A 144179-nucleotide genomic window follows, 5' to 3' on the forward strand; every position below is an offset into this window, starting at 1 on the left:
GTTTTATTAAATCAAATTGTTCAACTGGTCAAAAATTTGAACAAACTGTTCAGCCAAAATGTGAAAGTGCAAAGTGATAAAAATCATACTTACAATCCTATAAGTCTGTAACTCCACTGTATTGATGTAATTCCTAAATCAGTCTATCAATCTGTATAGTTATATTACAGCCATTACCATACTAAAGGTGAACTGTTTTATTTTGAATTGCTATAAAAATGTCAAAACTAAGCTTTTATAGAGTTTTTCTTTCGAAAAGTATTCTATATTTATAAGTATCACACATTATGTGAATAAAAACATTTCATATTCAGTAAAATATGTATGAAATAACAATATGCTTCCTTGGGGAGATAACCTAAAATACTATTCTTTTGAATAAAGACTTTTTGAAACCAAAAAGCAATTATCCCCCTTCCTACAAACATATTGCAATTTCAAATATTTTATAAATTGAATTATTTTGACATTGAGGGTTCTCATTTTATTTTTCCTGTTGAAAGCAAAGGAGCTGTGATTTTAAATTGTTTCTTCTATCATAGCTAAGCTATATATGTTTTAGTGAGATTATTTTCGGTTAAAAATATAGATTTATGGATTAAATCGAAAATTATATATTTGCTTTTTGAAATGTTTTTCCTGTTTTTTTTGTATTATTCTTGATAAAAAAATCAGGGTATGTGTCGGATAGAATTTATTTAGTTTTATTTTATGTTTTGCTCTTTGTCTCACCTGTAACGAAAAATCATGAAGGCGACATAACGACGATAGATTATCAAAAGATCTACTGTGATGTTAAAGTTTTATACTTTCAAAAAGTGTTTTCGTTAAACATTGTTGGATATTCACAAAACTTTTCCTATATTAAGAATGGTGTCCAAATTCAAATTTAAAAAAAATAAAATCACAATTTTCTGAAATTTAGCAGATAACTGGACAAAGTGCTTTTTTGCTACAAAATTCTTTGTTAACCCTTAAATTAAAGTTTTATAAACTGCCATAAAATTGTCAAAGTAATGCTGGCATCTTTTTAAAATTGGCACACAATATTATTACCAGAAAGATTATCTCTGGATATTTCTTTTAATATGTTTATTTGGTACTTTTCAGATATCTGGACTTTTTTTTTTGCGATTATTTTAATGTTAACTATGCTTAAGTTTTGTAAACTTTGATAAATTTGTTTAACCAAATTCAGATCCTCACAGATATATATGGGCTGGGTTAATTTTTGATTTGCAGGTGAGATGAGGTTGTGCAGAAATTGTTGATAAAATCAGGATATTTAAGTTTTGTTATAATTTTTACTTTTGTTTTAGATATGTTTATGTACTGTTAAAATGTGTTTTTTTCCATTTTGTTGATTAAACATTTCCATGATTACTGTGTTATTCTTGAAAATTATAAGATATATATATATATAAATATATAATCCATGTAAGTTGCATAAATGATCAGTATGAAATGTCTAAGAGACAAGAACACAGAAATGTATTGACTTGTAGGTCAGAGGTCATTTGGTTTATTAAAAAGAAGATATGGTGGTAATACAGGTACTACAAATACCCTCTCCAAATTTCTATCCACAGAGGTCACCATTTCCAAAATGAGATAAAAATTGAAGATGTTTTTACAGAATAAACTTTTAAAAAAAAAGAAGTTTGCCTGGATGGATTTTCATTATAAATGCACAGAAAAAAGCTTCAGTCACAAAAGGGATATCTACTATAATTATTATGTTTGTCAAACATCAAGGTCACATTTTATAGAGACAGTTCTTGAGCGCTTGTCTTCTTTTTGAAAATTAATTTTCAAAAATGATCGTACAGAATCAAAAACACTTTCTAATGCCATTCTGAATGAACTCTACATTTTAACCCATATTGTCTCACAGAAAACTTATGCTAGTGTTCTCATAAGATTTTCCCTTACTCTAACTCCAGCATTATCATTTCTGAAAATATTTTGAAATCCATTGGGGTGACCATCTTGATTGTCATCAATAAATTGTCCTCGTGGTTAATTATTGTCAAATTATGAAGTATACATCCACATACAATAATACCAACAATTGCTGAAGGTTCATGTGACGTAACTTCTCGGAGACGCCTGAAGCGACCCTTTAAAAGGCCAAATGCCCTTTCAACTACTTGTCTTGCAGATGAAATAACCTTGTTGAACTTCTTTTGCAAGTTTGAAAGGTGTCCATTATCTTTAAATGGAGGTATTAAATAGGGTTTAACTGGATATGCACTGTCAGCAATCAGGAATTTGTTGCAACCAAATATTCTCCCATTTTCTGCCCTGTCTGATAATGAGGAGTTTCTAAAAACTCGGGCATCATGTGTACAGCCTGGCCATCCTGCGTATACATCACGGAACATAAGATTATGATCCACAACAGCCTGAAAATAGGAATGAGAATTGAATAAGACTAGGTAATACGTTCAGTTGATGTGTGCCACATTCGTTTATCACAATACATTAAAACCTAAAAACGCCGTGTGAATTGCAAATTGTTATACTAGAAAAAATACTTTTCTCCAAACAAAGTTGAGTCCCAGTTCGGACAAATTCATGACAGCTTCTGAATTTTTCATCACATTGTAAACACTAATACATGCAGTAAGATTTGAAAAAAATATGGGGTTAAGTTAAATTATGTTTCAGTCACCTTAAATAATTTTCATTGGTATTCAAATTGCACATCACCTAATCGAAATTCTAGGTAAATGGTAAAATCTAACATGATGCACATATATGATATTACCTGCAACTGCATGGACGGAAAGCCTTTTCGATTGTAGTCTGAATCCCCCTTTGGACATGATGCTAGGCGAATATGACTGCAGTCCATTGCACCAATGATTCCCACCATTCCACTTTTCAGCTGAAATTCTCTACTTATGCTATCCTGTTCTTGGAGATTTGGCCACTTGATCAACTGAAGAGAGAGATAAATAGAATTTTATTTTATAATACATATGTAATACTAGTAGCATACATAACTATTTAATTTTTGAACTTATACAATTTTTAACCCTAATACCACATTTATCTGTTTGTGAAAGGGAGTGGTATGTTGCCACCGGTCCCAGAAAAGTCATTGATTGTAAACGGTAGATGTCCTAAGTGCTTGGAATTGGCTTCCTATTTCGATATATTTGGTTATGAGTCCTTCTTTTATAAAAGCTTTTTTTTTGGTTCTCTATTTTCCTAACTATTTGGTCCAGATGCTTCCGATTGATAGGTAACTCCTTGAAATACGTATGTGGTATTTTATATTTTCAAAAAAAAAAATATCCCTTTTAATCTATAGTCTGTTTTCGGATGGCGGGGATTAGCAGCTGAACAACCGTGTGTTGCATCCTCTAAAACTCGGGGAGATAGAATAGAATAAGCAAATGATAATGCTCAAAGTAAAATGGTGTTTTTTTAACATTTTTCTTGAAGTTTGAAGCTTTCTACTGAGCCATCGATATAAATTGTATTTTTGATAAAGAAATTTATATAAGCACTGTACATTTAATTTGGTTAGACAATAATATAGATCTACTTATTATGACTAGCTATACTTAGTCTGTAGTTAGACTGATAACTTACGTAACAGAGATTATTTAATTTATCGCTATTTTTTGCATTTTTCTTTTGAACTTTTTTTGTGATAATTTTCATATCATGCTTCTCGCTGGAGATGGAAAAATTATCGCTAGAAACTAAGGAGGCCACGTGGCGTTGCTAACGAAATTGACATGAAATTGACAACGTCGTCATAGTTAAAATAGCGATAAACAGATTATCATTGGTCATCTCAACTCGATTGCTTTTCTCACTTTCGCTGTACCAGCTCAAGCGAGAAAATCAATCTCGTTGAGATGATCAACGATAATCTATAAATAGCATTTACAACTGTCTTGATTACGTTAAAAACTGAAGCCTTGCATACACCAAAATAGTGTCCAATTTCACGATGTGACTCCATATTTGCCATATAACATAAAAATATAAGAAGTTTTTTGTCTGGTGCAATGGGCTCCTTCCCTCTCTCAATATCTGGTACGAGATCGTTTTTTAAAACATCTAATATTTGTTCGAATGTTTCTGCGCTGATCCTAAAATGAGATTGAAAATCAACAGGAGCAAATGTTGGAATAACTGTTTCTGCGTAGCATGTAATCCGTGGAACATGGGGTCTACGGAGCAATGCTGCTATTGTTATAGCTAAATTATTCAGTTGCGTGTGTCTAGCCATTGCTAGATTTTCTAGGCCCGTCATATTCTGTATGAACATGAAACATTGCATGTTGTTGTCAACTTCGTCCTCCATGTTGAGAGTTACTCTAGTATCGAGTTTTCCGTTCACGTAAAAGACTGCGCGCGCACAGGGATTAACATAACCAGAGTAAGTATAGAGTAGATAAATAAACTCGCCCCTACATATTAACAGAGACATATGTATAATTGTCTACAGTGGCGGATCCAGGGGGGGGTTCCGGGGGTTGGAACCCCCCTTTTTTTTTGGCCGATCAATGCATTTGAATGGGAGCATATAGTTGGAACCCCCCCCCCCCCCCCCCCCTTTACTCTGGGTTGGGACCCCCCCCCCTTTTTTTAAATGGCTGGATCCGCCACTGGTCTAAGTCAGACAAGCTTTTTGAAAAATAGTACTTGTTTATCCCTGACCAATCAAATTATTTGTTATTTAATCAATATGTTAGGAAATAGGACGAGGGACATGAAACACGCGGGTATTTTTAAAATAGGTATTTTTAAACACAGTCAAATTCTTTTAAACAAATACAACAAAATGATATTAATTTGGATGTTAAGACAAAATTGTGCATACCTTACAAATCATGAAACTGTAAACGAAATGGTGACCTTATAGAATTGTAATTTCTGTGTCATTTGATTTGGTCTCTTGTGGAGAGTTGTCTCATAGTCATAGGCAATCATACCACATATTCTTTTTTATATAATCAAACACCCTTTTTATCAGTCTGTCATGCAATGATACATTAAATTATATTTTTAGTGGATGCTTCATGTCTTGGTTTTGCCAAAGTCTATAGACTATACACACATGTGCGGAAAAGAGAGTGGTAAAGGGGGGTGCATGCACGGGAAAAAACAGGAAATAAACATCATTTCATGTTCAACGTGAAATAGTTTCTGTCATGAATGTTGCACGAAAAATAAAGATTTGATGTGAACCTTTTGTGACTGATTCACTGTCCTCTTGTATATATAAACTTTCTGTTTTACTTAATAATCCCTATTTCTGAACTTTTAAAATGCAAATAAAGGAACAAAATCATAGGCCTTTCTGTCTTATCAAAAAACAAAATTCAATCATTTTTTTCTTGATAATCCCTGCTTTATGTCTGAAATTTATTTGAAAAATACTGACATTACTGGAAAAAAAAAAGCATTTGAAATCACGATGATCGTAAAATTAAATAAACAGAACATGTTGAACGAGGCACATGTCTTGCACGACCGAACGTCAAATAAAAAAAAGTAAAAACATGTTGAACGTGAAATAAAAACTGCGATCACATTGCACGGAAATAACCCTTTACCACCCTTGGAAAAAATCAGTAATTTTTTCGGGGTTTGTATGGTTAGTAAACCCGGGAAATTGTAACAAACCCCTGTGGTCTATATACCAGTAGATGGCCATGCTACATACAAATAAATAAGCTACTGAACCGTAGCTCTTATGCTATTTTCGGAAAGATTATAACTTGTTCTAAATCTTTACTAAGGCGCTGGCCTCCCTAACAACACGACATGTTAGCTACTGTTACTAAATGTATTCACACTGAAATATAATTCCCTATCATGGTTCTCATGTATGTGCACATAATACACATATAAACTGAAAAAAATAGTATATTATTGGAGCAGTTCATTCAAGAATGTATGTCATTAAGGTGTGTTGATGTGCAGGTTTTTTTTAAAAACATTTTGATTAGGTAATTTGGTATTGATACAATACTAGTTTGATTGACAACTGTCATTATCACTAAACAACCAGAGACAAGGTATACCTTTAATTACAATGTCCCACCTCCTAACTGTCAATCAAATTGACCACATTATTTATCAATCTCAGACTTACATGTACATAATTATACAGACCCAGCAATATACATTACATCTTAATATACAAATATTTGACCTCATAATTGAATACACAAATGTATATATTAGATGTTTGATAAGATATATTAGATGTTTAGATGTTTGATATATAGAAGGATGATAGATTTATTCATTGCCTATAAGTTTTGATCTACATTACATAAAGTGATTCTGTAAATTATATCTGAAAGATAAAAGATTAATGGATTAACAAGATATTTAAAAAAAAAAGTGAAATATGAATATATAAAAGGTATTCAAGTAAGGCCTATAGTTTACTTGATAAATTTCCAATAATCATCTGTAATTAATCAACAATTTAGATTAGTTCACTTTTTTATGCCCCACCTACGATAGTAGAGGGGCATTATGTTTTCTGGTCTGTGCGTCCGTTCGTCCGTCCTTCTGTACGGCTGTCCCGCTTCAGGTTACAGTTTTTGGTCATGGTAATTTTTGATGAATTAAAGTCCAATCAACTTGAAACTTAGTACACATGTTCCCTATGATATGATCTTTCTTATTTTAATACCAAACTAGAGTTTTTACCACAATTTCAAGGTCCATTAAAAGTGTGAGTGGGGCATCCGTGTACTGGGCCACATTTAAAAGAATGTCTGATTCCCCTCCCCCGGGTCTACCCTTTGTAAACAGACCAGGAAGGCAGGTTCTTTTTTTTTTTTTTTTTTTAACTGGATGTGATTGTCATAGCATGGTCACATGAATGGTTTGACTTGTCCAGTCCAGGCTACTTATCAGTTGTTTGTGCTCAATTTGAGTGTATTTATTTAGATTATCAATCCTTCTGCTTTCAAGCACTTTCCATAAATGGAAACAAATTATTTTCAGGAAAAAAATAATTACAATTTTTTTGTGGAAAATAATTTTTTGACCCAGGGGCTTATTTTTGACCCGGGTGAGGAGAGGGGAAACAAACATATTTTTAATTTTGGCCCTGGGGACACATTCTTGTTTTTATCAGAAATTGGCTTGAAACAGTTTTAAAATTTTAAAACTTTTAATTATAACAATTAATTATTTTTAATTATTAGTTTAATCATTATGTCTATTTTAGTCATTTGAATTTTTATTAGAAGTGAATTTATATTTTTGCAATCAAGAAAGAATCCACATTTCAATAAAATAAGTTTTTTAATTTTTTTACGTTGAAAAAGTACATATTCAATGCCCTGTGTTGAAAAATGCTTTAAAAATTGATCAAAAGGCACTCTACAAATTTTAATCTTCAATGTCATATAACCTCTGTTCCAACTTACAAAATGCCCTTTGTTTTAGCTGTTGGTCAAGATTTTATGTCTCACAAGGATAGCTGGTAACATTTATTAGAAGAATTTTTGATTTGTAGTTTTTTTTTGTTTTTTTTTTAAACATGTTCAGAACAGGCAACATTATTTGGATAAGATATAAACTGCAGTTTAAATAAAATTGTGCAAATTAAGAGACCTATATTATTTAATTTGAGCTCATTTTATCCTAATACTGGAAAAGCAATTTTCAGCATAGTGCTTTATTAATGTTCATTTTTCCCGACTTTGTTCAAACTACTCTTCTAATCTTTCCATGAGTGATTTCCATCACTTTGGTTTTACTATTCGGGGACGGTCTGCAAATAGTGAAAAAAAAAGCATTAGAAACTTATAGCTGCGGTTCCGCAGCTACATGATAATTGTAATAGAAAATGTGTACTATTTTGACCATTGAAATTTGTGGTCCATCTTTACCAACAATCACTTCTGTTTTTGTTTTTTGTATTGTACATGTATTAGTCCAAATAATTAGGACGTCTTGAAAGGATATTATATTTTTTTGCTTTGACGCCTTTAATACAGCTGTGAGGTGCCGGGTCAAAGCAAAAAAATATAATAGCCTTTCAGACGTTATAATTATTTGAACTTGTTTATATATGCACACAAATTGCCAAATATATTTTATACAAGCATGACAAGATAAATTTACATGGGCAACGACAAATAATTTTCAGTATCTAGTAGTGTTGTACATGTACATGTTGTACAACTGAAGAAGAAAGAACAAATCCATGTACATTGGTACACAAGCTAAGATTTATATGAACACTCGGTATAGTAAATTGAGACACAAGAAAAAATAAAGATTCCTCTGAATGCAGGCCAGAGTGAGACATACCTTGGTGTTAAAGGTTATATATACAGATTATTAAATTAAAAAGTTTTGTTTAATTTTATTTTTAAGATATAGCAACAACCAAACCAAAACAGACAGGCATTGGGTTAATACGTAAGATGTCAAGAAGGAAAAGCTCCAGTGCTTGTAAACCTGTTACCAACTTTCAGTCTGATGCACAAGAAATGTTGTTGGATAATGATGAAAAAAGAACAACAGCCGCCAGGAGACTTTCAAAAAAGAACAATACAAAGGAAGGTAACTTAGTGATACATACATGTTGATTATACATGTTATAAAACAGTGCAATTTTATACCACAAAAACTCATTATGCTAAAAATAGTGATCATAGGCAGATGTGGCCCTGCTTTTCTCTTTTCCTGAACAAAAAAATTGGAAAGAGGGAAGGTCAAAACACTTACATTTTTGTATTTTCTTCTAGTTTTGATGTACATGTACAAATTGTACAATACATTTTGTATTGAGTCAATTATATATTTGCTATCAGACTTTGTTGCAGTCTATATACCTACAGACAAATTGGAGGTTAAATTTACCTTTCTCATTAGAAATTTTTTGGATTTAGTTTGTGAAAAATAGTTGTTTTTAAGATCTTCAAATGCAGATATACAGTAACCCTTTTCTCCATAATGAGATTAATGACACATTTTTATGGCTTCCCTTTTCTGCCATAATCATGTTAATTCAGTCTTGATTAATGAACATAATAGACATATCATGAACTTTGTCTAATCTTCATGGAATATTACAAATCTTTAATAGAAGCCTCTTCGTGACCAAAAAGACATCATCCAAAGCAAAATTAAAAATCTGTTTTTTTCATTTTTCAACATTGTTCTGATCAATAAATTTATGATACTACAATTTCAAAGACACAAAATCCTGGTTACCCAATACATTAATTTTTACCATCAAGACAGAGTAATAACTATTAAACTTGACAACCCCTTTTATGTATTTCTTGTTGCATTGTGTATTTTTTTAGAAATATTCTGTAATAATTTCTATCTGTCATCTACCAATATATCAGGTTCCAATGAAAATGCCATTCCTGCTGTAAATGGTGCACCTTATAATCCCTACATTGAGCAGGAGGAAGCCTCAGATTACAGTAGACGGGTAATTGTAAGTACAACATGTATTATGTCAAGAAAAGAATAAACAGTCTGTTACCAAAGATTTATCTATCCTGTGGTAAGGTATAATGTATTACAGCAAAAATTATACCTGCTTTCTATTAAGAAAGGGCTTTCAATTCTAACCTTTCATACCTATGTTTCAATGATAAAAAAATAATGTCAATTGTCTAGTTTGGAGATCAGTTGAATAACTGCACATGTGTGAAGAAAAAAAAGAAAAGCAAAAAGTATCATTTATTTTACCAGTTAAATATATATTTAATGAACAAATGCTCATTGAAATTGAAATGTTTTCATGAGAACACCTTTAAGTTTTCCATTGATCTTAGTCGTTATATGTGCTTTAAGCAAAAATAAAAGGGTATCCAGTATCATAATGACGAGGACTGAACAACATATTTGTCACCATAATCATTAGCTGATTAACAAACAAAATCTCTCAAAAAAATCTGAAATTATGCGTACCAAAATGTGGTAGTTGGTTATAGAGAAATAATAATAATAAAAATAATCCTTCTTTTACATGTGTAAAGGTATAAAACCACTAATACATAGCCCCTATGGTTTCTATGTTAAATTTTTCAATTTCAAGCATTAATGGCTACTTTGTCTTATTAAAAGTTCAAATAAAGTGGCAGTTATTTCATATCAAAACTGTACCTTACCTTGACTTGTGCTGAAAGAATCAACATACCTTTAATTGCATATTAGAGCTAACTGGTTCCCCGAAGTTTGATAGTACAAAAACAGGAACTTCTGATCTGAACAACAGGCCAAATGTGCCCTCCTATTAAAATTTCATATACTTCTTTATTATTCAAGTAAAACTTTCAACAAGGGTTCTACAGTGATCCCAATTCACCAAGCTTTCATTTGATACAAAAGCTACCTAAATATTCCCACTATTGACAAAGATATAGCTATGCGTAGGAACTATTTTGTTTAAAATATGTACTACTTTCTTGTATGTTCTTTCCAATCGGTCCCGAATTAGTGGTTCTATATACCTAAAGACATATCCTGATTAAACTTTGGTGATTAATTTTAATTACTAGTAATACAATTTTTTGGATAAAGTTTATTTTTTTATTTTTTAATTGTTTTGGTTAAAAGTGTGAATATTTATAACTTTTGGAACTGAATTATTTATAATGATTAAAATCAGACAAAAACCTTATCTTCATTGTATATCCCTATAGCTAGATAGGTTTATATGCTTTTATGTATCTGGTTTGGTACCTTTAAAACTGACTGACCTCTATTACTAGATTTTCTAGGAGATGCTTTATATCAGACATATGGGAAATATATTTAAGTTATATAGACTATATTGCTATAACCTTACCCTTCTGTTCCTTGGTACTTAGTTGATGGTTGGGACTTGCCTTGTGGCTGACAAATCCTAAATTGACTGTTGCAAATTTTCAAATACAGTAAATGTACTGCTAATCCTTAAATACTAATTTCAACATCTATCTGAAAGTTGTAAACATTGTTAATCTGAATTATGTCATCTGAAGAAAACGTATAAGAAATGATAAGTAAATAAATAGTTTATCAGTAGTTTAGATACAAATTTAAGTAAAAAACCTTTTTATTAACAACCATGTTTTTTCCAGATGTGTCCATTTAACTGTGTATGCTGTATTAATTATCAGTTGGGAAAATCGTGTGCCTGCTATGCCCAACGTGAATCAGTGGCCGTACAGACTAGTGAACTAGATTTTATTAGACTGAAGTCAGAAACCAGTGAATATTTCACCAGGGGATCATTAGCCCATTCGGTGATGCAGGTATGAACATAGTTTAGTTTAAACATATTTTATTGTTCAAAAAGGACAATTTGATCAGCCACAAGTTTTTATACGCCTGTCATGTCGCGCTGTATCTCAAAAACTATTTCTGATTATTGCTTTAAACTTCACACACTTCTTATTTATATTAATTCAAAGATCTATATTTTTTGGTGATGATTCAAAATTTTATTTTAGAGTAATTGAGTTTTTTGTAAAAAAGGGGGGTGGTTTTTCACATGTCGTGCCATATCTCATAAACGATTTAAGATAATTGTTTAAAACTTTACACACTTCTTAGTTATATTAATCTTAAGATCTGTATACTTTTTGGTGATGATTCAAAATTTTATCTTGGAGCTATTGAGTTTTTGTTAAAAAGAGGGGGGTTTCACATGTTGCATCATATCTTAAAAACCATTAATGACTATTGCTTAAAACTTTACACACTTCTTAGTTATATTAATCTAAAGATCTGTATATCTTTTGGTGATGATTTGAAATTTTGTTTTTGAGAAATTGAATTTTTGTAAAAAAGTTGTTTTTTTCACATGTCTTGCCGTTTCTCAGAAACTATGTAAGATTATTGCATAAAACTTCTCACACAAGACGAAGGTTGTTTCTTGGGCTCATGGCACAGCTGGTTATTCAACTTAGTAAAGTCTTTTCCAAGACATACATAAATATAAATATGAATGAACATCACATATATCTAACTTTAAACAATTACTATTTTAACATGAAGATATAAAAATAAATTACACACAAACGAGTAGGTCCGGTAGGATCCCTTTTTGGCCCCATAATATTGCAGTTTTACAAAATTGTTAAAATGTGAACTTTTAGTTATTTATTGGAGAATGGAATGCTTCTGCTACATAAATATGGGCTGTTTTTGACAATACAATGCACATATGTCGGGTACTAGCACCATTAAGTCATGCTAAATTACTGAAATCTTCACAATTCTAGCATTTTAGTCAAATTTTAGACAGTTTTCGTGTAAAACGAAAGTAGCCCGATTCGTGTTCATCCTTAATATTAAAATGTAAGTTGTATTTGATAATAATAAATAACATATATAAAGGTTGAGGATGAACATGGATGCGGCCACTTTCAATTTTGACAAGAACCATCTGAAAAGTGACATTTTTCGGCATAAATGGTAGATTTTTCATATTTGAGCTTGAATCGGATCATTTTTAATGACTATATGAGTTAAAATCTTTCACATAAACTAATTGATTCAAATGAAATAGATACTTAAGTGTTTAAAAGTGGTCAAAATCTTTCATCAGATTAACCTGAAAGGAGTAGGTCCGGTAAGGGCCGATTTTGGCCTCAAATTTCAGGTTCATCTAATGAAAGATTTTGGACACTTTTTAAACACTTAAGTGTCTATTGTAATTGATTCAATTAGTTTATGTGAAAGATTTTAACTGATAAAGTCATTAAAAATGCTCCAATTCAAGCTTAAATATGAAAAATCTATCAAATATGCAAAAAATCGTCACTTTTTAGATTGTTTTTGTCAAAAATGAAAGTGGCCGCATCCGTGTTCATCCTCAACCTTTATATATGTTATGTATTATCATCAAATACAACTTACATTTCAATATTATGAATGAACACGAATGCGGCCACTTTCATTTGAAACAGAAACCGTCTAAAATTTAGCTAAAATGCGAAAATTGTGAAGATTTCAGTAATTTAGCATGACTTAATGATGTAAGAACTCGATATATGTGCATTGTATTGTAAAAAATAGCTAATATCTGTGTAGCAGAAGCATTCTTCTTTCCAATAAATAGATAAAAGATTACATTTTCACAATTTTGTAAAACTGCTATATTTTGGGGCCAAAAAGGGGTCTTACTGAACCTACTCCTTTGAGGCCAAAATCGGTCCTTACCGGACCTGCTCCTTTAGAGAATCGAACCAATGGATATTTTCTAGTAAATATAACGAATTGGGCGCATCTTCATTCAGAATAAATAAATACAACATATGAACATGACTGCATAGGTCAATGATAGATAGAATAACATTTGCATCGGTTTATTTTCTATGAATTTTTAACAACAGTTGCAAAATAAAGTAAATTTCAAAATAAAGATTTTCTGTAAAAGCAGAGGTTTATCAAGACTCTGCTAAAAAAATGGAGTGATTTTAATCTGGAATAATTTTGAGTTCTGGAAAAAAGAAGAAATGCGTGATTATTATTATAAACTGCTGTTATATGCTCTTTGGTTAAGTTGTTATCTTTTTGACTCATTCCCCATTTCTATTCTCAATTTTATTTCATTTTTATGATGAAAACTATAAACCAAACTAATAAATAGTTCAGGTTGATTCCTCTGTAATTTCAGTACAAATAAACTAACTTTCTTGCATGATTAACTGTCCTAAAAAGGGTTAGTTTTCATCATAAATTTCTTATTAACTAACCAGAACTAAAAAATCTATTTCCTTTCAAATTATTCCTTGTTTTATGTTAAATTTAAAGAATCTTCAAATCTGACTATAAGCACTCCTATAAGATTTTTTTTTTTAAGATATTTCAATTATTTATATTACTTACCAAAAAAAACCCAGCTTTTGTAATGACTTTTGTTTTTATTCATATTTTAAGCTTTTTTCTGAGATAAAACATTTATTCTGAATAAAACATTGTAGTAAAATTTTAATATTACCTTTTAAACCACAATTTGAACAAGCATAATAAACATATAAAAAATGTTTTTTCCAGAAATACATCCTCAATACAATTGAACAGTATGAACTGAAAAGTAAGAAAGATTTGTTATTTGGAAAAGCAGTTATTGATGTGGTAAACAGTTTCCCAGACTTAGACAGCTCAAGTGATATCAAGAATCAAGTCAGCAATCGTATGGCAAAAGCTATTCGTTGGAAAAAGTTTTCATTAAAAAGGTATTTAAAATTTTAAGCTAATTCATAATATTTTTTACCTCAGATTTGAAAACATTTCATTGTGTATGTTATGTCTCGAATTTAGAGCAAGGGTTGCAGCATGTTAAAATTGGGAGTGTTGAGACAGCAACACAACCACACAAGTTCAACAAGTATAGACCGTAAATAACATTTCATCAAATTATTGGCATTTTCAAACTTCAGCTTAGATAATAGGAATGTATTGTGTTTAGAGTGTTTGTTTTTGTACATCCATTCAATGTTTTACAGAGTTCTTTACAGAATTTTCTAAAACAAAATTCATGGTGGTACATGTACTTGAAGAAAATCTGCTGGGTCTCTATTGTTTCTATTACAAAATACCAAAATTGTGTCAGTCCTTTCTAACATTTTGGTGGTCAGACCACTTTTCAAAATTTGCAATGTTAGGTTGAACTTTTGGTTCTAATATGACGTGCTTCTTTCGCTTTGTGAACAAACCCATGCTCTAAATCCAATAAAATTTTGCGCATGCATATATTGACTTCTTCAGAATAATGAATTTTATCAAATTATCATGCACTTAATATTTTTCCTAAACTTTAAAACACTTTCAAACTCCTAAATGGTGCACATGATGTCACTTATTCATTTATTATGACTGTAATGTGTTGCATTCCGAAATTGACATATTTGACCTAGATACGACTCATGCTGGCTGTTCAAACTCCTCCCTCTGAAAAATCACAGTGCGAGCCATTTCCTTCTTTACAAACAAAAAAGGTTCATGGAAGAGCCTACACAAACGCCTTTACACTTATACTTATCGGACATAGAAATTACCTTAATTGTCCTATTCAGAATCGAAGTAATTGATGCAAGCTATACTTTATTGTAGTTTTAATATCTATCTGGTAAAAATAATCACGAATATACCTACCCATGTTAAAACTACAATAAAGTATAGCTTGCATCAATTATTTCTTAAATAAAGGTTGTTTACCATGAAGTTGTCGTCACATGAACTTGTTTTGAATTATTTTGTAACGTCCGTTTTATGATATTTCAGATTTTTTATTGTCATATTTTCAGGAAGCAAAAAACAGCAAGTGAGTCAACAATAGAAGTAGAAGAATCTGAAACTAAAAGGTAATTTTTACTCAAGGGTCACATCATGTCCCAATCACCCATAACTTGTTCAATTGGCGTCATAAATACTATAGATAGTATATATAATGTGGACCAAAGAGTATAAAATCTATATAAAGTCAATCAACCCTGAATAATGAGAAAAGTTTATCTAAAATTGTATCATTATACAACTACTTAAAATTGGCAGCCTGTGAAGTGATGAGTTTGAATGGCTTTTTGGTATCTTTCCCCTGGATAAAAACACCAGTGTTCTTCGTATAAAGACAACATACAAGGATTTTACTACAATGTAAACTTTAAATAAGTTATCTACACACATGAACCAGCACCTGCTAGGTACAGATTGGTAAAGTAATCAAAGTTTATTCAAAGGATCTAATAAGTTAACATGGATCATTTCTAAACTTATTAGCTCTATGAACACAGTAAATTCTGAAAAAGCGATGTATGTTGCCATTCATTTATTGTAGGAAACAAAGAGCTACTGACAAGACTATGATTAAGAAAGAACAAGAATCACAAGGAAAAGGGTATGTGTGGATTTAATTTAGTTTTTTTGTGTATATTTTTCATTGGTATCAACATTTCAATGTTACACCAACAAAAAATGTTTCATATTCAAATGAACCCATATTTATTACATAAACAGAGTTGACTAAGATGCATTCATACTTTCTTTACAGCCGATTCCATTGAGTGTATAGGCTAAGGTAGTATCTTTGGTAAGCTTGCTTGCTAGCTGAAAAGTGAAGTCATTATTAGATTAGGTAAACTACACTCCTTTAAGAGTAGACGGTCTGACAGATAACCAATCTATCTGTCTTTAGGACTTCGATAGGAGGGTCGTATACCTTACCGAATGATTGCTTCATGGTTCAGCTAGCAAGCAAGGTAACCAAAGATATTACATTTGCCTACACAACTTCATGGAATCATCTGTAAAGCTCTCATGACATCAGTGTCAGCTGTTACAACAAATTGTATGTGTCATTTTTCTACCATTTCAAGGAACTATTAAAAAAAAATTATGAAACTTTAGAAAGAAATTTTCCCATTTTTTCCAGGAGTATAAAGTTTATTTAAGTTAGTACAGCAATAATATATAGAGTCTACCAATGCATTGAGTGTGATATGATATTTATCTAAACTAGGCATTTAAATTTTCAAATTCAAAATGTGAGGCTATCTGAGCATTTTAAATATTTAAAAGTTAAATGTTGAGAGTGGATACATATTACACTAGATTTGGTGGTTGAAACTGTTTTTTAATGCTTTTTTATTGATATGCAGACAATCTTGAGCCTTCTTTTCAACATACAAATGTGTTATTTCTTTCTACAGGTTGTTATCAGGCTTGGTCGCCTTTTTTTCATGTCACCATAGGAATTTCAGAGGAAAGCAAGAAAGTTTGACTTCATAATCAAATTTTGACCAATAAGGAACTGAGATCAAACGAAAAACACATTGATTAAATAAAAATAATAGACAGGTTATGAAAGGGATAAATCGACTAAAATTTACAGAAGTTATCGTACACAGTTTGTTGAATAAGGATAATCAAAAATCTGGGTTGTCTGTCATTAAAATTGCTCAGTATTTGGGAGTGAGTACAAAATTTGTGTTCAAAATATCAAATCCAGTATTTTGATTGGTTGATGAATGAGTACCATAATCATACTCAAAAAAAATTTATGACTGCAAGTTATGGTCTAGTTGACATTCGGTGTTAAGGTTGAGTTGGGAGATAGTTGGTTTGTTTCCTGCAGCATATCATATCATTATGAAAGCACAGTTGTCAGCTCAGCATCAAAGTTGTGTGTTTAGGTATAGTAACATAATTTTTGGTGCGCTGTTAACAATCTGACTCAGTATGTTGGTCTAGTACAAATTCAGATAAAATTGAGAATGGAAATGGGGTATATGTCAAAGAGACAACAACCCAATCAAACAGCAGATAACAGGGGAAGGCCACCAATGGGTCTTCAACACAGTAAGGAAATCCTGTAAATTACAAGTATTCTGTAAATTCAGATATAATTGCATTCATTTATTATTAAAAATAATATAAATAGGAAAAAATTTCATAATTTATTATTGCAATTTAAGAAAAATCCTCATACAATTATATGTATTGAATTCAGAATACTAGTATTAATTATTGAAAACTCAACCACTCACATTATTTGTATGAATACATTTTATTATGCCCCACCTACGATAGTAGAGGGACATTTTGTTTTCTGGTCTGTGGCTCCTTTCGTCTGTGCGTCCGTTCATCCGTTCGTCCGTCTGTGCGTCCCTCCGTTCAGATTAAAGTTTTTGTTCAAGGTAGTTTTTGATGAAACTGAAGTCCAATCAACTTGAAACTTAGTAGACTTGTTGCTTATGATATGATCTTTCTAATTTTAAAGCCAAATTAGACTTTTGACCCCAATTTCACGGTCCACTGAACATAGAAAATGAAAGTGGGAGTTTCAGGTTAAAGTTTTTGGTCAAGGTAGTTTTTGGTGAAGCTGAAGTCCAATCATCTTGAAACTTAGTAAACTTGTTGCTTATGATATAATCTTTTTAATTTTGAAGCCAAATTAGACTTTTGACCCCAATTTCACGGTCCACTAAACATAGAAAATGAAAGTGGGAGTTTCAGGTTAAAGTTTTTGGTCAAGGTAGTTTTTGATAAAATTGAAGTCCAATCAACTTGAAACTTAGTACATATGTTCCCTATAGTATAATCTTTCTAATTTTAATACCAAATTAGATTATTACCCAATTTCACGGTCCATGGAACATGGAAAAGGATAGTGCGAGTGGGGAATCCGTGTAATTTGGACACATTCTTGTTTTTGAATATACAGTTATCATATATATCATATACATGTACCTTGAAAAGTTGTTCCTCTTGAATTTTCATGAAATACTTGCAGCATTCAACAACCTGCATTTGGTGACAATTTTGAAGAAAAACTTAGGGATCAAAGTGCTCAAGCCCCCAATTTTTTACATTTGTCATGGTTCTATCAACTTAATTAAAGCATTAAAACCCTCTGAAAAATGTGTAGCTAAATGTAGAATATCTGCAGGTATATTAGTGGTGCAAGTTCAAATATTGTGTCTTGTAATTCCTTTTTATTTCAGAACAAAGACTAAACCTGTCTCAAATGGATCCTTACCCGAAAGATGTGTTCTATCTTCATCCAATAAGAGGAAAAACACAGCAAAGCATTCTAGAGTCATAAGACAAAGAAGAGTGGTTACTAAGTGATGCCTGATTTATAAAGTCATATTTTAAAATGTGGAGAAAGAGAATGATGCACACTGGTAGTAAACTTGGTGATATATCTGATCTGCAGTCACGTTTCATAATGCATTTAAAAATTATCAATTACCTCATCTGGACTATGTTTTCAATATGTTGTCCATCATTTAAAGAGTCTTATTATCTTGTTCCTCTGTCATGGCTATTGCATAAAAATGGTTGTGGGAGACAAGGACATTTTATTTGAATTCATTTATAGTTGTATGTCCATTTGATGTATACAATTTTTTTTTTAGAATGTATGAGTAACAGAAGATGTGGGATATAGTCAATGAGACAGCAAAGCAATGGCAAAACTAACAAAAAATACAAACACTGAAAGGGCAATTCACAGTATTCAACAAAAGTAAGGTGTCTATACAATTTGTCCAAGCACTATCATAAGCCTATAAAATTTAATGATCAATATTAAAAATCTACCATCAACACCAATTTTTCCTAATAACAAAAAAAACATTAAAATATTACAAGAAATGACATGAGAAAACTGCCAATGAGGTCCTAGAATATGGACAGGGCATGTTATTTTTTAGGGGATTTGTGAAGTCTCTTCTTACCCAACCACATCAGTTTAAATTGAACAGCCCCTGGACACCTCTTTTTTACATCTGAGATTCTCTTTGCAGATTTGTAGGTGCTGTATATATTGTATAATGAATAGTTGCATATTTGAGTTTCATTATATTTGTCCTCATTCTGACTTCTGTAACAAAATTATGGTCTTTAAAACTAAGATTTTTTATGAAAACATGTTTTTAATTTTTTATTTGAGAATTTTGAATGTCATGGAGTAACAAAATTGGCAATATAACTGTCATATTATTCAGTAAGAAAGGACATAAATGTTTGGAATTATAAATATATTTTTATTAATTGAATATGAAACAGATTTGTGATTATTTTTATGTAAATTCTTTTTACAGTATATAAACTTGTGTATTGTATGATTAAGATACTCGAAATAAACAGTCTATGCTGGGTACAATTTTAATTTTTTGTTGGTTTTTTTTTATCTATTAATACAATAAAATAGGACTACTTATGGTCATATTACTGTAAATTCAGAAATTATTGCATGCAATTTTGTTATTGTGATTATGTCATTTTAGACTAAAATGCAATTTTTAATTTTGCGATATTGAGAAAAATCTGGTTTGATTGATATAAAAAATTTCAATACACGAGTTTTGATTATTGTGATGATAACCCTGTCGCATTTTTTGCAATAATAAAAACATCTCAATAATTTCTGAATTTACAGTATACATTAGAAAAGTTAAGTAACAAGGCATCCAAATGTAAAATATTGTTTAATGAATACTGCTAATGATAAGAATCCAAAATAAGCTTTCAAAACACTGATGTCATCAAATTAATTTTAAAGGATTTTGAAAGTATCGACAAGGTAAAACGCACATGCTGTATAACAAAGTAATACAAAAGAAAATGAAATTCCTAGGTAAATTCAAAAAGGGGAATGCCCTAAACAATATTTTTGATCAAAGCAATACCTGGTATATCTGACCTTTAGTTGTTAATTTCTGTATCATTTGGTCTCTTGTGGAGAATTATCTCAATGGCCATCACACTGCATCTTCTTATTTTTATATGAAATAGTCTTTGCAGAGTTTAGAACCATACCAACTAAACAAACCAAAAAGAGAACAAAGATATCACTATGAATAATGGGAAAACATCAGAGAAGATCTAAAAATCCAAATAGTTATAAGCAAAAATATGGGACTGTTTTCAGATCAAACTTGAAAAGCCATTAAATGCAAAGATACCACAGAAAACAGACAGAATAGAAGTCGGTTACTGCTTAATTACAGCAGAAAAACGAGATATATCTTACAAGGTTAAAAAAAAGAAATTGGTCGATCATAAGCTTAACCATGTTAATTGAATATATTAAAAAAAATTGTGCAGAGAGGTGTGAATACAAAATTAATCCTGGTATCTATGATGAGTTTATTTACAACCACTGTGTCTATGCCACTTCTCAAACACATAACTTGCGCCACTATTTACTAACTTATAAGAAACAGATTACTTGATGCAGTCTTAGTTTCACTTACCTGCATTTGATTCCAAATCAAGGTACACATTGTAACGGACAAGTAATTATCAATGGTGACAGACAAAACATACTCTATCCCATGCAACATGGATTCAAAAGAGGGCTATACTGCGGCGATCGACTTTATCAATCATATAGCAAAACACGGGGAAAGAAACTGATTGCCTAATTACAGACTTTTTAAATGGTTTTTGACAAAACTAGTTACAGACTACTGACCCCAAAAAAAATTGTTACAACCGTTGTAATGCTCATATAGATAAATACAAGTCAAATTCGGTATGTCACATCTGAGGACGGGATTGTTATACCAATAGTTGGAACATTTTTGTCTTCATATGTGTCAGATTTAACATGTTTCATAAATGTCAACCAAATTGTGATGGCGTCCATACAATTTTCGGAGGGATAAATTAAACGCCTGGAACTCTTGGTTTAAAAGCATAAATATAAGCAGCTATCCATTTTTAAAGGAAATCATGGTAGTAAATGCAAGCTCTGAAAAGCCGTTTCAAGTGGAATATTTGAAGTTACTCGATTTAATTTGTAGGCGCTACTGCAATTTTGATACATAGAAATCGATAGATCACAATAGAGAAGCTGATCTTCTTTATTGTCCTAATGTTTTGTTTTAAACCGACCTTTATTATGAATTTTTCGATGTTAGTCAAGATAAATGTATCTGTTGTATTCTGTATTTCAAGTTTGAAGACAGATGCGTTTATCATATCATTAAAATTTGAATTATTCAGAGAGAACATATTCATCTATGCAGCGGAACGTGAAGTTAACGATAAGGGTAGCTTCTTTTTATTCTTATAAGATGCACCTGTGTGAATTAAGTCTAGTCTGTTTGTCACCATCGGAATACCATCTTGATAATGTCATTTTTTGAGTAAAACTTTTGATTGATTCCGAATGCTTATTTTTTTTCTTCGAAAGTACGATCTTTTATTCCTCCATTAGGCAATCTACGGGAGTTCATACAATTTTCAAGCGTGTGTGTTTCTTATCATGACTTTGGTAGAAGGTTGCTGCTTACAAGAAAGTTTCGAAAAAAGAATCGTAACAAAAATACCCGAAGGAAAATACAAATGAAAAGTCTGTTATATATCAAATGGCAAAATAAAAAGTTCAAACACATAAAACGAATAGAAAAGAACTATCATACTCCTGACTTCATACAAACATTTGCATACGTGGAAAACGACTGGCCCAGAGTTCCAAAGGATCAAACCTGAGACTACTATAATAGTAGTCTCAGATCAAACTGAATCCACCCCTTCAAAAGTTTATTTGACACCATTCCGATTTCGTTGACTATTATGGAATATTTGTTAAGTTTGTTTAAGCCACAACCTCTTCCTCTTATTGTCGATTGTGACATCAATAATTGCGTCTCGCCTTATTTGAATTACAAAAGAGGGACGAATGATACCAGAGGGACAGTCAAACTCATAAATGAAAATAAACTGACAACGCCATGGCAAAACGAGACACGAGGAATATCCTTATAAACTTTTTTTCGGGACACTTAAGCTCAGCTCGGCGGATTTTAATGGGGTTCGTGTTGAAAGTTATTTTCTGTTTAGTGTTGTGTTGACGAATGTTTGTCTTTTTGTCGTTTTATTGTTTTGATCATGATGTTTTGTTAGTGCCCTTTTTGTAACTTCTTCCTCTGATATATCTAATGCATTTGGCAAAACAAAAATAAAATGTTTCTCTTAAGAAAGTAAATGTATATGAAGACAAAAATATATTGTATCTTTTTGTGTTATAATATAAAGATGATACCAATATCAAATTGAAATATTTTAACCGGCTCAGAACACACAACATAGAAAACTAAAGACTGAGTAAAACGAACCCACCAAATAACAGATGGTGATTCTGGTGCTCATGAATGGTAAGAAGATCGATCCTGCTCTACATTTGCACCCGTCGTGTTACACATGTAAGTACAAACCGTAATGTCTTATTTGGGGGAAAGGAGGCGGCATTGTAGACAATTTGTTCATATCTGTCGTCGTCTTTGAAACATGTACCATAAAGATCAACCAACTCGTGGAAGCGTTTGTTAAGATTTAAGAATGGATGATTTCAACAGCTTTAAATATCTTATTGTGAGCATCAAACGCTCTACCAAAAAGTAAACTCACTGAAATCTGTTATCAAATTGCAAAATCAAAAGCTCAAACATATCAAATGAATGGATAACAACTGTCATGTTCCTGACTTAGAACATGCATTTTCTTTTGTAGAGATGTTTTAAACCTAGTTTTATAGCTAGTCAAACCTCTCACTTGTATGACAGTCACATCAAAGTCCATTATCATGACAACGATGTGTAAAAAAAACCCAGACATAATAGGTAAAAAATGTCACGAAAAGAATACAACAATTTTCAATAGCACAATAACACAATGAAATCAAAGGAATCATGATTGGAAATACAAGCCCTGGAATATAGTATCAACTTTGAGATATATTAGGCTCCGTATGCAAGAGCTGCTTGAATGTTTTGGGTCCTCAATGCTTTTCAAATTCGTACTTGATTTAGTCTTTTTAACTTTTTTTTTATTCAATTAGTCACTGTCGTTTGTCGATGAAACGAATGTCTGGCGAACAAAATTATTAGCCTGGTATCCTTGATGAGTTTTTTTTTCTATCCCTTCAGTTATGGTAATGGGAACGAACTTGTTAAACTGTCTGATTATCTTATTTTTGATTCATTAAGAAAAGAAACATTTTGTCAATAGAATTCTGATAATGCCTATAAATATATAGTCCAACAATATTCATATGAAAGTGATTAGTTAAAAATATTTGTAAAGACCTTCATACATAGAGAAGAATGGAAGATAAAAAAAAAGCATTTAAAGAAAAACAGACAGCATTATTTCCCCAAAAAAACCCAACATTATATAGGAAAAATACCAAAAACCTAAAATGTTAGCTAAAAACACAATTAACACCAAAAACAATCTATAATAAATGTTTGATAAACGGAAATTGATATGTCTATCCTTTACTTTTGATTTACTGACTTGAGTTTTGCAGTTGTCTCTCTTTCATTGTATGCATGCATATTTTGAGAGGTTGATAAAACAAATCAGTATACACCAATATCTTTTTTTCTTTAAAGAAACTATCACGCATGCCATTCACAAACTATTTCCATAATACACAAACGTTATTGATCTGATAATTCTATTAGTTAGGGAGGGTTAAGATCTTGCAAATAAAATTGAGATTGGAAATGGGGAATGTGTCAAAGAAAACAGAAGGAAGCCACCAATGGGTTTTCAACACAGCGAGAAAATCCCGCACCCGGAGTCGGACTTCAGCTGGCCCATAAACAAAAATGTGTACTAGTTTAGTGATAATAGACGTCATAGTAAACTTCGAAATAAATAAATGAACTAAAAGGAAAATCATACAGACTATCAAAGGCCAGAGGTCCCTTACTTGGGACAGGAGCAAAAATGCAGTGGGTAAAACATGTTTTATGAGATCTCAATACTAAAGAAGTCCGAGTCCGATGTCAGAAACAAGTTTAACCCCGACACATTTTTGCGCCTGTTCCAAGTCGGGAACCTCTATCCTTTGTTCGTCGTGTGTTTTCTTTTTAATTTTTGGTTCATTTATTGTTTCGAAGCTCAGAATGGCGTCTATTTCTCTGAATACATTAATGATCAGGAGCCAGTTGGAGCCCGTCTATAGCTGCTAGACTTTTTCGCTGTGTTGAAGATCCATTGGTGGGTGTTTTCTGTTCGTTGGTCGTGTTGTTGTTTCTTTGACACATTCCTCATTACCATTCTCAATTTTATCAAATATGCTGAAAGCGAGATGAACATTTAGACTTATTCACAATGTATAGTTACATGAATGAATACATTTGAGGTATATTATAAGTCGAAATTTGGGCTAATTTTGCCATGTACCGGTAAATTTCAAGTAAAATGTCTTTATTTTGATTTTCTTATATATTGATATTTGCTATGAAATCAATGACCTTCTGCTTATAAAATGTTATTGTGTTTATACCTTTTCGGTTTGCCAGACAATGTTTTTTTCTTGCTGATCAGGGGAATAAGTCCACCAGCGCCGATACCAACCCAGTGCCTATAAATGAAAATAGCACGTTGTGGGAATTTTGTGCGTCCGATGTGCTTTTTTTCCACTTAAAATCTTTGAGTTGGGAAATGCAACCATTATTCCATACAAGTGGAAGGTTTAACTAGCTCTAAAACCAGGTTCAACAGACCATTGTCTTCTGAAAGTGTATGAAACGATATTACAGTTATTTATAACTTGTTCCGTTGATTGATAGCGTTTGATTTTGTCAGTTTTTATGACTTCCTTATTTTAAATTAGCCTTTGAAGACGGTATTTTTGTTACACTTTTATACAGTTTGACTATTCGTACTTTCAGTGACCTTCGCCTGCTTGAACAACTTTTAAACACATAGCACAAGCTTATGTTAAGAATATTTGTCATCGGTCGTGATAATTTTATACTATATTGTAAACATCTTGGTAGATACTCGGTTGTTAAAATCGGATTCGAATGTTCAAATTTCTTTAAAATTGATGATGATAGGTATTTTGTCAATAATGTTTTGATTTTTTTATCATTGTATTTTCTGTTATGTTATTTCCACTCCAATATAGAAGTAAAGGTATACCTGCTGGGATGTTGACTAGAAATAAGCATATAAACCTTTTTGGTAATATATGTCATAACGTTTCTATATGTTCATATAGTCCAAACTGTCAAATGTTTAGGATTGGACGTTGCTGATGAAACTAGATCCGGAAAAGCACTTCTAACGATTATATAGTGTTATTTTCATTTTACATCTGTATTCTCATTGAATACATTTAGTCAGATCGATTGAGTAAATCAAACATCAAGATTTAAATACCTAACGGTAATTTGCAATTGTTAAGCGACCAATAAAGTACATTAATAAAGTTATCAAAATTTCAAAATACAATTCAATTGACATTCGTTCAAGTGAAATATTTATTTTTCAATTAGAACAAACATTATCAAAAATCCAATATTGGACTAGTTAACAAAAGTTAATATGTGTATCATTTACTATCATGTACATTTAGTCATGAAAACTTACCGGCAGTTTATTTCAACCTTGAAAAAGCCGGGGCTAGACATTTCAAAAGTAAGAAATGCAATTGCTCTCAAATTTAAATTCTATTAAATCTTTAAAATAAAAGCACCATTTATGTTATAGGGTAATTGCACTGATAAAAAGAATATATTGGTCTGAAACACGAACGTTATTTGCAAATACTGTCCCGAGCAGTTCAATATGATATTTTCCCACCGAATATTAGTTTTAAAAATTGTTCATCATATAGTACCAAATATGTCTGATAATTGCTGATGCTTGAAGCAAAGACCACCAATATCCATACCCGTCATTTTACTTGTTAGCCGTAGATTTTGGCTGAGTGATAGATGTTTGCACGGACTGACGCCAACATGTTTTTTGGCCATTTTGCCATGCTACTTGCGTGGAAATACTGTTTTGTTTGGAATTTTTCTATTCCGTTCAAAACTTAAAGGAGAATTACTAAATGAAGAGGCAATAGTTTAAATCGCGAGGAAGCTCTACTTTAAGGTTTATTTATAAAGAAAGACCAGTTAAAATATCGAAATACTTGATAAATTTATATCATACAGTGTGATATGGTCCAGATGTTCAAAATTGTTTGTTGTGAGGTCGGTGTTATGACAAATGTAACTGGCAACGGACGGTTCTGTCTTTTTGAGGAGTGTTAGTCTTCAACGTGACAAAATATCAGCATGGATAAACTCTGTTTTCTAAATATCAGAGATGAACATACAGATGTTGAAAAATTGCATTTATTCAGCGACATTCCGACATCTTGAAACGACTAAAAAGCAGTAATGTATCATAGAGAAATCATGGAAGTAACAAAGAAGAAGACTACATGGGATCATGGCCAAGGCAAATTCATATCCTTTCCTCTGTAATGAAAATTGAAATAATTAGAAAATGACCAATTCGAAACTACCATTTTACATAATATTTTTTGTAAATCTATATTCTAAGAAATAACCTTATCCAAAGGGATAAAAGAGCAAAGGTTAAAGGTTCACAATTTTAATCCTAAAAAAATAAATTTATCAAAAGTAAATGGTATATAGATAATAATTATCATCTATACGTTTGGAGTTGATAATAATAAGTTTGGTGGACAGCATCCCGTATTTGCTTATTTCAAACCAAGTCTGTTTATTACAACTACAGTATTGAAATGTCACTTTACTATAAATTACTAGGTGTATTTCATAAGTTATTAAACAGGTAATACACAAAGCAACTATAAATTATATTTCTCATCAGAGACAGGTGTTAATATAACTGATTATATAAAATTAATGAGGCTTCGTGTAAATATGTTTTAGACAATAAAGAGAGAAGTAATTTGTTACTGATTTTAACGAATCCCGATTGTAAGTATTGTTCTTTAATCAAACCATCTGCTTGCTTTAAGTGATTGCTAAGCAATTAACCAGGGACGCAAACCATAAAGATAAAAACATAAACCGTTTCTAAGTATTTAAAATGTGAGACTTTTCTGATGTATGGAATAGATATATTGGGTGTTTCATAAATATGAACGGAAGAAATGGTTCAATACGAAAAATAAACGTGTAAAGAATGAATGATTTCATCATTTTTGCTCTTTTTTAAATTAAGTCGGCCTTTTATTTCTGATTTGTTTTCATATTGATTCAAACACTTTTTAAGCTTTTATACAGTTATTTCTCTTGGTTTAATATTGAAACCTCAATTTTACCCCAGCATAAACGCATTACTTTACATATATATCATTAACCATACCAGTATCGATATTGTCCAAAAACGTTCATTACAACAGATGCAGTGATATTACTACAAAAAAATAAATACAAAGAATGAATAGGTTGTAAGATGTTCATATAGCCGCGCAAACAATTTCATAGGCACATATGCGCTTCAACCGTCAGTCTGTTTGTCTGTCCGTCTATTCGCATGCTTGGGAAGCCTACCTTAAGGGCAAGACGGGTATTGACATTTTTCACAGTTGACTTACACTACATTAAGAATAAAAATCTTTGTACAAAATGTTAAGATGGAGATAATCCAAAGCATCTACTTCAAAAAGAGAGACAGAAGATACCGAAGGGTCTTTCAAATTCTTAAGTCGAAAATAAAATGAAAACGCCATGCCAAACAACGAAAGAGACAAGAGACAAACAAAAGTATATTAATACACAACTTAGAAAACTAAAGCATTAACAACAAGAACCCAAACAGAAACCGGAAGTGATCTCAATATACTTATGATAGTGTTGAGCAGGGTGAAGGTGTCTAGTGATATCTTTTTGTGAGTTCACTCACAGTTCTAGTGATTACATGTATCATTATCGATATTATCCGAATAGTCCCATATCTCACAAAGACGCCAGCCGATGATCTGATATTCCAAAAGCAAAACATGATTCAATGTGAAAGCAGTACGGATACGGATCCACGATTTGAAGTTTAGGGAGGAGGCGATCTTGTGTATTAGGAATCAGGTGACATGAATTTGACCACCTTCAGTAGTTTAAATGATGCTTATACATCAAAATGGATATGATTCATCCTCGCATCTCAGGATTAACACGGCGGATTGTACTGATAAAGCAGAAACTATTGACCCTACCAGATAACTCAGGTCTTTAGTCCCTGAATTTTGTGCGTTTCTTGTTGTCTGATCGTTAGTTTCTTGTGTTGCGTTTGTAGAAAGAGATTGGTCTATTCTTCGTTGTCTGTCTGAGTATTTCTTCGACTAATGATGTTTCTATAGTCCCCATTGGCATCTTTTCCCCGATAATAAGATGATAACGTCCATTTGAAAACGACATGACGCATTACCATATTATCATTTAAGTCGAATGTTATACTAAAATATTTCAGCAAACCTGTGTCCAGTGCAAGATGTATGTACACGATTTCAATAAATTGATTTAAATTATGATAACGATTCATTACTTCAACATGATATCGAAATTAGGTCCTATTTTGAAAGCACTGCATTTGATATATAATCGTATCTGGACGCCGAATGTCCATCCATAATACTAGTAAGTAACTGATTTTCGCCTGAATCGTCATTTAGGAAAGACTAATTGGTCCCACAAAGGGAGATATCGACAAAGTCGGTTCCAGTGATAACGACAAAGCTTGTCCCTGAGTAATGCAAACACCTCTGAAAGAGTTTTCTATTAGAAAATATAAAAGAAACCATTGGTTCCAAACGGGAGATTTGGGAAAAGATATTTTGACAGCTTTTGAAGAAATTTAAAATATCCTGGATGTAGAGATACGCAGCCACAGTGGGTGGATTTATTCAATGCAAAATCACGACCTCGGGATACCACATGCATATTACTTGTTATTTGAAATGAGAAGATGGATGCATGTGGGGGTATTGAAGGTGCTTGTTCCGAGAAAAGGCTGTGCGTGGCACTCAATCGCTTGTTGACTGCTGTACCCTTATTTTTGACATGTTTACCTATTATGTCTGTTGGATTTGTTCGCGAATCGTTGTCAATATAATGGAATTTGATGCGACTGTCATACAAGTGAGAGGTTTGGCTAGCTTTAAAACCATTTTCTACATAAAAAATACCTGTACCAAGTCTAGAAAATGGCAGTTGTTATCATTTCGTTTGATGTGAATGAGCTTTTGATTTTGATTTTGCCATTTGGAAAAGGGATTTTCCTATTTGGGTTTCTTCGGAGTTCAGTATTTTTATGATTTTACTTTTTATTTTTCCAATTGACATTTAATTTTTTTTTAACATACACTGAGCTTCGATTTTTTTTTATAGTTCTTTCTTCATGTAAATATGTGTCATTGATTGGAATGATCTGGTTTATTTACCTAAAGGCTTACATAGTCCTCTTCAATCTATTGGTTATGAACAGGGTTTCTAACAATTAGTCACAATTTCGTTACTGGATATTTATACTGTTCAAGGGTAATTGTGTGTATCCGAAAATTTAAATATGATGTTTGTTTTTTGTTTGTTTGTTTTGTTTTGTCATCTGTATTGTATTTTTTATGAATTAAAAGAAAGGCGGGAATACGCAAATCATCTATCGTTTTTGTTCTTTATCTTGTTCTAACATATTTATTTTAAAAGTAAATGATCTTTGTACAAATCTTTATTTTTTCCCTCTTTGTAGCCACCCTTTCATTGCTACTTGTCACATGTATTTACAATGTACATATTAGCCCTTAAGTTAATTAAAGATATCATAACGCATTTTTATTCATAAAAACATATAATATTTGCGTTATAAAAGTTGTAATTTTATCAATCGATTTTGACAATAAAACCTGAAATTAGGAATTACCCGGGTTGTCGATAAAGAAATGTGTAATTAGAGTATGCTAATCATTTTTCTTCATGGCCAATCTACTCATATGGATTGTAATTTCTTTCTTCAACATTAAACGTATAAGGATATTTCCAGAAAGCTGCTTCTTTTTCGCCATTTCTCAAATAAACGATATTTAAAAACAAAAATAGTATGAATAAATGTTTAATGATTTTGATCTCTAATACAAACAAAACGAAGCTAGGATTATCCGTATCATTGGACATTACTCAATAATCAGTGTGGAAAAAATAGGAAAAGCATTGTGAATGAAGCTTATTGGATAAAACGTTAAAAACCAGACAATGTGCTAACGGTTTTCCATCAACAAACTTTGAAAAATTTGTAATATATCATTATGTATATCTTGTGAAGCGAAAGCTAATTACAACAACAATTTCCGCCTATCTTAAGAAGCGATTCCGGTCTGAATGGGGAAAGTATTGTACTTTGTGTACCATTAGATTTTTAATACAGTGTAGATCTGCATATGAATTTAGGACGACCGATGAATGTTTAAATCATTTCAAAAGTTCGTTATGTTCTGAGTCTCTCGACCGTGTCCGTACAACAAATATATACTGTATGTAAACCGAGTTATCTGTAAAAGATATTAAAACCTATTAAAATTCCAGGTGTGTTACAAGGAGGCAATTTCGGACTAACATGTACTCGGACATGGTGCATTAAAAACTTCTTGCAACCAAGGGACATTTTGCTATGGGATTTAATAATTTACTTTACAACTATCATACCTTAGTCGTAATTACAGGTGAGTTGAATTTCCAATTTTAACTTTGCATCGATTTTTTATAGAGAATGTTTATTTTTTACGGTTGCATTGTATTTTCTCTATGACATGATTGAAACATAAAATATTCATGAGAAAATCACCATTAATATTTCCGTGTTTATTTAGAGAATAATTTCTGTGTTTTATCCAAAATATTGCTATATTTTCTAAAAAGAAAGGGAAAATGAAACAAGAAACGCAGGTGTATTGTTAATATCATATTTACTCAGAACATCAATCAAATATTGATTTAAATCTTGTTCTTTGGTGGGTAAATAAACGGAGTAATAGAAGAGTAAGAAATATGATATCATATCTGATGTAAAGGTTGTATAATACACTTTTTAAAGATTTCTTTCGTGCTACCTGTATTTGCATAATAACAGTAATTGAAGTGTAAATTTCTTAACAATATGATTTGAAAATCTTTTGGTTTGGAAATGGGCTTATCTCATTTATAGGTTTGTAAAACATTTTCCTAAGATGATGAAATATATAACCGTAATTTTGTTTTAAAGTCGATTATAATTCAATCATTATATACGTGAAACTAAACTATGAGGAAGAAATAAATATCTATTATAACTTGATCGTTGACAACTTTTATTGAAACACATAATACAATCGATTGATGTACATGTACACACGAATCTTTATTGCATTAAAGCATTGCTACCCCCCCCCCCCCCCCCCCCCCCCCACACACATACAAAAAAGACAAAATTGACCAAAATCACTTTACTCACACCCTGATTTTCCTATTAAGCAATTAAACTTTAATTGTTTTTAATGGATGTTCGATAACAGATTGTTCTGGGTTTTATATAACTACTGTAAAAAAAAATAGAAACCCTTTTCCTAACTTTTATATCTTCGGTCCGATAAAAACACATCACCTCCTATCGTTGGTTATGTAAAAGCACAGGCGAGTTCAAAACGCAATCTTCTCTTATACCTATATAGCTAACAGTCTAGAGTTTCCAATGTTTCCTTTTTGAAATGCAGTTATACATGATTGTAAACCAAATGGCACACGTGAAAAAACAATCTCAAAACTCGGTTTCTTATTCGTATTTCTTGAAATTCTAATCCTTAGTCCCTCTTTTTTTTCCAGTGGTAATAAATTTTATGTATATCTTGGTCAAAATCTCTTACAAAACATACAAAATGTAAATCTTGTTTTGTTATTCATATATTGATAGATTTAACCTAGAGCCATGAACTAAACTATAAATTGTATTTAATTGGATAAGAAAAGATATTTGGTGTTCCTGATACAATCTTTGGAAATATTTGGCAATTCTAAAATATCAAACCAACACTTTTATTGTAGTTGTGTTTCTTTATAATTACTGGATGCTCTTCAAGTATGCTATCCTCCTTCCAAAGACTGTACAGGGGATACAGCAGTGCATCGTCCTGTCCACTAGCATTTAACTATTTTCGTTGTATTGGGAGGAAACCCTAATCAAAGAGCAATTGGGTTCTGATATAAAGTGTATCAGCACAATAGGGAGGTTCGAAGGGGTCAGTTAAAATTATCAGGAGAAAGGAAATCAGTGCCAAATAACAATACGTAAATCAACACATTGTGAGCTAAAGACATCTTCGCAAGCCAAAGGGTACGCTCCAGTCCCTTTTTCTCCTCATAACCCTTGGCTTACGAAGATGGAGAGAAGGGGACTGGATCGTAAACTTTGGCTAGTGGAGATAAAGCTAAAGAATAAGCATCACGAAGCCTGCTTGTAACCGTTGTTTATTAGAATGCTCCGGAATTGTAGGCTGTTCCTGTTCAGTATATATTGAATACTCATCGTGTTAATCGTATTAAAATAAGTTATGTTACATGTGTTAGTGAGATGCCGTATGTGATGACTGAGGATTGATTAATGTCTCTTAATTGACTGGCCTTTATTTATCTCTTATCTGACCTTTACCAAATATATGACTTATATATATTCTTGACGAAGTTGTTGAAATTGCTTTACACAGCACAGTTGGCACATCACTAAAACAAGCACATACTCTGTTCAATCATTATAATGCAGTTGCACATGTCTTATAGTAATACAAATTGCCTCTAATATTCATTTAGATATATTTAGACGCTGTATATGTGCCTAAATTTGTAACTTCTCAAAATTTGGTATTAATACTAAAAAAAGATGATGAATTGACTTATAAATTTATAAATTTACGATAAAAGGTGCAATTTAATGTTCTTCAGAAGATCAGTCATACTTTTTGAACTGTATAAATAGCAGCATATTTAAAAACCTTTTCATACCAATTACACATATAAAACGAAACGCCTATTTGAAGTGCTTTAATTTGCCTGAAGTGACATCTGAATACATGTACATGTATACAAATGAAATATTCTAATGTAAAATATTTCGTACATGGGAAGATATAGAGATAAATGAAACTGTTCCCGTAGGTGTTTATTTATTACGTCATAGAGTTACATCAACTTTTCATAATTTTTCATACTTTTATCTTCGCGTAGTTTTTTAGTACCAAATTTGGTAGAAAAAAAATTAAGATTTGAATTAATTCTTTAAGGACATTGACTTTTGCTCTTTTAGCATCAATGTATTAATAAAACAAGTAATTGTGTATTGCGTACAGGCCCCTGAACGTTGAGGTTCAGTGATTCTGAAAAAATAACGTAATTTGTTTAAAATAAATCTATACGAAATGTGCCTTACCTAACAGTCCAATCATATAAAAGTTAAATTTTAGCATTTTTTCAAATGAAAGGAACAAAGCTGTGTGGGGTATATACTTATACTTGTACAAACACACAAGAACAGTGTACTTATACATGCACAAACATACAAGTACAAGGTGTTACAAAGACCCGTAGCTCTACGTACAAAACATATAACTTTTTAAAAAAATCACTGGGCTGATAAATAGTATTAGACTTATAGATATAATTGTTTTGATTCTGAACATGAATATTGGTTCATTTTAAATGTAGGTGAGCTAATATTCAGCTTTGCACAAACAATTACACGGATTTATATGTAACGTGTAGTCTTGTTACTAAACTTATTGACAAACAAGATTAAATTTGCATAATCGTTATTTTTAAAAGGATATAAACAACAATTATTTTATGCGGATGTAAAGTAAAGTGGGATTTGAAGCGAATTTCCCGACGGAATAATTGACGAACGGTCAAGTGGTTTAGACAATTTTTTATAATGAATTATTATTGAACATCAGTTTAATATTTTGATGTAAGACGACTTAAATATTTAAAGGAAGGTTTGCAACCGTTGCATCTGCTTTACTATCTGTGATTCACAACCGTAACCTAACGTACCCAACTGACGTGCAATACTTGTCGCTTCTTTAACAGTTATATTACGAAAACAGATATATGTAAATAGCGTATTTTTTTTTATTGCGTATTGACATTGAAATCAGGGACACATTTGCTTGCCTAAAATGGGTATTGAAAGGGTCTGTGAAACGTATTTATAAGGAGAACACAACATGTACGCTTTCCACGTGATTTTTCTATCTCAACTCGGTTAGATTTGTGACTACTATGCGAAAAGCGCAATATACAATTTATAATTTATAGTGTCATTTAAAAAAGCTTTAATGAGTTTTGCACCACATGAAAAGTAAATTTAATGAATTTTATTTTTAAGGTAAGCATCAACAAAAGACGATTCTTGCAAAGCATGTTTAATTCAATGACGCAACACAAAACACTCTTCGTTTCTGATACAATTTCCCACAGTTTCCCACGAACTATTCTCTCGCATAAAATTCAATCGACCGCCAGCGAGAAGAATTTTCATTTACAGGTGCATAGGATTTTTTCAAAAACCTATACGATTAAGCTACCTTTTCCCTATTAAATCACCGTAACTTTTTATGTTGTATTCAGGAATAACCATATTCAGAATAACGAATACAGTTGTTAATTCAGAATTAACTAATGCTTATGCGGTTTTATCACACACTCGAGTTTATTGAGAAAAAAGTAATTATGGACACAATAACGGACCAAACATGAATCTATATGAGCCTTAGTCAATTGCAATAACATAATATAAATGCAAATAAAGGGGAAATATCAAAAGTTTGTCGTAAATAAAATGAAAATGTGCGAACCTGACAACATTACGTTCGCTTACATTAAAGACTAGGCGAAACGAATTGAAAATTATTCGAGAGACGTCATATCGTTTATATTGGTGAAAAGTCACGAAATATCTGTCCGATCTCTATACAGGTGAGGTTAAATTATATACATTTATAACTGATTAAGATCTAATGAACATGGACAGTATGAAATAGACATATCTGGAGGAAATAAACATCTCTTTATCGAACTTGTCACCTTATGTTAGCAAATGGACCACATTGTTCTATTTGTTTGGCCGTCTCATTTTAGCCGTAATTGACTTCCGACTACAATGTTTTCATTTTCCACGCAACTTTAAGTGCCTGTGGTAACACCTCTACTTTGAGATTTCATAACTTTTAAAACAAGTATCAAGTATTCCAATTAAAGATTTTATCAAAGATTTCTTCCATATGGAATGCTTAATTTCAAATTTGGTTGCAACTCTAATCAAACATACAGGAAAGGGTTAATAAATCAACTTTTGTCGTGAAGCATTAAACTCGGAAAGTAGTAAAAAATCAGGTTGGAACACTCTTTGTGCAGACGCTTCTCTTTTTTCAATCTTTTTAAAAGTATTTAGAATTCTTTCGTGCATTTTTCCGTATAAGTCATAACTGAAAAAAAAATGCAAACAAAATATTATTTTTATAAGAAATGCGATGAATTCGAAACGGCTTTCTTCAACACAAAACTGAAATGAAATGAATTAGTGAAAGGAGGGTTATATTTCATTCTCGTTTATATATATTTTTAAGTGTATTTCATTATGAAATTTTCTATTATGATAATTACCGCCTTTGTACTACCTGCAAGATTTACGTTTCATCATTATATCATTTGAATATGGAAGATGAATTATTCTTACAAAATCATTAAGCGTAAAGAAATATTACCGTTCAGTATGTTAACCTTTCTAGCTGAAAGGAAAATAGAAATGGTCTTAGTACTTTCATTGCGAGATATCTTTACATCAAAAATATACAGAAAGACATGTTCTTGTCAAATGCTTCTTTATACTAATTTATCAAGTTGATGTACTATATTGTACCGGTAATACATGTATCAAATCATTTGTATGCAAATCAGAAAATTTGGAATTGTAATAAGATTAAGTTTTACACATCAGCTATAAAAGATCACCAGTGCATTATTTCATTGACCAACAGTTAAAACTTATCACACAATAAAATAAGTTCTGGAATCGGTCTTTCTGATCATCATTTTTTTTTCGTTCTTTAAGAAAAAAAAATGTTTTCGTGAATATATTTGAATTCCTTGAGTTTATCACTTATTTATAACATATCAGCGATTTTCCGTTTCTTCATAGAATAGGTTATGATGCACTGTCGTAGCAACACCATTGAATTTCAAAACTTCACAATTATACATGAAACACAATAAAAATTAAAACGTAATATGTAATTTCTTTAGGCTATACAGTCTGATCATGTTCCGCCGGTGGCAAGCGACACATTTATCGACGGTAATCTTGACAAATTCGATAATCTGTATGATAACAAGAAAAGAAATCAAATTAAACACAATACAAGTACAAACTTTACATTTGCATTATTTTAGATTTTAAAATGTATTTTGTTCTGTTTGATTGAAAAACTTTGAAACAATTGTAAGAAAAATTGTTACTTAGATCTGGGAACAGTATATCTAACATATATATATGTTCCTGCTTAGATGTGAAGCATTTGACGTATGTCGTATAAATAGTGTAAATGGAATCTTGATATATACCAAAATGGTGTAATTTTGTATTTATATAAAACAAACATTAGTTTGTCTATTTTCTTTCTGGTATATTTCAGGTCTTTTCAAGTCTTGCATGAAATCTGGAAAAAAACGATTTCTTCCTTTTAAAGAATATTACACGCTGCCAGATTCCTTATCTGTTCAACAGCAATAAAACTTGATGTAATAACATTAATTTAAGATAAAATCCAGTTACTCCATAAATTATGCATTCCAAAATCTTTCAGTAGATTCCAACAAACAAAATGTTCCTAGTAATTACGTTATAAGGAATAATCGAAGATGTTCATAACACCTTTAAGGGTTAATGTCGGACAATCGGGTCTACACGCCGCAATAGATACGAAACTAATGATACGAAGACATCGCGTTATGATTTGTCTCGGACTTCAGTAGCCCAATTTGTGAGAATTAGATAAATTAGATTAGCATCTTCAACAGATTTATTCCGACTTAAAATATTTGTTAACGTGATGGACCGTGCTTTATCGATTCTAAGTTGGAAGAAATCAGATAATTCATGGTCGGGATACCCAATCATTATTTTGTAACAAAGTTTCACTTTGGAATTTTTCATTCGGAATGAGAAGCAAAGACAATTGCCGTTTTAATAGTTTCATGTATTTTTCTGTCAATCAAAGCCTTACCATTTAACAGGAAATGCCGTTTAATTTCCTTTCGCTGTAGTTAACTCCTCAATAATACTCAAATGGGTTAAAGTGAAATCGATGGTTTAAAAACAAAGCATCATGTCGACTTAGAATCGGAAAATGAGTTTTGAGAAGTTTGCATTCAGTTTTTATTTCTTGAGATATTGGTTTTTCATGTTGGTATTTCTGTCCTTTCAAATAAAAAGTGAGACATAAAACTTCACGCAAACAACAAATTAAATAGAAATCTAAATGCAAATGATTCATTGTGTGCCTTATATATTATAGCCTTGGTAACGATTTCTTTATTTTAAAAATGACTTGTATACACGATATGAAGAAGAATTGTATGTTAAACGATTTACCAAAGGAAACCAACTTTCAATTTTAAAAACTTCCTTTTCAATATTGCAAAACGTGGTTACAACATTGCGAGACACGAAATAGGTTAATCTTTTATTACTTTGGTAATTTGAACAAATCGACGACGAAACAAGAATATGAACGATTAAACAATCCTATAGATCAATTTTCAAAGTTTTAAAAGTTCAGAATTAAACCTCATTTAAACATTTAAAATCATTTCAAAGTAGAATTATCATCACATTGGGAGATAAGTTGTAGTTTATGATTTAAACTCCTAATTATGAAGATATTAAAATCATTTGATACATCTAAATTAAATCGTCTTTAAAAATCTTCGTGTAGAAGTTAAAGATTACTAGTTTCGTATTACTCTCTACAATATATACCTATTTATATTGTGAAAGAGTTGGTATCTGATTTGATTCAATTACTTCAATTAAAAGATAAATATGAGTAACATAAATAAAATATTTGTAAGAAGACTGTATTCATACAAATATAAGCTAACCCTTCCCATTGTTTCATGCCACAACCGTTTCACGATTTTCAGTACAATTTTACCCCTATATATGGAACATTTGTTTTTAGTTGAACCCCACTGAGGTAATTGATGATACCAGGTTTACAAATATTTCAAAAAATAAACATGCAATTATCAGGACGTTGGTTTTTCCTTTTTCATTGTTTAATATTTGTCATGTCGGGACCTTTTTATACCTGACAATACCTATATTTGCTGACATCCAATCAATTGGACTTTGGCGGATAGTTGTCTCTTTTGGCAATCATAACATCTTATTATTTTAAGAATAGTATTATTAAACAGATTAAGTTCGGGAGAAGTAATTGTGAAAAATATACAGGTTGAGAGAAGTCAAAGTTTCTTATATGCAGCTAGGCGAAGGAAATTCTATCTCAAAACTGGTATTCTTTATTTGATTTAACACCATAGATGAAAATTTCATCAGTATCCTCTAAGGTACATGTATTTTTTTTAACAATTTTGGGGATTCAGTCATGCGTCGATGGTGTTGAGAGTGTTTGAATGCAGTCATCTGCGGCTTTTTGGTAGGGTTGTTGTCTTTGACACATTCCATTCTCAATGTTATAGCTATAAATCAGTTACTAATGATAGTTTGTCTATAAGTTCATAACTTTCTGTTGCCGCTAAAATTAATGTAAGTGTTGTCACTATAAAGGATTAAGATTGTCTCGATCGTTGTACATGTAGCATACTTTCCACAAAGGCTGCAGTTAAAGATTCGATTCTTGACTTGACAAAACAAAAATTTAAGATGGCATTGGTAACTTCTCTCGTTGTTTATAGCAGTTATAGTTCGACTCAAAGCCAGCATAAAATATGTTGCATATTTTGCTGCGAATTGAGCACGCACATTGATAAACGGTTTTTTTATCTTCGGTTTTTGTTCGATAGCTTTCACATAGACAATTAGAAAACATCCCTTTTTAATTAATCAAATCCTAGACTAGCGTTGGTGTTGTATACTAGTTTACAAGATTAAGAAACATTATGGCAGTGATAATGTAAATATTCAAGATGCACAAACTTAAATTGTTTAATTTGACATTTCATATTGAAATGTTCGTGCTTGCAATACAACGAAAAGAATTTTCAAGTCATCTGGTACGTGCCCTTCTCTATCTTTATGCCTGTTTTAATTTCTTGTCAATGTTTTGAGAGATGTTTAATAGGAAGTAGTAATGAAGCCATTGTAGCACCATACCATGTCGCCTTTTGGACTCGTTAGTGATTTTTATCAGAGCTTGTCTCTTTTAGATTACGTTCAACTTGAGATTGACAGCTTCCTTATAATATTACAGAGACAAAATTAAAATTGAAAAGGTAGTCAATAATCAGACCTAACGGTTTTCTCCATTTACTTTCTTCTAAATGAACATAAAAGAATAGAGATACAAGTATTGTAATTACAACGATATTAATATTACATGCTGAGAAAATCATTCCCTTGGGTGGAAAATCCATATTTCTCTAATTTCACGGGTTGAAAGAGGATAACGATAGTTATTAAACTTAAAAGTGTAACATTCTATTACAATTAATTTTTAAAAACCAATAAACTTTTGTATGGTGATTAACAGAATTTTAATGTTATAGTAGATTGGAAATGTTAAATTGTACAATGAGCTGTCTTTGGATAGGACTGAACTGTTGTGTAATTGTGTGATGTATTATAAATGTTTTTGATTAAATGAATTCCCATCTAGCACATAAAACATGATAAAACGAGTAGAGTGTTTAAATTCGATATGTACAGTACCCGATGCTTTTTGTGTCACCTTTAGTCAACTCGTGCATACGAAAGATCAAATCATTTTGTAGGTAATTTTTGGAAAACTATTTATCAAATTTGCTCTGTGAAAACACGAACGTTCGTTTCTGTAGTCGATATCTTGATTTTCTATTGTAAAGTGGTTATTTGACGTGTTTTCATTCAAGCCAGCAGTTACTTTGCTTTACTGTTTTAGTGTTTTGACTTGCCACATTGTTAAAAGACAACAGAACATTGAAATTTCTTTGTTCAATAGAAAAAACAATTTTATTCATATTTTTTCGTTCTTTATTATTTATTTTATTATCATTCTTGACTATTAAATTGGACTTTCCAACGTGACAGATAATATGCGGTAAATTTCCCATTTACAAATTGAAATATATGGTTAGTGAACCTTGGCGCGTACATCCCTTGTAAGAAGATTGTACCGTGCTCCATGGGCTAATACCACGCGATAACAATTTCAAAGCTCATTAGAAATTTCGAAAATGTTTTAGGGAGCTTCCGACGGATTCTTTCATTGTTTCTCCAAATGACACTTTCTACCTTCATTTCACCATTTTCTCTAACTATCCAGTTAACAACTTGATTTTCTTAATGGACTTTCTTTGAAAATGATTCGTGAAGAATCAATTCTAACTATTTATCGGATTATGAATTCAATTGAAAGTCTAAGAAAATAAGTGGATAACAGCTATAAGTGAATTTATTTCCAATACAATTTTATTGATCATATTTTCTAATTACACATCGTGGCATGAAAAATCTTATTATTCTTCACTTTTATGATAAATTCCTCTGATATCATTCATAAGGCACAATTTTCTCCAGTTCTAATGTGCATCACGGGTCCCGAAGTTCATTTCATCTCTGAAATCGACGTTCTTGCAATTGACATGATTTAGTCAGTTGATCATTTTCCGGATCATTACAATAGTATGGTAGAATGTAAGATTATTGTTCAGGCAGAAACTGATCATTTGATGTAGCGAACTTTTTGACTTTACGAATCATTATTAAAGTACAATGCACGTCCATGTAGGTTTTGTTTCTTGTAAAATGAAGATTTATTGCGAAAATATTTTTAACCATGATAATTGATTTTATGATTTTAGATTCTTTTTTTCCTCAAAGGGCTATAAACATGAAATTGGTGGAAAACCCATAACTTCGGCAGTGTATTCATTATTGAAATAATTTAACAATGTTAAATCTCATTTGCTGTGTGTCAGTAGATGTGGGTAACGTTTGTGGACCAACTCACTGTTGGTCTTTGTCGGCACTGTCGTACAAGTGAGAGGTTTAGCGCTATAAAACCAGGTTCAATCCACCATTTTCTACATTTGAAAATGCCTGTTTATTCGTTTTTGATGTGTTTTGTCGTTTGATTTTTCCATGTGATTAGGGACTTTCCGATTAAATTTTCCTCGGAGTTCAGTATTTTTGTGATTTTACCTTTTGTAGACAAAACGCGCGTTTGGCTTGCACATTTGTAAGTCTAGTATATTTGATGAGTATTTTAACGACACAATTTAACCTAAGTAAAATTATTGTCTTACTAGTTCTTCTATACAGCAGATTCTGACTGTTCTACCCTAGGACATATTCTGAGAGTTTAAAATAAGTCGTTGAGAAATTATTTCGACAGTTCTAAAATGAGGTAAGAACTGATTTCAACTGTGTCCTAAATTATGTTCATGATTGTTAATACATTACAATCCATCACCAGATTTGAATTATCATCACAACAGAAGCCAAGAGTGGAGCTCCAACTTCTACCTATCTGAAGCGTATGTCCGAGTTCTACCCTGTTGGCACAATGTTATGTTGCTCAGTACTTTGTTTTCGGTGTATATTTGAACGGACAGGCACATACATACAGAATGTGGCGGGGTTAAACATGTTAGCGGGATCCCAATCCTCCCCTAACCTGGGACAGTGGTATAACAGTACAACATAAGAACGAACTATAAAAATCAGTTGAAAAAGGCTCAACTCATCAGATAGATAAAAATACAAGTGGACGTGGACGGGTACTTGTACATCCCAACAACAAAAAGACACTAGTTACAGGTCTGAGAGTACTCGCAGTTAAATGACAGCTAGTTCAAAGCCTCTAATGTATGATTTATCTTAATATTCAGATCGATATACTTTAAGTTAGTATACTGTCATTTTCTATGTAGTGTCTTGTGTACTATTGTTTGTCTTTTTGTTTTTTGGTCATGGCGTTGTCAGTTTCTTATCGATCTATGAGTTTGACTGTCCCTCTGGTATCTTTCGCCCCTTTCATGGAAATGAATAGAAAAACGGAACATTCATTTAAAATATTTTCTAAGATGGACTCAAATTCGATAAAGGATATATATATATATATAACAATTATAATTGTGTGTAACAGCTTGTTCGGTATATCTTATCGGAAGTTCTTTAAACCCTACTCAAGGGAGTTTATCCGACTTACGATAAAAAGGCACTTAAGCTGAACAAGGCTTTTACGAAGAGGCTGAAATCTGATATTTAAGTATCGTGTAAAACATCAAACAGGATAGAAGGGGGATTTAAGCGATTGGTCAGACAGCTAACATATCGACGAAATGTCATATTTATTTATTTCGAATTAATATAGACAGCTATAATGACCTGCACAAGCGTTTCTTTAGGAACAATTTGATTTCACTTGCAATTTTAAGCAGATTATTATATAAAACGATACGGATATCTGTTTCTCAAATAAAAACAATAATTGTACTTTCTTTATTTTTTACCATTTCAAAAATGGTTTTGGTTATACAGACATCACAGTTTTTTACACTAGCAAAGTCTTTCTCTTACACATGCAAAGTTTTAATTTTTAATTGTAGTTTGGTTCAGAAACTAGCAAAAGGTACCCGGGTGCGTAAGAAACAAATAATATCTTTCCAAAAAAGATTGTCTGACTTTATAAACATCATGAAACTCATATTGGCTATAAAAGATAACTTTGGAATTATAAAACGTTTTGTGAACAACGTTCTCTCAGTTTTTGCAGTGGTGGATATATAGTTTATATTTTCTGCTAGTGTATAAAATCGGATGGTAATGTTTAGTAAACTTCTTGACGAGTTTGGATCCAAATACACTCCTATATCTGATATTTACAAAATAGTTGACCTCGTTAATCTAACAACGGGATGATTATGATGACTGTTTTAAAATGTCCAGTTGCAAATGAAATCATAGTTCAGGACGGAAACATGTTCATGAAATTTGAATATATATATCTGCCCTGTTTTGTAATAGATTGACACAATGAGCCGGAGTTTTAACAAGCTAATTACAATGGTAAAAGTCTACAGAAAGACATTTATCATAATATTATTCTTTCTTCAGGGACTATTTTTGGTCTTTTTACCGGAGAAAAAGCAAAAACCAATTTGTAAGTCTTAGGTTTTATCCAGTCGGGAATTGAAACAATATAACCGTACAGCAACGCAATGGACGCCTTGTAAAATTGAAACAGATTTCGTAAAAATGAAGTCTTATTTTTGTTATGAATGGCATTTTTGGTCATTCTACATGCTATTACCATTGCGTTTTAAAGCTAATCCTATTGCAATGATAAGTTTTTCAGAAAAGCTGTTACAGTATCATTGCAATAAACAAGCGTTGATCATTACTTAGCAACTACCAACGCAATGGACACTGACATCAATTCAACGGAAATCGACAATAAATTCCGAAAATAAATATCAGTTCCTGTTTTGATATATCTACTTTGACGAGCAGCAAATTGAAGATACATGTACCAATAATGCAATCAAGTCAGGTTCATGCTTTGGCATACCTGTGTGGGCAACGTCTTGACTACAGTCTTTTCCCTTGAACAGGCACATATAGCATGTGGCGGGGTTAACTATTACCTAGTTTCAATATGACAAAGACATAATGACCAACCAAGATTACCAACAGCCACTAAAAGCTTGGAAATCCCGTTTCATATAATAGACCATGACCTCTAAGACGAGTTGGCATTGGAAAGGCTTTAGTTATGTGTTCTCTTTGTTCACAAGTATGCATGCATGTATGTCTTTGTGATCAAAAGCTGGATTTTATTAAAGAAGAGTTGTTTCGGTCTTGTATCATAACCTGTCGATTTTTGACATTTTTTTTTCAATGTTACTTGGTTAGCTCTGATAGAAATATATTGACGTTATTCTGTTTCGGCTAGATTCTCCAATACTTCACATTTGGTTATTGTAATTATAGAAGTTTTTATAACGCTGATCAATGTAAACATTGTAACTCTCGAAAGCAAGCACTTGTTACAGACATTGTCAGTTCTGTTACCAGAAATACTATACTTATGTCATAGTATTATTGAATTAATGCATACATATTGTAACCGTTTATTGGAGCTTTTAAACCATAACTGTTTCCGCATTGTATCCAAACACAATCCAGAAATCGCAACCATTTAACCTTGCCTTATTGGATTTTCCTTCTTTTATTTGTAAAATAAAAGCAAACAGTTGAAACGTCAGGAAAAAACGCGGTACATGTCTATTTACAACGGAATAACATAACTAAAACGGAGATAATTATAGACGATTGGAATTATGCGGTAAAAGCCAATTCACCATCTATTCTCAACGAGCAGAAGGCAATCAAAGTAAATCGCGTGCAGACGAGATGACAAGCCGCGTGTTATTTTGTCCAATCAATAGTCGATCCATCATTTGCTTCAACCATTTCATAGAATTAAGTTGTTAAGTTTCCGGGAGCGTGAAAACTTTTGCACAAATGTCCGATGTTTTGTATCGGGGTGAATTAATTGAAGATCATACGGATGATGTTCTGAGTGCCTACATGAAAGGGGTCAGCTTGTTGCTGAACTTTGTTCCAGCTTTTTGTAAGTACAGTAATTTCAACATCAAATAAGTTTATATAATAGCAACATTAACTACGAAATTAATTTAGTTTTGTTTTATTAGATATGATATTTTTTGTTTGTTTTGTGTGGGTTTTTTTTTATTTGCTTTCCGCCCGTTTATGAGATAAGAAATCAACTTTTACCTTTTGCCGTTTTCAATTATTTTGTATTCAAGCTACCGATTGAATTAGATAATGCCATACTTTTAATTTAATTTATTAAAATAAACTCATATTTCCTCTGAATTTTGGATTGAATAGATATAATGTAACATTCGATAAAAGCAAGTAGTTTCTAAATAAAAAAAAATTATCTACGAGTTATTACATAATGAACGATCGGGTGCAATGTTGGGTACAATATGTCTCGACAAGAAAAATAATGTCTCGACAAGAAAAATAAAAACCGAAAACTTAATGCCTTTCAACAGTAACTCGTTTAAATTTATTTACTGCAAGTGTTAGAGTTTTTATTAAAATCATAGAGACATGTACGAATTGTTATGAAATAATCGTAAATATCAAGTTATAGAAAACGACAAATATAATATTAGTATTTATCATACAAGTTGGAGGTTTAGCTAGCTGTAAAACCAGGTTGAATCCACTATTTTCTTCTGAAAATCCCTTTACCAAGTCAGGAATAAGGCAGTTGTTTGTTTCACTTGTTCCATAGCTTGAAAGCGTTCGATCTTGTCACCTTTTATGTCCTTCCCCCTTCTGAATTTGTCCTAGAATTTTTATTTTTTTTAATTCTTTACCACAGAAAAAACCCTTTAATTGCGATTATCTATTTCTCATAACTGAAACACAGGTGTTTTTTCTACGCTAAACTCACTTTTGGTAAATGAAATTAAAAAAATGAATTCAAAGTTGCTTGCTTAATATACCTAACAGACATTCAATTGGAAGTCGTACATGTTTGATTGATCAATAGCGGTATTTTAAAAGTCCTACAATACTTTGACAGTATCTGCATGACACGAATCGACTTGGCTCGAAACTTCAATTTGCAAGATTTTGGCAAAATATTTTTTACTATCATAGAAATGTACAAGGAAGACATTTTAAACCAAAACTAAAATTCTTTTTGAAGTATGCAAAGTTGTTGAAAAATATTGTATAATATTATTTAAAAGACTCTTTAATATCCATATTTTAGTAGACGTTAGATTTACCTCAGTAAGATGTTAACTGTCAAGGAGGGTGTTCGCTTAGTACGGTCCTTTGACACATGCACTTGCATGTTTTTAGACTGAATTTTCAAAATAGGGGACAACGGTTGGGGCATTCGAATGACATTTAAGTATGTTGACGTAAGAACTGTTAAAGTATTTACGGAACTGAGAATTCCTTTTTTTAAAAAGAAACAATAGAATTGAGTATTGAAATGGAGAGTGTGCCTAAGAGACAACAACCCGACCAAAGAGAAACACGGCCAAAGTCCTTCAACGGGTTTTCAACGCAGCGAGAAAATCCCGCGCCCGGGGGCGGTCAGATGGCCCCTAAACCAAAACGTGTACTACAGTTCAGTATAAATGGATGTCACACTAAATTCTAAGACCTATAAATGAACTAAAGACTTTTTACTAGTAAGACTTTCACTGATATTCATTTAATGTCAAGACTTTGGAATTGGGGTTCAAGTGTTTTTAAATAATATTAGTAATTTTATATATATAAAAAAAAAACAAACAGGATTTTTTAAACAGAAATTTGGGTATTCTTGTAGGCTCATCTTGAATTACGGTCACGTACAGGTAATGTGTTTTATAATTTACTTGGCATACATTAAAATGCACAAAACTTGCGAAAGTTCATTAAAATTCAATATATTAAGTTGAATGGGCACCTAATTTAAACTTGAATATAAAACGTATGAATACAAGATCAACACGATAACGCTTTCATCAAAAAGATTAACAAATAAATAAAATTATGATTAATATTTTCAGATGATTAACTCCCAATGTCTGTAAAGCTGCATGAAGGTCTTTTTATTTACTTACATATACAAAATATAAACATGATTCATTTTAAATTGGCGGAACTGTGATCCTTAGCTGTAGTTGTCCTTTATGGTCCATTGGTGAAATATGTACTGAAATTAAGTCCAACAATATAAGTCTAGTGCAAATTTGTGTCCTTGTCTTCCCGTGCTCCTATGATATTGAGGTTGCTCGGCAATCTTGGCCATAACGAATAAAGCTTTCGTTATTCCCATGATACGTTTTCTTTTAGGCTTCGTCTAAAGCCCTGGTCACAACGCACCCACGACATATCTATGCAGCTCTACGACATGATATTTTGTCAAATCGCGGGTCATCTGTGATCGTCATACGACAGTCGCACGATTTTGAGCATCGTGGCGCTGTCATGAATCGTGGTACGAAAATTGGACATGCACCTTTTTTGCTCTACGATTTTTTGTCGTGTCACTGTCTTGTGGCTGTCGTGAGAGTGTCTTACCACAGTCGTGGGACTGTTGTGCGATAAACACATTGACGTGGGTACAACCATCAACCATTTTACTAAAAAATAATCGTACGACTGTTGCTCGACGGTCGTAAGACAATAACACGACTGTCGCAAGACACTCGTGATACAGTCGCACAATTGTCTTACAAATACCAAATTTCGTACGATGCTCGCACAACACTGATTGTCTGTCGTACAACAGTGGTACGTTCATCGTGCAACATTAGAAGAATACAATTCGACGGGAATAAATGTTTGAAAAAAACATACAGTCTGTCGTTTAAAGAGGATGGTTATTCAACCAGAACGATTACGCTTGGCCCTGCTAAATAGGCACCTTGCTGGAATCCAAGTAGAGCAAAGTATGGTTCTGTTAGCGTTGATTCGAGCCCGTGAACAGCATAGGAACAGCGAAACGCCCGACGTTGGTGGGTTAGGCCATGAATCGAACTGCGACTGATGTTTGGACAGTATGGTACACTGATGCAAGAGTTGAAGCGGGAATTCGAATCTGCCCGTGAATTCGTTGGATTCATGCGGATGTAGCCTGGTATGTTTCAAGAGCTTTTCCTGAGAGTCGCCCCTCGCATCACTAACCCAATACATCGGACCTTCTTTAGTTAGTAGTTCGGAGTCAAACGTGCGAGTGTCTCACGACTGTTGTGCGACAGTCGTACGACAGTGGCACGCCAGTAGCACGCACATCCCATGACATAAAAAGCTGAAAAATGGCCCAAAACAACTCACGATTGTTGTACGACTGTCGCTCGACCGACTTGCGACAAGCCCAAGACAGTACAATTACAATGTATTTTTTTCTGTCGTGTACCCATCGGGGAATCATCGTGGACATGTCGTAGCTGATGTGACTGATCGAAATATTTTTTTGACATTTTGCACCACAGTGCCACGACAACTGTTCAATAGATCTTCCACGACCAAAAATCGTACGATCTGTTGTGGCCGGGGCTTAAGGGTGTAACAGATTACACGATGATGATGGCATTTTTTTATGTAATATTTTGCAACTCTTATACTACTGGTTTAAATAAAACTGTTATGATAAAATTATAAGAAAACACCCTTGTAGTTGTAAACCACACGAACTGAAGAAACATCCATCCTTTAGTTTACCCTTAATATCCTCATTTTAATGAAAGCACATAACATAATATAAACAGTACAACATCTAGTCCGAGATTACTCTGACGTCCAACGGCTGTTTTGCCAGACAAGCTTGGACCGTGGGACAAGGCCCCAGCTTGTCTGACAAAACAGCCGTTGGACGTCAGAGTAATCTCGGACTATACAAAATCCAAACGATATATCAAAACTTAAAGCTACATTCTGAAGGTCTCTGATTTAAACTTTAATCAAGAGCGGAAAATTTGCTGCTTTTTATAGATTCCGTACCTTCCATCTATATTGGAAAAATAAGTATGTCACCGCTTTCTTTGAGTTTTTATTTTACAAGGCGACAGCAAATGAAATGATGAACGAATGCTGATGACATTGGAGTATTTTTCCATTATTCATCTTTAATAATTGAAAACTGAATTTCAAAATCTTTGTAAAAATGTATAATGGAATCATTTTTTATTTAATTATCAAAATTGATGTATAAAATCTTTCAGTATTTATTAAAGACAGGAGAATATGTCATGTTCAAACAGGGAAGAAAATGAAATGATCACAAAAAGCTTTGTTTTTAAAAACAATATAAATTTCACTCTTGAAGATGAAAGGAAATTCATATTGATTATAACATGTTATTAACAAAAGCATCACTCTGCAAACGACTATCATTTAGTAGCTGTTCATAAATCAAAACATCTCTATTACTACTTAGCAAACAATGGGCGTGTACACGTCATGGAGTCCGATATTTACGCCTGACATTTGACCAAGGCCCATAATTCGTTGTAATGAATATGCCATGGTAACGGATTCAATCTTCTCTTTGTTTATTTCACTCTCTGATGAATAGGAAACATGAACAGCATTTTTGAAGTAAGAACGACAATCAAATTAATTCTAAGATTTGATATATATAAAACACAACGTGTTGGGACTGCCGCAAAATTGTACTGTTTTCCAACTAAATTACATTATGTGTGCACGCTAATCTATCATTTTCACAAACAATGTTATCGTATTTTTTCTTCTTATTTTGTCGAAAGTTCGTCACTAATATAACATGTATAATTTAACATTTTTTTTCTCGGAGTGCGAAGATAACGGTATCAATGAATGCAAACTGACATTACACGCAACCTCGCAGTATCCGAGGGCACTATTGATAATATATATCAGTGATATGTCATATTGTTCATTGAGAGCATTCTAAAATGCATCCGATCATCAAGTTGTCTGTATCTCTCCGTCGAAGATACAAATTATGTCTTTAAGGCGAAGGGAGAGAAAGAACCTATTTGCTTTTTAGAAGAATGTGTTCTTATATTGTATAAAATTGAGAATGGAAATATGGAAATGGGGAATGTGTCAAAGCGACAACAACCCGACCATAGAGCAGACAACAGACGAAGGCATTTAATGTAGCGATAAACTCCTGCACCCGGAGGCGTCCATCAGCTGGCCCCTAAACAAATATGCATACTATTTCAGTGATAATGGAAGTCATACTAAACTCCGAATTATACACAAGAAACTAAACATTGTAATTGTTCGCTATATTTGGAACTTATAAAGTTTTTAATACGTTTTATGTTTTAAAATCATTTAGATTATCTATTTAATAGAAATTCTTTACGATTTGAATTTGGGACTAAAATCGAAACCCATATCCACCTTGTACAGAAAGACCAGCCTCTGGCCTGTTCTTTGGACTGTATATTATCTAGGTCTAATACAAAAATGAAAAGATGAGGTATGATTGCCAATGAGACAAGTTCTCAGACAACTATCCAGCAAATACCAAAATGACTTAAGATTTTAGCAACCTGACATAACAAAATGTTAAACAATTCAGACGAGAAAAAAAAATCCAACGTCCTGATTTATATCTATACAATTTTAACAATATGCGAAAGTAGGTATAAATCATTATTCCTTTTTGCATTCAGATATCAAAGTTGTTACACTTTCAATCATTTTGCGGAAGTTTTGTTAACTTATAGATGTAATACCACCAAATCATACAAAAATATTCCCTTGAATTTGACGGTTGTAAGTAACTAATCCTACATTTTATTGCAGTAAAACATTTCTGTGTCATAAACATATGTCTTGGGTATTTGAAAGCACCATTATTTTTTATTTGGGATTTCTATAGAATATTTTATAATCTTGAGGTTACATTTTGTTTATCATCTTAACAACGTGTTTTATAGTTTTTTTCATTTGTCCTTGTTCTATTATTAATATTACTTTTACTGTTGAATGGTTTTATGTGATATCCGTTTGACGTGGCTCGGTACTTATACATCTCGTCAATGTGTTTGTATTGTCTTTTATTTTTTGGTGGCGTGCTTTGTATTTGCGACTTTTTGTATTTCTTTGGTTCTTATAACGTGACTCTGTACTTTAAAAGATCCCGTCAGTATGATATTGTTCTAGTTAATGTCATTATGATATATTTCTATTATGAATTACAAAATACGTTGAACCATAAACGTCAAAATCCTTCAATCGCGTAGTACTATTTGTGGATTCTTATAAATTCTATATATAGCTTTTGGACTATTTTCAATCTCGGTCTGTTTTTGAAATTTATTCTTACATACTTTTGATGTTTTAACCCTATATGCTAAAATTGCCTTTGTAAAATTTAAAATTGTTTGTATGCACATTGAACGACAAATTTATGTGACGTATAAAATTTTCTGACGTCAGACACACAAATCAATGAATGTGTTTGTAGAGAGATGAATTGTGTTCTGTTAAATTGTTCCTTTTAAAATTGTTATACGATGATGACTGATGTACCCATATTTTGACTATTTTATTTATTGTGTCTGTTTAGTTAACGCATCAATGTAAATATAACGGAATTTGATGAGACTGTCATCAAAGTAAGAGGGTTAGCCCTATAAAACCAGGTTTAATCCACCATTATCTACATTTGAAAATGCCTGTACCAAGTCAGGAATATGACAGTTCTTGTCCATTTGTTTTTGATGCGTTTAGTTTTTTGATTTTGCCATGTGATTATGGACTTTCCGAATTGATTTTCCTCTAAGTTCAGTATTTTTGTGATTTTACTTTTTACTAAACCTTGTACACATATAAAATAAGGGGAGAAATTTGATTGGTTAACTTCCAGTGATGGTTATTTTCTTATATGCAATGAGATGTTATGTGAATTTTTTTCTATAGTACTGAATAGGATAAAACTTTACTCATGCCAAGTATTTCTTTATTTGAAACAAAGATAAATTCTACAGATTTTCTTGAAAAGTGCAAATTTAACAAAGACTATAAGTAGGGGAAAATCAATGATGGTATTACACCTAATATGCAAACCAAATTAAGTTGAACTTTATACAGGGCTACAAACAGGAATTAGAATTCATGCATTTTAAGTGTTTTATAGTTTGAAACAAATTCTTGGAAATTTGAAAATAAAATGATTTCACAAAAATGCAAATAATGATAGGACAACAACTTTGTTAGTATTTCCCATTTTAGTGTAGTGTTAAACATGTTTTAAATTTTCAATTCGCAATTAATAAATTGTTCATGCACCTCATATGGTAAGTAATATTTTTATATTGACGTTACTCGAAGAACTGATGCCAGCTCCTAAGGTGTTTTTTTTTTGAGTGTCCGACTATTTTTTCCTCATTGAAAATTTTTTAAATAATGAAAGACTTTAATTTTCTATTTCTATCGTTCACTAAATCTGCACAAGTAAATTGAAAAAGACAAATTGAAAACTTAAACCCCAAGAGAGAATGATGCATTGTTGATCGACATTTTAAATCACACAATACTCAATTACCATTAGACAGTTTCAGAAATTTTTAATTAATTAGAGGTTTTCCGAGCGATTAATGTTTCAACGAAGTCATGTGTGGCAAACCAATTATTCCAGAAAGGGCTAAAGGGTCAAGACACTGTCTAATAAAAATATATTAGCCTCTTTGATGTGACTTCTGGAATTGTATTCAAGTGAACGAGTGTTTTACTATTAAACTTGGCATTGTAATCATATTTTTTTATGATTTTTTTAAATTTTTTAGAGGGAGGGTAGGATATATAAGGTCTTAGCTTACTAACTTAGTAGAAGGAACACGAGGTTTATATCTGATGTTGTGTCTTAGTTTTAAAAATCATTCTACATATAAGATGAATCGTAGAAGCTAAATAATTAAAAAATCAAATGCATAATCTAAAATCAAAACAGCATTCATTTAGAGTAGAATTAACATGAAAAATTGAGCGTGTATTATTCATTTTGAAAAGGGTAAATTGAAACAGACGCGTTATTTTACGGAAGGTACATATTGTCATAGACTATCGCAAGCACGTATTTTTACGTGTTTCATCTAGAAATCATCTAACATTGTACTACACGTTTTTTTATTATGTGTTTGATGCTTTTGTTTCTCTCCTGAGTATATATCCTATTGACTATGATGCTGTATCAATCAATCAGACTAACTATACTGAATTTTATAGTATCAGTTTAACCACCTTTGGCTTATATATCTGTTGGTAATCCAACGATTCAAACATGACTTAAAAAAGCCGGTAGACGCCACACCAATCTCGGACTACCTATCCCATTGCGGCAGATTAAAAACGTCATATCTAAATTTTGAACTTGGACATATGGATTTCGCTTACATTTAAATGTAAAAAATTCAGAATTCTGAACATTGTTTTTAATGGTTAAGGCCAAAAAAGGGGATTATTTTTCCATCTTGAAACTTGAAGATGTTGCCCTTATAAAAACCGAAAATGATGAAAAAAGAGAATACTTTTTAATCTAAATCAAAATAGACAAAGCTGAAGAATGTAATTACTTGTGTCACAACACTAAACCTGCCTTCTTACACAAATATTATGATTGATTAAAAAAGCATACATCACAGTAATAACTATCCTTAACTAGCTGTCTAAAATGCACAAAACAATTATACGTCTTGATGTAACTAAAGTCAACAAAAGATGAGGAGAAAACGTGAGTTTGAAACAATCTGTCAATCAAAGCCTGACTTTGAAGCTTAAAAAGCCCTAAGGAGTAGAGGTTCACGAGCATTCGGCAATTAAGTATTGATTGGTTTTGTTTGTAAAGGGCAGACCACGACATTATATTTAAAAGAAAATTGAAAATGAAAACAAATATGGATTTTGAAAGATGGCAAAGTTATATGATAATCTGAAACATAATGCTCGTTTATATATCGATGCAATCATATGCTACATTTAGCAAATACTATAAGCTGAAAAACATTGAAATAAAACCAGTCCACTTACACGGATGCATCATTTTATTCAGCTTTATATTAATATTTTTACTTTTCTGGTAGTCCTTGCAGGAATTATGTTGCTCTATATACGTCATGAGTTTTGACTATTAGAAATTAGACTATCAGAAATTAAAAATCAAGTAAACATAGTTTTAAAAGCAGTGATTTCAGGTCTTGATTTGTGATTGAAAAATACGAAAACACATTTGATAAAGTATATTAAAACTCAGAAAGTTTAAATCTTAAAAAAGGTTTATTAACCAGTTTTTGTTCAGTTAACATTGCACCTTGTGGTTGATTTCTGTTGTTGCAATAATTCATTTATTGCTTTATCTAGAAATATTGGTGTTTTTTTTTTTTAAATTGTTGCTAATTTTTTTCTATCAGTATATTTCAGAAATTTTCACAATGTTAACTGCTTTGTCGTATAAAGCACTAATTTTGATGGAAGTTTGTCAGTCGTTATATCCAACAATACTTAAATTGCCTGACGATCTATAATTAGTCATAAATCCATAGGGTAGTTTATGCTAAGGGCAAATCTGAACAATGTTCGCGCTGAAAGTCATGCAATCATCTTTGAATCAATAAGAACCGAAGCTGTTTATTAAGCGTTTAATCAGTTCTGATAGTACCATAATTGAAAAAGAGGAAATAAGGTAACTGTAACACTCCATTACGTCCTGTCCAACGTCGCGAGCCCAATGTACGTCTGCTTCATCTACCAAATCATCTAAGACGCTTGTTTCACAAGACATCGTTGATTACTTTGACATCAATCAAAACATCTTGGCGGGAATCTTTGACCTACCCTTGTCGATTCAGCAGCTCAGTAAGGAGACGTTAATTAAAACATGTGTCATTGTTTATGTATTGGATATACTTATAAGGAGGGAATATTTATAGTGAAGTAATTTATTAAGACTAATGGCGGACTGTCTTCGAAATAATTGAACGAATGCCATCTTTAATTAGGATGTTCATTTCTCACGATTCTATCTTTATTCTATGTTTGGTCTTCAATATATAATTATCATAGACAATTTCCAAACAGTTACTGTAAATCGCAATTAACGCATCAAACGTGTATAATCAGTATGACAAATCCTGTAAATACATCTTATGGGAAAGATGGTCATATTTTCATCAACTGTTCTTTTCATTGTTTTCTGGTTTGTAAAATGTTTGTCGTCTGAAACAAGAGTTTTGCAATTGTACACTTCAGTTGTGCTTCAATATTGCTGACATTTTTCAAAAGATATTTTACCAATAGCAGAAAAAAAGGAGACAAAACAATTAATGCTTCTGACGACATGTCTTAAACGCAATGTTGCATTGAATAAGATCTAGAGCGAATCTTTAGTTTGTTCTACAGTTTGGAAAGGCATGATTGAGCATCAATTCTTTTTGTTTGCATTTTGATCTGTTTGTTGTAATAAGTTTCTCCCTGCTATAGTACAAGGATGTCAAGTTTGATTTGTTTATTATATGACCAATCCGTTTTAGAGTATATGAAAATAGGAAAAACACCAAATATGAACAATTCAGAAAATGAGAAACAAATTGCAAGTTATCACTAATCGAATGAGTAAATGAAGCAATAAATAATATATTGATTAATCGTCATAAAATATACGTATTTGTCATGAAGTGGCCCACGAGGTTTGATTTTATCGGCAGAATTACCGTAACTCTCTGCATGCTTTCTATCAAATACCATACATGCTGACACTTTGCCTTTCTTCATTTGGAATATTTTGACATTGAAGTGCATCTCGCTATCAATTATCCATCGCTCTATTGTAAAAATTCCAATAACGAAAGATGCAACATCCCAAAATTGTATGAATTTTTTTATTAATATAAAAAATGAAATTTCCCGGGATTCTTCTTTGAACTGGAAATATGAAAGAAAATGTGAAAAATGAGATAATAATAACAGTCGAAACAATTAACAGATACAAAAATCATTGCGGTTGAGTGTGCTGATTAAAATAATTCGATTTCATTCCCCTCTTGGTGCAATAACAGAAATGCATTTTAGACATTAACGTACCATGTTAATAAATAAATTATCACCTAGAATATTCTTATAGCATGAAGTCATTTGAGAAGTGACTTGATAAATCAAGATATGAAAATTAGCAACACACAAACATGAAAAACTTGATTGTACTATCTGTGATTTATTGAAGTACTTTTCTTAATAATCCCACTATTTACAGATATACCTTAGAGACTGGTTAAACATGCTAATGTTGCATACTGTTAGGACTTTTTACCAATATTTTGACTATTTTATTTATTATGTCTGTTTTGTTCACGCATCGTTGTAAATATAACGGAATTTGATGAGACTATTGTACAAGTGAGAGGTTTAGCGTTATAAAACCAGGTTCAATCAACCATTTTCTAAATTTGAAAATGCCTGTCAGGAATATGACAGTTGTTGTCCATTCGTTTGATGTATTTTTTCATTTGATTTTGCCATGTGATTAGAGACTTTCCGATTGAATTTACCTCGGAGTTCAGTATTTTTCGGATTTTACTTTTTTTAATGACTTTTTAGGGTCTATGATGATAGTCTCCAATCGTTATTTCAACACAAAGAAAATTAAGATGTTTCTAAATAAGATGAAAACTTCAACTTCAAGATCTTTTTTTCATTTATTTTTAACAATTTTTATATGCATGTGTAATATATAGATCGATTCGGAATAACTTAAAAAATCAATGTACAATACACTGTAACCATTTTTTTTTTGTCGCAAGTGCGAGGCAGAGCGATCCTACATTCCGTCGTTTGGGTCAACACAGGCCCAGTATGTAAAGTATTGTTTAGAGATCACTATCTTTTTCAAACAATTATAAAATTTTACGAAACTTGGAAAAAATTTGGATCTTCTTCATGATCAAGAAATATGCGAAGAGAACATTTTTTTTCATGCGAATTTTACTTTATAAGTGGAATTAGTTTAGACGTCTAAGTCATTATGACACCTTTACACCGACAGCAAATATTGCAGGCGAGGCACAAGCTTCCGTGGAATGTTTGTTTATATGTCCACTTTATGGTGATGTTTGCCTTAAACTATAACGTTTTTTTCTGTTTTGATAATTTAATATATCTTACACTCTTGTTTTCTATAACAACAGAAGAGAGGTGAAAGATACCAAAGGGACATTCAATTTCATTAGCGGAAAGTACACTTACAACGCCACGCTAAAAAGAAAAAAAAAAGACTAAAAGTTGAGCAATAGTACACAAAGCCCAACATAGTAAACAAAATCTGCATGTTCTAATGTTTTAAAAATCATTTAGCTTTTTCTCTGTGTTACTTAGATATAGGAAGATGTTGTGTGTGCCAATGAGACAACTCTCCATCCTAATAACAATTTATAAAAGTAAACCATTATAGGTCAACGTACGGCCTTCAACACGGAGCCTTGGCTCACACCGAACAACAAGCTATAAGGACCCCAAAATTACTAGTGTAAAACCATTCAAACGGGAAAACTAACGGTCTAGTCTATATAAAAAAAAAACTTGACTTGACTGTTATTAAATTGTAATTTATTGGTGTTGTTAATATAATAGGTTCATTTTTACCAGCTTTACAATACTTGCCTATAGCCTTTTACTGAAAGGATTTAAGAAAAGATTATATGACAATATAACATTTTCTATTTTCAGTGACTTTATGGAAACACGTAATGTCACAGTGTTCGGAAGCCCATAACATGGCGTGTTCTTGGCCGCTTATTCAATTGAAAAATTATGAAGATATCCTGTATCCTATTGGTGGATTCATTCCAGACTACAACGAAACTACTTTACATCAAATTTGCAGGTACAGCATACACACCAATTAAAATCATACAAATTGCCCAAAACATTGATATAACATTGGATGAAATAGAAATATCCCTCAAGTATTTACTGTTATACTCCTTTTGGTTTCAAGCGATACCTTCTATACAGTTTATCATCATTACTTATATAAACGGACAGTTGTTGACAGGCGTTTAATGCGCTCACGGTAACATAGATTATGTTTAATGTTTAATAAGGACCATCTACCTATGTTATAATTAAATACATTTTCAAGTTATGCATATACAGTTATGCCCTTACTCGAGATATATCGTGATTTTAACACATTTTACCAAAAAAGCATGTGAATAATTTCAAAATTCTGTCAATAATTTAAATTTGTATCCAGCATCAACCAACGTGCAGGGTAAAGTCTAATGGGTTGAAACAATTACATCCAAACAAAAAACGCAATGAAACAGGAAGGTGTTACAATGTCTTTTCTTTAAGAAATGAGCAACCGAGTTTGTCTGATAAAATATTTATAAAATAACAAGTTCAATTCCATTATGTGTGGTTATTTTGTATTACAAAAATTTCCCAAGAAACAAGAAACAATGGTTTAATCATTTAAGCGTTATGAACTCATCCATACAACTACCTTAGCTAACTATCAATGTTAATTGGATAGAAATTAACATTACGAATTCCTAAGATGAAATTGATCTTATATTTTGTATTAGTGATGAAGGAAATGAGAAAAGCTCGATTTGATTCAATAAGAATTATTTCTGCACATCTGAATATAAAAAGAATTGCGTGCAGATTATAACAAAAACTCACCACCAACAATGACAAGTGTGATAACAGACGAATGAAACAATAAGAAGGAAACAAAAGCAAAAACAGAAGCACGTAGAAAGATATTACATTGAACCTTGAATATATAAAATATTAGTATTACCTAACACTTTTGTAAAATAGTTTTTAACAAATATAATTATCAAAGACGATAGACTTGATCACGAAGTTTGATCTGGACGTCATTTAAAACATGTTTGTTACGCTTTAGATAATGCAAAATAAAGAAAGTATGATAAAAAAGTAAAATTACACAAAAATACCGAAGTCCGAGGAAAATTCTAAACAAAAAGTCCGTATGCAAATGGCAAAATCAAAAGCTCAAACACATCAAACGAATGGATAACAACTGTTATATTCCTGACTTAATGTAGGCATTGGCTTGTGTAGAACAGAAAGAAAGAAAGACCCCAAAATTACGTTGGATACTGCATGATCGAAATCCTGTAAGAAAATACACACACATATGATTGAAATATTCTACAAATAAGCACACACCAAAAACAAAACAGTCACTAAACACTCAAAGTAAAACTTAAGCTTAACCAATTCTTTCCTCAGGGACGTAACACTGGGAAGTGTAGAAAGAGTAGACTAAAAAGTTATAAAACTCAAATAAAAATATACATTTTTCAAGTGTACGAATTTCTACAGTTATTAAATCAATTTTAGTTTAGAATAAAACAAGTATTTCTGTCAAAGTACTCAAACATTGTACTTATCAGAGATACGAGGATTAAAATGTATGTACACCAGCTGTGCGTTCCATCCACTAAAGAATCACGACGATCGGACAAAAATATTAAAAAAACAAAATAATGTACGAAGTTGAAAAGCATTGAACAACCAAAATTCCATGAAGACAACAAAGAATTACTGATGCACTTAATAAACATCGTATGGAAATGACGCAAGTCCTCTGTCACTTATACCCAGAAAAAGGAATATAACACCTGAATTGAAAGCCTATGTCGATATTTCAATATTTTTGTACTTTTTCTGTATACATCTTTTTCATTGAATTGTTGAGAAATAATGATTTATTTGATTAGAAACACGTTAAAAACATGCACTAGAACCGAAAACATGCAATTTACCAGTACATAACAGATCAATGTAGTATTCACATTATCGGAATAAAAGTCAATTGAATAATTTTTTAAACTTCCATTTCAGTCTGAAGCTATTTCACTGTTTCACTGTATTTTTTTATTATATTTTATTTTTGAACATACAGCACATATTTTTGTTTTGTTTTGATAAAGAACAATATTTGCGAAAAGCAACAACATAACATAGACTAAAAAAGAAGATAAAAACCTACTAGACACAACTAAACTAACTTAAATCATAACTTAAACATATCATATATATATCAATGAAACTACAAGTTGATTTGAGAATGAATTGCTTCAGTTTAAAACATAGTCAAGTAAAGGCAACATTAGTATCCCGTTGTTCACTAGCCATCAATCGACTAAGCGAAAACAAATCTTGCTCACAAAGCCGAAGGAAACACATAGACTACTTGAGGAAAAGAATGGAACAACAGAAACACTGATTTGCAACTAAAAAAACCGCCAGCATACAAAGAAATGGACTAATTGATAACAAATGACGTCACTTATCATAATGACACAATCGGAAGATTGAGAGGAAACCAAGAATTTTTTTTACGTCATAATTTAATTTCGACCAATTATTTGCCGAGAACAGATAAATCACTACGGAGGAGAAATATTTTTCTCTCATGGTTCAAAAAATGTGAAAATAGTACAAAAATTAGAGACAGTCTTTTCTCACACATACTGTATAGCAGATTATTTTTGCGTGTGTAAAATTTCGCGATATTCATTGAATAAGGTATATAAATTATTTTGGCGGTGATTTTTTTTGGCGGTGATCTTTTTTGGCGTTAGCATTTATACTTGAATTGACGGAATTTATTTTTGCAATTTTGTTCTAGCATCCGCGAAAATAAGCGAAAATTTACACCCGCGAAAATAACCCGCTATACGGTACTAAACATATGTCATAATATGTTTAATATGGTTCTTACTATTATTAAAAACCCGAAAACCAATGCTAAAATACAAAACAGAACAAAATGAAAACCCGAAAATAGTTGTAAAGACTCAAACCGGTCAGATACTTGTTTGTAAACCTACATTCAAATTTAATGCATGTATGGAATATCGTAATATCATATAATGACAGAAGGTTGTAATGATTATTTTACATTGATACAATTTTGTTTCAAATGTTACTAATTGAGTTTCACTTTTATAGTCTTTTTCAGGAATATAAAACGTGTTCACAACCATTCTTTATGAACTGTGACCAAGAAACCTTAACAGAATTCCATATTTTAGACAGTGCCTTTTCCCCTATATGTGGTCATTTAGCAGCAGGTAGGTCCAGTATTAGGATATTGACCAATGATTAGCACCAACTCAGTAGACTTTTTGTTGGTGTCATTAAGATCATAACCTGATCAATTTTGAAAAGTGGATTTTTTTTATGGTATTGTACTTTGACTATCATTGGGGAGGTGGTATATGTTTTCAGTATATTTCTGTCTTTCTAAAAGATATTATTGCACTTGATATTCATATAATTTTAACAGTTTTTTTTAATTTTTCATTTAACATAAAGATCCAATGTATAATTATACATTTTTATGAACATGTTGTGAATTGTACATAGAAGAATGCTTTTCAACTTTATACTTGTTTGGTTTTCTTACTATTTTTATCTGAGCGTCGCTGATAAATCTTGTGTAGAAAAAACCGCGCGTCTGGTGTTTACAATTATAAGCCAGGTACATTTGATGACTATGTATGTACAAATTATCAAAAGGAAAGACATTTTATTTACCTTTTGATAATATAACATGTAAAAAAACTTCTTTTTCAACTGTAAAACTAATGCTTCATTAGATATTTTAAATATTTAGTTTAAAAATCATATTAAGTGTTAATAATAACAATGTCATTTGGTGTTAAGTATGCTTGCATTGCATGCATTTAACCAGCTGATGCATAAGAACGCACGAGAAGACCTATCTGGGGAAGTCATATAATGAGAAGTTAGTTTTAACCTATATTCTGTACAATAATTTCCCGATGAAACATCAGCAAGTTAAAAATTGATGTCTGAGAATGAGATTTGTACAATGCATATGAATCATTTAAGCAATTACTTGTATGTAAGAAAAGAGCCTATTCGTCGGTATTGTTTGTATAAAAGTATTTTTGAATAAGTTTACAGTTGCATGTTTAAAATAGAGACAAATAAATCAAGCATCTAATAGCAAACTTAACAAGGTAATAACAGCGTTTGCAAGGAACATTAATCAAAATATCATTCGAAACTATATGAAGAAAACATATTTTAGTCATTTGGGCTTTATCTCGTTATAAATATAGAAAGTATACGAGTTAACATATACCAATAATATTTAAAAATATAATTGAAAAAATTGATTGATCATTCGGGAGTAGACTGATTACATAACAAGAAAACAACGGGCTGAGTAGAAGTGACAGAATATACACAAAAGATACAAATTAACTAGGAAATCCAATTTAAAATTGTCTATGGATATTGGAAAAATATACATGCAGTGTATCAACGTACATAATATGATATGTATTAGGATAATGAGTAGGATACAGGTGGCAAAGTATACATGTATGTATTGCATATGATCAATGATAAAAAAAACAAATAATAAACAAAGATTGGATGTGAAAAAAAATGACAACTAAGGTTAACAGTTGTTCAAATTTAAATCGATTTTGAATATACAAGTACAAACAAATATGTGAACAAAACATCCATCATTGAACAGTGTTACAAAACAACTAAGCTTATGTTAAATCATTTACTTGGAACTTTACGTAACTGTACTTTAAATGAAAAATATTCAAGAGGATCTAAATGTTTGGCGGATGTTTTGGTGGATTTAATTACTTTAAAATTTAAAAGACAAAAGATGCTGCAATATCATGTCAAAATTAGAATACGTACGCATTCCTTGTGACTTAATATTGAATCATTTTAGTGTGCCATCACAATTTAAACCCATATGTTCTGATTTTTCTAGTGTTGCAACAGACGTGATAATCATTTATGAAATAATTTAATTTACAAATACAGGGGCCATATTCACAAAATGAATACTATCTTGTTGCAACTTCTATGATCATTATGAAAAACTGATATTCTAATGCAACAACGTTTGTAACGTTCATTTTGATTGGATAAAGTCACTTTCTTACATGGCATCAATTGACAATTGATGCTATGGGACGTACGCGCAAGCGCAGACGGCATATGACAGATTTTAAATACATGTTTTAACGTTGTTTTCTGTCAGTTTCATTAGAATGGAGATAACAATACTGTATTTTAAGCTCCGACGGCATCAATTTGGGATTTGATGGTCGCAAATACCCGTTTACTGTCTCTGCTAATGCGTCGCCAGTAAACTTAATTTGCGACCATCAAATCCCCAATTGATGCCGTCGGAGCTTAAAATACAATACAGTTATCTCCTAAATAGACAAATACGTTTTTTTTTCTTTATTCCTTTTTATCGCCATTTGCATCTGCTTTAGACATATTACATATGTCGTCATTGAGATTGTTAACAAGATTAAAACATTTTATTTTAACTTGCTGAAAAATATGAATTCTCTTTATCGATAATTTTGCTTTTGATCTTGGTGACGCACCATGTCACTGTCGTAATACACAAAAGGAGACATTGTAAATATAAACAGTAACTGCGCGTTATATTAATCATGATGTATTAGATAAGGACAATACCAGCTATTTCATAACTTCAGATAGATCTAAGGTCGTCCTTTTATACTCATTTTGAAAATAGTGAAACTATCCTTCTTAAACATTAACAGGCCATCATTACTGTTATTACTATTTCCGATTTTAAACTTGTATAAAAACTGTTGATATTGACTGCAAATGTACATTCTGGTATTGAGTTAAAACATTCTGTCATATATTGAATTGAAGCACATTAATTTAACAAACACGAATATGCACTACAGTACTATAACGGAGATCTGTATGTAAAAGTTTGCCACATGATCTTTGTTGTTGGATTTTTAAAAAGATAAAGGTTAATTTTTTTTTTATGAAAACCTGTTTTATATTGACCATTTCTTTTTGTATATTAACCATTTTTTTTTATATCTTCTGTAGAATATATTAAACAAAGAAGCTGCTTTCAACGATTACAACGCACATATAAAAAGTGTCAGGAACGTAGACAAGAACAATTAAATATGCAAGAGACTGATGCAAAACATTATAAATTGCACATGTGCACGTATGTATTAATTTTGTTGTTTAAAATCAGATGAAGTCCGGTTATGCTTTTAGTGTATTAGAAGACATTTTGTATCACCCATGCAATTGCATTTCTATTGTCAATTGGATTATAGACATAAGACATTTTTTTTATTATACCAATCATGGGCCCTTGTCGGGCAAGATCCATAAACATCATTATACAATGATTATTTTATAACAAGTATTTAGTGAAATACACAATACATAATACACAAAGTAATAAAGATACTATGAACAATGTAGGACATAATTATGGTAAGAAGCATTGATTGTAATGAGATTATATGATTTAATTAATTTAAAACATCGAACAGATATAATTAGGAATTATACCATTTCCTAGCAAAGTTTCTTTCATGTTGGAATGATTTAAATATACTATTTTTAATGATATTTGCATGTAATTCCTTATACACAACCTGGAATCAGTTGTACAGTGAATATGCTCGAAGTTCAACGTCCGTCTATCCGTCACACGTTCAGTTTCTAGCTGATATTTAATGTACCAATTTACCAAACGTTTGAAATTTTAAAAATGTTATAGACCATTAAAAATAGTATAACTCATTTTATATTCTCATGGTTTTCACATGTACTGTTCAAGTTACACTGTATGCAAGTTACCTTCAAACAATACATTTCTTTTGTAACCGGATGTAAATTAAAGTATCACTTGACATTCACCTTTGACTTTTGAACACTGTGTCATTGATCATAAACTTGGTTTCCACCTTTTCGACCTTTACAGTATATGTTATTCAAAAGTAAATGGTTCTGGATGATATCGAAAGTAACGCTAACGAAAAAATTTTAAAATAAGAATACACATTGGTATAGAAAATAAATACGGGTCAAGTTTAATTTTGATGATTTTGACATTTACCATTTATGAGTTATCCTTCCAGGTGTTTATGAAAGTACCACTTTACAAATATATTTTAACACAATGGTATGAAATTTAGAAAATACACTTTAAATTTTGTTTTGGGTATTTACCATTCAGGAGTGTTCTGCAATATCTAGTTTATTTAGGGATTTACGTTAATTTCATTGTTAAAAGATTATTGATAGGTTACCTTGATTTGTTGTAACCTTGATTTGTTGTATAAGCATATCACGTATATCTGAAGTATTTATTCAAAGCATCAGTTAACGTTATAATGACAGAAACAAATAACTCAATTGTCTTTTACTTTCTAGGGTAACAAATGAATATGTTGGATGTACATTTACAGTGACAGCGTTGTTATGTTCTCTAGAAGCAGCAAATGTATATTTCAAAATTATAAATGAATCAATATCATTCTTACTTCTGAATTCCGGATTTTCATGTACTATCCGACATCCAAATGACGTTATCAAAGTTATAACGACAACAACGTCGACAACGACGATTACCACCGAAATAAAGACTTCACCAACTAAAGAGGTCCAGCCATCTGTGATACAACATTCTAAAAACCCAACCAGTTCCGGGTTAAACTTAAAACGTTCGTTAAGTTCTTTGTTGTGTGTATTTATCATATCAAGTGTTCTTCAAGCGTTAAATGTATAGCATTACAAATGGTAAATTTGTTATATGCGAATAGTATTTGTTTTGTTTATTATTTTAATTATTTTCTAATTGAATGTAGATGTTATCGAAATCTGGAGTACACAATATTATTTCTAATGTCAATATGGCTTCGTGTAGAACATCAGCTTAAAGAAGTGTCTGTAGACGGTATTATCTTTTTAATTTTCAAAATGAGACTTGCAGGAGATTTAAAATTATCGAGGACAAACTGTCTCGAACACACATTCCCTTTATTGTAACATTACCATATAATGAATGTTAATTAAAACATATATCATTTATAAAATTTTGTTTGATTTTTATGTGAATTTGGTAAAAATAATCTAACATGGAAGGACTAACTTTAAATACTGCACATGTACAACATACCAGGAATCACTTTCAAACTTATTTGGAATATTGTTTACACATATGTACACGTATCTGTAATAAACACAGCTACTACCAGAATAAGAGAATATAAATAAAACGTGAGATTCTTCTAGCTCACAGAGACTAAAAATGATACGTTTTCTGGTAACACTTTCGACACAGTTGTTACTTTGATATGATAGCTTTGAGAGAGATTTGCACAAAAAGCACATTAGCACTTCAGTAATGGTACATACTATATGCAAATTGAAACTATCATCGTAATTAATTTTGTTACCATAAAAATCACATTTTATTGGCTTTGGTAGATAATAGACTTTTATGCAATATATTTATGATTTAGTAATAATCAGAAGAAAAAAAAATAAGTTATGTACATTTCGTTATTGTCTGTTTGAATGACTCGCTTTAAAACATGGCGCTATAATACAGTATGTTCAATTTAGTATCATTATAATTTGAATCATTAGAATGGTGTATTGTTTTTAGAATTTCATTGATGTAATATGCATATGTTTTTTTGTTTTTTTTTTAAATTAAGACAAACATTCTTCTTGACACAGACAGAACAAATATATCAGATATATTTTGTTTTCCAAAAATAATATATTGCTTTCATTGCAAACTATGAGTTTTACAATAGACGGTTTATTGCAAATTTTTTGTGAACGTCAACAACTTTATTTTATAGATTCAGTCCAAACACGCGTAACATAACTTGTTAAGCAATATATAATGCATAATTTCTCCTGGCATCGAATGATTTATAAAGTTGCTGGTATGTAATATTGTGAGATAGCTGAATACTATGGTCTTGTTTTAAAACATGTAAGATATATCATACAATAAAAATGATATTGCATAAACGTTTGTGAATATTGTAAACATATAACTAGTCTGTGAAATACATAATTCTACATCATCTATATCTACGCAATATTTATATACAGTGGACTAAACAGAGTTATATTCTACTGTAGGTTGAAATGGCAGTAATATAAAGGTATAATACGGTCTTGATATTATAAAATCTGATATGTTCTGCAACATCTGAAGAAGTCCTATTATGTTTCAAATCCAACTTATTAATTTGTTCATCGACTTCTTGATTACATCCGCTTTTTGTGATCATTTTGGCTATTGAAAAATTGGGAATACGAGAATATAATTAAAATAAAAATCAAGTGTAATAATATCTTTGACCAATGTTTACATTAAATGATTATATTTTTAACATATGAAAAACTTTCTATAGTAGTATTTTAGCTATTTTGACGTCACTTGAGAAGAGACCATACCTCTATAAACAAGATATGTGTGCAGATAATTGACAAAAGGAAGATAAATTTCCCGAAACATATCGTCTATCATCATAAACAGATTCCATCACGATATATCAGGAGATACACCATTTCTGCAGTCTCGGTATTTATAATGGAGACACTCGGCAAGCTTTTTGTATTAAATTTGAAATTTTAACAGTCTCGATAGTCTCAAAAATCTCGATATTGCACACACAAATCAGTATCATACTTTTATATTCATTATCTTCATTTGTACAATAGATAAAAGGACAAAAATGAAAAGAGCTAAGTAAAAATATTGATATACATAGATTTGTTGAGTCCAAAGTGCATTTATGAAATACGCACACACGCGAAAATAAATAAAAAAATAAAGAAAGCCGAGGATTTTAACTACCTAAGCATATCTCGAGCTATATAACTAAAAGGTGTCATAAAGAATAAGCAGATTCATCTAAAGTCACAATAGCATGATCATAGATAGTTATGCTGCTGTATTTTACATTTTGATAATCTGATGATCAATACTTAAAAATATATCTATCATACAAAAAATGCATGTGTAAGGATATATTTAACATGATTATATATTGTTTTTGTATAGTTTCATGTTTGATACGTGACAGTTAGCCATTTTTATTTTTCATCTGTTAAATATTTATTTGAAAGTGTAAAAATATGTTTATTTGAAAGTGTAAAAATATGTATATATGTAAATATGATATATTTGTTATAATAAATCTTTGATAAAAATCTTATTATCTTTCTTTATTGATAAGTAAAATTATAACAATTTGGAAAGTCCTTTGCCAATCTCTGAACACATCACAAGAATGGAAAACATGTCATATTGCTTACTCGGTCTCGCATTTCCTTGTGTAAATAATGGTGGAGTAAACCCTGTCATACACGTATAGCTAGCTCATTGTAGCTACGCTTGTGGTAGTATGTGTTGAAAAGAAAACAAAGTAGGTTGTGTTTCGTTTCAGACATTTACAAGATTTGAATATTTGTATTATAAATACCAACCAAAACCAGAGATGATCTCTAGTGCTCCTGAATAATAAACAGATCATCCTCCAAGTGGTACATCTGTTGTTGCTCATGTGAGAACAAACCCAGTATTATTCGGTAAGCATATTCGTGGCAAAAGAGAATAAGATCGTTGTAACGACAATTGAAACATTACTTGGGACTTCCGTGAAACAGATATTCCAAAAACAGTCAACCAACTCTTATTGCGCTCGTAAAACAGACGTAATCAGAATGGATTTAATTGAAGATATATCCTTGATATGCAGGCGCTGCTTAAAAAATTGCTACATTAAAATTAAAAGCTCACAACAAGTAATCTGAAATCATCTCCTTTGTAGTAAAACTTTGTTCCTTCCGACCCTCATTGTCAATTTCTAGACGAAAGTCAAGATATGAGTAAAACTTAATTGTATAGATGCCTTCAACCTAATAAATAAACCTTGGAATACTAAGTTGTTTGGATCAACTGTAAAGCGGAACGTGAAGTTAAATCAATATGATAATTTCTCTTCATTCTTCATAAGAAGCTCCTGTATGGTGTCTGTATCATATCAATAAAAGAACAAGCCGACAAGAAATGAAACACGATAAGTTCCCATGTGAATACCGATTGTCTGTCGAAAAACACTTGCTCTAAACGTAACAAATATGTTATCTATCACACATTTGAGATAAGATGTGTTAGTGTTGTTTAGTATTTAGTTGTCTATCTAGTGATTTATGGACTTGTTTGTCTAGTCGTAGTTTTTCGTGCTTATCAAATTTGCTTCGACTTATCAGTTTTGAATGTCCTCTTGTTACCTTTTGCCTCTTTGTTAAATATGGTTAATGCAGGTACAGGGACCAAAATTTTAAAATTAATTTGGTCAATCGGATGATAATATGAATACTTCGTGTTGCTTATTCTTTAGTTTTCTATGTTGTGTCATGTGTACTATTGTTTGTCTGTTTGTCTTTTTCATTTTTAGCCATGGCGTTGTCAGTTCATTTTCGATTTATGAGTTTGACTGTCCCTCTGGTATCCTTCGTCCCTCTTTTATAAATAAATTTAAGTTTTTTTTGTCTTTGGAATAGACAAACTAACTAAAATAATTACGAAATTGTAAACTTAATGCATGACTTGAAGGAAACTAAAAATATACTAAGAGAGTCAACAAAAGCCAAAAAAAGCAACATGCTTCAAGCAATCATTGTTCTTCTGTGGATTAATTGAATAATTATGGTCTTGAAATACAATTACGAAATTAGTGTATCAAAATAATATTGTTACGCATTAATAAGATAACTAGTTGGATTTGTTAGTGAAAAAACCCTTATATATGCATCTTAAAGTATATCGGTCCTCGACTTGACTCTTTCTCTATTATAGTCTTTGTTTTGACTTTATGATTTTACCTCCGTCCTTCATATCCATATAAGTTTGCGAATTGATATTCCACAATTCGGTATTCCAATGGGTACTTATTGTGTTCCCCAATTGCAAACTGACAGACTTGTTTGGTACTCATATGAAACCTCATATGAAACATAAAACCCTTATCAGAGACAAAAAATAAAAGTAACTGGCCAAGTTCAACAAAAACAACTCCAGTAATTGTAACAGGAAGAACAACTGAAATTGACACAACACACGTTTACAACTTTTTTGGAATTTTTGGTGTTTCGTCACCGAAGGTATCATCAGCCCAGTAGTCGGCACTTCGGTGTTGACATGAATATCAATAATATGGTAATTTTTATAAATTTCTTGTTAATAAAACTTAAAATTTTTGGAAGAAACTAAGGATTTTCTTATCCCAGGCATATACTACTTTAGTCGTATTTGGCGCAATGTTTTGGAATGTTGGGGCCCCAACGCTTTTCAACTTTACACTTTTTGGCTTTATAACTATTTTGATCTGAGCGTCACTGATGATTCTTATGTAGAAGAAACATGTGTCTGGCGTATTAAATTATAATCCTGGTAACCTTGATATCTATTTACGGCCATTATCACAAATTAATTTACCTATACCATAGTCAAATGCGCAATGTTTTCAGTCTCGGTCATCTCAGTTGTTAATTTATAATAATTTCTTATTATCATCAGAAATTTTTTACTGAGTATAGTTATCAAAAGTACCAGGATTATAATTTAGTACGCCAGACGCGCGTTTAGTCTACATAAAGACTCATCAGTGACGCTCATATTAAAATATTTATAAAGCCAAACAAGTACAAAGTTGAAGAGCATTGAGGATCCAAAATTCCCAAAAGTTGTGCCAAATACGGCTAAGGTTATCTATGCCTGGGATAAGAAAATCCTTAGTTTTTTGTAAAATTCAAAGTTTTGTAAACAGGAAATTTATAAAAATGACCACATTATTGATATTCATGTCAACACCGAAATGTTGACTACTGGGCTAGTGATACCCTCGGGGACGAAACGTCCACCAGCAGTGGCATTCTAGACTCGTATGGCATATGATGCATGCATATAAGGAGACGAGTACCATTACCTCAGTAATTTTGTTTCTATACGTTGATATGTACCTTCTTAACGAATTTTAAAAATCATTATACATCGGTTTAAAACTGTTGTCTTTAATTTAGTAAGTGAACACCAGCATATTTAACCTTAATTTAATTCTTTCTAGATATAATATATATTTTTTTATGTTTTAAATGTATTAATTTTATTATTATCATTTAACTGATTACATTTCTTCAGTTTTCAATTTAAGATATAAGCCGATTCCCAAAAAATATTTATGTATAATGCATTATAAGAGGGTTGTAATGTAATGCTCTTTACCGTCAGACGTCAGATGTTTTTTTTTAGCTACCGTTAGCTTCACAGTGTTTCATATTTTACGTGTTTCGTCAACAATCTTTTGTCAAAGGTATCAAATAATTTACCTTTTGTGAAAAAATTTAACGTGATTCGCCAAAACCATTCGATTATTTTATCGTTCTAAAGATAGTGCATATTTTATCGTCAAGCACCAAACATAACCGTTCACATAATTCAACAATTTTATATAATGTTATTCATCATGGAGGTACCCCCTTTACAACACTCTTATTATAACGTATTGTTATGGAGGAAAATAAAATATGTTTGAGTCATTTAGTGGGCATTTCAAAATTCGAATTTTACCACTCATTATACAGCACATGTGAAGATTTTCGCTAATCGGTGTTAAAAATTCAACAACGAAACAAAATCCGAATGGACATAAAGAATAGAGAAACATGTATGATTTTTTGGTATTTTCTTATTAAAAACGTAGTGGTACTAATAATTGATTTATCCAATTTTGACAAATACCTTGTCCTGTTTAACGAATTTAAATATTAACATTCAGTGTAAGAGGGATAACTTAGTTTTAATTTCTAATCATCAAAGATACATATGATCAGATAAGATATAAGAAAAAAATAACATAAACAAATATGCTTGAATCGACATTCCTTTTATGTATATACATTTTTTAAATCGTCCTCAAATTTATAGCGGGTATCGTTATACCGATACCAAGCGCTATTTCGTTGAAGTAAAACTATATGCTTTTCTGTGAATTACGACAAATACTAGAAAAATTGTGTAATTACAGTTATTATTAAGAAAATATGTTTACGAATAATTTTACAAAGTCTTTTTTGTATATGTTTCTATTTTATGCCTTGTCATATGTCATATTACTAAAGACAAAAATGAACAAAGACAATTTTGGGGTAAATGTCACTGATTCCGAGACAAGAACTGAACATCAAGCCTAAACAAACAGCTTACTTTCAGTAACTTAGGGTACTATAATATCTGTTATTTGTCTCTTCTGTGTTGTTTATGCTTTGTGGATCGATCTGATGAGTTAAGAACATTTCAGCTGATTTATATAGTTTGTTCTGTTGTTACACAACTGTTCTAGGTTTGGGGAAGGATTTTGCGCAAGCAAACTTGTTAAACCACACCACATGCTGTATGGATCTTTCCCAAGTCAGACCGAAAGAAGCAATCTATAAAAATGTATAGAATCATACACAAGTGTTATTATATTTTACTTCTTTCCTTTTCAGGCCTGTATTAGCTTTGTTAAAATGTTGCACACTTAAACTTAACCATTACCGTAAAATCGAAAGGTATATTCATCATGTGGATTGTAAATGCACATTTATTATGATATGTCTTTTAAGGAGTTTATTGTGACTATACAGATTTAAAGCTCACATGTTCACAGGAGTCCGACGACGCCACACTGCAAAATGAACCCAACATTAAAACTAAAGACAAGTTTGTATAATACTGTTTTCAGTGGACATTATATAAAGGCTACCAACTATATTCATTCAAGTTTCATAGACCTGTTTGCAACTTTTGTTTCATAAATAATAATGAAGCTTTACAATACAAGAAGAGTAAAATTAACAGGTAATTATCTCAATGTTAGTAATAGTCTATTCTCTTTAGAATATAAGAAATTAACTTTTGTTAACTGTTTATACAGCAGCCTACAATATATCTTTACAAACGCACTCTTCGTTTTATTTCCTAAATCGAGCAGTTAATAGATATTAGTAATTACTGTGTAGGGATAGCTCGAATCTTATATGGCTGAGGAAAGTTTAGTATTCCCCTTGCTGGATCAATTGGAGGTTGCCTCTCTCCTTCCACCGGCAAAAATTCAAATCGTTGAACCATTGATGTCAGATAAAGAAATAACTCCATTCTTGCCAAGGATTCCCCGGGAAACACTAGTCTTCCTAATATTAGAAACTGATTTCTATATACTAAAATTAAGAAACAGGAAAATGTTCTCAAATACAACAATTTAACGCTCTTCAGTGTATCATATTATACTATTATGTTATTAATACACTTAACTTTATCTAGTTTCGCAGTATAATATACTGTTACAAGTCAGGTATTTGTTCGTTTCTATGTTTGTTGACATTTGTTTTTGATGCACATCATTGTTTCTGTTGTTATGTTGTTTTCGTCTTATGGTTGATATTTACCTCCGTTTAAGTTTATAACTCAGACATAATTTTCAAAATCCTTAGTTTGTCGAAAAACTAAGGATTTTCTTACCTCAAGGGTAGATTATCTTAGCCGTATTTGGCAAAACTTTTTGGAATTTTGGATCCTCAATGATCTTCACCTTCTTTGGCTTTTTAACGCGCGTCTGGCGTATTAAATTATCTTCATTCCTTAGAAAAGCGATGTTTTTAAAAATAATGCTTTGTTTGTTTTCTTTGACTAGATAAATTTTCCGGTGCGAACTATTGAAATGCATCACACACGTAATAGAAAAAAGTTTCATCGAAATTGATTTGTTAGTCTTATTACTTTGATATCATTTTATTTCAATCAGAACGAGAAGTAAAGCATAATAGTGAAGCGAAAACATAAGTATCTTTCACCACACAGTGACCGTTATTGAATAAGGTCGGTTAATCTACCGAACATCATGAAGTTTTTTATATTACGACTAGTATTACATGTAGTTTATTTTATAGTACTTTATTTCCATATAATATTAAATGTATTGTATTTTGTCTTTGTTTTATGTATATCAAGTTCTTGTGATTTTGAATATAAACTAAACAGTAGTTCATGCCGATGGACGAGCATCGTTCTCAATTTATAATAATGTCATAAAAGATATATTTTCTTACATTTATTCTTAAATATATTCATGTCGAAAAGCGGCGGCCTGTTTGAAGTAAATTCTCAATTCTTAACAAATATTTCTCTAAGATTTTCCTTTTCATTGACAACAACGACCCAGTATGATCCTAGAGACAGAGAAAATATATCACCATATTTCTTTCGGAGAGAACGGAACACGTTCACGGTATTTTTACCATCCCCTAAATCGAGAATATTTCCAATTATTGGCAGAGGAGATGGTCCAGGTGGTAGTGATGCTGGTTTTTGTTGTATTAACATGATTAACAACAACAACAACAAATCATAAACTTGTATTGAAATGAACACATCAACTACCCCAAAATTATAGCCAAGCAAGACAAGAAACCGAATACACAACAGCTGCACACAAGAATACCGAGTTTAATCAAATGCGATGATTTTACGTATTTGAGATTTACATAAATGAAAAATATAACTAAAATGAAAAAAATAAAATAAAATATTCCAATGTTGATCATATTGTAAGCAATTGCTCTACTTTCTCGTACGACAATGTACTATATGAACGAGGAGCTAATTTTAACCTGGGTTAAACAGACTAAATGTTATGTCCCAGATTTTAACCTAATATTGTTGACATGAAAAGATGTAGATCATTTTTCAAAATATATATGTTATTAGGTTGTCTCGCCAGCAAGGGGCATGTCTGGGTAAAGCAATAATTAATCACTCGTTTATTTTGTTTTATATATTTACAGCATAGTTTGAGAAGGGTACCATACATTATTTGGCAAATTACTGTTGTAATTGATATGTAATTTTTGTTTCATGTTTATTGAATATAACCAATTTTGAGATACCCTTTGAAAACCTCGAAGCGAAGTTTAAAAAAACATATTCTCAAGTAAATATGAATGTCAAGGTTATAATTATAGCATGAATGTAAATAAATAAAAATGTCAAAAATTTGGAACACTTTTGTTTTCTCAATTTCGTAAATAGAAACTGATTTTTGACGGACCTACGAGATCAATCAGGAAAAAACATTATTAAACAACAATCATCTTTCAATGCAATGAACACATACAGCAGATATGGTTTCGTCTTTACAAATACGGTCCAGTGTTGCAATGAGAGATTCTGGAAATCTTTTAAGATGGTTGAAAAGCCCTTTTTCATCAGACGCCAAATAATTATCTAGATTGAACATGATTTGTGGTTTGTAAAATTATCCTTATCCGTCTATTATCTAAACGTTATTGGTATAATACATATACCATGATTCGTCAAATTCAATTATTTTTATCGTATTGGAGAATTGAACTCTCTGTTTCTTGGTGGTTTTTTGTGGGTTTTTTTGTGTATATTTTCCTCGTTTTCCCTCGACCATGGTGGAGTTTTTGTTTTACTTATTGGTTCTAAATGCCCTTTTGCATCGTTTCCTCCTTTGAAAATAATTGTAACTTAAGTTTCATTAAAAATATACATGCATTGCAATTTAATTAAATACAGCATTTAAAAGTCAAATCTGATAATTTTGTTTAGATATTCTTAAAGTCAAATAAAATTATCAATCAGGTTGTCTTTTTAAAGTACACGAATGTCTGTGAACCCAATTTAGATTTAATGCAAGTCAAACAATGCTTTTATTATATGACTAGAAATCTTCTGTTTTGTCATTGGCTAAAAAAACCCGAAAAATCCACTACAATTATCATTAACGTAACGGAACCATGGAAACAGTACTTCGCAAGACATAGACATTGTCACTGTCTTTACACTCGAGTAATATTGAACGAAGACAGGAAAGGATGTGTTGAGTGTAGATTACATTGTCATCAGCAATTTATGTTGAGAATAAATATAGGACAAAAATTACCTTTCCTGACTGAACTATTTTTGCTAACCAACAAAATATATCAGAAGAGATATTCAGTATTGACACATAACATACCCAATAAAAGACAAACCCAAGAAATATGCAGACCAGGACGTGAAGACAACCAATTAGACATAGTACACACTGTAAGAGTTAGGGTTGACTACACCAACGGAAAATGTAAAAGGAAAATACAAAGTTATGAGGACGTTTGGCGATCCACATCTGTTGTGACCATGGGTACTACATGCGTGTGCCGTCGAAATTTTTTATTTAAATGCTAACAAACATATCATTTCATTTTATCGTACTATTGCGTATCTCAATGGGAGTTCTGTTTTTTTAGAGGACCCCGGCCCTTATTTTTCGTAAACTGTAATCTTTAGTCTAAATGTAATCCTAGGCATAGACCTAGTTCCCGCAAGTATTATTTAATTCATACTTAACAGTTATAAGGCGGGTTACAATTTATATACATTAACCTTGATCTTGAACAATCTTTTAACCTTAAATATCTGCAATATATTTCAAGAATATTTTATAATATTAAGTGTTGCCTATTGATGAAGTCTTTAATATCAATCCTCCTCCTATGTTTCATTTGCTTTTCAACAAATAAATGACATATAAGTGAACTTTATAATTCTCTTGGAATCGCCCGGAACTTGAACGGCAGTGGATTGTTTGCCAAGCTCTTGGTTCCTTCAAGTGAGGGTGGGTCTTCCCCTTCCACTGGTAAAAATTCAAATCGGTGAACCATTGATGTTAGATATAGAAAAAGCTCCATTCTAGCCAAAGCTTCTCCCGGACAAACACGTCTTCCTACAATTTAAATCAAGAATCAAGCACAAAACAATGTACATATAATATACATGTAGTTTCTTTTCAAGCGTTTATGTCCTTTTAAATCGATAGATTAATATGACAGTGGCTTCAGATTCCAAAGGAAAAACAAATTCGTAAGAACTGATTAGTGACTTCAACATAATTATTTTGGAACTCTTGGTTTACGTAGTTTCCATGTTAGCAGTAAACCCTCTATCAAGGAAATCACGGAATGAAATGCACGCTTTGGAATATCGTATCAACTGAGAGTATGAAATCAATATACATGCGATGTTGTCATGTGACTATATAGAAATGAAAAGTTCACAACTGGGACGCTGATATCATCTCTTAATTGTTCATCTATAAGTTTTGTTCTAGACCAACCATCATAGTCAACTTAAGATGTATGTCAAGATATCACATAGATTCAACTGTATCTGTTGTATCCTATATATCAAGTTTAATGAGATAGATGCGATCAACAAAGCACCAAAATTTGAATAATTACGTGATCATGAAAAGGAATCGTCTATATCCCGGAATGTGAAGTTATCTGCTAATAATAGCTCCATTTTATTCCTCATAAGAAGGTCATGTATGAAGTAAGTGAATAAAGGAACAGAACAAGTCGACAGAAGTGGAGCATAACTAGATACCATGGAAATCCCAAGTGTTTGTTGAAAAACACATCCTCCAAACAGACGTAACAAATATGTTGTCAATCAAGAAATGAAACATCTTAGTAATTAAATTGAGAATAGAAATGGGGAATATATCAGTGAGAAAACATCCCTAACAAAGAGCAAGTAACAGCCGAAGGCCACCAATGGGCTTCGAAGCAGCGAAAAAAAACTCGCACCCGGAGTGCGGCCTCATCTGGCCCTTGAATAAGTTCAGTGCAAATGGTCGACATTCTAAACTCCAAAACATATAAATCAAGTAAAAGAAAAAGAAAAAAACACACAAGACTAACAAAGCCCAGATGCATAGAAGGATATTACAAGTTTAGATTGTTTTGTTAGTTACGTGACAGTAGTTCATCGATGTTCACATTTCGCAAATCGTTACAATTGGGAATATAACACAATTAGAAAATAAACCCAGAAAGACAACTATATACTGGCATCTTAAGATCGCGAAAACATGTCAGTAGTTATCAGTCAAGACATCGTATTGGCGAACCAATCCGCCGTGGTGATTGCAAAACGTCTTCTTTTTCCTCCCTCCTCTGTTGAAAAAGTGTTCATGCAAGGAGCACACCCTTGATAATGAAGTTCAAATAGTTTGAAAACTCACGAGCTTAATTGGGGTATGTAAACGCCATACAATGGAGCAAAGGGTATGGTACTGCTGAGAAATGGGAAGATAACAATTGTAAAGTCAAAACACGTGTGTCGTAGATTCTAGTTTTTAGTTGTCAATTTGTGCTATGAAAAAAACTTATCCTCGATAATCAAATCTTTCATATATAAGTATATATTATCAGTTTGCTTGTAAAAGCTATGATACAAACGGGATATACATCACAAACTTATTTTACATTATCATTTTATTTTTCATTACATTTCCTGTTTATTGTCTCAAGAAATATAATGAAATGTTTATGGACATTTTGAAGATGGTGGAAAAAAGTAAAATCACAAAATTACTGAACTCAGAGGAAAATCAAATCGGAAAGTCCTTAATCATATGGCAAAATCAAATGAAAAAACACATGAAAAACGAATGGAACACACCAAAAAATCTGCAAAACCTAAATCAATTTTAAATATTTATATGAACATTATTTTTAATTTTTTGGGACCCTATAAGAGATACCGAAATTGTCAAAGGGACATTCTAACTCTATATTTACATACCTAATGAAAAAGTAGCAATTTTGTCTTGATTACAAAGTTTTCCTTCCTCATCTATGAAGCGTTCTGGTTTGAAGACATTACTCTCTGGAAACCACGTTTCATCAAAAGCAACGGAGTCCAAACATGGTATAACGACACTACCCTTTGGAATGACATACAAATCTTTGTAAATAAATTCTTCTGTAACAAGATGTGGGAAGGACAATGGTCCGATATTACCAAACCTCAAAGATTCAAGGATGACCGCCTCACTATATGGCATATTATGTCTGTCGGCAAGTGTTGGAACTCGCCCAGGATCAACAGCAACGTCTATTTCTTTTCGCATTTTATTTTGAACATTAATATTGTTAAGTAGCAATACAATAGCCCATCGTATCGTTGTTGCTGTTGTCTCGGTTCCTGCGCTAATTAAGTCATTCACTATACAAGTTAGCTGGTCCTCTAAAATACGGAAAATATATAACTATCATTATATGTTTCTAGTAGAGAACATTTTCTGGTTTATAAACTGAATTTGACTTCTGAAATAGATTTCTGTAACAAAGAGTCGGCTGGTATCTTTTACTTCGTACTTTATTTTGGCCTTTTTTATCTTTTTTGATTCGAGTGTCACTGATGATTTGATATAATTTCTTCTGGTTTTATATTTTTTACAACATTCAGATTAGGGTCCATTATGCGCTAAAATATTCATATCAACTATCTGTTGTTCAAGACTGTTCCCTGACCTCGCAATGAGTACTAGTTAATTGTGTCGTTCGGTTGCTGTTCATTGAAGTACTATATATATATAATATACTGATATTATACTAAGTAATCTTAAGGAAATAGATTGTAAACAGATCTCCAGGTTTTTTTAAACGTGAATGAAGCTCGAATTTTGATCTGCTCTTTTTTTCTTTTTTTTTCTTTCTTTTTTTTTTTTTTTTATCTATTACAGCATTCAAAAATTAGTAATATTAATAACATACCATTAAAATTTCAGTTGTGGTTACCCACTATATATATTCATTTTATGAGTATTGTTGGGTTGATGTTTAGACGAGTTGTATATTCATTTTATGATACATGTATATCTAATATTGAACATTTGGAAATTTCACATACCTTTAAACATAGTATGTGTGTTCTGGTCTTGAATCTGCATCTCTTTCAAGTACACATCTATGAAATCTCGGATATTGTCTTGATCAAAACTTTTCTTGTGTTCCTCAACTTCGCTTTTAAAGTAATCGATTTGCTTATCAAACTTTACTGTATCAGCTTTTATTCCCAAAAAATCACCTGGCAATTTTGCTAGCCATGGCAAAAAATTTACTGGTCCTGTTAAAGCAGGGCTTGTCGCTATCTCGTTAATAATTTTTAAAAACTCACAATACTTTTCATCATTGTATTCGAAACGTTTTCCAACAACAATTTGCATTAAACTATTAACTGTGCTTGCATTCAAAATACTATCAAGAGCAAATGGCTGACCATTATAACTTTGTATCCAATTTAAAAATGGTTTCAATTCTTCAATAATGCTCGATTCAAAACTCCTTTTCCCAAAACCGAATTGTCGTAATTTGGATATGGTAAACGATCTTTGTACCTTCCAGTTTGCTCCATTAGAGCTTACAATCCCTAAAAATGTAAGAAACAAATAAAAGATTAACTAATTGACGAATTTATTGGCAATAATTTGAATATACTAAAAGAAAATATTATTGCATTGATTGCTACTAAAATGATGTCTTAAATTGTCTCTTGATAAACTACAGAATTATTTAGAAACTAAGGTTCCATCTCCCTCAGACAACGTTGATCGTAGCTGAATATGGATAATATGTTTATTGCTTCTTTGGTCATTTTCGTTTTTACGTATTAATACATCTTTGCTTTTTTAATATGTTGCTTTGAACTATAATCAGGGATTGTTGTAGGTCGCTGTCTGTTACACCGTACATTATAATGCATGTAAAATCTTCTATTTCATTGTTTGTTCAAATAAGTGATAGTCAGTTTGGTTCCTGGACTTTGCCGGTTATATTGTGTAATTTACCTTTCCGACATACAGTATTGGTAAAGCAGGATTTTTGTTACATAAATAAGGCCGTTAGTTTTCTCGTTTGAATTTTTTTTACATTGTTATTTCGGGACGTTTTATTTCTGACTATGCTATACGGGCTTTGCTCATTGTTGAAGGCCGTACTGTTACCTATAGTTTTTAGTTTCTGTGTCATTTTCGTCCCTTGTGAAGAGTTGTCTCATTGACAATCATACCACATCTTCGATTTTTATATATACGTGGTTAAACTTCACCATAGTGTGTACAAGTACAAACATTTCTGGACCATGTCTTGTTAGATTTTAATTTTCATTCTCAGTAAAACATTTTTTGTAAGATGTATGTGTTAATGAATGTTGTGGTAAAGGCCAATATTTCAGAAATTCTTGCTATAATTTTGATTTATTATTGAAGAGTGCGATACAATTTTCTCTTCGTCGTCCGCAACAAAGAGAAATGTCGATGTCCCCCGACTATGTTTCACATGAAAGTCCATAACAAAAAAAATAGAATCTGGTTAACTTTCCATATAAAAAGATCCAAATTATTAACTTTATAGAATATATTGACTCGATTGCTACTGTTAGGTTTTGTGCCAAAAACGAAACATGTGTCTATATTGTCAAATTATTCTTTAGTTTTCTATGTTGTGTTATGTGTACTATTGTTTGTCTGTTTGTCTTTTTCATTTTTAGCCATGGCGTTGTCAGTTTATTTTCGATTTATGAGTTTGACTGTCCCTCTGGCATCTTTCGTCCCTCTTTATATATTAGAGGCAACAGTAGTTTCCCGACATTTAAAACATAATAATAAAAATTTAAATTTCAATGGGTTGTATGCCATTTCTCCATAACTTTTGAATTTTGCGTCGTAGTATAATATCTTGAACAGAGTACTCGTGCATAGTAAAGGTTAATGGTCCTTGGTTTGTATTGATACATGTACATATACTAACGTAGCACTATTCATATGAATATCCTACCTTTATTCTGAAATAAATTCATTACGTAAAGCGGTGGCCTATCGGAAGTAAATTCTCCATTCTTTACAAATATTTCTTTAAGACAATCCTTTCCATTTACCACTACTACCCAGTACGGTCCAAGAGATAAACTAAAAATGTCACCATATTTCTTTCGTAGAGAACGGAATACGTCTACAGTATCTTTACCATTACCTAAATGAAGAATATTTCCAATTATTGGCAGTGGGGATGGTCCAGGTGGAAGTGCTACTGGTCTCTGTTGATTGGTCCATAACACCAAGAAATCAAAAACTAAAATAGTCACTACTAAATCACTAACAAAATGGTAGCCCCGTGCGAAACCGAGTGCATAACATATGCACTCAAATATAATGAGCGTTATAGAATGCGATGTCTTTAAGTAAATTAGATTTACATAAATGATAAGTAAAGCAAAGATTGATAAAATCCAATCCAATATTCCTATGTTGATCATATTTAACCAATATATCAAAAATATTCATAAAAACCGATGTAACCTATTTAATTTTGTTTACATTAGACATGTTGAGATAGAGTGACCTTGTACACAGGTAGATTAATTCTTCGCTAGAATTGTGTCCCATTTACTTTAAAAAAAATACAAGCATTGGACAGATGAGGGTGGTAGTCAGATCTACTGAAAATTTATATATCTATTCATACTATGAAATTAAAATAAATTATCCATTCACTGTTTACTCCGTGTTATTTCATATTAAATATGCACATGATGCATAAAAACTAAAAGGATAACGACAAAAATTGCAATTACAAATGAACTAAACATTGCTTAATAGTAACAATTATAACAAACATAGCCTATAAAAGAAGTTTATCATATAGAATCATATATACTCATATGTTATATTATTCTTTTATTTGGCCTAATGCATATTAATTTTACTGTTTAGTCTGTTATTTTGTGATATCCTTTAGACATGACCCTGTACTTATTTATCCCGCATTGTGTTATTGTTCTAATAGTTTTTGTATTTTTGTCTTTCATTTTTGCTTATGTGCTTTGTCTATATGACTTTTTGTGTTGTTTCTTTTATACATGTTCATATGACGTGGATATGTACTTAAACATCCCTCATTGTGTTATTTGTTCTTATAGTTTTTGTATTTTGTCTTTCATTTTTGCTAATGTGCTTTGTTTATATGCCTTTTTATGTTCATCCCGTCAATATGTTACAATATGTTATTGTGCTATTATAATTTTTTGTATTCTTTAACTTTTATTTTTGCTAATGTGCTTAGTCTATATGCCTTTTTGTGCTTCTTTGTTACAGATTTATTTGTTTAAATAGTGATTAAAATTATAACAGGAAGATGAGGTATGAGTGCCAATGAGACAACTTTCCATCCAAGAAACAATTTATAAAAGTAAACCATTATAGGTCAAGGTACTTAATTGAGTTTATTCAAAGAAATCATTATAGCGACAACACAATATTCTGCTGACATGAAAAAGTACATGGTATGTGAGGGGATTGTTAACAAACTCATCATAGATACCAGGATTGAAATTTAGACATATACATAAAATTAATAGAGTTATTTTTTTCTCTCGGAATTATCGATACTCTTTAAACGTGTAAAGTGTTGGTCTATAATGTTCGTTCATTCGGCTACGATTTTAAAATCCAAGACACCAAACGAAAGACACAGCTGATTTCTATTAAGTCTGTTTGTTTTATTCACACATCGTTGTCAATATAATGGAATTTGATGCGACTGCCATACAAGTTTAGCTAGCTTTTAACCACCATAAGAACATGTCGGTACCAAGTCAAATATGACAGTTGTTATCCATTCGTTTGATGTGTTTGAGTTTTTGATTTTGTCATTTGATAAGGGACTTTCCATTTTGAATTTTTCTCGGAGTTCAGTATTTTTATGATTTTACTTTTTCCTGGACGACTTTGTTTATGAGATTGGTGTAAAATGAGTTTGAGATATATTTTGACAAATTTCATATTTTCCAACCACACGTTATGTTTCTGCTGTCTGTATGAAGCATCGGGACACGCAACAACTCTGTATATGTATGATATTTGCTACCAAGACAAAATTTACAATATGGAGAGATGCAGCAAATATAAACTCTTGGAAATTTACATCAAGTACATAAGAAGGATTTCTCAGAAATACAGATAAAGTAAAGACTGTTAAGTTTTTAAATCTGTAACATAAAATCTTTTTATTATGTCGAAATTTTACTACACTATAAGTAAAATTATTGTTGGTAAGCGAATTACGTTCAACTGTTTAGTAATACTAAACAAGCGCTTACAGAGGTCTTGATTATTATGACATTTTATCTGAGTTGAACCCTTTAGCCTACGATACAAAGTATATGACATATATATATTCGAATCAAAACAGACCATTACTGGAACATAGTGCATACATGCGTATTATACGTTTCTAGTCATGGTCGGTTCTCTTAGATTTCGAATAAAATCTTTTATTAGACATTGTCATTTTACTTGTATCAATGATATATACTCTTGTATTGTGTTCTGTCTTTTTTTATTTGATTTTATTCAAAGAAAACATTCTGTTAAACTGACATGAAAAAGTGCATGGTATGTGAGGCGCATGTAAATAAACTCGTCATAGATACCAGAATTGAAATTTAGACAAATACATAAAATAAATAGAGTTATCTTTCTTTCCGCAAAATTATCGATACTTTTGTTGGTCTATAATGTTCGTCTATACAGCTAATGTTTGAAAATCCAAGACATCAAGCGAAAGACGCAGATGATTTCTTTTTGCGATATCATCAATATAAAACATATACGAAAACCCTCTTGATTTTGTTCTTTATGATTTTTAGGAATCGTCTTTTGAAGGGGATAATGTCGTCTTTTTTATGTTCTTACAGGTTAAATAGTGCATTTAGGTATTTTTTCAGCGTTTTCTCATTGTTTCTGGTTTTGTATAGTTTTTCAACAAAACAAATTAATTAATATGGTAAAATTTGCTTAGTTTGTTGATAAGTGGCATTAATAAGACAGGTATCTGATAATTATTAGATGATCGTTCTACCTAGAGAGCACTACAACTATGGAAAATGTCACTGTGTTTAAATCCAAGGGCCCATGAATGATGGGACCGGGTCAAATGTCTTTACAGAAATGACATGCGTTGAGGAATACACCACCAAATTACAATAACATGTCATAAATTTCATTTGATCTGATAAAGTTATCAATTGTCTCCTATATTATGGTTGGGACATTTTGACTGAGTTTAAATGATGCATGCATTATTTCGTATGAATATACAACAGGGCATCAGCTGCTTGAGATAACAAAACAACATGCTATTGTTCCAAAAAAAGCAGTACACTCCTATAAGCAGAATAAAAGTTGAAGAATTTTATTGACATTATTTAGAAATTAAATACCGTCTATTCATGTTATTCATGTCATTTTCGAGTTATTAGTAACGTCTACCAACTCGATAAAGGGTTTATAAAGTTCTCGGATAATACCAATGCAATGATCTAGTACCACCCTTATATGTTTTACCAGAAAAAGCACTGAACCATAAACAAACACAACCATCATTTTCAATAGGTGCTGCTCGTGAAAACTTCTATTTGAAGAGACTATGTGGTAGGGATAAAAACAAATGAATATAAAAAAATGAGACTTAGTTTACAAGTTGCTTATTTTGAGAAATGCTAAACTTGATTTCCTACACACTATTTTTAAAACTTGTTCTTATATGTTACCTAGTCCGAATTATTCTGTATGTATAATGCATATAATTCCTAATTAATATTTGCTTTTTATTGATTTTGCTCTATTTTTTTTTTACTGATATTCCACACACAAAAAAATAATAAAGAGCAATTTAAATAAAAAGCAAAAGTAATTTGGGAAATATACTAGTATATATTATAGGGACAGGATAATTCGGTTTAATGTTAATCAATAGACTTATTTAACCATGGTATCATGTTAATTGTACCTTAAATTTATCCAAACCCGTTCATCACAATGTCACATAAGAAAAGGTTAGATTTATAATTTAATATTCCAATTCTTTTCATTTAAAGATGCATTATATCCTTTCTCGACATTTATGTATTAACTATTCTATCTTTGAACAATATATATAACTTGTATTGTTTGGACTGATCATGTTTAATTAACATAAAGAATAACAAAAAGTGTGTCCGAATAGTTTGATTGATACATAGGTCAGTAGAGACGTAAATTACATGTTAATGATTTATAGCTTTATCAAGTGGTTGTACGGTCTTTTGTTTCATGTATAATAAATATATTCATAGAAGTAGAAATTAATGCAAAAAAAAAAATCATAACTTATAATAATATTCAATTTTTTTCTATTTTGTTGCCCAACTTATCTTGTAAGATTCTATCACGTAACCTAACCATGAACCTTTTTGACTATCAATTATATGGTGTATTTTTTTTTTATAAATTTGCTGCTACAAAATTTTTAATTTTTCTAAAAACTAAGGATTTTCTTATCCCAGGAATAAATTACCTTAGCTGTATTTGGCACAATATTTTTGAAATTTTGGGTCCTCGGTGCTCTTCAACATTGTACTTGTTTGGCTTTATGATTATTTTGAGCTGAGCGTCACTGATGAGTCGTATGCAGACGAAACGCGCGTCTGGCATACTAAACTGCTGGTGGTCGTTAGGTCCCCGAGGGTATCACCAGCCCAGTAGTCAGCACTTCGGTGTTGACATGAAAATCCATTATATGGTCTTTTTTTTTTTTAATAAATTTCCTGTTACAAAACTTAAATTTTTCGAAATATTGCGGATTTTCTTATCCCAGGAATAGATTACCTTAGCTGTATTTGACACAAACATTTTGAAATTTTGGGTCCTCAATGCTCTTCAACTTTGTACTTGTTTGGCTTTATAACTGTTTTGATCTGAGCGTCACTGATGAGTCTTATGCAGTAGTCGTACTAAATTATAATATCTGTTTTAATTATGCCTATTTTACTAAGAAGTTAAGACGATACTGCTGCTTGTTAATGTTTGATCATTTCTATTTATAGCAGTGGCGGATCCACGGTCCGTGGGTAGCAACCCCCTTTTTATTTGACAACTGAGGCTTTTCCATTTGAACATATATTACACATTCAATTCAGTGATTTTTTTATTTAAATAATCTTTAGCCTTTTATCTCTCTAAATGACTTTGTGCTTACAATTTTTTTCACAAGCAATTTTACAATTTTTCAATCTCGTTGAGATGATCAACGATAATCTATAAATATATAACACTCCTCTATTCATGCTTTCCACGTGATAAATAAGAATTGCAGGGCATAATAAATAAATAAATCACATTAAATAAATGACCTAGGTTAAGATATTAAAGAAAATTTCACCAAGCGCCTTGATCCGTAATGAAATGATTTATGTATTCCGTATTTATATATTTATATATATTTATGTACAGTTATATGAAAGATGCACTCTAAAATATGTCACGATGATACATGTTATGGACTGTGTTTTAACAGTTTTCACAGTTAATAAATAATCTGTTCAATTATTATATATAATGTTTATTACGTTACTAAATGTACATTAATCATGTTTTTGTTTCATAACATCGGAATTTTCAGTTATTAGATACATAATATTCATTTTTCTTGCGTTAATACTAATAGTATTTCTAGATTTTTAATCTTGAAATTATTTACTACTAACGAAATTAAGTCTTAAGATAGTTTCGATGTACATGCTGAGACATGTCGTAAGTTAGTCCTTACATTATTCTAATATATTTATAAGACAGTTCTTATGACAGATCCTGGGACAGCTTCGATAAACAGGCCCCTACATACAAAAAAGGAATCATAAATACTCGAAATATTTATTATGACAAAAGATATGTTGTAGTAACGTATCAAGCGTTTGCTAAATATGGTTAAAGAATAAATTATTTGAAAAGTCTTTTAACCTCAACTTTTTGTAGAATTCTAATGAAGTTATTGTCATTATCAATTATACTCATCATAGAAACGTAGGACTCGTCGGTGACGCTTGAATTAAAAATGTTAAATTGCCAATAATAATAACGATGTAGAAGAGCTTTAAGAACCAAAATTTCCGTATTGCTTTACCAAATGCAGTTAGGTGATATATTCCTGAGTTAAAAAAAAAAACTTAGTGTTCTGAAAATTCAAATTTTTGTAAACAGTTATTTTTGTAATATGGCCATACCTATGATTAGTCATAAAGTATACCTTTTTGCCTGTTTTCCTGGCAAATATAAATGACAACACATAGATCCTCAGTAGACAAATTATTAACAGTATTAGGATGTTATTCCGAACATGTTATAGCGGTTTTATTTTCTACACTTTATATAGTTCCATATTCTATTAAACTATGAGTTCAGATTGTATGTACAATACATGACATAGCAGTAAATTGTTTGCTCTGATAGTGGTCATCATATAATGCTGACCATTGGATAGTAGCACGTGTTTATTTATTATTCACATTTATTTGCAGATGTCAAGGTTTACCAATTGAAGCTATGAGCATGTCAACAAAAATGTGATATTTTTGACAACTAGATTGTACGTTTATTATTGTTTTATCGCTGCAATTTCACGTAGAGCTGATTTTACGATCTTTAACGAGGTCTATTTTATCTTAGCTGTGAAAATGTGTGAAGTAAGATATTAATTATCCCTTAGTGTCATAATCTTTTTGCCAATCATTTAACTTCAATTCTGAATGTGCTGATTCCTTCTTTCATTCATCTCTTTCTTACCATTCTTTTCCTGGCAATGTTATACTATAGCACCCTCATCATACATGTAGTTCACATTTGAGTTAACGTTTATGTTGTGTATACGCCTATGACATAGCAACCATATAAAAAAACAGAAGTTGAACAACAGACCCCTAGTGTCGATACAATATGTGAAGCTTTAAATTGTTTGATTCTAAAAATATTTTGAGCAAATTGAACAAAAATAATAAAAGATTTTCAAGTAACAAAAACAACACAAATAAAACCAACATTTAGATATAATAAAAAGTAAAATCACAAAATACTGAACTCCGAGTAAAATTCTAAAAAGGGAAGTCCTAAACGACTGCAGCTAGTTAACTAAAGAGTTTATTGACTTTTGAAAGAAATGTTCATTCGTGGTGCATTAAGCTATGGTTCAATGTCTCAAACAGCCCCTTTTTAAGTTTTACAAGTTTTAGTTAAAGGCTTGAGTAATGAGAGTTATCTATGCAAAAATGTATTTGACCAGGTTACACAAATCAACAGATAAATGGCTATCCCGTGTTAAGAGAAAGGAATATCTCTTGCACGTAAAAGACAAAATTGAATTATTCTAAATAATAAGGATGTTCTTATCCAAGGCAGAAAACCCTAGTAGTATTAGTCAAAACTTTTTGGAACTTTTGGTCCTTAATGCTCTTCAACTTTGTACTTGTTTTGGCTTTAAAACTCTTTTCATCTGAGGGTCACTGGTTGGTCTTGTGTGGACAAAACGCGCGTCTGAAGTATTAAATTATAAACCTGGTACCTTTTGTTAGCTATTATTCGTGTGTTTCTCTGTCCTATATGTTCTCCAATTTATTTGTATTGTATTCCTGTCCTGTAATGTTATCATTTTAATGTTATATTTAACATTGCCATAAAAGCGGGAGGTTTGGCATGTCAAAAAACCAGGTTCAACCCGACATTTTTTTCCAAAAAAATGTCCTATACTAAGTGTAGGAAAATGACCATGGTTATATTATAGTTCATTTCTGTGTGCTTTATATTTTAATGGTATGTTTCTGTTGTTTCGTAGTTCTCCTTTTATATTTGATGTATTAACCTCAGCTTTAGTTTGTAACCCGGATTTGTTTTTTCTCAATCGATTTATGAATTCCAAACAGCGGCATACAACTGTTGCCTTTATTTATTGTACACTTCGAGCAGGTTAATGCTGCTATATGGCAGCACTCACACCCGCAAAGTGGAAAGGGATTAATATAAGTTGTAATAACTTGATTTGCAATCCACTATTAATAAATGTTTAAACCGTTCAACTCTTTGAATTTTCAAAACTAAAATTCATTTTAGAACAGTACCTTATTGAGAGTCGAACATGTTCTTTAATTATTTTTCTTTTAGATCTTGTTGAATACTTTAGCTTGATACATTTCATTTCTTCCTATAACAAGTTTTGAGGTACTTTAGCCGAAAACGCAGGAGAGGGCAAAATATTATTATTAAGAGATCCAACTCCCAAAATGAGTCGATTGACAGGTGATTGCTGAACGGTTTTGCTGGTAACACTTTTAATCTTATTTAAAAAAAATAATATGCAAAACGGGATGAGACATATAAAGTTGATATAATTAAGTTAAGGATGGGCGGTAGCTTCTTGCGAAAAACGTGAGTCACTTGCTGTCATGACTGTATAATTTTTCAAAAACACACAATGTAATTGTTGATAATGAAATAATATTCTGAACAAGACTTAAGCAGAAATTTTCCATAGATACTTTGGGACAGGACAATTTTTTAAGCCTTCCTTTTTTTTAAATCGTTATTGTTTTCTAGAATTTTAATTATTTTACCTTTTTTATTATTTGTATTAAAAGAACATAAAAATGCAGTCACTGCAAATAACTTGTATTTGCTATTTACTATCAATTTCAATTTTATGAGGCTTTTCCATTTGAACATATATTACGCATTCAATTCAGTGATTTTTTCATTTAAATAATGTTTATCCTTTTATCTCTCTAAATGATTTTGTGCATACAAATTTTTTTCATAAGCAGTTTTATCAAGGATTTGGATGTACAGTATTTATATGTAGACTTTTTGTGGGAAGGTTTATTAATAAGAGTACATTTTAACTTGTTAATTTTACTTTCATTTACTCAATAATACATTCATATAATTTTCAAATATGTTATGGGCTTTTTGAAATTTTAGTCATCTAAAAACGAATTATGTTGGGTATTTGGTTAGTGGGGGAGTAACTAACAAAAGACAACTTTGATTTGTGATTCGGTTGCAGATTTAAAATGGTTTTATCCTTTCAACTCAGATTACCTTTAAAATAATATTAGTTATCTTGGTGTAATCAGGGGTGTACAGAATTTTACACCGTTGCTGAGAGGCGCCTCAGGGTGTATGAATTTTCAGCAACAGTGTAAAATTCTGTACACCCCTGATTACACCAAGATAACGAATTTTTTTCTTATGAACAATCCCTTTACTCATTTTGAAACCAAGATGTAAAATTGAAAAATGGTAATGAAAAATTAAAAGCGTACCATTTTTTCAACGTCCATGTTGCTGCGCATTGTCAGACTTTTTCTTTATTTTTGAAAAAAATCAGAAATTTGTTTGTGTTCTTTTGATTTTCCCGGAAAAAAAAGAAATATTTTTTAAAAAAATTTTAAAAGAGGGACGAAAGATACCAAAGGGACAGTCAAACTCATAAATCTAAAACAAACTGACAACGCCATGGCTAAAAATGAAAAAGACAAACAGAAAAACAATAGTACACATGACACAACATAGAAAACTAAAGAATAAACAACACGAACCCCACCAAAAACTAGGGGTGATCTCAGGTGCTCCGGAAGGGTAAGCAGATCCTGCTCCACATGCGGCACCCGTCGTGTTGCTTATGTGATTACAAATCCGGTAAATAGTCTAATTCGGTAGGTCAAATTCATGAAAGGGAAGGGGATTGTAGTTACGACGTGAGGAACATATCCGATATCATTTGTGAAATGGTTATTCCATAACGGTCAACCAACTCGTGATGGCGTCCGTAAAATTTACGAAGGGATGATTTCAACTTCACCATTTGGAACTCTTGATTTAATAGCTTCCTTGTGAGCAGTAACCCTCTATCAAGAAAATCATGATAGGAAATGCAAGCACGGGAATATCGTATCAATTGAGAGATATATACCCCGTATGCAGGTGCTGCTGGAATGTTGCTACTTAGAAATGGAAAGTTCACAATTGGAAAGCTGAAATCATCTCTTTTGTCGTAAAGTTTTGTCTTCAACCGACCCTCATTGTCAATTTCTAGATGTAAGTCAAGATATGAAGCTGACTTAACTGTATCTGTAGTATCCTTTATCTCCAATTCGATGGGATAGATGCGTTCCACATAGTCACCAAATTTTGAATTGTTTAGTGAAAGAACGTCATCTATATAGCGGAAAGTAGAGTTAAAGGATATTGCTAACTTCTTATCTTTCTTCCTAAGAAGTTCCTGCATGAAGTCAGCCTCATAATAATAAAGAAACAAGTCAGCAAGTAGAGGGGCACAGTTTGTTCCCATTGGTATGCCGACAGTCTGTTGAAAAACACGTCCTCCGAACGTAACAAATATGTTGTCAATCAAGAAATCAAGCATCTTGATAATATCGGTTTCAGAGAATTTTTTGTTTGAATCAGAGTGATTCTTTACAAAGTAGGATTTATCCCTCCCTAAGACAAGATACTTGTATCTACGTTGGCCATTCTTTTTTATGAAGCAAAGTAATACCAACTCTTTTAATTTGTCTTTAAGTTTGGAATGTGGAATACTTGTGTAAAGAGTAGAGAAGTCAAATGTTTTAATACTGTTACAAGATGAAAGAGAGTTAGATTGTATGTACTCTAAAAGATCTTTGGAATTTTTAAGTATCCACATCTGATTCACGCCACCTCTAGAATAGGCAGTTTCACAATAACTTTGAAGCCCGTCTTTGATTGCTGATAAAATGGATGTTAATAATTTAGAAAGAGGTTTTGTGGAGCACTTGGAAGACCCAGCAATATACCGCTGTTTGTAAGGACACTTATGTAGTTTAGGTATCCAATACAGTGATGGAAGATCCAGTTCTTCATCTTTGGTTGAAATACCAAAGGAACAAAGAACAGACCTATGATTATCCAGGATTTCCTCTTTGGTAAGTGTCGTGAGGGTATATGTTGAGTTTCCAAGTGAATTGTCTATACCTAATTCGTTTATCAAGCAATTAATGTAATGACTTTTACAGACAAAAACGATGTTATTTGGGGCTTTGTCTGCGGGGACAACAACATATTTATCATGGAGGTCGGATAGGTGTTTAGCAACATTTGGGTCTTTAAAAATTGACGTAGCATGGGCATTGATGGACCCATTCAGTTTCTTAATTCTGATTTGTATTAAGGACCTCACTGCCTTTATCCATTCGGATAGAGTGTCTACGTCTTCCTTCTCGCGCTTAGCCCATTAAAACATTTTTGAAATTGTTGTCATAATTTTTTTTTCTTTTTTGAAATTTCTTTCATTTTAATGTTTTGAGTTTTTTTTCTATTTATATTGGTCAAAATTTTATTATAATTTTTTTTAAATTATATCTATCCCGGGGGTGAACTAGGGTAATTAACCAATCAGATTGCAGTAGTTTTGCAGCATAAGAAATAAGAACATTCATGTTACGAATTTTACAAACAAACAGTAGTATAATTCATTTATCGCTATTTTGTGCATTTTTCATTTGATCTATTTTTGTGATAATTTTTCAAGTCATGCTAATCGCTTGAGATGGAAAATTAAAGCTAGAAAATAAGGAGGCAGGTGGCGTTGCTAACGAAATAAACATGAAATTGACAACGTCGTCTTGGTAAAATAGCGATAAACAGATTATCATTGGTCATCTCAACTCGATTGCTTTTCTCGTTTTCGCCGTACTGGCTCAAGCAAGAAAATCAATCTCGTTGAGATGATCAACGATAATATATAAATATATAACACTCCTCTATTCATGCTTTCCATGTGAAAAATAAGAATTGCAGGGCATAGCAAATAAATAAATCACATTAAATAAATGAACCTAGGTTAAGATATTAAAGAAAGTTTCACCAAGCGCCTTGATCCGTAATGAAAGGATTTATGTATTCCGTATTTATATATATTTATGTACAGTTATATGAAAGATGCACTCAAAAATATGTCACGATGATAAATGTTATGGACTGTGTTTTAATAGTTTTTACAGTTAATAAATAATCCGTTCAATTATTATATATAATGTTTATTACGTTACTAAATGTACATTTATCATGTTTTTGTTTCATAACATCGGAATTTTCAGTTATTAGATACATAATATTCATTTTTCTTACGTTAATACTAATAGTATTTCTAGATTTTTAATCTTGAAATTATTTACTACTAACGGAATTAAGTCTTAAGATAGTTTCGATGTACATGCTGAGACATGTCGTTAGTTAGTCCTTACATTATTCTAATATATTTATAAGACAGTTCTTATGACAGATCCTGGGACAGCTTCGATAAACAGGCCCCTACATACAAAAAAGGAATCATAAATACTCGAAATATTAATAATGACAAAAGATATGTTGTAACGTATCAAGTGTTTGCTAAATATGGTTAAAGAATAAATTATTTGAAAAGTCTTTTAACTTCAACTTTTTGTAGAATTCTAATGAAGTTATTGTCATTATCAATTATACTCATCATAGAAACGTAGGACTCGTCGGTGACGCTTGAATTAAAAATGTTAAATTGCCAATAATAATAACGATGTAGAAGAGCTTTAAGAACCAAAATTTCCGTATTGCTTTACCAAATGCAGTTAGGTGATATATTCCTGAGTTAAAAAAAACCTAAGTGTTCTGAAAAATTCAAAGTTTTGTAATATGGCCATACCTATGATTATTCATAAAGTATACCTTTTTGCCTGTTTTCCTGGCAAATATAAATGACAACACATAGATCCTCAGTAAACAAATTATTAACAGTATTAGGATGTTATTCCGAACATGTTATAGCGGTTTTATTTTCTACACTTTATATAGTTCCATATTCTATTAAACTATGAGTTCAGATTGAATGTACAATACATGACATAGCAGTAAATTGTTTGCTCTGATAGTGGTCATCATATAATGCTGACCATTGGATAGTAGCACGTGTTTATTTATTATTCACATTTATTAACAGATGACAAGGTTTACCAATTGAAGCTATGAGCATGTCAACAAAAATGTGATATTTTTGACAACTAGATTGTACGTTTATTATTATTTAATCGCTGCAATTACATGTAGAGCTGATTTTACGATCTTTAACGAGGTCTATTTTATCTTAGCTGTGAAAATGTGTGCAGTAAGATATTAATTACCCCTTAGTGTCATAATCTTTTTGCCAATCATTTAACTTCAATTCTGAATGTGCTGATTCCTTCTTTTATTCATCTCTTTCTTACCATTCTTTTCCTGGCAATGTTATACTATAGCACCCTCATCATACATGTAGTTCACATATGAGTTAACGTTTATGTTGTGTATACGCCTATGACATAGCAACCATATAAAAAAAACAGAAGTTGAACAACAGACCCCTAGTGTCGATACAATATGTGAAGCTTTAAATTGTTTGATTCTAAAAATATTTTGAGCAAATTGAACAAAAATAATAAAAGATTTTCAAGTAACAAATAAAACCAACATTTAGATATAATAAAAAGTAAAATCACAAAAATACTGAACTCCGAGTAAAATTCTAAAAAGGGAAGTCCTAAACTACTGCAGCTAGTTAACTAAAGAGTTTATTGACTTTTGAAAGAAATGTGTATTCGTGGTGCATTAAGCTATGGTTCAATGTCTCAAACATCTCCTTTTTTAGTTTTACAAGTTTTAGTTAAAGGCTTAAGTAATGAGAGTTAACTATGCAAAAATGTATTTGACCAGGTTATACAAATCAACAGATAAATGGCTAACCCGTGTTAAGAGAAAGGAATATCTCTTGCACGTAAAAGACAATTTCGAATTATTTTAAATAATAAGGATGTTCTTATCCCAGTCGTATTAGGCAAAACGTTTTTGAACTTTTGGTCCTCAATGCTCTTCAACTTTGTACTTGTTTTGGCTTTCGAAATTTTTTAATCTGCGGGTCACTGGGTTGGTCTTGTGTGGTTGAAACGCGCGTCTGGCGTATTAAATTTATTTGTATTGCATTCCTGTCAAGTAATGTTATCATTTTAATGTTATATTTAACATTGCCATAAAAGCGGGAGGTTTGACATGTCAGAAAACCAGGCTCAACCCGACATTTTTTTTCTTAAAATATTCTGTACCAAGTGTAGGAAAATGACCATGGTTATATTATAGTTCGTTTCTCTGTGTATTACATTTTAACGGTGTGTTTCTGTTGTTTTGTAGTTCACCTTTTATATTTGATGTGTTAACCTCAGCTTTAGTTTGTAACCCGGGTTTGTTTTTTCTCAATCGATTTATGAATTTCAAACTGCGGTATACAACTGTTGCCTTTTGTTATTGTACAATTCGAAAAGAGCAGGCTAATGCTGCTATATGGCAGCACTCACACCTGCAAAGTGGAAAGGGATTAATATAAGTTGTAATAACTTGTTTCGCAATCCACTATAATAATTAATAAATGTTTAAGCAGTTCAACTCTTTGGATTTTCAAAACTAAAATTCATTTTAGGACAGTACCTTAATGAGAGTCGATTGCACATGTTCTTTAATTAATTTTCTTTTGGATCTTGTTGAATACTTTAGCTTGATACATTTCATCTCTTCCTATAACAATTTTCGAGGTACTATACCCGAAAACGCAGGAGAGGGGAAAAATTATTATTAAGGGACACAACTCCCGAAATGAGTCGATTGACAGGTGATTGCTGAACAGTTTTGCTGGTAACACTTTTAATCTTATCTTATTTTTTAATAAAATATGCAAAACGGGATGAGACATATAAAGTTAATATAGTTAAGTTAAGGATGGGCGGTAGCTTCTTGCAAACAACGTGAGTCATTTGCTGTCATGACTGTATATTTTTTCAAAAACACACAATATAATTGTTGATAACGAAAAAATATTCTGCAGAAAATTTCCATAGATACTTGGGACAGGACAATTTTTTAAGTCTTTCTTTTTTTTTAAATCGTTATTGTTTTCTATGATTTTAATCATTTTACCCGTTTTATTCTTTGTATTAAAAGAACATAAAAATGCAGTAACTGCAAATAAATTGTATTTGTTATTTACCATCAATTTCAAAAGAGGGACGAAAGATACCAAAGGGACAGTCAAAATCATAAATCTTAAAACAAACTGACAACGCCATGGCTAAAAATGAAAAAGACAAAAAAAAACAAAAAAACAACAGCACACATGACACAACATAGAAAACTAAAGAATAAACAACACGAACTCCACCAAATAACTAGGGGTGTCAGTTTACTATCCACAGCTGTCACTGATACAATGCAAATAACTTGTATTTGTTATTTTGATACCATCAATTCCCAAGCTGTCACTACTATAATATAATACCAAAACAGTTGACAAAAAACAATTATGACAGACATGGACCAACTGCAACCACTGACCTATAGGATCCTGACTTTGTACCAGTTCATAAAGAATGTGGCGTGGTTACACATGTTTGCAAATCCCAAACCCTTCCCAAAACTTTCGAAGTGGTGTTACAGCACAACATAAAATTAAACTGTAAAAATTAGAAGCAATTGGCTTAACTTTACTTTAATACAATAGAAACACAGCACCAAAATAAAGTACTCGCAGTTACTGAATGCTAGTTCAAAGCCAATTGCAACTAAAAAGTAAATCATGTTCGTCTAGACTAAAGTATCAATCAATTCATATCCAACGGATTGAGCTCAAGACGTCATAAACAGTCTTGTGTGTATATTTTGCAATGCACAAGATCGTGTTTTAATCTTACTGTAAATGACGTCTTTATACTAAATCCATAGGACGTTAGGTTTATACTGACTAATATCTTAGTCTTAAATACAATATTATGTTATTTTTATTTTTCGTAATTCAAATAGCTGTCAGTAGCTTCTAGATCTCCCAGATCTTTACATGGTGTCTTTTTTGTAGTGGAATGTATCGATATGCTGCCACATCCGGTCTGTGTTTTCGATGTTTTCTTGTAATGGTTAAGAAAGGGTTTGGCACCAGCAAGCTAATTTAACTCAGTCACATTCTATTTGTGCCTGTCCCAAGTCAGGGGCCTGTAGTTCAGTGGTTGTGTTGGGTTTATGTCTGTCATGTTTTATATATACATGCATATAAATTATTTGTCGTGAATGGTTTTGTTATATATAAGATTTTTACTTTAGTTTTCTCAATTTCATATTTTCCATGTTGATACCTGTTATATCAGACAGTACGTTTCTTCATCGTTGAAGGTTACCCATAATTGCATGCATCCACTTTATTTGAACTGGTGGATAGTAGTTTCATTGGCAATCATACCACATCTGCTAATCTTTATATTGAGAAACCTTGTGCAATGAAAGAACAGTAAACACTACACAGTATCGACAGGATGTAGAATAATAAGTATTTATAGTTCTGAAACAAGTTAATGTTAGTACCACTAAAAACAATATTTAAAGATTTTACCGTAATTGTGTTAATTTGAATACCTTTAAGAGTAATTTTATTCAATTTGTTTACATGGGTCGTATCTGAATTTAAAGGCTTTATAAACAGCAACTTCGTAAATATATGAATGCGATATTCCTTTTTTGAACTTTACAGGTACAGACAAAGTTCAAAACCAAATACTTGTATCTATGAGAGAATAAGGTAAAGGTTTGAGTAAGTTTGTGAAAACGAAAACCAAATTTAATAATGTTTCGGTTATACATAAATTATGTTCATTGAAATCTAAAACGCGACTACAGAACCGGGCATAGCGAACAAGTTGTGAAACATCCACACAGTAATTAGAGGTCAAAGAAACATCCCCGTCCAAAACGAAAAAAATTTACAATCGGGAACGAACATTCATTTTTTTCCGTCCTTAATTTGTGTAAAGAATATACCGGATAAACCTGAAATGTCTTAATCTAGGAAAAGACAGTTACTGCTACCTGTATAAGATCTATTCAAATTAAGTTATTTGGGTAAATTTCCGCAGTAAAATGCGAAAATTCTTCATTATTTCAAGCAAAAAATATCATCACAGTAAAAGCAAGTGTTTTAGATTTGTTTATTTAGACGGATCTTATCCAAGTTTGTTCATAAACTGTAATTCATAACAATACAGAATCATGTCTGCTAATTGGTCCCCATATGAATACCTACAACCTGTTGAAAAACTTGATCACCGAACGTACTTAAATTTTCTCAAGAAGAACATTTAAATCTTTAATCATCTCATCAAGTTTCAATTAGTAAATTTATAAACAAAACGATGTGGTATGGGTTTCAATGAGACAACTCTCCATCCAAGTCACAATTTATAAAAGTAAACAATTATAGCATATTTTCCTCTTTTTTTATCAATACAGAAGAAGGCTTTAATTGAGATGCAGAAATAAATCTTTTCTAAGGACCTTTTATTTAGATAAGAGAAATTGTATTTGATAATACTATGTACAAAAAGTCAAAACATTATAGCTGTCAACTGAATGAATATTTAACGAACAATCTGAAACTACATCAGTTTTAGATACGCTCTAAATAGATAATTTTATTATTTTCACTTGCTGTATTATAAAAAATTTAATAGAAGTAAGAGAACTAGTCAGCAGTACAGAGATATAAGTCACACAAAAAAAACATAATAGCTGAGATTGACACACAAAATTTGAACGGGTTTTTGTGTGGTATAGATTCAAATTTTCAAAGGAGAAGTGGTAATGACAGTCATGATTATTTAGAATTTGACTCTCTGTGGAGCGCACGGCCTTGAATGCATATGAATGTAACATTTCCTTCTTAATTAATTCTTTGTAGCATTTACATCATAGCATTACCGCGTTGCTGGTTACCTTGTCCGCCGGTACGACACAAAACGATTTGCAATAAATTGAATTTTGTTTTTAATCTTAGAAATGTGCGTATAGCTTACTCTTTAATTCATTTTAAATCATTTTTAAAATGTGATACAGTAGGAGAAAACAGCATCTTAAATCCCCGACGACACTTGTTCGACGATGGGCGACATTTTGGTTCTTTTTTTTCTTAAAAAATTTAACAACCGTCTCATGTTGTAGGAGCATTATGTTCGTTAGTGATGTCTGGTGCAATTATATGTTTAGCATATTAAGAATTATGCGTCTACTAAGTATATTAGTCTGATTTTGAAAAACACACTTTGAAAATATTATGTTATCTACTAATAATATTAGACCATCTTTTCAAAAAAGTATATTTTTGTTAAGCATAGTTTTTCAAGATAGATTATAAAAAGTATAAAATCAGTACGATGTTTAGTACGTTGATTCAGGTTGCATTTGTTTCTTAGTATAGATCTGATCATTTAATAAGATAGGGAATGAAATGGGGAACCATGTGTCAAAGAGACAACAACCCGACCAAAGAGCAGAAAACAGCCGAAGGCAATTGCAACCAATGGGTCTTCAACACAACAAGAAATTCCCGCACCCGGAGATGGACCTCCGCTCGGGACATGCGCAAAAATGTGGCGTGTTTAAACATGTTTTGTGAGATCTCAACCTCCCCTTGACCTCTAGCCGTTGTAGGATGAAGAAAGACACAGCAATACGCACGGTAAAACTCAATTTAAAAGAAGTCTGAGTCCGATGTCAGAAAAGGTAACAAAAGAAAATGTAATTTCATACGGTTGAACGTAGTGAATTAGAGTGATATTATTCTTTCTTGTTGTTTCATGATGTATAGGTGTCGTACCTATCGCATGGCGCACTTTAATTATGAGTTTTTGTATTCTTCCTACTTTCACAGTAAGCTATTTCCTTTAAATGGTTTTTCAAAGGCATACATTATCATGGGGTGACGTACATGAGACTAGTACTATGTAGTGAAGTTTAGTACAGAATGAAGCGTGTTACAGGAGAGCTAAGCAAAATGACAATGATACACAAATAAACAAAGTACTGACATACCAGCTCCACATATGAATCCCACTTCAACTGATATCTATAGTTTGTTTTATTCTATTTTGTTACATAATTGTTTCATTTTAAGGGTGGGTTAGCGCACCCACAAACACGTTAAACCCCGCCTCATTCTGTATGATGGCTTGCCCAGGTCAGGCCCCATCAAGCCATTAGTTTTCTTGTTTGAATAGTTTTACATTTTCAATTTCGGGGTCTTTTATAGCTTGCTATGCGGCATGGGTTTTGTTCATTATTTAAGGTCGTATGATGATCTATAGTTTCCCATCTTCTACGTCATTTGGTCCTTATTGGCGAATTGTATCATTGGCATTCATACCTAATCTTCGTATTCTTATAATAACGTTTGTCATGAGACATAGTTATGAATATTATGTTTTCTTTTATTAAAAATGGTCATCAGTTCAATTGATGAAGTTTTAGAAATGTTAACTTGTCCCATGTCAAATTATCATTTATACCGAGGGGATAACGACATCTGTAGTTGTATAATCAATTTGAAATACCGTTTGCCAAAAATTACAAAGAATCTTCAAATTATTTATGCAATTATCCTGAAGTTTTCTTTCTGAAAGGATTTGGTAGGATTTATAGATCAATGATCTAGGCTCTTTTACCGTTAAAGTTTCAAAATGAAATCCAAAATCGCAATAATATAAGTAGTTATGTTTTAATTGTCTAACATAAAAACTTACGTTCTTAGTCAGACGGACTGTTGCAATAGGGAGAAAATGATTTTTGAAAAAATGATGCCAGATGATGACTATAATAACATGTGTAGGCAATGTTTGTCTTATCATAATGCATTTCAAAATATTGATATAACATAGGTGAAATGAAAAATTGAACAACAGTTTAAGTCGGACGGACATTTAATTCGAATTGAATTCGAATCCAATGCAAATCGAATTCGCAAATCGCGTTCACACACTCTTCTTTTTTATTTCGAATTAATTCGAATTGGCTAATTCAAATTATCTAATTCGCATTAGAAATACGCTTTTGTGAATACGAATTTAAAGTTAACGTCGTTTGTACAGTAAAGCGAATTTGACGCGCATTGTAATTCGAATTAAAATTGACGTAAGGACGTTAAACGTTTCGAATGCAAATTAAACTAATTCGAATTAGTTAATGCGAATCGTATTCGAATTACGTGTGAACTCAGCATGACATTAACAAATATTATAAGTCAGAGCTCGTGGTACACAAAGGCGTCATAACTGCGAATCGTGAAATTATTTATTTCTGTGAAATTTTATTAGGATATATAAGTAAACTTTAAACAGCAATCAACTTCAAGCGTCAATTCTTGATAAACTAAATAAAAATTGATTTGCACTCTAGACAATATTACAATAAAATCATGTACAATAGAAGCCAACGTTTTAATATTTATTACTGTCCTTTGTCTAAATAGAAATTTATAATTATAATTTGTCAGCAAAATAAAAGGAAAAAGGGATAGGAACAGAATTTTGTAAATTGATTAATGTAGGTATTAACATATTTGCTTATTAAGGTATATGTTTCAAATGTCTATTGTAATACGATATGGTCATTGTGATGGACAACGTTGTATGTTTCGAAAAAATTATTTGACACCTCGAAGTCTTTATTGTGACAACCTCGGATAAATAATTGTGTATTTGATTTTATTGCAACCTCAAATGGACATCAACATGAATATAGCAAGCCTGTATTGGTCATGTCCAATAGACCAAGGCGTAATAAAATCTCCAGTATATAAGGGGGGTTCGCGCAGGACTTCTATCACAAGATTCATCGAATCCATCCATTGTAAGTATACTTCTCTTTTTATAAGATTACAAAGAATACTATTCATCTAAATAATAAGTAAAATAACTTTCAAACATTTATTTCTTTAACATCTCATTGGTTCTCAGTATGTTATCAAAAAAGTCTTTTAGTTGTATAGCATCTTATTTTTTTTTACAAAAGAATGCAACGAAAAATATTTTATCATATCGCAATTGTGAAAATATAGTATTAGATTATCGACGTTGAGTTGATACAATAATTTTTTAACAGTTTTTCATGCATAGGTATACAATTGAAGGGTTATTGCATGAATGTTAATGAATATTTTCCCTCGTTGAAAAGATGTCGCACTTCTGAGCTCATGCAATATACCAATCTGCTCGTGACAATGTTCACCATTATTTATGCAATCACGCTATTCGGTTTTGTACATCTATACAAACAGGACGTTAAATACACCACTATACCAATTTGTTGATAATTTGCTATCATAATTTTAAAATTAAGCCCATTTAACATAATGCATTAGCACAACTATTTTTTAAAGTAAAATATTTTGTTATACTTAAAAAAAAACTTTTGAAAGTTTTTAATCATAAGTCTGTGTCTTAATATTTACGAAAACGAAAGTCGAGGTTCTAAACTTAATTTTGGGCAAAAATAGAAAAACGCGCTTTGTCAATTGTTTTAATCCACCATACATAACAATAAATAAAGAACATGAAAACTAAGTAGTCGAAAATATACACTATCGTTCCATCCTTGTATTATATAGATAATGCGTTAAATATTTAAAAAGTTTACATTGAGACATCTAAATAAATGTGAATGAAACGAACTATCCATAGTAATTAGTTACTTGCATCGTTTTTTCCTTTGAAGTCGATCTCTCTGAAAAGATAATTGTAACAATGAAAAATACTATTACTTTTATTGCTTCTGCTACTACTAGAAATAATAACAATAATATTTAAGAATTTAAAAAAATATGAATGTAATGGTTTTTGCAAACTTTATCATATATAAATCAAAAAAACAATTGAAAATGTAAACACGATGGAAATGGCAAAAATCGTTACCTATTTAACAAAAAAATATATATCTTTTTTATTATTCCTCAGACTGATCATCATGTTCAAGGAATTAGCTGTACTCTGTCTATCTCTGGCCGTAGTCTACGCTGGTGGATACGGTGGATACCGTAAAGGAAAAGGTGGATATGGCGGTGGAGGCTGGGGTGGTGGCGGATTCGGCGGCGGTGGATTCGGCGGCGGATTCGGAGGTGGAAAAGGAGGATACGGTGGAGGTTATGGCGGTAAAGGTGGATACGGAGGAGGTTTAGGAGGTTTCGGAGGTTTCGGTGGTGGTGGATACGGAGGCGGATATGGTGGATTCGGAGGTGGTAAAGGTGGATACGGTGGTGGTTATGGAGGTAAAGGTGGATACGGAGGAGGATACGGAGGTGGATTCGGAGGTGGATTCGGTGGTGGCAAAGGAGGATACGGAGGAGGATATGGTGGACAAGGAGGATTCGGTGGCGGTTTAGGAGGATACGGAGGTGGATATGGTGGAAAGGGTGGATACGGAGGTGGATACGGTGGTGGATACGGAGGTGGATACGGAGGCGGATATGGTGGAGGTTTAGGAGGTGGATTCGGTGGTGGATTCGGAGGATTCGGTGGTGGCAAAGGAGGATACGGCAAATATTAAGGTATTTTAATGAGTTTTTGTTAACAAGATATTTATCTACATAAGGAGGATCACTGTCAATATTAATAACCAAGAAATAAATTTGGAAAACGATAAAGAATTTCAAAAATAAATTCTTTATTTTTATGCTTTGATTAATATCCTTATATAATTAGAGAAACTGCATGCATATTGCATATTGCTGTTTAATGCAACCAACTCGTTTTTTGTTTAGATGGTTCGTCTTTTTTTATTTTCTTCGTTTTCTTTTCTTGGTCTCCAATATACCTAAATATTTTGAAACTAACAAAGCATAATATCAATTTAAAAAACATTGTTAACGTGGTATTTCTTTATTTTCAGCGACAATCCATGCATTGACGACCAGAATTCCCTGAGAAAATCCGTTTTGTTTGCAATTATGTGTGTTGTTTGATATTTATTTAGTTATGCAACGGAATAAACATTTCCATAAAACTAAAATGCTTTATTTTATTGAAAAACAAGCAATTATAGTGCTTCTACAATTTGTTACAATCATCAAACTGCGTTATCAGGTAAACTATAGGTGAAAATATACAAGTAATAGAATGTGTTGTTGAGCTTATTGCATTTCTTTTGGTATTTTTGGAGAAAGTTTATATTTTGAACAAAACATTTGAAACGTTTTTGTCAGTATAGACGTCTAGAAAGAAGAACAAAAAACACGATAATGTCCTGATTTTACCTTATTTCTATTTCATATCTGCCATTTGATTTGGGATATTCATTGATATCTTTATAATATTTGAGATAACAAAAGCATAAATAGACAGTCCAATAAAACCAAGATGTTGTTAGATTTCCAAAGCATATTCGAATTCGAAATTTGTGTTGGGGTATGATTTCCTATGAGACAGCTCTTTACAAGAGACCAAATGACACAGAAATTAAAAACTATAGGTCACTGTACGGCCTTCATCAATGAGCAAAGACCATACCGCATAACCGGCTATAAAAGGTCCCGAAATGACAAACCTTAAAAAATTTCAAACGAGAAAACTGACGGCCTAATTTATGTACAAAATGACGCATGTGAGAGTCAAGTAAATAATTATTTTTACAAGTAGCACCTTTTATAAATACTCTTTCGTGCATACCTTCTATAAATCTAGCCTCATATTCAGCCCTAATGCAGTTAATTTTGCCAAAACGAAGTCCTTTCCTTTGCCTTTCAATGAAAGTAGTGTGGACTGTGGAGTTAAATAATCTTTACCAATCACAGACCATTATAATGGGTCACTGACTTGTCGTATAGAAACGTAATATTCCAACTGAAATGTAAATATAAAAAGTTTTTTTTTAATTTTTATTGTCAGACATTTTGATCGCACTCAATTCAATAGTGTGTGGAAAGAGAGGATACATATACCAAAAGGATATTGAAGTCGAAAACAAATTGACACATGTTATGTCATGTAAAAAACCACCAGCAGTACACAAAACACAACATAGAAAACTAAAGACTAAGCAACACGAACCTACTAAAATGATCTTTCTAATAGATGCTCAGTTAATCCTTTCACTGTGCAATGGTAAATATCAGCTACTGAGTTTTCCAATTTCCGAAAGAAAAAAAAACGAAAAAAACACATGATAAAAACTAATTTCAGCAGCACAAGCTTAATCAAAATCATTGATGATGTGTGTTAAATAAGGGTAAGCAGTACTTGTTTTAAAACAAAAAATCTGATATTTCAACATGAAATATGATAAAGCGATATACATACATTGTATGTATATCAGCACACTCACTAGAACACGCATCAATATATACAATAATAATCAGTAATAGTTATCCCATAAGGACGCGGTATGTCAGAGTCAGATCACGCCAAAGGCCCATACCAAGTCCGAATGGGATAACTATTTTACACCCCAGCTTACAATTTTTAAGGCCTTGATAAATAAATAAAGAAAAATTTAGTCGTAAAATATGACATATTTACTAACATCAAAACTATTCATAATCTATCAAATTAGTTAGTGCCCCCTTCCGTCACCTCAGAGAAAAAAGACAATTGAAAAGTTTTGTATTTTTTTCACGGAGTGAACTCTTTGAGCTCTGGTGTGTAAGTACAGGAAAGAACATAATTAACTCTCAGCTATTAACGATTTAAAAAAATAGCAAACAACGAATATAATGAAAACAATAAGAAACCAAATTACACCAAATCAAAGAATGTTTGAAATGTCTGAACATAATCAAAAAGTACTTTATCAGTGGAGATAAACTTATGCCCTTCAATGATCTAATATTGGTGGTTGTACACCATAGAAATTTCACACAGCAACTTCATAACTGGTCCGAGTACACAGTTATTTCGTAGTGCATCTCTTTTAGACTAAATCCCATCTGCGCTTTCTTGATTTTTTTACAGAGTGTTGTACTACTTGACAAATTATATGAAAATTATAGAAAACTTAATCGGCTCTAACTCAAAATTTGGACAATTCTGTGTTAAGGGGTTCTTGAAATCTTTTGACAGCTTCCGAAGTGCTAATTTTTAACCTTTTTTCAGCTGGAACAAATCACCACTTTACTTTAAAATTCATGTTCCATTTTTCACCCCCCCCCCCCCCCTACTTGCTATATGAGCCAGGCATAAAACATGAAGAAATACATTTGGAGGGGGTATACAAAAAATTGGTAAGCAAAATACTGTCCACACTAGGGACTATGGTTGTGAAAGGACAATAACTGTGTACTCGGACCGACTAACCCGAATAATGTCAGTCGTTATATTCCTTCGATCATCGATTGCTATTTTGATTAATATTAGACAGGAATATGTAACATATAATAGCTAAAAAAAAGTCAGTGAAAATGAAAATCGGCATCCATAAAACATACGCGGATAACCGACCGTTCCCAATAAAAAAAAAAAGTCAAATTCTTGCCATGAATGTGAAGAGTAAAAAAACAACTATGTAGGCTAAAGGAAGAAAATATCACAGGAGAATCATAAACTGAACTTGAAGAGAAAAAACATAAAGAAAAAATAATAATCCACATATCTTACACAATAGGATAACACCACATAAAATTTGAAATGAAATCAGCTGCTCATAATGTATGGTAGTGTCAGACATTTCTTCTCTTCTCTTGACACAGGTTGCATAATTATGCAAACGGGATTTTACCGTTATTTAAGGAAATTATGAGTCTCGTCAATATTCAAATAAAAAATAAATGAAGGATGAAAGGTGTGAATGTGATATTTATTTTTTGTGAAAATTTTATTAGAACTCAGCAAGCTGTTTTGTTATGCCAATTCTATGATAGTAGATGGGCATTATGTTTTCTGGTATATGCGTCAATTCGTCCGTCCGTTCGTCCGTCCGTCTGTTCTACTTCTGTTAAAGGTATTGGTCAAGGTAGTTTTTGACGAAGTTGAAGTCCAATTAACTTGAAACTTAGTACACATGTTCCCTATGATATGGTCTTTCTAATTTTAATGCATTATTAGAGTTTTCACTCCAATGTCACGGTACACTGAACATAGAAAATGATAATACAAGTGGGGTATCATTATTGTATGGACACATTTCTTGTTAATCTTTTCTATAGCCATGTTTTATTTCAAAATTCCACGTATTCCTTGTAAAACTCATATGTGGGAAACATTCGTACAGGTAATCATAAATGCACAGATTTACGCAAAACTTCAGCGACATAACTAATTCATTGTCAAATAATGAGTTTATAAAGTATCAGCAACAAAAGCATCAGGAATAGTAATATATAGCACTTAAAAGAAGTTAAACGACCAACGTTAAAAAGTCCGTTGGAGCATGAAATTTCACCTAGCTGAACATACGTAATGAGCTCTTGACATAATATTTGTGCAAGACTGGTATACAGTTGCGATAGAAACTGTTCCTTATCTTTATCATGTCCAGATTGAAGTACAGATTCATCGGAACAATCATGTACAGTAACTGCTTATCTTTATGTATATTGGTGGCTTGTATTTGCTAATAGTAGTATCGACGAAAACCATCAAATATTGAACTTTTATTTCGTGTTTGTTTTAACATTTATCTCCATGTTTAACCAACTTGTAAATACAAACAAATGAAACATTAAGCAATCATTAATTACTGTCCACCGATTTCGCATGTATTAATAAAAATATTACTCAACCAGGTCGGTTTTTGCTCAAATGGCCTTTCGAAAATACAGTCGAACTGTTTGACCTGGTGCCCAAATGGCTATAATGCCTGCGCTAAAATGACCCCTAAAAGTTAAATTGTTTTCGCTAAAATGTCCTAAGCCCCTTTTTATACTCGTCAACTTCACAGAAGCAATTATACATGTAGCTATTTGAAGAAGTAAGGGATGAAGGTAGTTAACCGATTAATGTTACATAATATTCATAATTGGACACACTAACAGTAGATATTTTAAAAAGTAACACTGAGCTGTCGTTTCAGATTTTCAATTTGGAATGAGCATAGTAATAAAAGAATTGAATGGAATTGAATGAATAATTGTTTTGTAAACTGTTACTTACGAGTTTTCCACTGTATTTCGAACCGATTTTGATTTTTGTTGTTTAACGCCACTTTTAAGCACCGCTTTTTAGGCTATTTCGTAGTGGCCAGTTTTATTGGCGGAGTATTACGAACTGTAAACATGCCTAAATATAGCAAAGATAAAATTGTTGTTTATTGAAGGTCTATCAATACAAATATACTATAGGTTATGTTGAAAATCAATTAAGGCTTATGCAACTCTTTGATGCCTGAATGTATTAATATTCATAATGTGTGTTCTCCCAATATTCTTTCAAGTTTAGATTCATATAATTGTTAACTGGTTAAGGTGTAGGCCTTGATATTGCATAAAGTTATGTAGATTGAACATTATGAAATCTTGGCTTTTTGCATCTCTTAATGACAGTTGCGTTGGGTCTTAATTAATTTTTGAGTGTGTTTTAACAGATTATACGAAATCTAATTGACCTCACTATGATTATATAACCAATCAAAAGAGAGGTGTATTATTGAAAATCTGTGAAATCATATATTTATCGAAAAGAAGAGAGTAGCTATAGGAATGTCAAGATTTAGCAAGATTTTTGTCTTTGTGTCTTTGGTTGTGTACTGTTTTGCTGTATACCGGAACATGTACGGATTTCGAAAAAAAGACTTCGTAAATTTGAAAATCATCGAAACTGAAATGGAGATAAGATTGGCCCTGAGTAATCTTAAATGTGGAATATTCTGCATAGAATTAAATGGATGTATGTCATGGTCTTATAATAATATAACTAATGATTGCTATCTTTGGGACGTGGAATATTACAATTTGACTTCTGTAACTGTGAGGCCAGAAATTGGATGGAATTATTTCACGACTAACAAAGGTTTGCTTTTTTAACAGTCCCTTAACACGTTTTTAAAACATATAGATTACATACTTACCATTAAAATTTCGGAATAGTGCAGAAAGTACGTCCGAGATCCAAACTAGAAATTGAGACTTTATGTTAGAAATTTCAAGATTTTTAAAGAGTTGTAATGTTATTTCAATATTTCAAACTCGATATAAAAATCTGAATTTCTGAATTCCATTTTAAGATTTGAATTTTAGACAATATCTGAAATATCTTTTCCATCTAACATCCGAATGAGACATTCAAAACTCATACGTCGAAAAAACTGACGACGCCCCGCAACAAAAGACCAACAATTCAAAACTTAAACGCAATTTAGAAAATGTAAGACAGAGCAACACGAACTCCACCAAAGACCTGAATTAAATATATTAATTATAGAATTAGAATCTTGTATAGTAAGACTGAATCTATATAAATAATGTAGCAATTACATTGCTTATAGTTTCGTTTAATAAGCAGTTCGTCACCTCTGAACTGTTAAAATTGAAACTTTTATTTCTCAACACCCATCAGTAGTATGAGAATATTCTGAACAATGATAATAACGATAACAAATATATAAAGCAATGAAATGAATGGAATGGCAAGGTTACAGATGACATGTTATAAAGTTTATCTTTTTATGGAAATTACTGTGGAAAGCAATAAACATAATTTATAACATACTTATTGATTTAACAATTATATTTTGCAAGTTTGATAACTATGTATAATGTAAATTGTAATTATTATAACAAAAAAGTTGAGACTTTATGTTGAAAAACTTTATAGTATTAGGTTATTTATACACATTGAAGTCTATGCCCTTTCATTTAAAGAAGGATATTCAATCAGATAGTGAAAATCATCACAAATTTCATTAAAAAAAATGCATAAATCACAGATGCGATCATCACGTTTGAAACCCCAAAACTACTTTATTCTTTTGGTAATTTATGTTTCAAACACCTAAAATTACAATATTTCTTTCGAAGATCATGTCGTAGATCGTTAACCCTTCCGGAGCACCTGAGACAACCCCAGTTTTTTAAGTTCGTGTTGCTCAGTCTTTTTAATTTCTATGTTGTGTTTTGTACTGTTTTTGCTTGTCTTCTTTTTTATTCATGGCTTTGTCAGGTCATTTACGACTTATGAGTTGAATATCCTGCGCCTCTCTTTTTAAAGTTCTATAGTTGATACAGTAACACTGTGCTGAATCATAAACAGTAATAATCCATGTATGGTTAAATTGATCACAGATGTTTAACAGTTGTTTGACTATATTTGATACCTTTTTATTCTTTGGTTCAATTTGTGACCCCTTATGACAGTCAGTACATTGGAAGACCACACTTATTGAAGGTATTTCAATAATTATGTACAATTTATTTAAAATAGAAAAGGTGATAATATGCATGATATATGATAATTTGTACAAAGTTGTAGCAATTTTGTCTTTCTAATTATGAGTATTTTCCAGAGAGCAATCATTCTGTCTTGGTTAAAACATCAAATTTAAGGAAATCGGTATAGTTCACCATACATGGTACAATTTTGGTTTACATTTCTTCAAACTAAGACTATACATATAACGTTACGGATAGTAGGATTCGCTTATAATGTTATTGGTAAAACCCCAAATTTATAACCATACATTGAAATAGGTAAAATCATTGCATCAAACATCTTAACCTGTATATTACTAGGTAAATTCAGTTTTTTTTTTTTACATCTTTAACAGTACTAAATATAGCTTGTGAAAGTTAGGTTTTAACGGATGTATAGTATAAGATAAAGACAAATACTGTCACTGTTAAGCCGGAAAATGACCATTGATTCATTGTGATTCACTAATAAGTACGAGATGAACATCCTCTGCCAGTGACAATGTTACGACATATTTATACGTACTTGTGCTTCAATTAAATTGTTTAGTTGTACTTAATTTACCTTACATGTCATGGATAGCCCTTACTATAACGTTAACTCCGTTCGGGATAAAAATTTGAAAGGACCTCGAGGAATTACTGCAGAGCAAGTTAATCAATATGAAAGTTTAAAACGTGGTATAGATAATAATATTGACACTTATGATGATTTACAATTAAAAAAAGACAATTTACAAGTCAAGGAATTAAAATCAAATAAAAAATATTGGTTGTGCTGTTTACTTGGATTATTTGTTGGATGCTGTGTTGCAAGTTCTGTGTTTTTGGCTGTTATATTGACTAGAAATAATAATGGTGAGTAAAAAGATCAATTTAATCTGTGATAAAACATTGCCATCTGTTTCTGCACATTTACCCCTCAGAAACAAACTGTAAATTTTTAAAATGAGTAAATTGACAACGGTAGATAAAAATTGAAATCTATAAAATTTTCATTTTTTTGAAACATAAATAAATGATTACAACCAATCTCCTCTTCAGTCGATGTCTTTCTTTCATATATCCTTCTGTTTACCTCATACAGCTATACTTGTATACTTTTTAAAACGATACCCTCAAAGTGTAAGTCATACTTGAATTATTGTTTGAACATATCAAGACAAATCCTAAATTAATAAAAAAAAAAAAATCATACAAAATGTTGATATATGTAAACGACACGACACTGATTATGTTTTTACTTCCGATTGTTCTTTAAGTATTACTTTCACTAAGTGCTATAAAGATGGAGACAACAATAAGCTAAACTCCGCCCACTCACGTGATGCACACGTTAACAACTACTGTACTAGTCGGCAGGGAATTGAACGCTTTCCGAAATAATTTGTATCAACTCCATGCAAAAATTAAGAATTTTAAATTGTCAAAATCATTCTTTCAAAAATAATGAAAATAATATAAATTGCAAAAATCGATAAATATTGTGGATAACTTTCAAGATAGAGAACGACCATCGTTCAAGACGCATACTAGGATCGTTTTGAAATAACCCATTAAATCAATACATTTAGAAATATTAGATATTATGTCATTGGTATCATACATGTACGTCTAAACGATGTTCAATAACACCAGAAATAATCAACCTACATATACGCGAAATATCTAAAACAAATAAAAGATGACAACCGCCTCGTTGGAATCAGGAATAGCACATTACGAGTGTTGGAGACGGTCTTCTGACAGATATACAATCATTATGCTTCCTTTTCAATTCATTTTAAGATACAAATAGAGCATTATGAAATTATAAATTATACCATTCTTGTTATTCGTTATGTATATTTCTACAACAGAAAGTAAGCAACTATAATTTTTGAAGTTTTTACAATTTCCTGAGGTTTATTTTTTTTACCTTGATTTACATCTTTTTAATGAGTTTATGAGATTTGAAAATCAGTAAACTAGTGTTGTCTCTGATCATTGTCGTCAACTAACATATATCAATAGAGGTTACAACTTGTTACAACTTTGACCATCACACTATATAATTGACAAGTTGACTCCTTATTAGCAGTCGAGTATTAAAGAAATAAATTGCTTTTTTGTGTAATAAATTCATAAGTCAAACGTAAGAGAATGTTGAATACTTAAAATATTTAAATCTTATTGTATTGCCGATGAGAAATCTTGTTTAATTATCATGTATTATTTCGCTCTATTTAAGTTTCTCAGTTTTCAAAGGAAATATGTAGTGCATGCACTGATCGATTTACACCAGATTATGAAAATGTTGACACTATTTATCAATTCTTTAATTCTATTGCGCATGTTTTTGTTTTCTGTTTAAAGTTTTCCAGTTAATAGAGCATTCGGTTCAATGAAGACGACCACAATATTACGTCCCTACGCATTGCAATGAATGGAAATCGATGCTTGTTCAGACAATCCTTACATTTTGCACTGTTATCAGTTCGGTCATGTTTTTCATTTTTCTTATTCACTCATATCTAACTTATAAGAAAGGTTACAGTAAGACGTGAAAGTGTCTGCTCTCCACCCCCTTTGACCAATAAGCAATTTCAGGAATATTACGCGTTGTGCGTACGGAAATATTTCAAACGATTTAACTCCAATTAGGTCGGTACTGCTGGTTAACACAAGGACCCAGAATATGCTACCCATCTAGCGTAGTATGATACATTTGCCATGTAACTACAGACTGTGAAAGGTTGAAACTCCTTTGAGAAAAAAAGCAAAATCACAAAAATACTGAACTCGGAGGAAAATTTAAAACGGAAAGTCTCTAATCAAATGGCAAAATCCAAAGCTCACTTCAATCGAATGGATAACAAATGGCATTTTTCTGAGTAGGTACAGGTATTTTCTTATTTAGAAAATTAATCATGGACGGTTTTGGCCGAAGTGTCCATTCTATTTCATGCTTTTTGACTGTAGTCGTTAAAACCCTTTAGGTCCGAGTATACCTTGTGATTAATTAAGAAACGCGTGATGTACGAATGGACATTATACATTTTTTTTTTAGCAAAAAAGCTTTATCGGTTTCGCCTGTGCCTTTTGCTCAACAGCCTAGCACTGCATCAAAGGGAATACAACGGATTTGTAACTTCGAATATGCTTGACCAGACATTTATAAGTCTGGTCAAGCATATTCGAAGTTACAAATCCGTTAAATTAGTAAAGCCATTAAAGTGTCAAGCATTTATCAAAATAACAGAGTACTAAACTAAATAGTTAAACAATGTCGATCTTACATGCTAAAGCTGAAAATCCCCCAAACAATATAATTTCAATGTATCGCAACGTCAGGAACCAACAAGAAGCAGATTGTAATTTCTGTCGTGCATAATACTCATATACAATATATATCGATTTATATTTCATCATATTGATATTGTGAAATCAAGATGCGCGACAAAAAAAAAAGAAGTCTTTGAAAACCGTTCGCTGCCTTCACTCGTCATTAAGCCTCATATGCTTGGGATCATATATAAACTTCACACCATTTGCGAGTATGGTCTCGAGAAACGATGATAGTCCGTCGGACGGGGACGATAAATGGCTGACCCGTATAGAGAGAGCGCAATATCTCTTGCACGTAAAAGACACCTTTATAGATTTCGAAAAAGAGCAGGCTAATGCCGCTAAAAGGCAGCACTCACACCGGCAAAGTGGAAAGGGATTAGTATAAATTGTAATAAATAAATTTGGTGTTTTTACTGTCTTCTGATACGTTCAAATTAGTTTTATTTTCAATGTTGTCAATTTTGATGGTGACACGCCCACTCTGACGTTGTGTATTCATACGCCAACATGTGTGTACGTTGTGATTGTTAATATAAATAATATAAAAAGTTCTTTGAGCCTTATTTTTTATAGAAATTTATTTATAATTAATGGCAATAATTTATTTTGATTTTATTGAACCATAAAACTAGTTTTTGACTCTTCACATTTTACATAATCCGCTACGCGGATTATTCAATGTGAAGAGTAAAAAAATAGTTTTATGGTTTAATAAATTTAAAATAGATAATAGCCATTCATTAAATAACTTGTTTCCAAATCCACCATCAATAATTATATTAAAACTAAGCTTCATATGCAAAATACCTTATAACCGGTACATTTCATATATCAATCACAGATATGTCCAGTTCTACATATTTAGTAAAGCCATTACAGTATAGCATTTATCAAAATAACAGAGTACTAAACTAAATAGTCAAAAAGTGTCGCTCTTACATGCTAAAGCTGAAAATCCCATGTTTGTCCATTTAAAAAGAATATAATCTCAATTTATCGCAACGTCAGGAACCAACAAGAAGTAGATTATTTACGATCACAAATTTTACTATTTATATGAATATAAATCAAAAAGCTCACTGAAGCTGTTCACAAAATAATCTTTATAATACGGTTTTCATCAGCTTATGCTTATAAATGACCGTTTAATCGTATATGTCATGTATTAAAAAATACAGGAATTAAATGTTTTTTTTAAGATATTATTATATTTTGCATACCGGATATTGTAATTCCTTCAATATTAGTTCATTTATATGTTTTGGAGTTTAGTATGACGGCCATTCTTTACTTAACTAGCACATATTTTTCTTTAGTGGTCAGCCCCCGGGTTCGGGATTTTTTCGCGAGTTGAAGACCCATTGGTGGCCTTTGGCTGTTTTTTGCTCTTTAGTCAGATTGTTATCTTTTTGACATTCCATTTCCATTCTCAATTTTATTTTGATATCTTAAGAGGCTAGAATTATTTTTATCTTGCCTTTTAATGCATACTGGTTCGTAATGTACAAACGTGTTCTTAAAAGCCATGTAAATGAATGAAACAACTTTTAACCGAAAATCACCTTTTGCTGTATAGAAGAAGGATGCATGTTTAGCCCCCGTTTTTACCGAATCCAATTTACATTAATTTCATAAACTTGAAAGTAGAAACTCAATACGCAGTTATTGAATATTGGTCTCATACTACAGCAATAACATACATTTCAATGTCTGTTCAACAAATTGATTGGGAGAGGATGGATTAGGGGATATAATGTATAACTAAGAAGTGAGAATGGATTGACGAAAACGGACTGTGTTTATATGATAATCGTCGGATATAACTAAAAAGTCGGAACTTTTTATTTTAAATGGGGTAATATTTATGCAATACTCTTGATCATACCAATTTTAAATAAAGCTACACCTGTTATTTCTTATACTGACACCAATTCTATTGCATCCAAGATTTTCAACTACTATAGGGTTTTAGAGGCCTTTAACCTCAAAGATGTGAAATCCAAGCCTCCGGATTGCCCATGTGCATCGTCATAATTAAAGACCAGCTGGTCATGTTATTACTGGTGACCTTGGCATCGTTACCAATGAACAACTAAGAAAGTTGTTAGCCAAGGGACGAAAATATTAAATTTCCCAGCCAATCAACTGGAAAAAAACTTACTGATGGATGCAGTTGAGGACTTTGCAAGAAAATGGGTAAAGCCCAAACCAGACGAACCAGAACTGGACACTTTGTCTGAATGGATCAAAGCTATTTGATCGTGCATTCAGAAGCGCATTCAAAAGTTACGATGTACTATGAGCACAAGAGTTACTAACCCTTTCAAGAATCCAGATGTTGTGGATGCTTTATCCTCTTTGCATGACAAATATGTCGTTGTTCCAGCAGATAAAGCCTCTAATGATATTGTCTTCATATGTAAAAACCATTATTTGCAATGTCTCAAAACAGAGCTTGGAATAAATAGAACAACTGGTAATCCTACATATTCCTTAACAGCATTTACCAAGGACGAGATTTTACAAAATCACAAATCTGTCCTTCTTTCTTTTGGTATCAACATCAAACAAAACGAAGAAAATTTACCATCATTATAGTGGATACCAAAACTACACAAAACTCCATATAGAGAACGATACATAGCTGGATCGTCAAAATGTTCGAATAAACATCTTTCTAAAATACTGACTACTATTCTATCTACAGTTTTCTAAAGATGGCCTTCGAAAAAATTGTGATGAGATATATTCTGCCAGTGGTGTTAACCAGATGTGGATTCTCAAAAATTCGAAAGATCTACTGCTTAATCTTCGATCACAATCTTTGCAATTTGCAGCAACATAAAGACTTTTGATTTTTCGACCCTTTCCACTACTATTCTCCATGCTCAGTTGAAAGATCGTCTCCACCATCTCATTAAACAGAACTATTTATATAAAAATGGGAAACGTAGATACAAATTTCTTGTTTGGGTTACAATAGTTCATATTTTGTGAAGAACCACACCGAATCTACCAGAAAATATACTGAAGATGATATTATCAAAATGCTGGACTTTATGTCTTAACGTTTGTAGTTGTAAATCGTATTTTTTTCTGTTGTATTCGTGTGTTGTGTTGGGGATAACTACTCATTAATTTTGGATCAACGAAATTTACACGATATATTTGGACTCGATTTGATCAGTAAAAACACCCACAAAGCTAGATAATACAATTAATTATCTAATTACTACCACAATTAAATATAAATTAATATTATAATTTTCACTGTTATTAATATAAGTTAGATAAGTCATACAAATCTAATCTTAAGATTCATCCAAATTCTTTCTTAATTTTCGGAACACGTTTTAGAATTTTAAATTTGACGTCACTTTGGGCGTTTCATTGAATATGGGTAGCAGGACTGTGATTCTGTAATGTATTCGTTTTTATTCTATAGCTAGTCACCACTTCAGCTTAATCATGTATATTTATTATATAGTCATTTTATAAAATTTACTGTTTGCAAAACATAATAACGATGTTTTTGTCCCAGGCGGATAACCCTGGCCTCACAACTATTGGAACTTTTGGTCCTCGGCGATCTTCAACTTTGTAGTTGTTATGGCTTTCAAAATTTTTACATCTGAGCATAGTTTTGTGTGGACATAGCGCGCGTCTGGCGTATACAAATATTTTTTAACCAGTTATCTTTTGATGGCTATTATTCGTTTGTTTCTCTGTCCTATATTTTCTTCCATTTATCTGTTCATTTATTGTAACCCTGTCGTGCAATGTTGTCATTTTGATGTTATAATGAACACTACCATTAAAGCGGGAGGTTTGGAATGCCACAAAACCAGGTTCAACCAACTTTTTTTTCATAAAATGCCCTGTACCAAGTCAGGAAAATGTCCATTGTTACATAATAGTTCGTTTCTGTGTGTGTTGTATTTCGGTGTTGTGTCTCTGTTGTGTCGTAGTTCTCTTATATTTTATACGTTTCCCTCAGTTTTAGTTTGTTACCCGGATTTGTTTTTTCTCTATCGATTTATGAATTTTTAACAGCGGTATACTACTGTTGCCTTTATTTAAAATTGATATTTCAGAGGAGGTTTTAAAAAGCTAGAAAAGAAATGTCGAGAAACAAACTAATGTCTGAAGTATTGATATTATGTTGTGTTACTATTTATTCGTACTTTTTTTTTCAGAATGTATGGCATTAAGCGACAGGTGTCCTGTTTCCAATGGTTACATATTGTATGCTGATTTATGTTTTTGCTTTAAGTACATAAATACAGCTTTACCTTATAATAATGCCACGATGCAATGTTTGTTAGATGGAGCTGAGCTAGCAAGAATAGACACAGAAGTCTTACAAAAAAGAATGGAAACATATCTAGGTATGGTTTAATGGCAATGTTAAATAGTTTATATCAAACCAGAAGTGCTAAAGTTTATAGGTATATCATAAATTTTTACATATCTTCATAAGAGAACATTTCAAATACAATTGGAGACAATACTACCTAGTATATATCATTCAGGGGATTGTCATGTAATGTTGTCATTTTAGTTGAATAATTCACATTGCAATAAAAGCGCGAGGTTTGGCTAGGCACAAAACCATAAGGTGGGGGCGTACATATGAAACGCGCGTCTGTCCTGTACTTTTCACGCCTGGTAAAAAAATGTATCTACGATGAGTTTAAATACACAAACTAATGAAATAGTATTCACTTCGTCGAAACTGATGATGACAAATGTAGCCTTGACATATGTGATGCCTCTTTAATTGTATCTTGTCAGAACATACTCACCCTTCTCGACCAATGGAAATACATTTGTTTTCTTCTAATATTCATAGTACATGGCTCCAAAATCTAAATTACTACAATAATGAAGTGTAAAAACCCTAAAAGGCATTGTCCATAAACTGTAAAATAAATAGATTTTTTTTAAAAGAAACAACGGCTGTTGATTACAAAAAAATCCAACCCAAGCATATCAAGTCTACACGATTGCAGTATTAAATTTGATTGATGAAGATTTTTTTTATAACAAATTAAAAATAATAAAATAAAGGAGTTCTATATATCATTTATGGAATTATTTATCCCGTTCTGTTATCACTATCGCATAGCTATTTATTCTATCTGTTGATATGGCCAATTAAATATAAATTGTTCCCATTTTCAAAAATCATGTTAATCAAAGTGAGCTGCTTTTTAAGTTTGAAGATAGCATTGAGAGATTTTAATTTTGTTATGTCACTGGAAGATGTGAATATGTTCTAAATTGGTCAGACAACACATGGCTATGTTTCATAAACTACGCCTCGCGCTTTAAAATTCATAAAAACATGATCAAGTATTCTCTAACCAACAGGAAACTAGGATCTATAATAAATACAAGAAATCACTTTACCTAAGATATATTTCGCTGCTAAATGATTTTTCAGCATATACATACTTCATTACTGTCAAACTCTTTTAAAAGACGTACAATCTTAACAAAAATACAACCACTTTTCAGACACAGTAGATAATGGTGAAGTGTGGATTCAAGGTATTTTAGATAATGCTAGTGGAACAGCTGTTTGGAGATATAATGATGGAACAGAAATGACGTATTTTAATTGGAACTCAGCATTAAACCAACCAGAGCTCACGCCTGGTGAAATATACGTGTTAATCAGGAAATCACAGGGATATAGGTGGCACGATGGACATGCATTTGCTCGTCTGGGAACATTGTGTCAAATTGTATAACATTTCACTTACCATGAATTATTGAGAACAGTGTGTTATTTTGTATTAACATTTAAAATATAATAGAAATCAATATTGTAAAATCCATGAAATGTTTGGTGGTAAATACCTTGTATCTGGTTTGTAAATCTTACCAAATCATACGAAAATGTGACAATAAAATGTTACCCAAATGAATAAATATCAGAATTTGACTAAGACACATTTTATATTTAAATATCTCTTGAATTAATTTTGATAGACAACTGGAAACTAGGACATAAAGCAAACACAAGTTTTAGTTATTCCAATTGTAAACTTCATGTTTTTTAAAACAGTTCTACTTCATTAAAAATGTCTTAAGTTTACAATCGATTTGACATTACTAAAAATAAATGCGAATTGCCCAGAAAGTGTCCACAAATGATGTTCATTCTAATCGACAATAATTGTTGCCTTTCAATTATTAGTTTTATGAAATGACAGTATTCGGGTATTTATAAGATAGACAATTTTCATACAATATGTCAAACTTAATATACAAGTCGTTGGGAGTTTAAAAGTTTAAGCCGTCATATTTATCATATATTTTAGTTTTAAGTCGTCACTATCAAGGAAAACATCAAAAAATGAAGCAGTCTTTAATCTTTTTATACTAAGTATTATAAATCTTATGTAAACAGGGATAACAGTAAAAAGTAAAATCACATAAATACTGAACTCCTAGGAAAATTTAGAAATGAAAGTTCCTAATCAAATGGCAATATCAAGAACTCAAACACATCAAACGAATGAATAACAACTGACATAATCCTGACTTGTACAGGCATTTTTTTATTTAGAAAATGGGGATTAATAAAGGCAACAGTAGTATACCGCTGTTCAAACTCATAAATCCATGGACAAAACAAGTTTTCACTAAGATGTAGGCTGTTTGGTGACGTAAGATCATCATTGTATCTGTAACTGAAATTGAATAACTGTTCGCGATGTTTTACCTAGTTGTCTTTAGTAAGGTTCTGTTTGAATTCTGCTCCATATGGATAGAAAAACAACTGGGTCAGTAGGGTGCACAGTTAGTACTTATTTAAATTCCGAATGTTTATTGAAATGCATTACACATACTATGTGTATATATGAACTTTGATGATTTCATCTACCAAGACAGAAATATGACAGTTGATATCCATTCGTTTAATGTGTTGAGATTTTGATTTTCCATTTGTTTACAGACTTTTAGTTTTGAATTTTCCTCAGAGTTTGGTATTTTTGTTATTTTATTTCTAACGTGCTGAGGTTTTTTTTTATTTTCTGTAATTTAAGTTTAATGGATCTCTGTTGGCGAGTTGTCTCAATGGCAATCGTACCAAACTATTGAAACTCTTTTAATTTTTATAGTTAAATATGTTAAATATTCCCCTATTAAATATTTTTTGTTATTTGTGAATATAAACAAGATCTATCTTTAAAAAAGATATCCGACGTATTTAAATTTGAGTATATGTTTAAAACTATCATTTCGATAACCTTCAGAAGCACAAAGATACCATTTAAATAACGTTTTCTCTGTTTGTGTTCACTATTCTCGGTCCTCGTATCTTTCTGTTTACATTCACCAAAACCCCGCGGAAATCTCACATGCGTAGGTGCGTTCTAAAAGTCATGTACTTTCGTACAACAAAGTTTACATTAAAAATTACATAATTGTCCCAAATAAACAGCTGTCACGGATGCAAAGAGCTATTGGAGAAGCAATTATTTTAATAAAAATATAAATCTTTGTAAGATCTAGTCAAATATTTATAATTTTTATTTGCTTTCCATCACAATATAATTAACGAGACGTTTTTTCAAACACAACCAAATCACCCACCATGACAGCATTTTGTCCAATCACAGAAAGGATTTTCGAGCATGCGTATTCTGTTACCATAGTTAAGTGTCCTTAAGTTCAAAGGGCACAAACCGAAACTATACCGACTACGTCGGAAAAAAGGACTCTTCACAATAAATTGATTTAAGTCTACCAGTGTTTCAAAACTGCTAAAGGAGTTATAATATGTATGCGTCCTTATCAATATCCTTATAAGAATTTCTGTTGGTATATTGTTAAAAATTTATACTGCACTCGTTCAATTTAAGCAGCCAAAATGCGTTGACCGTATATTTCTATGTCATATACAGTCACTGACCCGATATCACTTTTCCTCATGAATATTTAAATAGAAATTGCCGAAATCATAATTAATTAAGAATTGAATGGTTCTTTTTGTAACTTTATTGGGGTTTAAAAGCGTTGACCGAAGTACATTTTGCGCTTCATTCTAAAAAAGTGCGCACGGTCAACGCTTTTACAACCCTATGAAGTTAAAAAAAAACATTCAATACTTATAATTACATTTCTTAGCTAGGATCATGAAAACACGAATTTTATCAATTTTTTATTTAATTTACCTGTGCACTTTATTGTGGGACCACGTGTTATCATGAATGATACGTTTTATTGTGTAATGCAATTGCTTAAGGAATAACACGTTATATGCAGTAGGTCAATCAGAATAATATATAATAATGAAACATACATCTAATGTAATTATTTATTCATACGACCTCTTCAACCTGTTCTTTTTTCCAATGTATACGACTCAAACTTATTTCTTTTGCATTTTTTTTTTAGAAAAAATCATATTTCACTGGTTAACATTTTTGGTTTCAAAACTATAAATCATTATTTTTTTTGCTTATTGTTGATATTTTAGTTCAAACTCAAACAAATTCGTTCACCATCGAACAGGTAATGTATATTTCATTGTGTTGTATATTTCTCCGCCTACATGATATGAGGCCTTTTTATAAAAGGGGAAGTTTCCCAATATTTAAATCAAATAATAACATTAACACATTAAACAACAATTGAAAATGTGTTTTTTTAGATTGTAGTTTAAAGACAATAATAGTGCATTGACTTGACATATCAACGATATAAGGATTCGGTCCGAAACGGGAAAAAAAGCTCGGCAGAGCCTCGCATTTCCCTGTTTCTAAGCCTCATGTCTAGTCAATGCACTATTATTGTCTATGTAGCTATACACATGTAGGGAACAACAGACGACTTCATTATTAACCTTTTTAATCTTTTAAGACACAATAAATATTCAATGTCATGCAGTTTGAAAAATAATCACCAACTAGATGATACACTCTTCTATTCTTAGAACAACGTTTTATAAATTGTAAGAGTGTATCACAAATTTATGATCATTTTATGAAGAAAGTATCTAAATTATTCTGTTTTCTATGTTTCACACGGAAGTCCTATTATCTATTTCAGAAACTTCAAATCGTCACACAAATCCCATGAAACAAATGAGTAGAATCATATACATTTCAAGTACAAGTTTGCATATGTATAGCTGTAAATCAAGTTGCAAGTTGTGAAGGAAAAACAAAAATGAAGAATACAATATTACATTTTAATTTTAAACAGTAAAAATGTGAATGGAAATGGGAAATGTATAAAAGAGACAACAACAACCCGACAAAAGGGCAAGAAATAATACTGAATGCCACTAATAAGTCTTCAACAAACCGAGTAAATCACGCTTTGCCTAGCCCCTAAACAGAACGTGTACTTGTTCAGTTTGAACGGACGTCACACTAAACTCAAACCATATAAATGAACTAAAATTAAAAAGCATATAAGACTAACAAAGGCCAGAGGCTCCTGACTAGGACAAGCACATAAATGTGGCGGGGTTAAACATGTTTTGTGAGATCTCGACCCTCCCCCTTTACGTCTAGACAATGCAGAATACACAAACACACAGCAATACGCACAGCAGTCCAAATAATTATGACGTCTTGCAAAGCTATTTTAATTTTTATCTGTGCCGAGTTCCTAAGACGTCATAACGCTGAAGCCCATTTTTTTTGCATCTGGATTTTGAGAGAGAACTAAAACTCCTTGAAATTTGATGGACCCAAATATCCGGAACGTTCGTTTTATTTTATCTGGAAATTCCGGACTGCCGAATTTTATCGAGTTTGATATTTTGTATTCTCCGGAAGTGACGTTTTTTGGAAATTCTTGGAAACTATTTTGAACTTGAAGTAAATATTTGCTTACCTCAATATAAATTGAATCGAATCTTATTTTATCATTTCTGGAAAAATTTTTCAACAATAAACACAAAAAGGTAAGACTTTGTAACTATACAATTGTTTCAGCTCGCAATGAAGATTTCATGCCAAAATAAGGTCTTAAAGTTGCCCCAAAAATTCTCTGAAAAAATCTAGACGTAAAAAAATGTATTATTACGTCGTAGGAGGGCGTCAAATTAAAAAAAATAAAACAGCCTTGCAAGACATCATTATTATTTGGACTATACGAACAAAAAAGCCTAGTTCAAAAGAAGTCCGAGTCCGATGTCAGAATAGTAAACAAAACAAAAAACTAAGCACAATGACAATGATTCATAAATTAACAAAGAACTAATAGGTACAACAATGCATATTACCGATTTGAAAAGTGCTAGTGTGATAGTTAAACATTTTACAACGTTGAAAATTGGGACAAATTTCAGGGCTAATGCCAAATAATTGTTTCTTTCGGAATTCTCATAATTTTTCATCTTACTGTAAGTTAAAATTCAGAAATTGCAGAAGATATTGTAATACTTATCATTACTAGGTAAAGGAACATTTCAAAGTTAACATATGCATGATTTATTGACACCAATCAATGTTATCGCATGGCTGTAAATATATAATATATATCGCTACAACTATAGTCTCAACTATTCCGAATACAGCGGATGCAATCATCATGACTAGGACTAGACAATACTTTTTTCTGGCTTTGTTTAAATGTCCCTGTTATTTATCACCACTTACCTATTTACCTAAGATAAAACTTAGCATATTAATTCTGTTAAACGTTTGCATTATGCGCTATTCGAACAACAGGGCCACAACAGTGTCTATGTTACCTACATTTGGTATATTTAAGATATTTTTTAACATTATAACATTATGGTAAAACATAGTTCATTTTTAGACTTTCGTGGACATACTTTTGTCATTACGCACACTAAAGGTCCTCACCTTGAGAAAATGAGACAAATTTAAGTTATGTATGAAACAGGTTCCGTTTTGGCATACTGTTCCATAGCTGATGAGTAGAGTTCACGAATGTGATTAACTTTAAGCCAGATAGGCATGAAAGCTATTCTTAAAGATCATTTTGGAAATTTATCACCAGCGAAAATGTCCTCCAAAGCTTTGTAGTTACTGTTCGTCCAAATTACTACTAGGATTTCTTAGAAGTAAGGAACAGTAAAAAATATAATCATTATCATTTAAAAAATCTGAAATACAACGAGAGTATTTGGATGTTATTTGTATGAAACTATCTTTGATTAATAACATGTCCTTTGGACAAACAACTAGTAACTTGTTCTCACAAATAAATAATTTCTTATGATGTTGTGTATTCCTAAATGAGCCAGAAACCAAACAACAAATCAATACGAAAAAAAGAAATTCTATTGATAGACTTACGATCGTTAATGGAAACGCGCAACGATCCAAAGATGTATAATGACAGGCTATCAATTATTTCGGGACTACATCTTTTGGTCTTTTGTGGATAGTTGTCTCATTGGCAATCATACCACATCTTCTTTTTTATACTGATTACGTTTTGCACGATACAATACGTGGTCTATATTTGAAGAACTACGAAGATAACAAACACATACCTTGTTTGTGGCCATGATAGCACATAGTCCAAATGGCAAGCAACAAAGACAGAAGAGCATAGCAAGACACATTTATTCATCAGGTTCTGATTCATATTCACTTTCAATCTGAAATAAAATATTGTTTTGATTTGAAGTAATTTTCATCAGCCGTTTACTGTTGTTTTATTCATTGAAATGTATGTTATAAATATATATAGTTATTTTTAAAAGATCTTTAACTGATAATTTGATCAAACGTCTATTAAATAGAATGCGTATTTACTGGCTTTCCTTTCTGTTTGAATTTGTGTTCTATAGAACTGACGTTCATGTAAAAAGTAAAATCACAAAAAAATACTGAACTGTGAGGAAAATTCAAAACGGAAAGTCCCTAATCAAATGGAAAAATCAAAAGATTAAACACATTAAACGAATGGATAACAACTGTCATATTCCTGACTTGGTACAGGCATTTTCTTTTGTAGAAAGTGGTGGATTAAACATGGTTTTAAAGCTAGCTAAAACTTCTCACTTGTATGACAGTTACATTAAATTCCATTATATTAACAATGATGCGTGAACAAAACAAACAAACATAACAGGTAAAAATGTCTAACATCCACTAGCCAACATTGTGTTATAATCTTAATCACAAAAAAAACCCAAACAAACGTGTAACAAGAAGCACAAAATGGCATATATACCAACATATACTACTCCGTATGCTACAGCTCATTTGCGTCTACTATAATCTGCATATCTGTGCACATTTAAGATGTGATAAGACACACGCAGTGTGTACTACAACATGATAATGTACAAGGTATTCATTAAGTTATCAAACTATTTGCGCAATCAAACAAAATAAAAATCTAATCTGAATTAAGTTTAATTGAGAAATTGGAGACAAAACTAATTAGGATAAAAAAGAATTATTATAGTAGGAAGTGGGTAAATTACAATATCTTATTCGTTCAAGTAAAGTCAATATTTTGCATTTTCATCTTATTATTAAAAATAGGAGGCCACTAAAAGATACGTCACTGGCAATATCCTGACAAATATTCTACTTCCACCCTTTTTTTGTTTCGTGTAACAATTTTAAAATGAAACATAACGTCTGAAATAACCCTCTAGCTATAAAAAGTACATCTGCTTCAGAGAGTAATAAACAAATAATAGCTATGTTATAATTTCAAAGTAAACAGAATGATATCATATAGAAGTGTTGCTTTATTCATTGATTTAATGAAATTTCAAAGGAAAACTTAAATGGCATTGAAGATCAAAGAAAATATTTAAACCACTATGTATCTTTCATCCTTATATCTGCCAAAGAAACTGACTTTATTCATATGATGTAAAATAATCGTCAAACAAAATAACTCTCTAACATTATAGGTTGATACAGAAAATAATTTTTAAGTTGTAATATTTGAAATAATAATTAAAAGAATAATATTCTGATAAAAAGTCTTCTTTTCATTTGTGGAATATATTGACTAAATTCCATGTTATAAATGTATCTCTCGAGAAAATGCACTAATCAATCTTTATACACGAGTTCTGTATCTACATTTTGTATGCCTATGATTTATTAATCAAAAGCCATATCTTTTTTCCGGTATTTGTATCATTGTATGTGCTGTGTCATTGAACGACCAATGCATAGTTGATAATGCGTTTCCATCTAACGAACGATGAAGTAATTCCAACTAAAGAATTAAGATGTGCTCATTGACGCGAAAACGAATGAAACCAAAACAATCATGATGACCTTACATTTATTGTTTACACTAATAGTAGGGTGCCCGGTATCGAAAAAGACGTCTAGTTAACGAGTTTTAGTTAACGGATAACACACGGCTATATTTATATGCAGACTATTGGAAAATCATTATATTTTCCAATCACGAATGTGGTCGTAAGCTACCGTGGTCACGTTTTTCAGAATTTTGTGCTTTCTAAGGGTACCCAAAAATACCTACTCATACAGGCCATCTTCAACACGAAAAATAAAACTATTGCTTTCTGTGTTATTTGTTCAAATGATACTGATCATCTAGCTTAAAATTTAAATTTATCATATAACAAAAGCTGAAAAGATTTATATAATTTAAGTGTAAGTATTTCATGATTTTTGTAAGACTATTTTTTTAGCTGAACTTTGTCACATTTTGAACGAAAGAAAATTTATTGCGAGTAACTTTCACAAGATTTTTACTCTGATTTCACCAATAAGACATGGTTCATATGTGTGCCAAATATATTTCGTGTAATGTTAATCGGTGAGTAGAAAACAGCAGTTTAAAACACAAATTTAGTGATAATTCTGCCTTGATTCAAACACGCCTTTTCTCGTGTCGTTAATCGTTTTGTAGCTTTCACTATCGGGTCATTAACTAGAACAATTGTCACTTACTTCATTTCTCTTTTTACTTGTTGTATGGTCGATATGTATGTTTTGAATAGTCGAGTTATTTTGAAGATTGTTGTTTTGTTTTAGGAAATATTTTGTTTGTTGGTTTTTATATTTTTAATTGTTTTTTTGAATTGATTTTGTGTTATATTTGTAATATACAAATCAAATCCTTCGGTCACGTTTCAGACCCGGAATATGGCACACAGTCCTGTTAAACTATGCCCATCAAGCCCTAAACAAAGTAGGAATGAAATACGTGTGTTATATGTCAGGGTTCTTAATAACTAAATTGCTTATTAATATGCGAGAAATTAGCACAAACAAAAGCTTTATCGAGGGTCTGGGAACACGGAAAGATCATGTATATTTTAGTATATTTCAAGCGTCATTTATCTAGCTAGCACTTCCAAAGACCCCAATTCTGCTTAGAAGGAGTATTCAGGTTTTGAGAATCATTTTGTACGCCCGAAGAAGTAGATACCCGCATGATTTTACAGCTATTCATGTAGATAGAGAGTTCGGTGTAAAAGGCATATAGGGTAGGATAATAATAAAGTCACAAGATACAGATGTTCTGATCTGATGCGTTCATTACTTCCCCTCCATGCAGCATACGTATGAGATATGTTTTCAAACAGGCACTATAACTTGCACACAAGATTTTCGCCACTATATGCCTGTCCACGAAATATGTAAAAGTCTCGGGTTTGCCATCTGTAACATTCTACCAGGCGCACATGTTTTAACATGATGCAATACAACGTCATCCCTGTTTAGGATCGGTAAGAGCGCTGTTTTTTTTTAGTCTTAAAGGAAAACCCAGATGATTTTTCAGATTTGTCAAACCTTTTCTCTATGGTCGTGTTGTGGTCTCTTTGGTACATTCCCCATTTCCATTGTCAATTTTACAATTAATAATTTCTCCCTTGTCAAACTTCATCCTTGTAAATTTACTTTTAAACAATATGTAATAAAAGCTTCACCCCAGACATAAATTTTATGTCTTCCCATATAGCAAAACTATACTACATTCTCCTCTTAAGTTAGGATGGGAAAAGAAGAATGACTTGTTCCTTTCTATCTCGAAGGTCAGATGTCATATGCATTTCTGCAAGATTAAGTTTGCATTTGTTTCGAACAAAATCTATCATGTACAGATTTATGCCCATGTCAGGCAAATGACATTTGTCAAAATGCAAATACTCGTCTGGTTGCAGTTAGAAACATTGATGACTACGAGGATGTAGATGTATACGAGTCCATAATCTTTTCTAAAAAATAAATATAACATCTACTTAATTTTGAAATCGTTGGAAATATAGTAATAATCTATCTAGTGGGGAAAGATATGTAAAACAAAAACCTGCCGTATGGTCTATGACCTTCCCGTGATTGGTGGGCTTAAACCACAGGAGACCATTCAACGTAGTAGGTAATAACAGCTTCGATCATAATTTTCTATTTGCATTTGTTCTTTTTTTTCGTGTTTTTGCAATGGTGTTGTCAGCTTGTCTTTATTTTATAATGTCCCTTTGGTTTCTCCTTTTTTGTTTACAATTGTTTGTAAAATACATCTGTGCTGTACATAACCCTCTCCCTTATTTTATTTTTGGAATACTTGTAAACAGCATAGCCAATTGTTGCTCATTTAGTCATCTGTATATGTAGGATTGGGTGTTTTACCTATTTCTAATAGACGTTTTGTTTTTATAACTTAAACCCCCTTTTTCTCCGTTTGCATTAATTTTTACTTCTGTAAAGCAAAGCTATACACAGAGCTTCAAATTAAACCAAGTTTGACGTTAATGTTACACAAATTTCAAAACGAATCATTCATATATACTCTTTCACAACCAATAACAGAAGTTTGGTATTTACCTAGAAATTGACGAACACCTGAATATCAAAAGACGTGAAAAACACATTTTGTTTTCGACAAATTATTAAAGTTAAGATGTAAAAAACATCTTCAGATGTTACTTGTAATGAATTAAATACAAAAATTTCAAATTTAGAATTTTAAATAGGCCAAGGTTACTATTATTTAACAGCTCTTTGAAAATTTCAAATTTGCACCCTATATGCAAAAAAGTCAATCTAAAGTCATTTTTGGGGATAAAAATATAAAATAAGTTCTAAATGTAGATACAAAAGATATATTTCTATAAATTAGTTGTTTTTATTTGGCTCAAAACGCATATAAGTAGGAGAAACTAGCTATCTAAAAGTGACTATGCATTTTTCTGAAATTTTTGCTTTGACCTTTGACCCTGATTTAAAAAAAAACGTGACCACGGCAGACAATGACGACAACGATATTTCGATGAGGTTTGTTCTCCTCTTTCCGGTGATATAAAATATAGCCGTGTGGTATTCCGTTAAGGTAAATCGATAAAATTTGTTGATTGGGCACCCTACTATAATATATGATCATAAAAAAGTTTATAATATTAAAATCTAACAAATAAGATTTGCGTTATTAGCAATTGGCAGATAAATAGATTGATATATATTTGAAGAACTAATATTTATAAACATTAACTATCCTATTTTTTTGATTAGATTCCATCAATATTTTTTTCAGAATGATTAATTAAAGAAACAATAAATACGGTTTCCTCTGCTTAATTTTTACAACTTGACATAAGCGGTCATCTCAAAACCGGAATCTATGACAAGCGAGAAGATTTTTGAAATAATCATTTTCCCTCCTTAGCAGCCATACACCAACTTGACCTACATATGGGGTATACATTTCTCAATTTATTTGGTATTTAAGAGCTTGCTACTCAGACTTAATAAAACGCCAGTGTGTGAGCTAATAGCTATATAGTAATGAGCCACGATTATGTTAATGAACGTCTCGTCCTGATCTACAAGATACCACGAACAAGAATTCCGTAGCAACTTCACAAATACTGTTTGATGGTCTTGAAGTGTAGATTCTGCGTGCTGAAGTTGTTTATCATCTTAATTAAGTGTCAAACTTCTATTTTTAAATATTTTATTTTATATTTTGAACTGTTTGGTTCATTTTTTATTATTCTAGTAGGATGTGGTTCGGTTCTTATACCTCACGCCATTATGTTCTTTTGCAATGATCAATTTTAAAATCTTGTTCTTTGCTTTGGGTTTTGCTTATGCACTGTGTCTGTATGCCATTTTGTGTTTCTTGGTTAAAACAGCTAGTTGTTTTTATAGGGGTTAACAATGTTACAATGTTGACTGCTGTACCATGATTTTTGACGTTTTTACCTATTTTCCCCGTTTTTTTGGCTTACACTTCGTTGTCAATATAGAGGCATTCAATGCGACTGTAATACAAGTGAGAGATTTAGCTAGTCATAAAATCAGATGTTATCCACCATTTTTAACATAAGGAAATGCCAGAACAAAGTCAGGAATATGACAGTTGTTTTTCACTCGTTATATGTGTTTGAGTTTTTTGATTTTGTCATTCGAAAAAGAACTTACCGTTTTACTTTTTAACTTTTTAATATGATTTACTCAAGAGTTCATTTGAATTACTAAAATTTTAGAAACTGTTAAAATCTTGTTTATTATCATGTTGAAATTAAATAAAACGAGTTAATATCAAACGATATCAAATTCTCACTCGTTATTAAACGTAGGACTGTTACATGACAGTTGTCATATGAGATGTATTATCAATCATATATAATGATATCAGAATAAGAGCTGAAGGCTAAAGACTTGAAGTCGATCGAAGGCTGGTTACAGGTGAGATGGAAACTGTCTTGTTTAAGTCTTTGTATAATAATTATACCTTCATAAAAAAAAAAAGAAAAAAACAACGTTTTACAAATAATACTAAATAATAGACTTTTTTGTCTTATATTTTGGAAACCTATTTTCAATTTTGATCAAAGGAGGGACGAAAGATACCAGAGGGACAGTCAAACTCATAGATTGAAAATAAACTGACAACGCCATGGCTAAAAATAAAAAGATAAACAGACGAATAATAGTAGAGAAAGCAAAACATAGAAGACTAAAGACTAAGCAACACGGAACCAATAAAAACTGGGGGTGATCTGAGGTCCTCCGGAAAGGTAAGCAGATCCTGCACCACATGTGGCATCCGTAGTGCTGCTTATGTTATTGCAAATCCGGTAAAAAGTTTAATTTGGTAGGTCACAATCGTGAAAAGAAAGGGTATTGTAGTTTACGACATAAGGTATATATAATGATATTATTTTTTCTGGAACATTTTTAATGGAAATTAATCTTATAGTTCAGAGTTAATTTTCACAAATGATCGTTTTTGGGATTGGCTGGTATAAGTGTTACGTCTTAGACTTTTCTGCAATCATTTTGGAGTAAAAAAGATAAATTGTTTGACGTAGTTCTTAGTTAAACGGAAAGTCCTTTATCAAATGGCAAAATCAAAAGCTGAAAAACATCAAACGAATGGGAAAAAAAAGATTTTGCTTGAAACTACAATAGAACGGTATACTTTACTACATGTTAAAATAACAAAAAGTGGATTAGAGCGATATACCCTAATTTACACTCCGAAAAAAAACCTTTCATTATCAGGAAATTTTAGATTGGATTTTTAGACTATGATAAATTTGCTCATCTAAACGCAGTCAGATCATAATGAAGTGTTTTAACTCCTTTCAAATAGGATAGTGATTCCACAACATATGATAGAATGCATTTCTAAATTCCATTCCTAGTTCCCTCCTCCTTACTCCCATACGAAAATCCGTTAAAAACCTTTCCAGCATATCCTTATTTAATTCCCCCACTTCAACTGATTCCAATCCATTGACTTGCAATTACCTCCCGCAGACTCCAGCTTCCCACCCATTATTCTCTTGTTTCCTTACATCTATCACCCCCTCTTATATAAAAATCACTAACTTTGGTGGTAGAAAACTTTTGATTCTCAGATACACATAGACCGACATAATTTGATGACGTTAATTGATCAACTTTTACTAGAACACTATTGAATGTGGGGGTAATATCTGTTACAACACATATATGGCCAACTTAGTGGCGACATGTCTGTTACAACACATGTATGGCCACCTAAGTGGCGACATGTCTGTTACAATACATATATGGACAACCAAGTGGCGAAATGTCTGTTACAACACATGTATGGCCAACTAAGTTGCAAAATGTCTATTACAACACATATATGGCCAACTAAGTGGCGAAATATCTGTAACATCACACATATGGCCAACTGGGGTGGTGTATCCACTTCAGGATTTACCTTTGGAGTAAGTAGGTTGTAGGCAGAAGAAGATTTTGTTTTTGTAAAATGTTGATTTTCCAGTCAAGTATGTAATGGTTGTTTACCGCCATCTTCTTCGTGATATGTTGATGGTTTATCAGATTCATCTGGCTTGACTTCGGCTGAGGTATATAGCTGGGACCCATGTTCATCTAGTGGACTGTAGTTTGAGGACTCTGCTGCAAAATTTAGAATCATTATAACAAGCAAGAGTCTCACTCATTAAGAGGCTTATAATGATTTCAACAACAAAAAAGTAAAATTAAGCTACAAAGTCGAAAGGTGATTTTGAATGACACAGACAATTTTTAGAAACACATTCATTTTAGTTTGGTTATTGACCACGCTGTGCATATGTTATGTGACTATTGCCGATTAACTTTTATTTCTTGAAACAAAATTGACTATTTCATGGTGGTTAGTTGGTATTGGTGAAGTTAATGTGCCTTGTGAGAATGACCGACGTTTGGTAATACAACGTGAAATCATAGACAATTAAAATCAGAGTCGAACAAACAATCCACGAGTAGGGTTTGATATCAGCACATCAGCGTTGACATACTAGGGTTTACTGTAGATGAACTACATAGACCACTTGACCACCGAACTACCAATATTCAGGCTTTTAATCTTAATCATGGTACATTGTCTAGGTAGTGATGATAAATGTACACATTCTGGTAGTATAAGCAAGGTATAAAAGTTGAACGAACGATACCAGAGGGACAGTCAATCTCATAGATCGAATATAAACTGACGACACCAAGGCTAAAAATAAAATAGACAAATAGTAGGGTGCCAAATCAACAAATTTGATCGATTTGCCTTAACGGATTAACACAAGGCTATATTTTATATCATTGGAAAGAGAGGCCCAAGTCTCGAAATATTGTTGTCGTCGTTGTCTGTCATGGTCACATTTATTTTAATCAGGGTCAAAGATCAAAACAAAAAATCAATAAAAATGCACAGTCATATTTAGATAGCTTGTTTCTCCTACATATATGCGTTTGGAGCAAAATAAAAACTACAAATTTATAGAAAAATATCTTTTGTATCTACATTTAGAACTTATTTTATATTTTTATCGCTACAAATGACTTTAGATTTATTGTTTTGCATATAGGGTGCACATTTGAAATTTTCAAACAGCTGTTAAATAACAGTGACCTTGACCTATTTCAATTTCTAAATTTGAAATTTGTGTATTCAATTCATTAAAAGTAAGATTTTAAGATGTTTTTTAGATCTTAACTTTAATAATTTGTCGAAATCAAAATGTGTTTTGATAATAAGGTGTTCGTCAATTTCTAGGTAAATATCAAATTTCTGTTATTGGGTGTGATAGATTATATATATAAATGATTTGTTTCGAAATTAATGTAATATTAACGTCAAACTTGGTTGAATATAAAGCTCAGTGTATAGCTTTGCTTTACAGGAGTATAAATTACTGCAAACGGAGAAAAAGGGGTTGGGGGTTAAAGTTATGAAAACAAAACGTCCATTAGAAACAGGTGGTAAAACACCCAATCCTACGTATACAGATAACTAAATGAGCAACAATTGGCTAGAGTGATTACGAGTATTCCAAAAATATTATAAAGGAGAGGGTTATATACAGCACCGATGTATTTTACTAACATTGCAAACAAAAAAGGCGTGAAAAACCAAAGGGACATTAAAAACTTATAAAATGAAGACAAGCTGACAACAGCATGGCAAACACATGAAAAAAAAGAACAAATGGAAATAGAAAAATATGATCGAAGCTAGTAATACCTACTACGTTCTATGGTCTCCTGTACTTTAAGCCCACCAACCACGTCAAGGTCAGAGACTATATGGCAGGTTTTTTTTTGTGTTTTTTTTTTACATATCTTTCCCCACTAGATAGATTTTTACTAAATTTCCCACGATTTCAAAATTGTGTAGATGTTTTATTTATTGTTTAGAAAATATTATGGACTGCTTAATTTTCATTCGATAGCTATCAAAGATTCATAAAGTACAAACAGAAAAAATGAAATCTTATACATCGTCATCTTCGTCGTCATCAATGTATCTAACTGCAACCAGACGAGTATTTACATTTTGGCACATGTCATTCGCCTTACATTGGCATACAGCTGTACATGATAGACTTTGTTCAAAGCAAATGCAACCCTTTGAAAACACATATTTCCCCTTACAAGTACAAACTGAATCTTGTAGAAATTCATATGACATCCGACCTTCGAGATAGGCAGGAACAAATAATTCTTCTTTTCCCATCCGAAATGAAGAGGAGAAAGTTGGGGTAGTTTTTCTATATGGGAAGACATCAAATTTATGTCTGGAGTAAATCTCTAAAGGTAGATCACAAGGAAGACGTTTGACAAGGGAGGAATTTTAAATTGTAGCCAATTTTACGCTCAATTTGTTTAGGTCACAATGATCTATTGTGAGTTTTGACTTGAGATAATTTAATCTAACAACAATATCTCGGCCTGTATCTATAGATTCATCGATGTCACAATAAGAAAGGTTTGACAAATCGGTGAAATTTTCTGGGTTGTCCTTCAAGACTAAAAACAGTGCGCTTACTCCTCTAAATGAGAAAGGAAGTTAGTGACAATACTTATACTTAAATTATACAAATGTTTTAAGCTAAACGATAAGTATCAATTGAACAAATAACACAGAAAGCGATAATTTTAATTTTTCGTGTTGAAAATGGCCTGTATGATGAGGTATCTTTGGATACCCTAAGAAACCACAAAATTTTGTAAAACGTGACCACGGGAGCTCACGACGACATTCATGATTATTATTTTCCAGTAGTTTGCATATAAGTATAGCCGTGTGTTATCCGTTAACTTAAACTCGTTAACTAGACATCTTTTTCGACACTGGCCACCCTACTAAAACAGACAAATAATAGTACACAAGACACAACATAGAAAACTAAAGACTAAGTAACACGAACCCCACCAAAAACTGTGCACCCAAACTTCACCAAATGCCTATCTAGACTGTCAACTGCCTATGACTAATGAAGTAACATTTTAAAAGTGCCCTTAGTATGTTATCATAAACAGAATATTGTTTGTCTTTAACTATACATATATTTTAAACTCCGGTAAATCGGTCGCATGTCTGTTTTTGAACTTTTCCTATATATACTACGTATTTTATAGCTTCAACCAGATGACCTTATAATAAATACCCAACTGATCTAAATGATTGTATTCCTAGCATTTTAAATGAACAAGAAAAAACCCTCATTAAATGTACATTCCTTTATCTCTTTCAATTACTTACATTTGTGTATACCCTAAACGAAAATCACTTACAAATGTAATCGTATATTTTCAGTCAGCTGATAATATATATATATATGAGATCAAAGTGGTTATTTATTCTTCAATAAATCAATCAGATAACAATCATAGATTGTTCAATGTTACCTTTTCCGACCCTTTACAATCGTAAAAACTACTGTTCTCATTTGAAATATGGAGACTCGATTGCTTGTTTAACATAGCCAAATCTCATGGTTTTAAATAATACTTGGCATCTAAGTTTTGTAGTGCATCTAGTATATCGTGCAAACATTTTTTACGACTTATAACTATGAGCATCTTACGGGCATTTGGCCGATAATTGCAAGTATATTACGATATGTTTCTATACATTGAATATCCAAGCTTTCGCATGCTAGTTACAAACTATTGAGGTGTTGTAAAGAATAGTTACGATAAAATAACGAGTATTTAAGTGTCCGAATGAATCTGCATTTTTTATTTATTTCCCCAACTCGTCAACAAATACGTAAGAACGCGTGACGAATACATATCTATTTGTTAAATATTTATATTTCACACTACACATAAAATTCTCATAATCACTCGCTAGCAACCATTAAACCAATTGTTTCACGACTATAATGAAATAGTAAGAAACACGTAGGCATTTGTAATCATCGATTAATAACCCTTAACAAAACGGAAATTAACCGCAACAAATCGTTATTTTTTTTTTACAACGAATCATTGAGCAGTTTACAAATGGTAATGTGTTGTTGAGAGTCGTTTACATGCAGTTTACTTACGGATTCTTATCAGTTTTTATGAACAAACAGTGATTGTCTGGGAGATATTTATGAATACTAGCGAGTTACTATCAGATGTTGGCGATTCACACAGTCTCGTACGTTTAGCATGTGTTTGTGAAGGTCGTATAATAAATACCGGTGAAACGAATGTGAAAATATTGTAGAATATCCAAACCATCTTAGTTTTTTTTTTTAAGACGAATGAAAGAAGATTGGTCATTTAGAAAAAAAATATTTATTCGGTAATAGCAATATTACCCCAATGGGCAATTCTATGGTGTAATAATGATAATTTTCTCATTTATAATCTTGTCTAAGTCGACGCTTTTCAAGTTTCTCTCTTTTGTATCAAGATTGGTATTAATTATATAAGAATAAGGTATGATGGTAATGCATTATAAAAAAATCACTAAATTCATATATCACTGCTAATAAATTATTAGAAAAATGTTTACCCATTATTCCAATATGTGAACGGAAAGCCAGTTACCAAGTTGAGGAAGAGGATAGTGATATATATTTTTTGGGGTAAAAAAATACATTTTAACATGTCATTCGACAATAGGATATTTATTTTGTTCACACACTTGACCCGAATATGTGAACTTTTCTTATTATACAGACAAGATTTGTGTGAATGGTTTGTTTTCAATAGGCTTTAAACTAACCAGCCCCTCTAACTTCTAATGCTTTGTCTCTGACCTCCTCGATGTAATATTATTGATTGATATAGTTAAACAAAACATGAATATGATACCTTGTGTGTTATCTAGAACATTAAAAACTCAACAACCACACTTCGGCAAATACAGGAGATCGATTGTTACGTTATCCATATGTTTTATTTGATTTTGATTTTTGTGTTTTGAACACATATTTTGGGCTATTTCGTGGCGGACGGCTTTAAATGATGGAGGAAGCCAGAGTGCCTGGAAAAATCCACACATCTGCGATGGAAAAACTTACTATTCTAGTCAACTAATATTGGAGTCGAGTACACCCGCACGAGCGGGGTTCGAACTCACAACATCCATCCTGCCTGAAAAGTGATTCCAGTAGTTTATTTGAAACTACTAAGACCGCTCGGCAACCGAGGCCCCTAGTTATCCATTAGCAATTTCTTATGCGTTGTGAAAATGTTCCTTTTTTGATCAATTTTAATCAAATGTAGCAAACTATTTATTTGGTTTATGATGTCCTCTTTAAAAACTTTTTTCAAATTAGATCCAATTTGTTAAGTTCACCTGGTTCAAATGCTCTTTTCAATACTAGGCGTTCATCGTCTGTCGTCGTCCGTCGTTGTAGTTGTCTATCGTCTATGTCCTTTTACAAAGATCATCTCCTTTGAAACTAATAGGTCCAATTTCAAAAAACTTCGTAACAGTCACAAATTAAATGGAATATTAAGTTTGGTTAATTTCTCATGTTTACCTTTTATCTTGTTTAACAATAATAGAAAGAAAGAAATTTTGCCAAGTTAAAACAATTTAAAACAAGACTAGAATTACATGCACAAATTAGACAGCATCATCTTAATCGTTAGTCGACTTCTCATTGCAGTCCCAGCTAATTTTTATATAAACTTGACAATATCACAGATAGATAGAAACAATGAATGGCAAAACATTAAATTCAAGATACGATCTACAAATAGGGCATCATTGCTGAAATATTCAGTCAATAAATCTTTATTGTTTCTGTCTTTTGAAAATCAAAACGGAAAGTCCCTAAATAAATGGGGGAAAAAAGCTCTAACACATCAAACAAATGGAAAACAACTGTCATATTCCTTTCTTGATACAGACATTTTCTTATGTAGAAAATGGTGGATTAAACCAAGTTTTATAGCTAGATAAACCTCTCACTTGTATGACAATGGCATCAAACTCCTTTATATTGACAACGGAGTTTGAACAAAACAAAAGCAGATACAAAAATAAGGTAAAAATTGTCTAGACGGCAACATACAATCTATATATAATGTAGTGACACTGAAAACAAAAATATACGTTTTTATTTTATTGCAGAAAAAGGTATTATAAGAGCAGCTATCTCGGCATATTTATTTTGTATAAAAAACAGAGGAAAGAAATAATTCCAAGAATAATGGATGAAATTATCGAAGTCAAAGTCCAACGATTATATCTTCTTGCTGCATCATAATTACATTTTGCTCTTGCATTGGAAGCCTACAAAAAAAAAACAATAATAAACTGTTTTGTTAGTTAAAAAAACATTTCTATGCAACAAATGACGAGCAAGGCAAGTTTTTTTTTTTAAGAAAAAAGATGTTATACTATAAACATTGATAAAATTGTTTCCTATTATTTTCTACAAAAAAAATCAAGCATTTTAGCATAATACTTCTATATTTCAGCTTTTTTTCAATATATAATCAATATCTTTATGAGTCGATTTTAACCTCTATTTTGTGGGCCTGTAATAAAATTCAGATTTTATGTCGGATCATATTAAAAATTTAACTGACCCGATAGCAGATTGAAGGAACTGTTCTACTAATGAAAGTGTATATTAGTCTTTAGCTTTCTATGTTGTGTCTATGTACTATTATTTGTCTGTTTGTCGTTTTATTTTTTAGCCATGGCGTTGTCAGTTTACTTTTAATCTATGAGTTTGACTGTTCCCTTGGCATCTTTCGCCCCTCTGTTACATATTACAAATGTGTCGAGAGTTTTCTGATTGAATAAAAACACAGAGATGTCAGTTTATATGCAGATAACTTCCGGAGTTATGAACTTTAGGCCGTGAATGTTCCAGTATATACCCTGTTTGAGACCTGAATAACATGTAATAAGTGTTTAGACAAAAGTGTACGGTACACTTCAAATGTGATACATTATGTAGAAAAGCAAATTTGTATTCCAAGAAAAAAAGTTTTGTGATGAAATAGATGACCTTTTATATTCACCATCTGTTTTGACCATTACAGAAGATGTAGACAAACTGTTAATTACAAAATTTTATAAGCAAACGATCGCGCGAGATCTTGAAATATGACGACAGAGAAACAATAAAAAACAAAAATTTACTTCATTAATCGAAAATTGTTTATACTTCAAAAAAACACCTTGCTGTCTGAATGCTTTAATTTGTTTTTAAAAAATTGTTGTTTTCTGTTTCTTTTCATTGTCTTTCACAGATCTTACCTAGTACACTTTGAATTCTAATTTTGAATTCATGAATAAAACGCCATTGGAATAAAAACATAAAACCGGACATGATTAAAATGACTTGTATCCATCTGTTTAAAAAATGTTAGAGGGTTTTTAAGCGATAAAAAATGAACATCGAATGTTTTAACAACCATATAAAAAATAGATTTTATATCTTGATTCCTTAATTCTAAATAGTCAAAAGTTGATAGTTCAAAACTTACTTTAATGGCCGTACAGATGGCAACCACACCTAATGGCCAGAAACAGCAGACACATGCACAAATGGCGAAAAAAAGATAGTTTGAATCATCTGGTGGGTATTCGTCCTTCTCCTGTCTCTAAAACATCAAACATGTTACGTTGATGATACGAATCATGGTAAACAAAGTTATCACATGAAATACAACTGGTGCGAGACCCCCAGAATAGTCGACAGATTTAACGTCTGCAAATATTCCTATGAAAATATTACAATCGAGAAAACAACACAAACGGAACATTGACAGCTCATAGAACTATTCTATTATAGAAAGTTCTAACAGCGCGAAAATATGTCGAAAGCAGTTTAGTATGTATGTTAAGAGCACACCTGCATGTATAAATTCCATATAGTGTTAACATGCATACCTTCAGATCTGTTCATTGTGTCTTTTTGTGTCGGGATGTATAGGTACCCGGCCACGTCCACTTGTATTTTTGTCAATCTGATGAGTTAAGCCTTTTTCAACTGATTTTTATAGGTCGTTCTTATTTTATACTGTTATACCACTGTCCAAGGTTAAGGGGAGGGTTGGGATCCCTCTAACATGTTTTACCCCGCCACATTATATGTGTATGTGCCTGTCCAAAGTCAGGAGCCTGTAATTCAGTGGTTGTCGTTTGTTTATGTGTTACATATTTGTTTTTCGTTCATTTTTTTTATATAAATAAGGCCGTTAGTTTTCTCGTTTGAATTGTTTTACATTGTCGTATCGGGGCCTTTTATAGCTGACTATGCGGTATGGGCTTTGCTCATTGTTGAAGGCCGTACGGTGACCCATAGTTGTTAATGTCTGTGTCATTTTGGTCTCTTGTGGACAGTTGTCTCATTTGTAATCAAACTACATTTTCTTTATACGGACGTATATTTGTAACGTCTTAGTTGAGATTCATTGCCACTATGCGATAGTGCAGAAGGTGTGTTACTATGTGAATTCTGAGAAGTGAAAAATTGAAGATTTGACAGTTGATCCCATAATGTAAGTCATAAAATCTAGTCGTATATCTGTGTTTTTGTCGATGAAACATCAATATTTGAAAAAATACCTTAAAGTTTCGGTTAAATAACTAATCTCAACTTTACAGGGCTAAGTGAGACACATGTACTCTCTTAAATGAGGGTTACTTGTTTTCTGGACATCACAAATGTATCCTCAATAAAAACCAAAAGACGTTTCGTTTCATTTTGTAATAATGTATTTAAGGATGTTCACTCCTCTTTCTTTTTTTAAATTTTTGCCAGATTTTCGAAATCCTCTGGTTTTATCCATGTATTGTCATTAAAAAAATTTGCCCACTAACCCCTATTTTTCTTTTCCTAATTTTATTGCATAAAGTTTACTAAGCCAAATTTCAAAATCCTTATTATTTTTTCGTATTTTTTTAATGCCCGCGTCACACTGTTCCGATTTTTATATACGATGGACACCCGAATGCGAAAATTGTAAGTTCGTACGAAGTTGGTCCCGATCTCGTTAAAATACCAAAAAGTGACCGAAGCAAGTACGATGAATAACGAAGTCTATACGAGGGTGCCGAAAGTATATACGATAGCAAAAGATGGACATACGAAGGTTAACCGAAGACGGTATTTAAGCTTCATATCTCAGCCGAAGCCTACAAGATGGATCACGAATGCTATACGTTGGATTACGATGATGGCGCGATGGCCATACGATGTCTAAAAGACGTCGTGTACATCTGACGATGCATTTAAATTATATGCCGAAGGCATCACGCGTTTTAAATTGTTTGATCAATATTGAATATATATTATATTGTACATTTAATTTTTGGTTTAATCATAAGACGGAAGACCGTGAGTATTTCCAGTTACTGAATAATTTGGTTGATTTCTAAAAAAAAAACCGTTTATGTATCAAATATGCGTATTCAATTGATCATTTTCTGCATGTGTCATATACAAATATAGTGTCCATATTTGTCCCCAATATGTTGCATACGCATTGCCTTGTTTGAACTGTCAAATGTGTGCACTTGTCTGAATAATCACCCATAATTATGCCCATGTTTACTGATCTATCTTAAAGGTAAGGTAATGGGTTCGTTGATACCTTTCATCCAAAAAGAGCTCTTTCCAGGAGAATATCATAATAATATAGACTAAAGGAAGGATGTGGGGAAAGCAACAAATGCGGCAAAATATGACATATAGAAAACAAAATGGTTATGGAGTTAACATTCGTGTGACAACAACTCAGACGATACATAAAAACTCAGAATAATGAAGAAAAAGTTGGTTTCCCTATATGGTCCGAGTACACAGTTATTTCGTAGTGCATTTCTTTTAGACAATAAATGAAAATAAAAAAAACCCACCTGCGCTTTCTCAATAATATTTTTACAGTGTGTTGTACTACTTTTGGGACAAATTATATCAAAATTATAGAAAACTTCATCAGCTCTAACTCAAAATATTGACAATTTTGGGTTAAGGGGGTCTTGAAATCTTTTGACAACTTCCGAAGTGCTAATTTTTTACCTTTTTCATCTGGACCTAATCACTACTTTAAGCTGGGGTCACACATTCACGATTTTTACTGCCGTCCTTGACAGGACCATTCCCGATTAAAATTTGTCAAAAGTCTGATCAAGATCCTGTGAATCGTGGATTGAAATTCGATTTGTATCTTTCGCCAGGTAAAATTCGACCGAGTCTGTCACGACTGCGTCCCGATTCTACCGAATGTAATCCGACAGAGATCAGATAGTGACAAGACAGTGAACCGACGCTTACGGGAGTTGTCCGTTCGAAAACTGTCGGCATAATCGGGATGATCAGGTACTGTCGGAACGTAATCCTATCACGGTCCGCTCTATCGCATTGCAAACGGCTTTGTCTGGTCTCAATCGTATTGTATTCTGTTATTGTCGGGACTTCTCCAGATCATTCCCGTTCCACAGGACACCGTCCCGAATACACAGAACATTGTTAGGAATTCGATCCGATACAGCAGAATCTGTCACGACATAGGCACGATTGTAATCTGACTAGACAAAATCGGCTGAGTTTCCCCGAATGTTACGGGACGCACCTAACTGTCGGGGTGCTTTGCCGAACTATTCGGACCCTTCCCGACCAGTAGGAATCTGTTACGAACTAAAACGACTGCGTTCAGACAATAATAGGACATTCCAGATAATTGAGGATACTAATCCGACTTTTTCACTTTTCGTGTCGTATCGCTGTCTGATCTCAAACGGGAGCAATAATCGGCAATGTGTGAACCCCGCATTACATT

General features: G+C 31.8%; 6 protein-coding genes and 1 pseudogene across 7 annotated transcripts in view; 4 read left to right on the top strand and 3 right to left on the bottom strand.

Annotated features, from left to right (window-relative positions):
* Positions 1–1490: 1490 nt before the first annotated feature.
* LOC139482829 (uncharacterized) lies at positions 1491–3024 on the bottom strand (annotated as a pseudogene).
* A 1672-nt stretch (positions 3025–4696) lies between these two features.
* LOC139481151 (uncharacterized) lies at positions 4697–19630 on the top strand. Of its 2 annotated transcripts, none has more exons than XM_071264285.1 (8): positions 4697–4763; positions 8377–8565; positions 9360–9454; positions 11088–11261; positions 14011–14192; positions 15264–15320; positions 15794–15853; positions 18459–19630. In XM_071264285.1, the coding sequence occupies exons 1-8, from the start codon at positions 4712–4714 to the stop codon at positions 18583–18585; spliced, it is 936 nt and encodes a 311-aa protein (XP_071120386.1). In that variant the 5' UTR covers positions 4697–4711; the 3' UTR covers positions 18586–19630. The 2 variants fall into 2 exon arrangements, with proteins under 2 accessions (XP_071120386.1, XP_071120387.1); XM_071264286.1 differs by lacking the exon at positions 4697–4763 and adding an exon at positions 4857–4876.
* A 10965-nt stretch (positions 19631–30595) lies between these two features.
* On the top strand, positions 30596–68112 carry LOC139481126 (uncharacterized). Its single transcript, XM_071264235.1, has 5 exons — positions 30596–30961; positions 57748–57904; positions 61018–61139; positions 63958–64084; positions 65308–68112. Exons 1-5 carry the CDS (start codon positions 30910–30912, stop codon positions 65660–65662), a joined length of 813 nt encoding a protein of 270 aa, XP_071120336.1. The 5' UTR covers positions 30596–30909; the 3' UTR covers positions 65663–68112.
* Positions 68113–76466: 8354 nt separating this feature from the next.
* LOC139481128 (cytochrome P450 2E1-like) lies at positions 76467–82191 on the bottom strand. The gene is made up of 4 exons (XM_071264236.1): positions 81631–82191; positions 79706–80224; positions 78596–79039; positions 76467–76730 (listed from the first exon to the last, which is right to left on the bottom strand). The coding sequence occupies exons 1-4, from the start codon at positions 82106–82108 to the stop codon at positions 76546–76548; spliced, it is 1626 nt and encodes a 541-aa protein (XP_071120337.1). The 5' UTR covers positions 82109–82191; the 3' UTR covers positions 76467–76545.
* Positions 82192–102337: 20146 nt separating this feature from the next.
* Positions 102338–104561, top strand: LOC139482830 (acanthoscurrin-2-like). The gene is made up of 3 exons (XM_071266875.1): positions 102338–102407; positions 103511–104100; positions 104442–104561. Exon 2 carries the CDS (start codon positions 103521–103523, stop codon positions 104097–104099), a length of 579 nt encoding a protein of 192 aa, XP_071122976.1. The 5' UTR covers positions 102338–102407; positions 103511–103520; the 3' UTR covers position 104100; positions 104442–104561.
* A 6728-nt stretch (positions 104562–111289) lies between these two features.
* On the top strand, positions 111290–120319 carry LOC139482831 (uncharacterized). Its single transcript, XM_071266876.1, has 3 exons — positions 111290–111744; positions 118413–118604; positions 119737–120319. Exons 1-3 carry the CDS (start codon positions 111462–111464, stop codon positions 119970–119972), a joined length of 711 nt encoding a protein of 236 aa, XP_071122977.1. The 5' UTR covers positions 111290–111461; the 3' UTR covers positions 119973–120319.
* Positions 120320–139508: 19189 nt separating this feature from the next.
* Positions 139509–144179, bottom strand: part of LOC139482832 (trafficking regulator of GLUT4 1-like) — a 10684-nt gene continuing 6013 nt past the window's right edge. Inside the window, exons 3-4 of the mRNA XM_071266877.1 lie at positions 140880–140996; positions 139509–139671 (exon numbers count right to left, since the gene is read on the bottom strand). Of these exons, the coding sequence (XP_071122978.1) occupies positions 139531–139671; positions 140880–140996 (258 nt within the window). The 3' untranslated portion in view covers positions 139509–139530. The remainder of the gene's footprint in view (positions 139672–140879; positions 140997–144179) is intronic.

Source organism: Mytilus edulis, chromosome 7, assembly GCF_963676685.1.
Source record: "Mytilus edulis chromosome 7, xbMytEdul2.2, whole genome shotgun sequence".
NCBI classification, from domain to species: Eukaryota; Metazoa; Mollusca; class Bivalvia; order Mytilida; family Mytilidae; genus Mytilus; species Mytilus edulis.

Excerpts from the sequence above, each read along its gene's own strand:
- LOC139481151 (XM_071264285.1), top strand. The coding sequence starts at position 4,712 with ATGTTAGGAAATAGGACGAGGGACATGAAACACGCGGGTATTTTTAAA. Across the intron at positions 9,455-11,087 it reads ATTACAGTAGACGGGTAATT|ATGTGTCCATTTAACTGTGT; the intron begins GTAAGTACAACA and ends TGTTTTTTCCAG. Across the intron at positions 15,854-18,458 it reads CAAGAATCACAAGGAAAAGG|AACAAAGACTAAACCTGTCT; the intron begins GTATGTGTGGAT and ends TTTTTATTTCAG.
- LOC139482830 (XM_071266875.1), top strand. The coding sequence starts at position 103,521 with ATGTTCAAGGAATTAGCTGTACTCTGTCTATCTCTGGCCGTAGTCTAC.
- LOC139481128 (XM_071264236.1), bottom strand. The coding sequence starts at position 82,108 with ATGATCAACATAGGAATATTGGATTGGATTTTATCAATCTTTGCTTTA. Across the intron at positions 79,040-79,705 it reads CACACATACTATGTTTAAAG|AGGACCAGCTAACTTGTATA; the intron begins GTATGTGAAATT and ends TCCGTATTTTAG. Across the intron at positions 76,731-78,595 it reads AATTGCTACTTTTTCATTAG|GAAGACGTGTTTGTCCGGGA; the intron begins GTATGTAAATAT and ends TTTAAATTGTAG.
- LOC139482831 (XM_071266876.1), top strand. The coding sequence starts at position 111,462 with ATGGATAGCCCTTACTATAACGTTAACTCCGTTCGGGATAAAAATTTG. Across the intron at positions 111,745-118,412 it reads ATTGACTAGAAATAATAATG|AATGTATGGCATTAAGCGAC; the intron begins GTGAGTAAAAAG and ends TTTTTTTTTCAG. Across the intron at positions 118,605-119,736 it reads AAGAATGGAAACATATCTAG|ACACAGTAGATAATGGTGAA; the intron begins GTATGGTTTAAT and ends ACCACTTTTCAG.
- LOC139481126 (XM_071264235.1), top strand. The coding sequence starts at position 30,910 with ATGGGATTTAATAATTTACTTTACAACTATCATACCTTAGTCGTAATT. Across the intron at positions 61,140-63,957 it reads ATGTGGTCATTTAGCAGCAG|AATATATTAAACAAAGAAGC; the intron begins GTAGGTCCAGTA and ends TATCTTCTGTAG. Across the intron at positions 64,085-65,307 it reads TATAAATTGCACATGTGCAC|GGTAACAAATGAATATGTTG; the intron begins GTATGTATTAAT and ends TTTACTTTCTAG.